General features: G+C 38.3%; 5 protein-coding genes across 5 annotated transcripts; 2 read left to right on the top strand and 3 right to left on the bottom strand.

Annotated features, from left to right (window-relative positions):
* The first annotated feature begins 15,558 nt into the window (after positions 1-15,558).
* On the top strand, positions 15,559-34,520 carry LOC139708717 (E3 ubiquitin-protein transferase MAEA-like). Its single transcript, XM_071620650.1, has 11 exons — positions 15,559-15,575; positions 16,320-16,428; positions 17,860-17,937; positions 18,547-18,654; positions 19,445-19,648; positions 23,728-23,850; positions 29,615-29,800; positions 30,672-30,805; positions 31,208-31,332; positions 32,966-33,030; positions 34,408-34,520. The coding sequence occupies exons 1-11, from the start codon at positions 15,559-15,561 to the stop codon at positions 34,507-34,509; spliced, it is 1,251 nt and encodes a 416-aa protein (XP_071476751.1). The 3' UTR covers positions 34,510-34,520.
* An 11,819-nt stretch (positions 34,521-46,339) lies between these two features.
* On the bottom strand, positions 46,340-70,288 carry LOC139708739 (pseudouridylate synthase 1 homolog). Its single transcript, XM_071620671.1, has 12 exons — positions 70,160-70,288; positions 57,187-57,437; positions 55,937-56,055; positions 54,831-55,060; positions 54,028-54,156; positions 53,376-53,454; positions 51,760-51,899; positions 51,126-51,241; positions 50,268-50,342; positions 48,622-48,692; positions 47,880-47,985; positions 46,340-47,301 (listed from the first exon to the last, which is right to left on the bottom strand). Exons 2-12 carry the CDS (start codon positions 57,388-57,390, stop codon positions 46,906-46,908), a joined length of 1,665 nt encoding a protein of 554 aa, XP_071476772.1. The 5' UTR covers positions 57,391-57,437; positions 70,160-70,288; the 3' UTR covers positions 46,340-46,905.
* LOC139708715 (glycosylphosphatidylinositol anchor attachment 1 protein-like) lies at positions 57,403-63,534 on the bottom strand. The gene is made up of 2 exons (XM_071620649.1): positions 61,659-63,534; positions 57,403-57,437 (listed from the first exon to the last, which is right to left on the bottom strand). Exons 1-2 carry the CDS (start codon positions 63,532-63,534, stop codon positions 57,403-57,405), a joined length of 1,911 nt encoding a protein of 636 aa, XP_071476750.1.
* Positions 70,289-75,784: 5,496 nt separating the features above from the next.
* On the top strand, positions 75,785-92,108 carry LOC139708751 (ubiquitin thioesterase Zranb1-like). Its single transcript, XM_071620685.1, is given in 9 exon segments — positions 75,785-75,856; positions 83,129-83,330; positions 83,332-84,203; positions 84,206-84,271; positions 85,116-85,187; positions 85,815-86,013; positions 88,561-88,805; positions 89,492-89,721; positions 90,766-92,108. Coding segments are annotated over 8 exon segments (2,010 nt in total). The 5' UTR covers positions 75,785-75,856; positions 83,129-83,169; the 3' UTR covers positions 90,931-92,108.
* A 16,810-nt stretch (positions 92,109-108,918) lies between these two features.
* On the bottom strand, positions 108,919-143,884 carry LOC139708737 (alpha-1,6-mannosyl-glycoprotein 2-beta-N-acetylglucosaminyltransferase-like). Its single transcript, XM_071620670.1, has 8 exons — positions 143,205-143,884; positions 141,304-141,401; positions 135,073-135,172; positions 126,948-127,078; positions 118,095-118,170; positions 115,280-115,369; positions 110,540-110,664; positions 108,919-109,702 (listed from the first exon to the last, which is right to left on the bottom strand). Exons 1-8 carry the CDS (start codon positions 143,784-143,786, stop codon positions 109,483-109,485), a joined length of 1,422 nt encoding a protein of 473 aa, XP_071476771.1. The 5' UTR covers positions 143,787-143,884; the 3' UTR covers positions 108,919-109,482.
* Between the last annotated feature and the right edge of the window lie 295 nt (positions 143,885-144,179).

Genomic DNA, 144,179 nt, shown 5'->3' with positions numbered 1-144,179 from the left:
TATATGATTTCACTATCTTCACCAATTAGAATTCATTATCAGTACCTTTGGGTGTTTCAAAAATATTTATTGCTGGGAATGGCGCGAATCCTGAGAAAAGTATTAGAAGTCCAAGGTTCCATGATGGAACTTGACGTGATATTGATCTCCAAGAGATATCTTGTGAAGATAGTGACAACAACAACAACAACAACAATGATGATAATGATAATAATAACATGGCATTGCAAGGGCTTAACTTAATTTAGAAGCGTCTAGTTCCCCATACACCATGAAATTTGGGTTCCTCTTATGAACGCCAGATATCTTTTTATTTTTTTAGACAAAATTTCAAATAAAAAGACTCAATCTGAGATAGCTTAGCGAATCCCCTTCCGCACCAACTATACGTCAAAACCGGTAAGAAGGCATAAATGATCAAGCTTCTGTTGTAACTTTATTCTATCTCTGGCTCTCTTTACCTGCGCATGCCATTGTCCTATTTGTGCGCACGCCAGAGAATGAGCGCTTGTTAAAACGCGCAGAGTTAAGCAAGGCGCATTTGCCCAAGGGAGCAACCTTATTGGTTGAAATGTCTTAGATGCTACTTCTAACAATATTTCCTATTGGATATGATTATTGCGATGGGCGGGGTTATCATGACTTACAACACCGTTAAAACAGTTTTCAGAATACCGATTTACAACTGTTTTAGCGGTGTTGTAACTCACAGACTTACAACACAAGTTACAACACAAGTTACAACAGAGATAAAACGGTGTTCAGAATACCACCCCTGGTGTCTAAACCTTTGTTTTTTTAGGTCAGTGAATACTATAATGATATAAGCAGTAACTTTCAAGCTTCCCTTTATAATTTTCTGCATATATTTGCATTTTGATTAAATGCAAAATGGCCACCATAATGCCTCTACAGCCTTATATCTCTATCTGTAAAAGGTACCCAGTGATGGTGTCTGTGGTCTTAATTTTACTGCTGAGAATCACTGATGTAGAATACGTTCCACTCAGGAATAATAACCTATATTTCACACAAATTTGCATATATTTATACATGAATCTATTCAAATTAAGAGTAGCTTATATCCATAAGCTACTCTACAAAAGTTTCATGCGTTGGGACATTAGATGACGATCTTGTCATATCAGGGTACCATGTCACTTACTCACTTTCTGAATAAAAGACCCAGGGGTCCAGCCCTCATCCGAGTATCTCAAGTTCCCCTTCCTTGCATGTTTACAGACTATTACTTGGGAGAAAGGAAATTTGAAGACTTTGGGAACCTGTAGGGCCATATCTGGAAGCCTTTAGGGACCTCCAGGGCCCAGGGAGGCATGATGTCCATATATGCATGACACTAGCCATAAATGCACATACAGTACTAAGTTTGTTGTAAATTTGACCATGTGTTTTCAAAAGGAGGATCACCAATCAAAAGTGGCCTCCAATAATTTGGTCCCAGCCCAAAGGCGGCCGCACCTAGATCAGATTTGAGGTGCTTTTGGGCATCCTGTGGAGGGGGGGGGGGGGGGGGGGGGGGGGGGGGGGGAGGGATGGTTCCCATTTTACCGATATTCTACCAGCTTTTTTTTTTTTTTTGAAGATGAAAGAGTGAAAATTGGTCCCTATTTGGCACTAGCCCCAAGGAGGTCACCCCTGGATTTGCCACAATAATCTTGAAAGTATGCTAATACACTCACTGATGTATTTACTCAATGCTCTTCTGGTTTTATAAAAGCGGCAACTCTAGATAGAGAGGGAGACATTAGTGCCCACACGTAAAAAAAGAAATATATATAATGACGAAGTAGGCTGGTATTACATTTCAGTCCAACAATGCTATTTATTCAGACCAAATTTTTGACGAATATATTTGTCTTCCTGAAGGTCGACAATGGCAATTCTGAAGAAAGACGAATGTATTCGTCGAAAATTTGGTCTGACTATTAGCACTGTTGGACTGAAATGCATTACCACCCTACATCGTCATCTTTTCTGTACTGGTACTAACACGTGGACTATATATATATATATATATACATATATATATATATATATATATATATATATATAACGCTGGTGGGGTGACAAGACCTTGTACATGTATCTGCAATTTTGGGGAAAATTATTTTTTTAGATTAATGGTCAAATAATGCATTAAGTGATGTCCTGTCCAAATCCCAACTGTTTTACTCCAAAAATGAAGGCACCACGGTATGTCAAAGGAAAGGCTTTCCCTTTTGCCACTGTGCTTTGGCCGCCATTTTTTTTGGCTCTCCTGAACATTTGACATTTTGTAGATACAAGGTCTATCGCCCCAGCGACGATATCTATATATATATGTATATGTATATATATATATATATATATATATATATATATATATATATATATATATATACATATATATATATATATATACATATATATATAATGTGTAATATTTCGAAAAGAAGATAAAACTGCAAAACTTAAAACTATGCAATCTCCAAGATATTCATCTTTGTACTTTTTACCTGGCTCTGTTATAACTGGTTCTACTTTGTGTGTGTGTGTGTGTGTGTGTGTGCGTGTGTGAGAGATTTTTTTTTTTTTAATGATAGATTCCTTAATTTGGGGGTTCTGGGACCTTTTGGACATGGTGTCTATTTGAACAACTTGATAGTCTGTCATCCTTGGGATGCTACTTGCCTAGTTTGTTGAAAATCTGTCATTACATGGGGTCTTAAAAGAGAATCTGAAAATGGTTTTTGAAACTGCATGCATGACTGTCGACGGACTCCAGAAGATAAATGATGGCTTTTTGCAATATCAGCTTGAACCATTTTTTTTTTTGCTGTCTTGAACCTTTGGCTCTGATGAATTTAAAATCTAATGAATCAAAGTCATTGGATTCTAAAAAAAAATTTGTTCCGTTTCAAGTACATCATTTTCATTTTCTGTCTTGCGATAATACAGATACTTAAGGTATGTAATCTGATCTCTGTAAATATAGATCAATGATAAAAGTGTAAAACATGTAAACTCGCTTGCACTCAAAATGTTCTATGCGTTTACCACAAACTCTGGACTATAGGATAGTGTAAAATTGCAGTTGATTAATTTAAAGCAAACAGGATCCTGGCTTCATTTCATACTGACGAAAAGAAGAGTGGTAAGTCTCATATTTGTTGTAAACTGTGTTGATGTTCACGAATGCTATTTATTCCTAGCCACCAATTAGAACAGCATCATCTGACTCCTCACATATTTTAGAAATACAACATTACAAGATGTGTCTGATATTGGCCCGCATCTGCTACTGAAATGGGTTGCGTGCAGTCAAATCTGTTTGCCCTGCAACTATACCAGATGCTAACAGCCTGTCTTGCAGTTGCATCAGACTTCCTTCAGGAGTTCCTTAATAGCTGCAGCTTTGTCTTTAGTGACCAGAACATATCTTTGATTAAACATCTCCCTCAAATCATCCTAATTCCAATGATTGTATAATTGCCCTTCCACTGTTTAACTCGAAGAAAAGCTGCTGCTGAAGTGGAGGGAAGGGACCTTTTGGAAGTGTTAGGAACAGAAAATTATGTTATGTATTTTGTTTTTTATCTGACTTCTGACTGCTTTTTCGCCTGCAAAATTGAGTTCAGGCTTCATGCTGCTGGCATTTCCGAAAAAAAAATTGTGTGTTGATGAAAATGTTATTAGTGCGAAGCCTCAATGCAATAGGAAACATTTCTTTTAATAAAGGTGCAGATACAACACGAAAAATGGTAAAAGTAACACTTATCAGAATTTATAAGCGTTTTATGGGTTTGAAGCCAATGAGAAGGATACTGTTTGTATTGATCGACTGATGAATCCAGAGTACTAGGAATAGAAATGTTAAGGCATTTCCTTTTTCTTTTTCTTTTTTGTATCTGGCGGTTTTCTGTAAGGCATTGGGTGAAACCACACAAAAATATGACAAAATCCACTTCCATACAAATTATCACGGTCATATGTTGCTCATTGATAAACATGCCTTTGCCAAAAGTTTTGCAACAAAAGACACAAGTATCGACTAAACATGGATGCAAATCATCGCAGGTAAGGAAAAAGATGTTTGAACAAAATCTGCTGAATGATTTAAGACCAATTTTTGTGTGGTTACACCTTAAGCACACTTTGAAAGCCATATGAGATAATTTGACAAGAACATCCTCTAAACAAATGTCCAAACTTATGAAACTTTTGTAGAGTAGCTTATGGATAATCATGATCTTGATGACTCCCACCCCCCCTTTTTGGCCAAAAAAAAAGAAAAGAAAGAAAAGTATTCATAGACGCAAGTATAATCAGTAAGCATGAGGGAAAATTACACGATATAATACATTAAATATCATGCAATCATAAAGACCCTTTTAACGATTCCTACTACATAATTTGAGACTTTGCTGTTGTGTACCTATTTGAGCACACTTTGGAAGCTAAGTTGAGATTACAGTTGCTACTTACAGTTGTTTTCTGTTCTGAGGCTTTATCTCAAGAAAATGTGAGTTTAATGTAATACAATGCTTTTAATCAATGCAAGAATATAAAACTGGGTGTAAGGATAATCATTACGGTTGTGAATGGAATTCTAACAATTTTGCCCTTGAAATATTGGATGTAGAAATTACAGTACAATTAACGTTCTGTAGCTCGTATTCGTATATCTGAAATTATATTCACGATAAAAATTTAAAATGATTTATGCATAAATATAGCTCTGCAAATTTTTAGTGAAATGTAGGTAATTATTCCTGAATGGAACGTATTCTACATCAGTGATTCTCAGCAGTAAAATTAAGACCACAGACACCATCACTGGGTACCTTTTACAGATAGAGATAAGCCTGTAGAGGCATTATGGCGGCCAATTTGCATTTAATTAAATGCAAATATACGCAGAAAATGTATAAAGGAAGCTTGAAAGTTACTGCTTGTATCATAATTGTATTCACTGACCTAAAAAACATAGGTTTAGACACCAGAATCTATTTTCTACGGGTTTTATGTCCAGATATATAGCGACTTATTCCTGAGTGTACTACAATAATGATATACGAAGATACGGGCTTGCACAGGCAATATGGCGGCCATTTTGTATGTAATTATATGCAAATATATGCAAAAACTATATAAAGGGATGCTTGAAAGTTGCTAAAGATAACATATTTATATTCCGTGACCTAAAAAACATAGGTTTAGACACCGGAATTTACTTTCTCTGGGTTATATATCCCGAGATATAGGCATAAATAGGTTGTATGGCGGCCATTTTGAATTTATGCAAATTAGACACTGATCCACCACTCGAATTTTAGGGAACTTTTAATATGTTATTTTAATAGCTCTTCCGGGTCAAATGCAAGTGGAATCGTTTCTGTTGCAATTAGTTGTGGGTCATTTCATATTTTGACTGGACTATTTGTACATCAATAGAAATCTGACAACTGTTTGAATAATTACAGCCAGTTGGAACTCCATGTATAAAACCTCCTTGGTTTGATTATAGCGATCCGCGGAGCCCTGGCCTGGCGCCGCGTAATGTTGTGTGCTGTAGGTGCACTCTATCAAAATATAGGTAGCCATTTATTGCTATTTTCATTTAGTGCATACAACACCAGCAGCTATATGAGATCAAAGTTAAAGGTGAATAGCGCTGCAAACCATGATGCAATAGAAACACGTTTACCGTGTATCTAACTTCTATCAGTAAAATGCATAATCACATGTAATGCTATAAGAATTCTTCCACTAACACAATTATTATTCCTTCGAAGATTTTGGATTCTGAATGTCTTGTTAGCATGGTCTGCATGGAAGGGTGGTTCTTTTCAATACCGTAATCAAAAGAAATCTGCTACTGACTTATCAGCCACATTGATCAACAGACAAACAAAAGATTTCTTGCAAAATGTTAATAATAATCAAGAAAAACAAAAATCCTGTAACCAGTTGCAGTGCATTTGGAATAAAAAAATGCCAGCTTTGACCGCGCCCGTAATGTCTTTAGAGAAGGAAGAATTATGAATTATTGTGGCAGAGTTTGAGAGAGTAAACAGCTGGGCTGTATGTATATGTATATATATATATATATATATATATATATATATATATATATATATATATATATATATATATATATAGATATATAATCATATGTAAATATACCGTTACCACGGCTTCATCAAAATCAATGGTCTGCCCTGGGGGGTGTTTCATCAATTTAGTCAGCGCTGACAATTTCAGCAAAATCCTTGGTTTTGATTGACTGTTACCATGGTGATTGTCAGGGACTGACAACTTGTCAGCGCTGACTACCTTGATGAAACACCCCCTGGTCTTACTAATAACCACAAGCGCAGTGAAGGGCGGAACACACCCAGGAGGCTCAGAAGTAATGTACAAGGGGACGAGGAAAAGTACAACCAACATAATACATTTCCATCTTTTCTGCTGACTAATTTTCGGTCACTAAATAAAAAAGAAATGATTAATGTTTTTCGGTTGTATACGGAGCATTGACATTGATGAAGCCGTGGTAACAGAAACGTTGTCATTATATTTTTGTTTTTCTTGATTAGTTAGTTGGTGCACTTCAGGGGGGCGTTTCATGAAGGAACTTGTTGGATAAAATGTCCGACAAGTCAATTATATCCGACAAGTTCAGAGAAATCAGCCAATCAGACTAAAGAATTTCTCAAAACTTGTCGGATATAATTGCCTTGTCAGATATTTTATCCGACAAGTTCCTTCATGAAATGCCCCCCAGCTGCAACAACAGTTTCTATCAGAGCTATCCATAGAACCAAAATTGCATCAATTCAGTCATGTAAATTCTCATTTGTTTTTGTTTGTTTTGCTGCAGCATTCGACATTGCTTTGTCCGTGTTCTGCGTCCTCATCGGTCTGTTCGTCGTCGGCGTCGTGTTCGCCTTCACGTGGCTAAAATTAGCCCACCGCCGGAGGCTCTCAGAAGATGGAGACGAGGAGAGAGACCATGGGACTCGCTGCCAGTCCGCCCCGACCAGGCAGGCGTGGACAACCGACGTGGGAGATTGGTGGGAACGCGAAAAGACGCGAATAAAAATCACAACGTCAACAAAATCTCATTCGGAGACACAATATGTCTCAGTGGTTGCCTCTGGCATGACGATGCCCGGGCCGTCAGTGATGAGCCTCCCATCGTCTGTTGACGATTCGTCTGTTGACGATTTTGACGATGAAGAAGATGATGGAATTCCAACCATATCTTGCTAGCATTTACCTTTATGTACCTTTGAAACTTTATTGGCAAGAGCCTGTGACTAAAATAACACAGCACTGCAACAGAAACAGCCTTTTTCCGAACTCAGCGAAAAATTCATATTTGACAGTTAACATTGTGCAGACATTTACCAGCATCTTGGTAACTTGTGTGCCATTTTGAGGAAGATGCGGCTCGCTTGCAAAAACAGTGAAATGAAACTCGGAAGTGGCACCAGAAATATTAGTCACGCCCCCCCCCCTTTACAAAATTCCTGGATCCGCCCCTGTAATATAAGTTGCAATTAATATTATCTTATGTTTCATATGTTACGCTTTTGTGTGCGTGTGTGTGTGTGTGTGTGTGTGTGTGTGTGTTTATGTGTGTGTGTGTGTGCATAATTAAGCTAATACTAATTTTAGCATTTAACTATTGCTAAAGTATATTGAGTAACGTAAATCCTTGTAGAGTTTGTAGTTTTGTTGAATAATGTAAGATAATAATCTGTATATGTTTTGGTATGTATCAACAATATGTTATGTAAGGCGCTTAGAAACTTTGTATTAAGCGCGGTAAAAATATCAATTATTATTATAACCAGAATAATAGAAGTTTTATCATGATCCCATCTAGAACTGTTAAAACAACAACGTTATCCTGGCTATGGAATTTTAAAGTGTCATGTGTTTCACAACATATTAGAAATTAGTGTAGTAACCATGTACAGATAAGATGAGGTGATGGTACAATGGCCTGTCATAATTTCCAGTTGACCTATCCTCAAACATTCAGTTTAGTTTTAACTTGACCTACGCTCAACCTTTCACTACAGTTACTTTTTGACATTTAAACGAATATAGCTTCAGCCTTCGCTTTACATTTTCACTGTGTTGCAATAATTTAGCAATTATGATTTTTTTAGAAGTAAAGAGTAATTGCTAAATTATCAATAAAATCACGATTATTTCAATTTTTGCTTTTGTACAAATGAATAAAAATCTTACAGGTTATATTGGCATCATCTCAGCTTGTTTGCATAATGTGATTATCATTGTTCGATGGATAGTTTGATACTATCAAACTTCATAACTTTCTTCTCTCATGTCCAATTTTTGTGAAACCTCCGCCATTTTTTTCCTGTGGTGTTGAATTGCACTTTTACTCTAAAAAAAAAGAGATGTAACAGATTCATGTTTATTATGGTCTTCGTGGTAAATTTGTGTTCGTCTTATCGCAAGTGGCAATAGTGATGTGTAAAAGAATACAATTTTGATCGTGCACAAAAGAATATCTATTCTTTCTGCATTTGTGTTTTTGTCAGCTATATGTCTTTTAGGGAAATAACAACAACAATCATCTACAGAAAAAAATATATTCCTTGATTATTCCCGAGTCCATCTGTTTCGTCAGTCTTGCACAGCTGTATTTATTTATTCCTCATTGCAGTAATTTTCTTATTTTTAAGATCATTTTTTCATACATGCATTTGCTCGTTTGTTTGAGCCACGATCTCTTCTAACTGAAGTGGTTTCTACAAAACGAAAATACACACACTAGTATAATCAACATAACTTTGCGTCTCTGAACAATTTCAATTCGTAAATGTCTAGTTCTTCGATGTCAACAAACTGGCATGCATTGATCAGCAATGTCGTCATCGCCAAGGAGTGTCCTTGGCAGATGAGCCCTCCCCCCCCCCCCATACACAAGTATACTGATACATACAATCTTCCAATGTTCTTTCAAACAACATTGTCATAAAAAATGAACACCAAATGTATGAAAGGTATTAGTTTAGTCTAGAGACATACAAAATTGCCCTTTTTATTGTTGTTAAGCACACACACTAAGACACATGATCATTCTTTGTGACGCCATAAAAATACACTAGTTCTCCACAGCTTGATTATCGACACTCATTACAAATGCGTAAATTTCATTTCATTTCATTCATTCATAGTCCATAAAATGGAAAATCTTCATGAATGAAATCGAAAAGAGTACAAAATTAATGCACTTATCACCAAGTCCCTCCCCGCCCGCCCCCCAAAATAAGATACCCAATTAAACAAAAAGTGATACATAATAATGACAGATGATAATTGTAAAGACACAAGGTATATTTAGGTTCTTTTTCCAGAGGAAAAAAAAGTAATTATCCAAATTCTTTTTCTCCGAGAGACATCAGAAAATTTGTCTCTTGTGCATGTATAGAATTCATGAAAGTTAAGCACGTGCGTATGCACGCATGTTAATACAAATGTACGTATACCTAGGCTTGTGGGATTGCATAAATTTGAATACTAGTAATATATATATATATATATATATATATATATATATATATATATATATTGATAAGGTAGTCCACGTGTTGGCAAGATAAAAAGATAAGTAACAAAGCTGCAACAAAGTTCAACACTTGAGAAAGGGCGGCGAGACGCCCGAAAATTTGTGTGAAGAAATAAACCGTTGGTGAATACAGCATGAACTTTGTTGCAGCTTTGTTACTTATATATATATATATATATATATATATATATATATATATATATATATATATATATGTTTAGACCAGTGAAAAACAAATTTAAACAGACAATCAATACTCATAATCATATCATCATATCGACTTGGAAAGAAGAAACATGGCCTTACAGTTTCATTTTGATGAACCATCTTTGAAATTCAAGTCGATCATTCACACACAAACACACACACATACACACACACACATCATGCACACACACACACAAAATTCAGGAGTGTATTCAACAATAGGTATGTTTGTCGGCTAAGATTTTGTTTTTTATTCATTTTCTATTTAACGAAAAATATGATGTAGAGCATGTTTATGCTTTTGAAATACAAGCAAAATTATAATATGAGATAACGAGATACCAGCGAAATGCAGTACCCATGAGCTTTTCTCTCAAAATGAGTTCAGTGTCTGAAAAACACGTTCGGATCCGATTAGCTTATAATGCGCGGATTCGAGAGCTCACCACTCGTAGGAGACCAAGCGAGGGGACGCGAAGCGTCTTTGGTTGCCGAGTTTCAGGCAGCGCCAGTACATAGCAGTATGGAAATAATAAATATGAAATCAGAGAATTTATCTCAGTGAAAATTCACAGCCATGAGCAGTTGAAATATATTTTGAATAACCTCCGTAGGATGCAAAGAGGCAAATGATCAAAATTTCGAATAGTTTCTCTATTATGGCAGGGACAAAAATATTTTTCGTAGGGCGACGACAAGAATAAAATTGAACAATGTCTAGGTCGGAGAGGGCGTGTATTACTGATAGGAAAATGGCTGACATTTGTACGTTGGAGCACGCAACATTGAAGGTAAAAATAGTAAAATTGTCGGATTATGTCATGAAAAATAACAATAAGAGTGGTGCAATGAGTGTATGGACTCTTAAACTCAATGGGGTGAAATTCTAGTGAAGATTTGATGGTTGTGTATTGTGAAATCATGCATTCGAAATACGCCTACGTTGTAGTACTAGACCGTTGGAAGTGGTGATTGTGTCAACACACCCATCGATCGACCCGAATCGACCCCTACATTTCGCGGAGCAGTGCAGCGCAGCTAGCAGCTCTGAGCTAGTGTACGTCTGCTGACACGGCTTCACTTAGCTCTGCTGGAAACTGTCATGTCGAGCGTAAACATCGCTGCGTAGACAAGACCCAAGTAGACGAATAGATAGCTTGTCAGCTGTTAACCCCGTCGCGGGGCGCTGTAACACAGTAACAGCGCCCCGAAGCAACCCATGCAATTTTAGGAAGCACTCAAATGCACTGCAACACGTAAACAACTCACCGCTCAAAAGGACACTTGGATTCGCAACGAAAAGCCACATGATATAAAACCATTATTGTTGAACAATAGAAACGACTATGTATTTCTCACCATTACCTCCGAAAACAAGATAAATAGTCATCTTTGAGACCGTCTACTCGAGATACTGTCCGTTCGCCGTCTTGAACGTATCACGTAAATATACTGATCTGCGCATGCGCAAATGAATATTCATATTTTACGTCATCTGCCATATGTACAACGTTGCTCGTATTTGGTTCTCGGTCTCATTTAATAAAGGACACCTGTTCGTACCAATACCATAGGTATCATGCAGTTCAAAGATGCTCTAAGTGAAGTAGAGGAGGATGCAAAAAGAATTAAGTTCAAAGTGGAGCAAATAGAAATTATCGAGAACGCAGTGAAACAGAATGACACCTTCCTAATGTTGCCAACTGAGTTTGGCAAGAGTGCTTGCTTTGGTTTCATCACCAAATCTTGGAAGTTGGATAAAGCAGGGCTGCACACTAACCCATTTTTTTTTTTTTTTTTTTTTTTTTTTTTTGCCGGTCCAGCCTGTCTCTGTCGGATCAGTAAATATCCATTTTTCCTCCCCATTTTTGTACTGGTCGGAACAGAAAATTTACTGGTCAACAACAACCTGAAAAAGCATTAACTGGCTTGCAAATTTATTTTCATGTTTTTGTCGACAATAATATTACCCCCCCCCCCCCAAATAAATATTTGGTAAACTCAAGTGCCTTGTTTATGGATCATTTCCTTGAGAAGGAACAAAAAGGAATCATTTGTGAATTGATTTGTTGATACGAAAAGGAAGTAAAAAAAAAAAAAAAAAAAGAAGGGACTGAAATGCGGTTTTTAACTTTCCTCCGAAAATTTCTTCCCGTATCTTACAAGTATGCGTTCTTGAAAGTACACTGCAGGGTCGAATTTGTGATGCTTTGTACTCCTATCTCTTCTTCGTGTATAGAACCATTTTAAAAGAATTGAATGTTTGTGAATTAAAGTGTTAAATGATTATGAACAAAATCAGATTGTATCAAATGCGTTTGTGACTTTCTGTCAACATCGGCGCACGTAGAGTAACACGCGTTACTTAAGTTGCTGCGCTTTTCACATTTTTGGTGCTCAGCTGGATTGTAATGATTATATGAATTATTTTTGCTGTATAGTATTTTCTGATGCATGTGCCAGAAGGGGTTCTTTATTTTTCTCCCGATAATCTGTTCGCATTTGTGCATGCGCTCTTGAAAGGTATATACGGCAGCATACGGCATCAGGGTCGAATTCACGATCCTTTTTGCGCTTATTTCTACCTCAAATATCAGCGGGATTGTGACGATTTCATGAACTTTACTTCGGATCACTGTTCGGATGTAATCTGTTGTGATGAACACACCAGAATGGTTGACAATGCGCCCTTTATTTTGCTCCGATAATCTTTTCGCATTTCGTAAATGCGTCCTCTCGGATTAGAAGAAATGATACGGCCGAATTCATGATTCTTTTTGCACCTCTTGTTCTCCTCAAACTTCAACGGGATTGTGATGATTTCATGAATCATTTTGGCTGTAATTTTTATAATGCACGCGCCAAAAGAGGTTTAAAATGTGTCTTATTTTTCTCCCGAATTTCTGCATGCAGTATGCGTTTTTGAAAGATACACAGCATGCAGGGCCAAATTCACGATCCTTTTTGTGCCTATTGTTTCTCAAATTTCAACGGGATTGCCATGATTTCATGGATTATTATTCGGCTATAATCTTAATGATTCACGTGCCAAGAGGGGTTGAAAATGTGTTCTTTATTTTTCCCCGATAAAATCTTCGAATTTCGTAAATGCGTTCTTGAAAGATCATAACACGGCCGAATTCATGATCCTGATGTTTGCGCCTATCAATTTAATATCAGCGGGATTGTGACGATTTCATGAATTCCTACAGCTGTAATCTTTTACTTTGCACACACCAAAAGGGGTTGAAAATGTGTCCTTTTATACTTTTTACCGATAATCTCTCCCATTTCGTAAATGCGCGTCCTCTCGGATTAGAAGGTATTCACGGCCGAATTTATGATTCATTTTGCGCCTATATTGTCTCCTCAAACTTTAACGGCACCGCGGTAATTTTATGAATTATTTCGGCTCTAATCTTTTGTAATGCACACACCAGAAGGGTTGAAAAAACATTCTTTATTTTTCTCCCGAAAATCTCTTCGGAATTATTCATGCGTTTTTTGAAAGACAGTATTCAGGGCCGAATTCGATATACTTCTTGCGCCTATCGTTTCCTCAAATTTCAACGGGATTGCCATGATTTGATATTCGGCTGTAATCTTTATGATGCACCACCAGAAGGGGTTGAAAATGTGTCTTTTATTTTTCCCCCAATAATCTCTTCGCACTATTCGAATATCACGATTTTTTTGCGCCTATTTCTATACCTCAGATTTCAGCAAGATTGCGATGATTTCGTGAATTCTTTCGGCTGTAATCTGTTGTGATGCACGCACAAGAAGGATTGAAAGTAGTTTTTTTTCCCGATAATTTCTTCACATTTGTGCATGCGTTTTTGATAACCAACATGGCATGCAGGACCGAATTCAAGATCCTTTTCGCGCCTACTGTTTCCGCAAATTTCAACGGGACTGCGATGATTTTATGATTTTTTTTTTAATTTTTTTTCTCGTCACATTTTGTGCATGCGTTCTTAAAAGGTACACAACAGGACAAATTTCGTTATCCCTTTTGTGCCTATCTTCATTATGAGACCATTCTGAAGGAATGAAATGAAAACAAACGCAATCAGATCTTTATACTGCTGTAATTTTTTCAATTTTTCTAAAAATCTGCACAAGTAAACTCGTTCTAACATGTCATCTGCCACGCTGCTGCAAAGCCGGGATCAGATCATGGGTTAAAAAAAGGCATGAGTGAAATGACCACAGAAATGCGTGCGCCCCTACGAATACATACTCCTTGTCTGATGGCATGACCGCCGATCGCAAGCAAACGAACGATGTAAACGCGTTGGGGAATACCGGCATGCATTTCAGCAGTATTGTACATACACGTATAAGGCTTAAAAGGGTATTGATCAAGCAAGACAACATCAAAAAAAAAAAAAAAAAAGCCATGGGGAGCAATGGAATACAATCCCAATGACCATGTGGATGGATCTGAAAGGGTTAATTTCTAGTTTTTCATTAACCAATCCATTATGCCTTTAAGATGAAAGCCAATCTAAAATTTTATCAATTTCACGACAATGATAAAAAAAAAAATCCAGTAGAACAGTGCAAAAATGATAAAATCGGATAAAAAATAAGGAAGTTATGACATTTGAAATTTCAAAAATTTTCAGAAGACACTTCTTGTCCCATTGCTATGAATGAATGAATGAATGAATGAATGAAAATGAATGAATACTCAAGAGTCAATTTTATTGATCTGTATGTCACAGTACATAGAAATTTAGCTTCCAATTCTTCCAACTTGTTACACACAATAATTATGAAACACACACGCACGCGGACACACACACACACATACACACAATCAAACAGAAAGTGACAAGCCTGACAGAAAAAGAAAGACAGGAAGGATCTCCTCTCATACGGTAGTAAGTCTTTGAAAAAAAAAGGTCTCTCAATAAATAATCAAACAATTCTCAACTATTGGAAATAAACAAAACATGTATGTAACAGAAGTGTATTCAATTCAAATCACAGTAGAAAATATACATGAAGCAAAAATGAATATGAGTCCCCAAGAAGCAGAGCTTGTGAGGGGAGCCCATTGTGAATGTACAACATTAAAACTATAATGTACAGTGTGAAAGGAAACTTGATCTATAGATGAGACATCTGGGGCATTGCCTCTGCAGACTGGGGAAAAAAAAAACATACCCTCTATCATGAAAATCACCTGTTATTTTCTTAATCCTTCACATCTCCAGATGTTCATTATGTGTGCACTTCCTTTATTGCAAATGAATAATGAACCACATATTCGAAATGTGCTTTAAAAACGAAATAAATAAGTGCCGGTAGGCCCGATAGTAAATCATCGCCCAGCATGCATTCTATTTGTTACGTCTCATGAATATTCATTTCAGTTCTCAGCGAGCTGTCCGTTTTTTTTTTCCACACGCATACATTGCGTATTACAGTATGTGCTACGTTTTATCCATATTAGCGCATGCGCTGTGTAAGTCGTACTACAATACGAAATGCGCTAGGACTATAAAAACCTCGGATAAACTCTTTCACAGGGCTCTCAAAACAGATCATATTGTAAATCGACTTCGCCTGCCGTGATTGTAAGTATCTTATCTAAGAGTAAGGCTACTGATTTCAGTATAAAACCCTCTATTTTGGTCTCTGGTCACATAAATGCTTAGCCATATCAGGTGCTTCCGTGACAGGTATAGGTTTGCTGTGCGACCCCTTTACGGTACGTATTTGTCCGTATGGGGTCGCTGCTGCGGTTAGTCAGCTGTGTGTCAAGCCAAGGTTGTTCCGCGCAGTTGGCTTGTATGCTCAACTTGAGACTATGACTAGAAATATGAGGAGTAGACAGCCGATTGAATATTATAATCATAGACACTAGACTAGACTGTTCTAGGTGATTTCCGATTTTTTTTTTCTTCAACTTTCAGAGTTACATATTTTGTTGAGACTCAATCAGCAGAGTCCAGAGACTCGGTCAATCTTCTGACTGAGTGATATTGTTGACAACAATAATTAGCGTTCACCGTATAGATTCTAGGTTCCTATATTTTATTCTTGTAATGATTTTTAATGATTATGATTGTAAATAATAATAGAGTGTCTAGATCTAGATTCTAGTAGGTTTTAGATATTGTCTACTACTGGTACTATTATTAGTCTACTACTAGGCCTAGATACTGCACTGTAAGTTTATATACTGCTGAGACCATGTCAACAAGTACTAGAGGTCTACTTAGTACTAGAATCTCTTCAACATTATCCAGAGCTTCAGTGAAGGGTAGTAGTACGTAGTAGAACATGTAACATTAGGTGTGTGTGTGTGTGTGTGGAGGGGGTCACAACATGGTTTTGTGCCTACAACAATCTAACGTCAGATCTAAAGGCAATAGAGCTAGCAGTAGGCACTAGTTGCATTCTAGTCATTGATCGACTGCCTTTTTAAAAGCTGTGCCGAAATATATACTTTGCCTTGAGAATTTCTTGATAAAACTATTGGCAGAGGTGACGAAACTTTCACTGAGTTTGAGGGGGAACAGCTCCTCGGTGAATACCTCGGTAATGCTTTTGGAGATACCGAGGCCCACATAGTTTTAACCAGGAATTCAAAAGTATGTTTGTTATATATTTGGGATCAAAAATTTAAACAAAAGAAGGGGAAAATGTGAGGCAAAAAGTTGTACGGTGGATGTGATGTTGTTGTGGAGGGATCCTACATTGCTACAGTGATCATATGAAGCAGGGCGTGATGTGAGAATTGCTTTGTGATATCAAAATTTTCTTGTGACATCATTGAGCCTGAGCATGAACCTGAGCTTTTGATCCTAGCAGAACATTCTTCAGAGACAAAATGACAGACTGTCAATCTGTAGACATATTGATATTCAGAAATAGTTGAAAATACATTGTATAATCACGTAATGCTCTTTTGGCCAATCACTAGAGGAGTGATTTTTTATCCAAAATATGATAGTCTCTAGCTGTGATTTTTTCCTGACAGTAGACTGCTCGTGTGTTAGAATAGTCTTGGAGAAATCAAACCCAATAACGTATGTGTAGGCCTCCTGCTTTTATACTTCGCCCGTGGTTTAATATGTTAGTGTTGAAACGTTGTGTCTCTGTAATGGTACACCTGACCACAGCCAGATTTGTCCAGTTATTGCACTAAAAATACATGTAGAATAAGTGAAGCCCACCAGTAAAGTAGTTTGTAATGCCTGGTAATGTCACCATGCAGCCCTTATGTCCTTGGATAGTGTGTCCTAGCAATGACTGACAGTGTGAAAAGAATGGTTGCTCCCTAAGATACAATTTCTTCATCCTGCAAATGATATTATGATTTTAATGCACATAATAAGCCACCAATCAGCAACAACAGAAATATTGCCACTTCTTTGAACCAAACCTCTGTAATAAGTGCAGAATTCTTGTAATATCTCACCTCCAGTTATATGCAGAGACATGCTCTAGGGATTGTTTCAACTTATACATCTCCCAACCTTTAATGCTTCCCCTCCCTCCCCCCCCCCCCATTAAAAAAAAATAATAAATGAAAATCAGTCAATCTGTTGATGAAACAAAAATAAAAGAAGGCATGCCATTCAATATATGCCCAGAACATAAACCTAATTTCAATTCACATGAACAAAGTAACCTTGGAAAAAAATGAAATTTGCACCCGAGTGGGAAATTTGAATTTTGTATATTTTCATTTCAGCAGAATCAAGATATTAATTACTGGAACATATAACAAGTGGAAATATTCACATGCTTTTGCTTTTGCACTTGTTTCTGGTCTTGCCAAATTTGCCAAAATGTCCACTTTTACAGTAAATGATATTATGCATAAAATGGAAAAGAAAGTCATGCTCATGGTTTGTTATGTTCAAGTGTTTCTCCTCTTTCAGCAGAATTGGTGATTACCTCTGTATTTCCGAAAACAGCAGCTCCAATAGCTACCAGAGCAATGCCATGAGGGAATTGAATTTCTTCCCCAGATCTGTTTTTTTAATGACTTTTCATTTTCCTCCCTTCTTCAACAGGTTCCCTATGAGAACCTCAACAAGAATTTCCGAAACTGCCAGAAGGTGATCGACCGTGAGGTCGCCCATGTGATGCAGGTGATGTAACTCAGAATCAGTTAACATCAAGGAAATCGCAAATTATGTATGGAGTTGCAATCTTTACCTAGCTCTTTAATCTGCAACAAATTGATTATTGGCACTTTACCTATAATTGAAGTGTTCCAAATTCTAGAATATAGGTTCTATTTTTGTTGGGAAAAACAAAAATATTTACAGTACATAATTTTGATATAAATGCTTTGTCTGAGGGGAACACACAAGCAAATGCTCAATGTTCATGTCTCGATGAATGATTTATTGGTAAGTGTAATCCTCTGATGTCAGGTTGTATGTCTGATCCTTGCAAATATGGTATCTAAATGTGCAGGAAACATCAGAGCTAAAAATCCTGTAAAGATGAAGATGAAGGACATGGCTGTTGCAAAGCAGCTGAAGACATTCTGGAAGGAGGGAGAAGGTCTTACTTTAACTTTAATTTCATTAAGTTTCTTCTTTCTCATGAGTTCTGTTGGTGCGCATAGAGATGTTACAAGCGGTGCTATGCTCTCTATAGAAATATCGCTCCCGTGAAAGCACATACAAATGTAAGAGCTTTAAGATCTTGACTTCGCTGATTTAATCATTGCATGTTTTCTCCTCTGTCAGGCCACCAATGAGCTGGAAAAATGTTTAGACAGTCAGGAACCAATGGTGGGGTCTGTCGTCACATTCCTAGATTCTGTCGTTGACAAGCTGACGGTACTCAAGAGAAAGGTAAAAATTACTAAATATTTCTCTTTTCTTCAGATTAGAAATGAAACAAGGTTGCTGCAAAGTATTTTGTGCAAATGACAATTCTGGAAGGTACAAGTTGAGAGACGAGATACCTGGTAGTTGTTCATGCTATTCTATGTAAGCAGCAGTACTTCTAGCCTGTAGTTTATTATCAATATCATGCTTAAGGGCGGTGATTTGACTGAATAGTCGGCAGCGCGTCTGCCTCTGGATCCAAAGGACCCGGGTTTGATTCCCAAGTCTAGCTGAATAATGATGTGTTTAATAATAATGGCCCCTGTAGTAAGAGGCAAAAAACACTCTGTCCTCGGATAGGACATTAAAAATGGAGGTCCCATGTGTGAGAATTTTATTTGCAACTCAAGCACATTTAAAAGAACCCACTCAATTCATTCATCACGCAGAGCAGGGTGCCAAACCGGTGACCTGGTCCACCTACTTACCCACGCAAGAAAAATTGGTGAATGATGCCGACCCTCGTGGTTTGCCAGAGGCGACTAGCAATTGTCAACAAATGGTATCAACCAGGCATGTATACATTGTGCCATACGAGAAGAAGACGAAGAATATCAGTATGCAAAAGGATTACATCTTATATGAAGAGAGTAGAAGACAAAGACACAAAATTTAGATTATAGCCAAACACTGGTGATTCCAGAGGGGGAAAAAAAAAAACCGACTACATTTAAAGAGATTAGGAAATCTTTTCGTAGTTTTACCAGAGAAGAATCAGCTTGAAAGTTGAAATTCCTGTCTCTAAAAATTCTAGGCGGCAGAGGCCATTGCTCTTGAAGAGGAGAGTGCCAAGGCGTGTAAAAGGCGTCTGGATCACCTCAAGGAATATGACACGACGTCGGGCAGCGCCCTCTTGCAGTGGAAGAAGAAGAGGATAGACCGCATGCTTGTGGAGTACTTCCTGAGGGCGGGCTACTACGAGACAGCGGTGAAGTTGGCGCGCCACTCGCGGATCGAGGTAGGAACGTCTCGGTGTCTAGCCAAAGTTTTCATGTTTTTGAAAGCATTACTGCCCAGCTCATATGGGCCTTTTTATGGCCCAGTGGTTTAATACCATGTACATATTCATGCAATGTTACCAGACTGTTCTGATGTTGCCCAACTCATTAATGAGAAATATACTTTACATTTGACTATGTTTGATTTGTGTTTGTGTGTGTGTGTGTGTGTGTGTGTGTTTGTGTTTGTTTTTATGTATGAGAGGAGAGAGAAATAGATATATTCATTTTCATAAAATGCACAATGTGTAACACCTATGCAATTGCTATTTTTTATTTTTTTAAAACTTTTTTTTTGCATGGGTGCTTAGAAAGCTGCAGGCAAATTGAAGTCCCCTTTTAAAGACCAAGCAATGAGGATAAAGTGACTAGTGTAGGGACACAACCACCATAACGAAGGGATATGTTTATGAAGATTATGTCCAGTTTATACATCACCCTTTGATGAGTTCATGCCATGTAGGCTCCCCCCCCCCCCCCCCCCCCGCAATTTTTTTTTTTTGGTCTCATAATATAATACCTTTCATTTTGCCTCCTGTTCATACATGTTCCTTGAGGCAAGAAATGTCCGGTTGTCAGCACAGAGGGATGTTCAACCCCCCCGTATTCTCTTAATATAACCTTATGTGTGCTTTGAGTTCTGATCGGCACAGAAAACCCCATAGCATTGTGCACACTGTCCAAAGTCCCTGGCACAGAAAGGGTTAAGCAGTAGTGTTAGTAGTTGAGCGGTCGGGCGGTTTGTAGAGACTCCAACTCTCCCGTTTTCGACAGGAGATCTACCGCCGAAAACCCATTTTCGCAAAATCTCCTGTTTCCTGCTTGAGATTTAATTTCTCCCGCCCTGGCTCTTTGTCTCCCGTTTGGAAAGGATTTCTTACTTATTTCTATCGTATGTTGAAAAAATAAGCCTTAGATAGCACCAGAGAGCATCTCGAACCCTAGGAACTTCGCACACATCAAGTTGGAGTCTCCCGTTTGCTAGGGCTTTCAGGCCGGAGAATCTCCAGATCAGAAGATGCTTTGGGTTGGAGTCTCTGGGTTTGTTGCAAATCTTGCATTGCAAACTCCTCCTACAGTTTTGAAGCAATTTTGATGAAATTTGGGTTACGTGATGACATTGAGGTGTAGATGTGCGAGACAGGTTTTTGTGTTTGTCAGAGAAAGCGTTGCCATGGTAACCACAATTTTCCCAAAACCTTGTGGAGTGAACTACTTCCACAGTATTTAAGCAATTTAAATTCAGATTTCGTATGTATAATATAGGTGTAGTTATGCAAGACACACTTTGTGATTGTACCTGACAAGGCATTGTCATGGTAATGGCATATTTTTGTGAATATCTTGTGGAGTGAACTGCTTCCACAATTTTGAAGTAATTGAACTCAAATTTGGTGTACTTGATGATATAGAGGTATAGATGTGCAGGACATGTTTTTAATGTTTGTCGGAGAAAGTATTGCCATGGTAACCACAATTTTCCGAAACCCTGTGGAGTGACCTACTTCCACAGTATTCAAGCAGTTTATTTCAAATTTGTTATGTATAATGATCTATAGGTGTAATATGCAAGACACACTTTGTGTTTGTACACGACAAGGTGTTGCCATGGTAACAATTTTTTTCTTGAAAATCTTGTGATGTGAACTACTTCCACAATTTTAAAGCAATTTATCTCAAATTTGGTGTATATAATGACATTTAGGTGTAGATGTGCAAGACATGTTTTTTTTTTTGTGTGTGTTTGTCGGAGAAAGCATTGCCATGGTAATCACTATTTCCCCCAAACCTTGTGGAGCAAACTACTTCCACGGTGTTTAAGCAATTTATTTCAAATTCAGTATGTAGGGCCTGTAATGATCTATAGGTGTAGTTATGCAAGGTACTCTTTGTGTTTGTACCTGACAATGTGTTGTCATAGTAACTGCATATTTTCTTCAAATCTTCTGGAGTGAACTACTTCCATAATTGTGAAGCAGGTACTCACAAGGTACTATACACATACACACAGACAGACAGACAGACACACACACACACACACACACACACACACACACACACATAACCTTTTATCAAACCCAGGTTCAATTCTTTTTCATAGGAACGTGGGCTGCGGGAGCGGGGGCATTAATCACCTTTAGTGATACTTCTAGTTTAGGTGTGTGTCAGTCATGGCACAATGAGTATTGGTATACAATTATGTGTCCAGTATGCGGATCCAGCGTGGCATTCATTGTTGGGACACGGTAATCTTACATACCTAGTCATTCTTCAGGCTGTTAGTTTCATTTTATAGAATGGGTAGCGAGAATCCTGCGATCTGATTGGTCGAGAGTTATGTGTTGATTTTTACTGGCCGCACGCTACGTACGCTGAGTCACCGTGTGGTAAACATGTTATCGCGCACTTGTAGCAAGAGTACGCGTACTTGTAACAAAGGTTTGCGCACTAAGCAAGCGTTCGCGCACTCAGGTTGGCCATGCGTCCAGTAAATACTGATGCATGGCTGGCCGTGCGTCCAGTAAAAACTGATGCATGCTTGTTTACGGCAAGCCAAAAGGAAATGCATCCAGTAATTTTGTCATCGGGTAACACGATAGAAAAATGGGTTTTTGACAAGAAAATTACCCATTCTATAAATCAGATGACGCACATGTCTTTTCGTGCGTCAGTCGGAATATAGTGTGCATGCGGTAACTATGGAATTTAGCCTAAACCCACTCGGCTTCGCCTCGTGGGTTAAGCATTCCATAGTTACCTTATGCACACAATTCCGACTGATGCACTCAGACCTGTGCGTCATTTGTATATTTATGAATTGTGAGTTTCATGTCGTGTCTGTACTTGAATTCCTGCCACTTGTCATCCTGTGGAAAGGGGTGCCCCCCTTTGAGCTACTTATTGCTTTGTTGACTTAGATTCTGTAATGCCAGTGATCACTGAAAGACAACAGAAGAGGAACCAAACATCACATCCCCCCCCCCACCAAAAAAAGAAGAAAAAAACAAAATGAAAGAAAGCAAAAACAATCAGGAGGGCTTGAGGCAGAGTTTTTGTTCATATAGAAAGTCTTTATTGGGGTTGATATCAGCTTTGGTCAATTTAAGTCCATTTTTTTCTTCTTTATTCAGGAGTGTCGTAAAACAAAACAAAATTCCTCATATCAGGAGCAATAATCTGGGCGTACATATGACATTCGTCCGAGGCTGAGAATTTGTCATGCTTCAGGAATTTATAGATATCATAAACATTCCTTAGACTTTGTGTGTGTTTGTGTGTGTGTGTGTGTGTGTGTGTGTGTGTAAACTGGAGAGGGAGAAACACATCCAGTCAATAGTATTCCTTTTATTGGAAATATCAGGGAGGTGGGAAGAGACACCAAGGCATGGTAAATTGTGTAAGTGTGGACATTCTGATGTCACACACCCTGTGTTTTTACATGTATGCCACCACCATTTTCCATACACCAGTGTATGGCTTTACATGCAGTGCAGATGTCAACCGCAAGGCCATATAACAAATGTTGACAACCTCACAGCTTTTATATGCTGCCGATTTAAAGAACCAGTAATGAGAACATTTCTTTATCACTATTGTAGAGACTACATGATAGAATTTTTCAACACAGCAGAAAAGAATTGATGTCTGACATGGTGGAGAAAATCTACTTTACCAATATTTATATTTTAGTATAATTTTTTCCTCTGTCAGTCAGTTTATTGTTGTGTGCTTCTGTTCATCTTGTAAGCTACTAAAATGTGTCGCTCGATTCCCTCCTTTATTATCAGAATTACTGGCATGTTCAGTATATTGCTGATGAAAGAAGAAATCTTCTAGTTGCCCTTGAGATAATTACAGTGGTCATGTTTGTTGTAGATTCCTTACTCGACGTTAACAGTCGAACCTTGACTACGGAGCAGAATGTTAATATTAACTACTTTGATTTTTTTAGTCTCGACCCCTTGTCTGTTAAAAGCTATAATGTTTCTGTGTTACGTCAGACCCCACTGTGGAATTCCCCTTCTCTGCTCCCTTCCAGGATCTGACAAATATAGACCTCTTCCTGGTATCCAAAGAAGTGGAGGAGTCACTCGTCAGAAGAGAGACCAGTCTTTGTTTACAGTGGTGTCATAACAACAAAACAAAGCTGAGGAGAATAAAGGTGAGACAGTATGATGATTACTTCAGAATTGACCTTTGACACCATGGCATTATTCAGTTGTTGTTTTTCTTTTGTCCCCTTCCCCCCCCCCCCCCCAGAAAAAAAAGAAGATATCAAACCCTGTGTAAATAAAATGTTGGCTCGTATTTAAGACTTTCTACATTTTATGAAGATTACAATATATCTTGAGATTTTATGGAGTTTGAGATATGAAGTGGTAACTGTTTTTAAATGACATCCTTGGATAGCAACTGCTTGTGAAAAAGTTGACAGGGGAGATGTGGTATGTGTACAGTGAGGAAGTCGGGACCCAGTGTATGTTTTTGTTTGTGCCTGGACTACCATGAGGGCGCCAGAGGCATTCCCATTTTCGGTTTGTCCGTCCATCCATCCTACAGCTCATCGCCACAATTTGAAGAAAAACTGCGCAATTTATTTTCTTGGTACCTGGCCCTGGTACTTTACATGAGCTGCAGATGCACTGATTAGATTTTAGGCAAAATCCCTCCAGGTCATAATGAATAGACAATTATTTTCATGGGTAAGGTTGTGATATGAAGTCAAGGTCGAAGGTCACTGCACTTTGCCTAACAATATCATTTTGCAGCCATAACTTCTGCTAGGAATGCATTTAGGTTGTTGCATGCATTAGTTTTTGTCATGTCCTTCAAGCCTCGGGGCAAGCTTTCTACTGTTCAGGAGCTTCCTCTGTAAATGAAATATGCTTAAGATTTGATGTATAAGTAAACTCATCAATTGATGTGATATAATCTCATTTCATTTTTTATGTTAAAACTGAGGTTTTTCCCCCGACAACCAGAACACTTGTCTGACACTTAACCGACATTGACACAAATGTGTACAAACTGGATTCCAAGTGTGTACTCATACTACAATGTGCCTCATACTACCTTTTGTAATATGTGACCGTGCCTCACAAACCAACAAAAAGTTGCACCCTGTGCTTTTACATTTATTTATTCATTCATTTATTTGGCAAAGTGTAAAACAAAATACCGGTCATAACAGAGAAGCAAATATAACAAGGCCAGGACTCATACTGTAAGAAGCAATGTAAGAACTTGTAGCTGGAGCCCTTAAACAAAAATGGTAAAATAGATTCCAACCATCACATGTTATGACATGGACCATAGCATACGCGAAATTAATCCAAATTGAAATAAAGAATACTTGTACATAATTCGTCAGTTGACAAAAACAAAAATATACCTAAATTTAATAGTTGGCACACACACACGCTCACTCACACATCCATTCTAAATTCACACTGAATAAGAGATGAGAGAAAGAAAGAAAGTCTAGTCAGTCATGGATACCATCTGTCTAAATATGCTGTTTGTATAGAACTTTAAACCTGGAAAGTGTGCTACTAGATTTAAAGTCACCATCAATAGAATTCCATCCCTTGACACCTGTAAAATGTATAGATTGCAATCTTAGAGTTGAATATGTCAAAGGTTTGCAAAAATTATGGCATTCCTGGATGGGATATGAGTGGAATGAGGAATTCATCTGAAACATGTCGTTGAATACTTCAGGCATCAGATTTTGATGATATTTGAATATAAACAAAAAAACAACAACATTCAATTTGACAAGATCAAATATTGCAAACACCCAAAATTGCACAAAGAGTGGTGAACTTGAACAAATAAAATGACTATTATTATACGTAAAGCTCATTTTTGAAGCATATATAATCTGTTAATGTGTACAAATTGTACTCTGTATGTGTTCTTCCATATATTTCATTGCAATAATTGTAACATGTAATGTTCAAAGATACTTTCATTTCAGACTTTAGCATCCATTTATATCCTACCCATCACGTAACAGACTATCGTAAAAGAAAATCCTGAACTTATCATAGCACAAAAATCTATAAAAGACACCATGGACCTGATATGTGGAACTCATTGTCTGCTGATCTTAGACACACTCCTTCCCTTCCATGCTCATCGTATAAAAATGTTGTCAGTGCACTGTTTCATTCAAATTAAAGTAATCTTGCTCACTCTTTCTCTCATATTAATAATCATGACTATTTGCCTACTGGCTAATTCCTTACTTTTATAAGCTTGAAACTCAAATTCCTAGGTAAAGTCATTTTTTGTAATAATGTGATCATTATGTATATTGCTTCAAACTTCTTAATGCTGTAGTTACAATCTCTTCTCTTCTCTCAATGTCTATCTACTGTAAAACGAGGAATGTTTGCGGGCATTTTAATTTCGCGAGCGCCTAAATTCGCAAAATTAAAATGCACATGAAAGTTCTTGTCTACACTATATGCATTGAATGCCAGTGGCAATTCGCGAAAATTTCATGCCGCTAAAAGGTCGTCGGCTCCAATTCGCGAAAATTTCATGCCGCAAATATATTATGTTTTACAGTATCATTCAGGTATGGTGTTTCCCCCATCTATGCCCTCTCATATTTATTGCTGTTTTCTTACATTCCCATGGTGTTGTCGTCCTCGGCTAAATACTATTGAAAGAACTCAAGGTTCAAGTTATTGTCCCCGCCGAACGAGTTCGAGCAGGGGACTATGAAACGGGCTCCGTACGTGTGTGTGTCCGTGCGTCCGTGCGTCCGTCTGTGCGTCCGTCCGTGCGTCCGTGTGTGCGTCCGTGTGTGATCAAAATGTTCAATTTGCTACTTCTCTGTCATTTATGAGCCAATTTTGATTCTGTTTGCTTTATATGATAGCACTACATGGGAGCTTTGAAACTTGTACACAAAATTTCAGTTGTGACCCTTGACCTTGACCTTTGACCTATATTGTACATTTTGCTACAAAATGCTACTCCTTCGCCATTTCTAACCCGATTTCGATTCCGTTTGCATTATGTGATGGCACTAGGTGAGGGCTTCAAAACTTGTACACAGAATTTTGACCTTTGACTTCTTTGACCTTTGACCTTGATTTTTGACCTATATTGTACATTTTGCTACAAAATGCTACTCCTTCGCCATTTCTGACCCGATTTCGATTCTGTTTGCTTTATGTGATAGCAGTAGGTGAGGGCTTCAAAACTTCTACACAGAATTTTCACCTTTGTCTTCTTTGACCTTTGACCTTGATTTTTGACCTATATTGTACATTGGCTACAAAATGCTACTCCTTCGCCATTTCTAACCCGATTTCGATTCCATTTGCTTTATGTGATGGCACTAGGTGAGGGCTTCAAAACTTCTACACAGAATTTTGACCTTTGACTTCTTTGACCTTTGACCTTGATTTTTTACCTATATTGCACATTTTGTTACAAAATGCTACTTCCGGCGGGGACATATATTACGCACCGCGTAATTTCTACTTTTCCTTGTTTACTTTGTGTCTGTGTGTTTTGTTCCTTCAGTTAAAAATAAGAGAGAATTACAAGATACCTTATCACAAGAGGTAGTTATCCCAGTCAAGCAAACTGCTAATTGATAACAGTCTCATCCACATGTACCTTAAGACATGATTAAATGTATGTTCCTGTATTCATGTAATCATTTCTTCTAAGTACTGAAGTATGATATTTGTATTTTGATGTGAATGTTGGTGATTTGTCATAATGATTTCATTACTATGATTAGAGAAACAAAACAAAGTGAAAATGAAAATGCAGCTTACAGGGGCGGATCCAAGAATTCTGTGAAGGGGGGGAGGGGCAAAAATTATTTCTGGGGCCACTTCTGGGTTTGATCAGCAGACAAGCAAAAAAAAAAGGGCTTCAGAGCAATTTTTGGTGCCACTGCAATGAAAAATTAAAGGGAGGGGGGCACATGCGCCACCTTTCAATTTTGTTTTCTTTTATTTTAAGAAAAATTAAAGGGGAATGCACGCCCGGTGCACCACCCTGCAGATCCACCACTGGCTTATGTGAGGGTGTATGAAACAGTGTGTTGCCATATCCTCAGGGGGAAAATAAGGAAAGTAGCCTTAAATTTGACGATGCATGGTAGAAAAACCAACTTTAATACTGAATCGATAGTAAGCGGGTCCATGGGGGAGAAATGTGTTAATTACCTAGAAGGTATCAGTGACCCAGTTTTTCGACCAGAAAAAAAGGAAGGAAAAGTTGTCCATGTACACTGTACGTAATAACCATGTTGCCTCGTGCTGCTGCTATCACATGGCACTTTCATCATTGAAGGTAATTATTAAGCAAATGACAAGATTGTGACCTTCCACTCTGGCCTTTGATTGCTAATTGGTCATCTCTCCCTGACCCTCACTGAGAAAAAAAAAAAAAAAGGACACAGAGAAATGCAGGAGAGAGGAAGAAAGGGATATGTAACAGCAGCAACAACAATGACGGATCTAATAACTTCAACAATTCATCAGAATATTTTCTCTGGCTACAGGGAATTCTTTTGTAGCAAACTTTGTGGGTGGGGATTACACATACCAGTAGCTGTGAGTGCTCCTCTGATATTGTACAATTTTAGTTACACCCTGTGCCATTCACTGGGCATGGACAGTAGACCCTGATACACTTTATCTCTTATGTTGTCGAGAGTAAAATAAAACAAAGCAAGATTAAAGTACATTCAACCATGATTAAGACTCCTTTATGGAACATCCCAGCATTGATGTGTGAAGTGATGTCCTTCAATGCAAGGCTTTCAGGAAATGGTTTATGTCTCTGCCCAAAAGGTTGCTGAAGGCGTGATGTCTGTGGGTTGTCCGTTTGTCTGTCCTACTCAGACTGTGATCTGGGAAGGAATGGGTAAAAAAAATGCACAATTACTAGCCTGAACATGATAGTGGTTATAGTTCAAAGGTCTAGGTCAAGTGTCATAATGTACTTTGGTTAAGAATGCTATTGTCCAGCCGTAATTTTAGTCATTACTAGGAATGGCCAGTATGTGGTAATAAGAAGGATAGAAAGTAATACATAATTAATTGCCATAACTGAGAGTGTTGAACGGTCAAAGGTCACCAAAATTGAAGTGCTTATGTCATTTTCCAGCCCTAACTTTTATTTGGATATACCAGTAAGTGTCAGAAATAGATTGGGAACTGTCCATGCATTCAAACTCACATCTGAGTCAGGAAAACAACTTTACAAGGAGGGGTGTTTTCTTGTGAATTCTCATGTGATCATGCAAGAGGCCAAAAAGCCTCCCCTGTTCGTGCCAGACTTGTGTGGTTTGGGGAAAAATCTGAAAAGAGAGTGACGCCTTAGGCAATGAATACCACATGTGCACTAGCACGCAATAGGGAGGCGAGAAGTACCTGTTACTTCCCCAGTAGACCCAATGTAAACTACCATTTTGTTCTGTATCATAGACTGACAGTCCAACTCGTTGACACCTCCCTGGTCCAACAGTCATGAGTGAACTGTCCCCCTACCTGTGGGGGAGAGAGGGGTGAAAGTATTATAACAGGTGGCTGTGGAAAAAAATAAGAGCTTCTCCTGCACTGCCTTCTGGACCAAGAGACAAATATGAACACAGCAATTATGGACATGGTGATGAAGATGTTGTTAAAACTTGATTCTTGATAAGTGATATGCCTTTGTTGTGCCTATTTGTTGATTCCAACATTGATACAGACACTTCTTCAGTAAAAAAAAAAGAGTGTATTTTTATAAGTATCAAAGCAAATGTCAACAACAAATTTCTGATATTTACCAATAGTTTGAATATTAAGTGAGTTCAAGATTATTGACTTGGTGGCAGAGATGTAAATTATTGTATCCTCTCAAAAGTCAGTACCTTGTCTCCCCGTCATCAATCTCTTGTTCAGAGCACGCTAGAATTCAACCTGAGGACACAGGAGTTCATCGAGATGATCAGGTCGGAGCATCGCCTTGAGGCAGTCAGGCACGCCAGGAGGTACTTTGGGTCCCTTGATGGAGAACAGTTTGCCGAGGTCCAGAAGATTATGGGCCTTCTAGCATTCCCATCCAGCACAGACATTCAGTCATACAAAGTAAGCTAAGTTTGAAGCTGCACTTCATATCAGTTGATTGATTGATTGATTGATTGATTGATTGATTGATTCATTGATTCATTGATTCATTCATTCATTCATTCATTCATTCATTCATTCACTCATTCATTCATTCATTCATTCATTCATTCATTCATTTATTTTCTGCTGTCATTAGTCTATATTAGCAAAGAGTGTTTTGTTTAAAATATTGTTTTCTACTCACCTAATCATTGAATATGTTTGTTTATATACCTATATGTAACAATGCTAAATATTTGTGAATCAGGACTTGTAAGACAATTTTGTGAATGGTTGATTTCACAATAGAAAAACAGAGCGATGGAATTAAGACATATATGCATCATCCCTTTTCATGCTAAAAGTTAAACAATTTGTCACCTTGGATGTGATAGATATTGTATTGTGTTACAGGAGGCAGTATTCTCACATGTTCTTGATATTTTCATTATTCAACTCCCAAAATTCACTGAAAAATAACAACACTGCGAAATATTATATGATGCATGCAGTTTATGATTCGTGACTGATACTGAGCTAATCAGTACAACTTGTGTCAATAATGTGATGTGACTTCAGCCATTAACAAATTATCTTTCAGTGAACTTCATGCACAATCGATCATTGATTTCTGAATATACTTGCACAAAATTGTGATTTGTTTTAGAAATAGGAAGTTGCATGCTTAATATGATAGACCGACGTTAAATCTTTTTGCCGCCATTAACCCGTTGAGGACGAGTCCCTAGTACACTCGGGCAAGTGTCTATGGGAAATGTGTGTTGTAGCAAAATCAGTCCGTCCTCAACGGGTTAATTTATCATCCTCTTTGACTCACTCTTGATGACAGGACCTGCTGGACGATTTACGATGGCACAAACTAGTGAGTCAATTTCGCGAGGAGAACTACAAGCTCTTCCAGTTCAACACGACCCCAGTACTAACACTGACGCTAGAGGCTGGTCTGGCCGCCATGAAGACTCCGTATCCTTTGTGGTTATTGTTATCATCTGCTCATTGTTTGTTCCAGTCTTGGTTAATTGTTATGGAGTACAGGGAACGTTTGATGATCAGTAGAAAAGCCATATGTGGGACTAGTCAAGATATAGATTGAACCGTTTCCTAACAAAGTGATTTCAAACACCATAAATCAGTTAATTTTGTGAAGAAAGAAGCGAGAAGCATGATTACATTAACTGTTTACAGACCTCAGAAACATCCACACCTATATCTAGGTGTGCAAGAAAACTTGAAATACCTTGAGTGAGAGGTCACTATCCTGCACTCGATGATAAATGTAGAGATTTATCAGGTTTGTAAAGTCTTGTATGATTATGAGTGCATATTTTTTCTTGACCATGCCACCCACACACTTGTAATGTTCAGACAATGCTACGCCGATCACGCCAAGAATGCCGATTGCCCAGTATGCAGCAAAAATCTGAATGAGCTAGCCAAGACGCTACCCTTCGCCCACTGCGCCCAGTCTAGGCTAGTCTGCTCTATATCAGGTGGGTGTGGAAAGTAGACAGCAAGCCTAATCAACCTCTCCTCAAAATCTGAGAGTTTGATTGTGATTTTTCACACAGATGTCATACATGTGTGAAATGTGTGAACCGAAAAAAAAAATCATGTTCAGCAGTGAGAATTCGATATTGATCCAAATCTCACATAAAATAGGAGCAAGTATATGAATTTGCTTTTTTTTTTGATGGAATTATGCTGATTAGCAGTAAGCTGTTGTGTGAGCACCAAATGGAGTCACAACATTAATTTTTTTTTTTAAATCCCACCCCATCATGGATTGCCACAGCGCACACATGTGTATAAATTTTTTCCACACACTTGAGCAGGGGGGGTCATGTTCAGGTCAGTGGACATGCATTCTTGTGTGACAGGCAGCGACTAGCAAGCTCAACCTCAACAAATAAGTTGCTCTATTTGCTTGTCTGGTTTTTGGCAAGAAGTATTGATATTTGGACTGCAGTTCAGTCTTCACTTTTTAGATACAAGGTTCTCTGCCATGTTTGAACACCGGCTCACCTTCACCATTGGCTTTATGTGTGAGTGGGCGTTATACATTGAAATCAGTTAACTCTTTATGTGCCATGTTCACACACACGACGACTCAGTCAATGGCGTGTGCCAAGTTTACATATTTTGCTCCAATGCACAGGCCCACCCAAACTGATCGATAAATCACCAAATGATGCAGTACAATGAAAGCTTTACTCGTGATGGCATTCCTGTCACATGTAGCTTGCATTATGTGGTGATTTAAAGGCATAATTTACCATTTGCAGATGAAACAAAAACACAGCATTAGTGCTTTAAAATAGTTCTAAAATGTGAGAAAGGGATAGAAACAACCACTGTAAAAATTTGAATCGGTAAAATCGATGTTAGGTATTGTTAAATATACAAAATGTGAACAATAGTTTAATAAAAATTTTTCCAGACTTAACCGTCTACAGTTACGGTTTATCGAGAAAAATACAGATATCTCCTTTTATTTTAGGCTTTATTGCGAAAATTTTGTATGATAGGATTTTTTGTGGTACAACAGACCTACACATGTGCATTAAATGTCATATCTTGAAAAATTTTTAAATCACTGTTCCCAAAGGTAAACAGCACCTTTAATATCAGGCTGTGTTCCCAATTGGATTTGCAAATAAATTCAAAGTTTCTGCCACTGTTTTTGTGTACAAAAGTCATGCTTAAGGACAATATAGTAGCTACTGATCATTTGAAAGAGAAATAACCATAGATTTGTCATAAAATCTTATACATCATAGCAAATTTTGTCTACAACTTTACTCATTGCATGTCCAGTGTGACAAAAATCTATACGAAGTTACTTGGACCTGAAAACATAATGTTTTCCCAAAGCATGCCTATGTGGCAGTCTCAGAAATATGTGGCACACAGGGGCTTACGCTGTGGTGCATAAGGAGTAAATACAGTGCTTTCATGTGTGTTATATGAGTTCACTTGAATTAGAAAGGACCCTGCTCTGTCTACAGTTTGTGCTGCAACTGCAGGCAGCAATATTTATATTTTGGTCACCATCATGAACCTCACAATATTTCTTGTTGCACATGAGTTTCAATAGTCCTAACCCTTTTAATATTTCCTTTGCAGGGCACGTCATGAATGAACACAACCCACCGATGATGTTACCCAATGGTTATGTTTATGGAGAAAAAGTAAGTGGGAACAGTGCTATCTCAGTTTATGAACTTATTGGAGGGGGGAATTTAAAGATGGCCCTTCCCTTTTGCATTCCTTCCCAAGCACAGAACATGATATATTCCACCAGAATGACAAGACTATTGTAAATCTATAACATTTCTGTGATATTTGAAGGTTGTTAGCCGTTAAAATTCAAATAATGCACTAAACGCTCACCGTAACGTAATCTGTGTACTAGACACAGCTGCATACAGTAATCCTCCTGTGGTTGTAATATGATACTTATACTTCGAACAACAGATATGCATGTTAAAGCTGTCAGAAAAGAAGAATTCGCTAGCTTCTCTTACTTTGTTATCAGTGGCAAATAACAACACACCACTTACATGAACTACATGTACAACTAAGTGCATCACACAGGTCTGTAAAACTAGACTAGTATTTAGATTTGTAATTTTTGCGAAGTTCACAAAAATTATTCAAATCTTAACAGTCAATATAACTAAACAAATAAAGACCCTCTTGAGTTCAAAATTTACAGGAGGTTTCCAAATAGTGTTTTCTTCAATACCTAAGTGTTCTCACCAATTTTTCAAAAATTTGCATGCAAAAGGGATTGGCTGTCTTTAAAGGTCAATGGTTCAAGGTCAGCATTCTAAGAAAGTATGGAATATCACACTTCACCCAATATCTCAAGAGACATTACATGAAATTCATCAAATTGGGGTCAACAAGTTCTTGTGATAGGACTAACCATAGCATAAACTGACAACAATACAATCTACAATGGCAATAAACTAGAATCGTGCAAGCCGAGTGGCTGATGCTGCTGCACATTTCTTCATCTAATTCATTATCTCATTATCTTCTATCTTCCATTCATTCTCTTCTGTTGCGCCACGTCTGTGGAATTCTGTACCAATCCCACTCTTCAATTGTAACATCCTCACTACCTTCAAATCTGAACCGAAGATCTTTGTTTTCCAGCAACTTTGTGAATGATGTGTGACACATTGTGGGAGCTGGGCACCTTTGAATGTTTCTACAGATAAATGGCACTATGTAAATGCTGTTTCATCATCATCATCATCATCATTAGCATATTAAATCCAACATGGATTCCCTCATATAAAACTGTTAGAAATTTGTGATAAGCACATCTGAAAATAAACTGTTTTTGGTAATGAACTTGAGAGAGACTCAATGAAAGTAAGTCAAAATTGGTGTGTGTCATAATGATTTATGGAGATTATCACTGTATGAATTTTGCTAGTGCAGCATGAAAATGACATTGTTAGACTGCTATGCATTTGTATGTCCCTTGATTAATTGGAACAGTCACTGTTCTTATGTCTGCTGTCTCTCTTTCTGTTTTTATTCCCCCTTGGCAGTCTCTACTGGCTCTAGCTGCTGAAAACGACGGCAAAGTCACCTGTCCAAAGACCAAGAAGACGTATTCCTTTGATGAACTGGAGAAAGTTTTCATCATGTGAATGCACCTGCGATGTGCATGGCATTAGTTAGATAGGCTGCAAATTGTCTTTTATGCCTCTGTTTGTTCTCGTTTTTGTCTTTTTTTTTTTTTGAAAGCTGTCAGTTTCCTGTGACAAATGATGGCAACAAATGCAGAGAAAAAAAAATGCATAGTTGTTGTGCACCCTATGGCAAAGATTGCTGCATTTGCATTCTGGTGTCCAAATCGTATGTGTGTATGGAACTTGCCTCGACAGATGGATGTATGATTGTCCACAAACTAATGTACAAAGATTGTATGCACAAACTAAACTTAGCCAGAGCCCATCCAGGTAATCTTCTCATGAGCCACGCCGGAGAAATCCCCGCCAAAGACAACTGATGATCAAGATACTTGCTACATGCACTGAATAGTAGGTGTAGTGAAGTCTGTGGTTAATATTCTGCAATGAATAATACACAGCTACTATTGTATGAGGTCTATTGAATTTGAAATACAAAAAGCCTCGTGTAGGGCAGTTGAACAAACAAATGAGTAGATAAGGCATAAGTATCAAATATTGTAACTGGATTTGGGGAGATATAGAAAGATTAGCCAGCTTATGTGTGATAACTGCACACAGTCAACTATCATTGCAATACAATATTCAAGCTCTGTTTCTCTCATGTTTATTTTGAATAGTGCCGGATACTGTGGCAGGCTTTGTGAAATCTTTGTGAAGAAGCTTGTTACAGAGTGGGTATTACACTGCACACATACATATTTTACTAAATATAAGTTTTTTGTCAATTTTCATTGTCTTTTTGTTGTGGAGTCTGCAGAGTTATAAAATGTCACCCTACAGTTGATGGTATGAAAACAACATGATGTGCACAGCTGAGAAGTCATGTGTTGCTTAGTGTCAGGGTTTTATGTGCATTCACAATAGAGAAAGAGAAGGCTATAATCCCATACCACCTGCAATTACAACCAACCAACCAACCAACCAACCAACCAACCAAGCATATACTCACACGTACACACAAAACTACACGATTCATGCACAGCACAAGCTTCAATCCTAATTTTTCCACTGCTCAAGAATCGATGATGATACAGTCTGAGCAGTTCTGTGACCTTGCAATTATGCTCAGTGTTCGCGATTAAACATTCATGTATGTATAAGCATGTGCACAGACAGACAGACAGACACACGCATGCATGTATGCATGCACAAATTTGTATGGCTGCAACATTTTTGGACAATTCAAAAGCATGCATATGTTATGCAATTATATTAAAAAAACATGGTTCAACATCAAGTAATGAAGCAAGTTTTTTTTTTTTTTTTTTTTTACCTCAACAGTAAATTGATTATTTCCAATTGGAGCTGAAATACTTGTGAAAAATAGCAGTGCTTTGTATTGTGAAAGGGAAGTAATATTAACCAAATCTTGTTCAAATTTTAACAGTATTCAGACACCTTGTCACAATATCTTCTCTGACGTCACTGGCTGCCAAGAAACAGGTCAGTCATGTATGCCAACATTATGGATGTAGCTAGGAAGAATATACTGTTAATGTGGAATACTTTGAAGTGTTGATATTTTTGCGCTCTACTGAACCAGTGTGCAAATAAAAACATGCAAATATTTTTGCGAGACATAAGAATATGTACAGAAATACTGTCAGCAGTGATATTGTAAACAAGTGAAATCCACCTACAATGCCCTAATGAAAGAAAAAAAAATGAAACAAAACAAAGAAACAAAATATAACATCTGGACAGTAATGTTGCTGTGAATACTTTCTTTATTCCTATTTCAAGGGAGCTGCTGGCTCCCTGTTACAAGCTGGCCAGTAAGAAGGTTCATTTCTCTGTTTAAAATGAATACTCTGTTACGTTTGTAGTATGCAAAATATAGACGTCTGTGTTGACGAAAGCAGTGTGTTGCATGCGTGCAATCTGTTGCCTATTAAAGGCGTACAGGTTATTCATGCAATCAATGCCGTAGATAGCCAGTGAATGGCTAGAAAATATCTTTTCAGGGATGAATTAAACTCATTTATAAAGCCATGATGTCCATGCTTTCTCAGAATTTGTATGATACCACCAGGTACATATATGGGGATATATTGAGCAGAAACAAGGAAGTGAGTTTGTACTTGCTATTACTATAATTGTAACTGATGCTATAAGACAGTATTACTTTGTGGTATTATATGCAGGTACATGTTTGATCAAACATGTTTGTTGTCTGAAATGGGACAAATTTGAAAACATGCTGTCAACTCTGCACATTACAGGGTGGAGTCACACCAGTCAAATATCTGCCCAAGTCAAGGTAACTTCTCGGACCAAAACATGAAAGGTGTGTGTTCATGGCACCATGCGAGTCGAGTATTGCCTCATCTGTAAGGGTAATTCTCTAGTCCAAGTGGATTCTAGTTAAGCTTTAGCATTGACTGTCCTGCACTTGTTGATCTGGTCCGCCCGTCTATGGGAAGAATGTATCTTTATTTTGTAGTGATACATAATGGCGACAAGAAAGGAATGGGAGAACATAATTCCACGAAACTTTGCAGTGTAAATGTTGTGTCGCGTTACTGGATCCCAGAGTTCTAGTCCCAGTTGAAGATGTTGAAATTTCTTGATTTTTTTTTCGACATTCAGCAAAGAGGCATGAGAAATCCACACATTGTCAAACTGTACAATGTATGTGTGAGTCATTGCTCTGTCTTGTTGATTTAGTAATGAATACAACACTGTCGCACTGATCATTCCTGAGAAATGTTTGACTTGAATGTTTACCGGTAGTTTAAAGTCCATGAAAGGTGTGCTGCAATGCCCTCATCGCACAGAATCCTATCACTTTGCAATTTCTGTTGGGATATAATGATTACATTTACATTTGTGTTTTTCACTTGTCTTTTGAATGTGACGAGCAGATGAATGACAGTATTGTGTTGTTGTCGTTGATATTGCCAATCAGTTAATAGCAATATCATCTGGCGAGATCTCAAACTTCCACAGGGATGGCCGATGTTGAGCTCTTTGAAACAATCCTCGGCCAAAGATGCTTGCATCGTTTGACTCCCGATTGGGTAGAAAGCTGTGTCCCAAGTTAAGCACTTTCTCATCTTTAGGGCTGGCCTTTGACAAGTGGTTCATTGTTATTGTTTATACACAGTTGTATATAGTTTTAACTCTTCAGGATTCATATTAATGACTGGAAACCAGTTATTTGTTAGTGATTACACTTTTGACAGTTGCACTCAATCACTCTCCAAGTATGTTTGAGTTGTTTGTTTGTTTGTTGTTGTTGTTTGTTTTTTTTTTTTGGGGGGGGGGAGGGTGAGGGTGTATTGTCAAGGGGAATAAGTCAAGATACAGGATATTGCAGCTACAGTTAAACCTGCCTATAGCGGCCACCGAAGGGAAACGAAAAAAGTGGCCGTTATAGACAGGTGGTCGCTATAGACAGGTAATCCAACTTTATGTGCATTGCCTATACATGTACATTATATCATCGTTGGCTACATTGATAAGTATTTAATGTACATGTACATGCGTAAGTATACACACGTGTGTTTCATGCATTGAACAATGCCGGTGTTTATGAAATTGTTGCACAGTAGCATGTGTACAGTAGTGAACAAAACTTTTATAACACTAGTGCATTATTATGACTGAATAAGTGATGAATGCAGCAGTGGCCATTACTGAACGTTGCCCATGAATATCTGGCAAGGCCACAAATCAGAAAAACATGCTGAATTACCGGCTCTGTGGCCGCTATAGACGGTTAAAATCTACCGCGGGAAACAAAATTTGTGGCCGCTGGCCGCGTTAGACAGGTGGCCGCTATACACAGGGTCTTTACCAGGGCTTTTCTCGGGGGGGGGGGGGGGGGGATTTTTCAGTGGCCGCTATAGACAGGTGGCCGCCAAGGCAGGTTTGACTACGGTATTTAGGGATGGGACTGGTACCCTGCGACTGATCTGAACATTACAGTGAGCAACAATGGGGAATTGTTGATATTGGTACAATGATATTACAGCAAGGAACAACCTCAACGGTAAGTCTTATTGATCTCAGAGGCAAGACTTTCCCCATACGTGAGCAGTGGATTCGTAATGTGGCCCTCCGAGGGTCAGTTGATGCTGAAATCTCTCTTGATTGATGTCGTAATGCTTCCTGTTAAACTTGCCACATGTTTATGAAGTGTGAAGTCTTGCATGTGTTTCGTATTTGTCTTCACATTTACCTGCACTTTTCCGATATCAAATCCAATCAGCAAATCTGGTGTAAGTTGATCTTATTATAAACCTTCTCTGCTACAATGTATGTCGGTGCTTTCTGAAATGCCGTATTAGCACACATTATTGAAATACAGTAGTAGTCGACTGTCCTATGAAGTGAGATGTTTTGCGAGTGGGAACCCCGCTTGTTTGTTGTTTCCAACCTGGTGGACTTGATGGGTGATGATACATGTAGAATGTACTTCAAATCTGTTATACCAGTCACACATCACAACCAATATAGGTCAAGTACAGGGCCGGCGCAGTGTTTTCAAAAGTGTGGGGGCCCACTTCCGGGTTTCATGAGCTAACAAGCAAAAAAAAATAAAATAAAAGGTCCTCAGCTCATTCTCTCCCCCCCCCCCCCCCCCCCCCATTTCCGGGTGTTATAAAAAAAAAAAAAGGTCTTCAGAGAAAACACATAACCTTACCGCCGCCATACTTCAAGATCTCTATTTCTATTATAATGCCACTTCTGTACTTCCGGGTTGAAAAAAGTGTGGGGGCCCAAAGTGATGACACCTTATGTATTCCTTTGTATGGTGCACAAAAAGTGTGGGGGCCTGAGCCACCACGGCCCCCATGGCTGCGCCGGCCCTGAAGTATGCCAGATAATTTTATTGTGTGCATTTTTTTTTTCAGGCATATAAATGTTAAACAAGAAAATAAAACTTAAGGTATTAGTTTTCTTCATAACATCAGATGTGTCTATTGTCTTCATATTTTTGATAGATAACGCAATCAACTGGAAATGCAGACTTAAAGGACAATGGCTGAATAAAGCATTTTTTTGTTTGTGTGTGTGTGTGTGTGTCTCTGTGCCGTGTATGATGTTCAATGAATGGCTGCATGTACATGCCATGTGCCTAGATGGCTACAGGTGTCTCTCGTCATACAACCAAAGCGTATGTGTGAGTGTATGGCAGGCAGACTGCGTAATTGTGCGTCTTTGTGCCTTGTTCGCCTTGTCATAAACCACACTGAAATAGAGTTGCTCTCATGTCAGAATACATAGCATTGTTGCATCATCGAAAGATAGTCTTGTGTGGGAACAGGCGCGTGGTTCCAACTAACAGATTTTTTTACCCACTTTCATTTTTGTTTTCTCTTTGTTTTTGGTTTTGGTTTTTCAGTGGCAGACTGTAAGTGTGAACTTTGTGTAATGACCATCAAGCTGTGAATATTTGTTTTCCATTCAGACAATTTTGAAGTGTCACGGTGGATTAGTAAAGACTAGTCAAAAAGAACAATAATACAACAAATGTCTTATAATAACAAAGTACTTTTTTGGTTCCCTATGTTTCTTTATGGTTGTTTTTCAAATCCTGGTAAACAAAGTTTTGATACAGTAAAATGATTTGACTTTTGGCAGCAAGTTTACTGTAATGTTTAATGACTGGAACTGCTTTTTGCTGTTATATCTTAATGAAATCAATATAATTTTTTGTTTGTATTCCAAGTGTCTTGTATAATTTTAAGACTGTAGAGTAGCTGTGTAACTCCTGCTGAATTATTTAGTTATTGATCATCAGTTGAATAATGTATCATGCCCTGTGTGACCAAAAAAAGTAACTTCTCTGAATGGTACTGTGGCATTGTTGGTTCAAGGTGGGACTTTGTCTCATGAAATGATGGCACGTCATGATTATGCATAGTCAGATGATGTGTGTAGACTTCCAGAAAAGAATTGTTATGACTGAGGTTGACATCGTACCCAATTTTTAAATGTACATGGCATGGAATGCACTCTTTTTGTGTGGACATGCTTTGTTATCCCCCTGCCCACCTCCCAGCAAAAACAAAGGCCTGAATTCACTAAGGTGGTTTACATTTAAACCATTGATAATGCAAATTTCTTCTGCGTAAATACCATTGACAGATTGTGTACACCCAACAGACGCCTAGAAAGAAACACACAATTGATATGCGAATGTCAAAGATACGCCTATTTCACACTTACTGTAGACTATTGTCTAAAACTTGTACCATGCTCGAAGTATAAACCACCTTTGTGATTTTGGGCCAAAGAGTTTAGACAGTGCATTAATGACGCAAGATTGATTCAACGATCGTTTCGAACTAGCAAATTTATCAGTAACCTCTTTGGATTATGGGCTCTGTAATGAGATCACCAAAATATTCAACAACAGTATTGAAATATTGAAATGCATGTGTATGTGAATAGCAAGAGAATACTCACAGCTCCATTTTTGAAAGTGGATGCTAAATAATGCTCACCGATCTACAATGTCACCTTTCTATGGTGCTGCTTGAGTTAAATACAGTGTATGACAATCTTTTGAAGTACTTGAAAATTTAAATCATCTATTGCAGAGTTGCCCACTATGCCCCATTCTGGCAACATTGTATTTTTAATGTGCTATTAGGAGAAAGTCACTCGAGTTCAGGTATCTTGTGGGAAGATTACATAACATAGACATGTACTGTAGATATACCCCTGTTTAAATTTGGATATTATTGAGTGTTCTTCCATGGTGACTAATAATTCGACTAGACCATGTAATCCTTCTTGTGTTATGTTTGTGTGATTCACAACCTTTGTTTGGCGTGCCACTCATCAAATGTTAAAGTATTAATACGTTATAGTATGGTATGAGGAGAATGACTTGGTTGAAGGAGAAAACAGAAAATTTTTGATCAGTCTGTTTGGGGAAGAAAATAGAATTGGAATCTGAATGTTTCGGGGGAACAGAGAATCAGAGCAGAAGCGAATAGATGTAGAGACCAATGTGATGAAGATGAAGAAACCATTCTTGTTGTAGAGGTGATGATATTGTGGGTGATTTATACCCCTTTCATAAACTCAATTATGCGGATAATATGCGCATAATTTGGTCGTAAAATCGGAGCGGGGCAAGAATTATCCGCTTTTTTTTAACGCTTCTATTATCCGCATAATAGCAGCATCGGGACCAGATTTGGAGTTTGTGAACGCAAATCCAAAATTATGCGGATAATTGCCGGGGTGCGGTCAAAAGGTCACCTGTCTTTCCCGCACACGTCACCATGACGATTATCCGCCTTGTGCTAAGTGCGGATAATTTTCAGAGTTTGTGAACGCATTTTTTATAGAAATGTCCTCATAATTCTTAGGCTGATATTGGAGGATGAGTTTATAGAAAGGGTATCGGTGGGAGCTTTGTGTTGAAGTGGACCAGGCAAACAACACGTTATCAAGGGTGCAAATCCTGTCTGGTGCATCTGCATCCACGGGACAGGATTTTTGCCTAGAATGTCCCTCTTCACCCAGGTGTATAAATAAATGTGTACTTGGCATTGCAGAGGTAAATTGTAAGAACAATAATAATCATGGCAGGGCCCTCTGGAAGAAGAGAGTTGACACTATTATAAGGGGGTACCCCTGGGCAACTGAAGGTATTGCATCATATTAACTGAAATTTGGTCGATCCTTGATGGGTCATGTAAAGTTTGACAGCACCTTTGATTATAACCAGCCTTCCTCTCTCCAGAATTTAGTTGAAGCAGAGTAATTCAATAGTCAATCCTCTCCTCCCCCCCCCCCAAAAAAAAAAAAAATGAATAGAAGAAAGAAAGAAAGGAAGAACTTGGGTGACAATATTAGCACATAAAAAGTGATCAGTGCCATCCTATGTGCCTGCGGCATGTAACTGTACTGGTTTGTAAAACCACTGATGGTGAAAACTACTTGTACTTAGAGTTATATTGTGCTTGTTGTTGTTTTTTCCAACCCAGTTTTTTAGAATATTTTGAAGAAGGCATTACCCCCATGCGTGTAACCATGGACTTCTACCAACCGCACAAAAGTTGTTCCCTCTTTCTGTGGAAGAACAAAGCTGTGAAAGTGGAAAATGTTCAGGGTCATCAAGGGACCAGCCAATGTTTATCGGCGTAGTAGCTGCCAGTACATTTGATACTAAAGGTCGCAAGCTTCAGTCAATCGGGGTGCTCCTGTTTTGCCAACACATAATCAGGGAAGTGGAGTATAATTTGCATGCAAAGATATGTTAGCTTTATCCTCGGTAGATTATATTCCCTTGGCAAGTACCAAGAATGTACAGTGTATGTAGTTTATTAGTAGATTATTTATTTAGCCGTATTGCTTATGCCGTTATAGAACAACCACAGGGCTCGTAAGAAACGAGTGACCACAAACCGTGGACTTGTCTTAAAAGTTGCATACCTTGCTCATGAATACTTGTCAAAAACTGCACAATTCTGAAGTCCCTCAAAACTTCATTGCAGGAACTAGTGGACAGCATACTGAACAAATATTTCTACAAGCACTGTACTCGTGCACACAAGTATCTGAGAGCAGTCCTATTTTACTGGCAGATTGCATATTCATTTATCATCATCATTATTAATGGTAAGCATGGCCATTATCATTTCCTTCAGATATGTTTTGTAGTCAATCTCAAGATATTTTATGAATGCACATGATATTTTGTTCAGTGTAAATCAATGTGAAATCCTACTGACATGGCTAACACTCCATAAATAAATATGTTTTGTTGTCCAGCCACATATGGAGCTCCAATGTGCTTTATTTTCTCTGTCTGACTGCTCACCTATGTTTGTATCTGTCTCTGATTGTGTGTTTACATGGATACATGTGTGTGCGTATGTCTTTGTTTTGAATGTCCTGGATGTATACTTCAATGACATGTGAACCTATAATTGGCAAGACCTTTGTTTTTTGTGTCCATGCTTCGTGGCTCACAGATAAACTAAATTGGTTGGGGTGATCTAACGCTGATGACAATCCTTTGGTTGATCCCACCTTCGACACTCGAATTTCATTTGAAGTTTGATGATGCACACAAAATGATTGGTCCAAATCAATCTACAGACATTACAATCTGTTAAATGAATCTCTACTGCTGGTTTCAAATCATTACTCATGCAGGAAGGAATAACTAACAAATTTTAACTGACAAATAAGCCCAGGGAGTATAGGACATGCAAGTATATAGGTACAAGGTGCTGGTAGGATGTCCAAAATGGTTGATGACTGCACAAATTACCTCATGTCGTATCTCAGTTCCATTCGTTGGATGAACTGATTTTGCTCTACACACATTTCCAATAGATACCTGCCTGATTATACTAGGGCTAGTCTTCAATGGGTTCACTGCAGCACTTCTTTGTGGGAATGATAGACCAGTGTAACAGTTGTACATCATGCATAACTTTACAGCAAAGGCTATTGCTGATATAAAGAAGCTTATCTGAAGCTCCTGATACAGCAACATGTAATGACTTCCAACTAGATTTTGAGTATGTATTGAATTGTATTCTATAGGAACATGTACATGTAATTGAATGGGTATCTCCAAGGTCCTTTTGAAAAAACTTCCATACATGTGAACAACATCGCAGCACTAGTTCATTGTATGTGTATACTTTTGACGAGTAGTTGCAATTGAAGAGTTTGTTTGCAAAAACCGATATGTCCATATTTGCCAAATGGAGATATTTGCGATTAAAGGCCAAGAAAAATAAAGAGAATAATAAGAAATTTTTTGCTTCTTTTGACCATAACTTTAAAAATATACCTTTATATGAAGTGATCAATATATCATTTAAAAGGTATTATTTTGTACTTTATGACAAAGATCGTACTTCAAAATCTTCAAAAATGGACTTATCGGTTTTTGCAAACAAACCCTTCAATTGTAGAATCATCCTCAAAATATCTGTGTATTTGCCTAAATCTGCCTACTGTCTCCACTATTTTATGACACAAATGCAATTGCATTGATTTCTTTATTCCACATTTTGGTTTCCACAGTGCATATTACAGCAAATTACAATTTACATGGTACGAGCTGACAAGACCAAAAAGCCATTAGAAAAAATATCTTTTACGCTTTAGGAGATATATCCTGTGAGCATATGCACACACAAAAAAAGAAGTAAAAAGATACTGTATGAGCTTTGGGACATACATGTATTAGCAATAAGAGTATGGCCACCTGCAAGATGTACTGTACACCTATATATTTTGTGAGGTTTTTATTTTTGAGAATTTTGCAAATATATCAACTCTGATTCAGACATATGCAACATGCACACATACATTTCTCTGTTCATTGCCGTACTCCATGATCGTGAATTTAACCACTTGTGAAATTGTTGGGAAGTCCCGATTCGCAAAAAAGCAGACTCACTAAATATACGGTGGTGTATGCAGTACATCATCAGTGAGAATGTCAGTGTATCAACAACCTACCAATCAAGAACGACTGATAGCATTACAAAAACAAACAAAAAAATCATATCTTGCTTGATTCTTTGGACGCTTCACTTCATGAAAAATATAAATGAGCATCTACTATTGTACATAAAATAGTTGCATTTGCCTGTATCTCAATTGAATCATACTCTACAGCCTTTGTTCACAAAGAGTGCATGACAAATGCCACTTGAAAATAATGTTACCATGGCAACAGCTGTCTGATGACCAGGAAGTGTCTGCACAGTCACTGCTGGATGAGAAGACTACTACAATGTATGATGTCACATGCGTACAACAATATAAGGAAAATATAAAGAGAATTTCACATATTTTTATTTTTCGAAAAAAGAGCACATTTCCTCGACTTGTCACTGAAGTATGTTAAAGGTAGGGGATACCTTTTACAGACCTCCCAAAATGCAGCAAAACATTAAATATGAACCTCAGGGGACTTGCTTAGGCCACTGCTTAGAAATTTGGAAGTCAACAGTTATCTAAAATTTGAATGATGCACAAAACTCAACTACTCAGTAGTTCTGTGTGTCAGCCACACTTAAGCCTTTTTGTTGCAGTCTTCTGTATTTGTTATCTATAAACACAAATCTAAAAGTACAAGAGCTGATGTAATAACATATAGAGTGTGTGGCAAGAATGTATATAGAACTGTTTGTAAGTGTTGATGAACTTTCTCCACAAAATATACATGATGGACACACATGCGGTGCATGGGTCTGCAAAGGTAGCCTAGTAATGTACTGGAATTTACGGTGAGCCCCGAAAAAAATTCAATTCAAAATCTAACGGTCAAAAAAATGTACTAAATGTTACCTTCCACTTTCAATACTTTAAGGGAGTTTCTAAAATGATACTCTCTTCAACATACCACTGTATTTATACAACTCTTCATTTAAGGCATGCAAATGGGATTCCCTACCTTTAAAGGTAATATTATTCCCCCTGCCTTCTGAAAGAGCCAAGTCAAGCGTTCTTTTATTATGCGAGAAAAGTGAAAATATGTTGAATTTTTTAATGTTTTCTTTGTATGGTTGAACACATGTGACATCACAAGCCGTAGTAGTCTTCTCATCCAGCAATGACTGAGCAGAAACTTTAAAAATTCATAACTTTTGAACGGGTTGTCCAATTTTCCTCAAACTCTCACTGATGTGTTCTACTAATATTGCTGCATGCACTCAATCCACATGTATATGAAGGTGAACTTGTCCTTTAACTGCAGACTGCATCACTTACAAGATTATAAAGAACTTATTGTCTGTTAACAATTTTGGTTTGTCTTGAGCGAGGGCAGAATGCCAGATGTGGCAACTCTGGTAGAAAGAACGGTAACCTGGTCAGTATACTGACTGATGGACCGCATCCTGCAGACTGTGGCTGTGATACACAGAAACATTGCACACAGGATACAAATTAGATCGCTGCTAGTCAAACAAGAGCCCCATCTGAGGCAAGCTATTTGTACTTCAAAAATCTTGAAATCATGGGACCCCAGGACCCCCGACCCCCACCCTCCTCGGGGCACCACATTTGTACATATGATGATTTCCCTTCCCCTGAGATGATTGCCAAGGTTGGTCAAAACCAGCCACAAGATGTGAAGATTGGAGCCATTTGGCTTGGTGAGTGAAAAACCTTAAACACAAAGGAGCGATGGTCTACCACAAAATCATTTTTCACCGTGAAGAGTTTGATGCGGCTGCACGGAGCAGGCAACTGCTGTAGAAAGATGGTCACTAAAAAGATATGTTTGGCTGTAAATGAAAACAATAAGATGACGTCATCATTTGAAAATATAGACAAACATTAGAGTCCAATGACGATCATTAATGAGACATTCAGGATGAGAAAAGGAGATGGGGGCATCATGTCTCATCTTCAGCTGGGTGTAGCTTGACTGTTACTGGCTGTCGAACTCTCTTTATCCCCGTCCGTACCATCTCCTTCCAGTGACTGACTCCCCCTCCTCTCACTAGAGGAATCTGCTGCGGTATCACTGCTTTGAACTTCCTGTTCAACTGCCCCTGCCTCAGCGGGCACACTGGGTGACAGAACAGTGGTGCTTGAGGAGGAATTAATCGTGCTTGCAGGAGTCTTTTCCACATTTTGGCACGTTCCAGTGTCACTGGTGCTGCCACCATCTGCTGTTTGTGGGGTGACGGTGGGCAATTCTAGACCTGCAACTGTCCGACTAGTCAGGAGAGCCTGCTTGTTGTCTGTGCTGGGGTTGGTTTGCGGAGTTTCACCACTCGATGAGGACACTGCCGATTCCGCCTATCACAAATTATGATAAGTTCAAACCCATTACGACTGTCACTTTTAAAAAACAATACGCTAAGCTATTTTTAAAATTCCAGCAACTGCAGTATATAAAATCACACCACTTTGTTCTGGCTGATATAACAACATCATAATGCTGGTTTACAAATTATTCAAAGCTTTAAGTACCCCTAGCTATGAAGACAAACACAATGGATGTCTTGGCGCTGTGGTTACCTGATCAATTAACTAATAATATTCAGTGGGATTCAAAATAAAAATGAAATACCCGCAGAAATTGATGGTCCTTAAGAGAAAAAAAGATTTTGATGTACATGAATTGCACAATGTATATAAGACAGAACGGTATACATGCAGGGGAACATTGTTATTACAAGAACCTTAATACCATTACAATTATCCTGTTATATAAGGTTTCTCAATATATCAGGGTACCGTGGTACGAAAAACAAAGAAATAAAAAGAGCTGGGATCTGCAAAATCACATCGCTATGAAATAATTTTGTTATATCAAGCCTCTTTTCAATGAGGTTCTACTATTTGATAGTTTGAGATTATGTCAAGCTACTCACTGCTTCTCTTGCTTTCTTCATCTCCATGTGGGCCTGGCGGAGAGCACTGTGTGTGCCCACTACATCATAGCTGTGGAGAGGAAGGGTGCTTAGCCACTGGAACATACTGAGAGATTTCACACAGTAAAGGAAGTTTTCTCTTTTTTTCCTTTGTCATGGCTTTTGTTGTTGTTGTTGTTGTTGTTGTTGTTGTTGTTGTTGTTGTTGTTGTTGTTGTTGTTATTTTTTTGAGTGAAGGTATTCCAGGAATGTATCATTATGGAGGATGTAAGCAAACAAGATGGTAAAATGAGAGCCCCATGTTGGCCACAGTTCCAAACTACTTGTACCCATAACTTCTACTAAACTGTAGGCAAACTAAACATCGGAACAGCCAAAAATTGTCTTTGGAAAACAGAAAAGCTACCCACTGTTGGAATGTGTATAATAACATTACTGTTTAGGAGTACCGCGATCACCTTATATTTCATGAGCACAGTATCTTGCAAATTGAACTTATAAGACAATTTTGTGAGTGGTTGGATTTGAGATCGGGCACCACAGGGACAGAATGAGGATTAAGTATTATCCCTTTGAAAAGAAAATCTATGTACTTTACCACCTTGGAGATAACATACATAGCAATTCTCATACCACAGGCAATATTTTTTTTTTTTTTAAGTCTTTATTTCATGAATGTTGGCAAGCTCGCAAAATTTGTCAGAACAAAATACCACAAAATACACAGCATATCACAGGATACGATTTGTTGTACTTCTCCCTCACAATGATGTTGGGATATATATGCTTGTGCTTGAATTCTTCAATGGCATTCTGCAGTGAAAAAAAAGAAGAAGAAAAGAATATCCACGTAATTTTGGTCAGCTAAAAAGAAATGACACATACAGTTGAACAAAGACCTCCAGATTATTTTCAGATTTTTACATTTGAACAAGTATGAATTAGTTATACTGAGGACAGAGTTTCAGAATTTATGATAATTGGGATGAAGAATAAGAATACTTTTGAAATTTATAAGAAATTGCAATGAACGAGGATGATGACATGGCAGGGTCACCATAAAATGCATGAGTTGGGGCTCATGGAAGCAGCACAAAAGAAGAAGGCATGCACAGATTATACACAGGTGAACTTGCAAGCAAGTGGTATTGTAATGGAATTAAACTGCTACATTTCTAAAATTTGTGAGCCTACTATGTCCTCATCCTTGTTCAGTGTAATTTAAGGTTTTTCAAAATATAGTTTCTCTGCTCAAGAACCACTACAATAAATTCCACAAATCTATACATGGAGCTGTTGATATATGTACTACATGATGTGAAATTATGAAAATCATCTGGAATGCCCCTTTAACATCAGTTGTCTCTATATATGGAGTCAGAGTTAAATGAATATGTTTTGGCAGTTTGTGGCATTCAGCAGACTCGTCCCACTCTTTATGTAGTAGATATCATCACATCTGGGCTGCATGACAACGGATAATTCTTTATAATGCCAGTCTGCTACAAATACTTTCAATTCTTGCTCATTAGGACTCTTAAGGAGTCATGTTATATGTAGAAGCCACTTAGCTGTATGGCCTTGAAAGGCAGGACCTCTATCTTAAAAAGATGCCAGATCGGTTGCATATCACTCTGCTTTGAGCGCGTAAAAAGGATACAAAATTTGTAAACATTTCATGAATGTGACATGACAAACATAAATTTTGTTAGGAATTCACTCCAAAACTAACATTACTCTCCCTTTGGATCCCATACATCATAAAGGCATTACATCTAAGCACCTATTCTTGTTGCATAAGGCTGCGTTCACATAGAAGTATACTATTCGGGTACTCGGGGCTCGTTTTCGAGGGCTCCCGAATAGCTTGAATCAAACGATAGGATTTCCTAACACCGGTTCACATAAGAGGGCACTATTCGAAAATACCAAATAGCTGCGAATAGTATAGCATACTGGGAATCACGCTTGTTCGATTTTCGAGCAGCGTATACCATCTTTCGTTTATGAAATGATGAAAATTTTGGTCTGGATTTGCCCTTTAGCAAAAATAGGAATGTAGACTGACATTCTGGTGCAGTTTAGAAATTGTTATTGCTGGGATGATTGTGTAGGAGGAAGAAGTAGGGAGTTGATGGTGCGGGTGATGGTGTACTGGGTCGACTTGACGGCGCATAGCGAATAGCGAATAGTGAATACCGTATACTTCTATGTGAACGCAGCCTAAAGCAGACATCAACAAAATAGCAGTATTCAACGCAATATAGTAAATTGCAACAGAAGACACACAAGTACATAATAAATATTATGTAATAGCATTTGTGTGTGTGTGTTATATTGGATACATGCTTACATTTGACATATTTGTCTCAACATTTTGGGACTTACTCTGCATTCATCAAAGGTCAAAGGTTCATGGAGACCGTCATTGCCCCAGCGTTTGTTGTAGCAGTCATAGTGGACCTTTGGAAGACAGTTAAGATGTCAGAGAAAAATGTTAGTGACACAGGTCTTAGTAACTTCTCTCTCTCTCTTTCTCTACCTAAAAAGTAGCATTTATAACATGATAATTATAATTCCATGTTCTGAAAAGATTCATCAATATATCTGAAAAGTGATGCAGAAAGGGAAATCAAGATTTCTTTCTTGATTTCTGATGATTTGAAATTCCTCAAACACAAATACTCAGAAACACACTGTGCATTGCCTATAACAGGCAAATATGATTCATGACTATAATATCATGCACCTTGTTACAGGGCAGTTGTGAGGTGTGGGTGTAAAGTTGTTCATGTACTGAAAGAATTTGAAATACTTTGCTTCTCTCTGCAGAGATTGAGAGATTGAGTACTGGGAAGAAGAAATGAAACCATAAAATTACAGTCTACTTTAAAGTATACCCACACAGATAGATAAAAACAAACTCAAAGTTTCAACACAAAGAAGGGTTCATTTCATTGTACACGTTTTGTGCAGTTATATCTGAGAAAAATGCACAATACTCTTTTTTTACTTGCGTACATGCACAACCAAAAGTACAAAGTGAGATAATGAGAGAGACAGGTGGATGCATGTAGTAACAGAACAGATACAATAATTTTAAAAGCTGTCATTCACCTTGGTTTTTCTTTTATGATGAACAATTGCTATTGGTTTTTGGCATTTATGGCCAGACTATACGAGGGCACCGTGAATTCAAAAAACTTCTTCATTATGGACAGCTGGCCCTGAGGGAACATTACTTACCGACTCAAGGACCAGTCCTAAACCAGGTGCACGAGGAATGTCCAGTTTCTCCTCACCAAATGCCCTCTCAATGATGGAGGGGGGAGCCAGGCCCCTTACTACAGCTACCACAAGACCTGAGACCACAAGAATGAAACAACAATGTGTGTTTAGGTACACATCTGTATCAATTTAGATATATCTATCCATCTGTCTGTCTGTCTCGCTATCAATCTATTATCTACAATGTATCTGTCAGTCTGCATGTCTATCCATCTGTCTGTCTATCTGTCAATCTATCTATGATCTATCTATTTATCAAACTATTTGTCTGTCTGTATAATCTTGTATATGAGCAATTAGTAATAATGGTCTTTACTGGAGATGTGGGGGGGGGGGGAAACAGCATTATGATAATCTTTCTCTGAAAATAAATTTCACAAAGTCTCTTTGCTAGAAAAAACAAACAAACATATATATGTATAATATCTTCATGATAAGAATGATGGGCTTGTATGCCATGCAATTACAGCAACATACACTTTCCAAACATGATCTTTATGCAATTGGTTTCAATAACTTGATTAAAGGAGGATGCATCTCAGATGGAAAGTTATCTTGTTTGAAAGCAGTGCCTTTGCATCCCGAGACTCACCAATCATTTTGCGGATCTGATGGAGCATGAAGCTTTGACCCTTGACCTTGATGATGGCGAACTCGATTCCGTCATCGACAAAGCCTTTCTCGCAGTAGAACTCTTTCATGTACCTATTGGCACTGGGATCGTTAAACAGCCTGGAGATGTGGGGAAGAATACGGGCATTATAATAATCTTTCCCCAGAAGGAAAATAAATATCACAGATTCTCTGTGCTAAAACATGAATGAACTATAATACCTGTATTGAATTCAGTGTTAGAATCACAAATATGTGTATAAAGTATCAACAGAAAAGAAGTGTTAAAGGGCGATGTGGTATGATGGCCTGGACTGAAATCTACCCAATAAATGTAATATGATTAATTATTCCTGTTCAGTCAAATGCTTGCTCATACAAGGAGAAACACTTTCCACATGAATGTCCCCAGTAAAAAAAGTCAATAATTTGTGGACATGACAACTGAATTGTTTTGGTTTTGCATTTCAGTCCCATTTGCAAGACAAGTTACAGTATTCCATAACAATAATAAAAGAAAAAGATGGGGTTCAGCACAGTTTGTAAGCTAGTTGAGAGTTGAAGATTTAATTAACTTCTGTTTTACTCCATCCTCTTTAACAGCAGAAACATACAAGGGTCTGGCTATGGGTCAGTCAAACTCTTGATAATTCTATAATCTGGAGTCAAAAGGGGCCAAGTTTTCGATCCTAGCAGAATCTTCGTCAGTGGCAAAATGACAAACAGGCAGGGAAAGCAATCACATATAAGGACTACACACAACAAGAACAGTCAGGAGAGGGCTAGGGACACAGAACAAAGAAAACAAAAGTGAAGGGTTGGAAATCATGGGCAAAGAGCCCAACAAGTAAAAAAGAAAGGGGGATTAAAGCAGGAGGGTGGACAGACAAGAGGTAGAGGAGGGTCAGTGATGATCCCAAGGATCAAGGGGGCAACCTGTGAAGGATAAGGATGAATACTTAACCTGTTGGGCTCTTTGCCCTTGACTTCCAACCTTTCCCTTTTGTTTTCTTTGTCCTGTGTCCCTAGCCCTTCCCCGACTGTTCTTGTTGTCTGTAGTCCTTATATGTGATTGCTTTCCCTGCCTGTTTGTCATTTTGCCTCTGACAAAGATTCTGCTAGGATCAAAAGCTCAGGCCCCTTTTGACTCCATTTTACTCCATTAGCTCGCCACTATTGGATAAGCAGTTTTCAGCAGCTTTTTTTTGTTGCTACATTTAATTCTATAATCTGTCACAAAAACTGCCTTGTTTGCTGATGCTGAGCAAGCCCAGTTTTATATCATGTGTACACTGAAAGCAAAAGGATTGCATTTTGAACTTCAATGCAAATTTTATTGCTAGTCTACACACTTGATACCTGCTTTTGGACAGTATCAACTCTGAATTCACTTAACAATACCCTCTTTCAAATTACAGGATGTTAATTGGGTCTGAAAAGCTTGGGCAATGCATCACGTTCTAATCTCCTTTACAGATCCTGTGAAAAGCTGATTAAAGGGTGTGTCAACACTGAAATGTACTGTGCACTTTATGGCGGCTGACCCATGCCAAAGTTTGAATGCAAGAGATAGAGAGAGAATCAATATCCACTCACTTTCCAGAGGTGAAGTTGTGAAAGTTGTGGGTGCCAATGTACTTCTGTAATTGTGTATTCACTTCTGTCATCTTCTCATCTGGAAGGGGAAAAAAACAGTAACACTGTATTTATACCAGTAACAAGTGACATCTTCGTCACTGCATGGAACTGAGATTCAGATTCTTAATAATTAACTTTCACTAAACGTGAGCTGCTGAAGGCCCACGATTTCACCTATCAAAACACAGATTATTTCTAAAAACAATCAACAAATAAGACAATGAACACGTTGAAGACGAGTCCCGAGAATACTCGGGCAGGTGTCTATGGGAAATGCGTGTTACAGCTAAATTAGTCCGTCCTCAACAGGTTAAGATAAAATTGACACTGGGTTAAAGTGCTTTGAAAAGTATTGTTATTATCCAGGGCTCCACACTAACCCATCTTTTTTTCTACTGTACAACCTGTCTGACAGACCAGTAGGTGCCCAGTTTTTCCATGTTTTACTGGTCCATTCCTGAAAACGTCTACTGGTCCGACAGTGATTTTTACTGGTCCCGGACCATCGGACCTGTGCCAGTGAGCAGCGTTGTATTATCACTTGATATTTGGTCAAGAATATTTATTGAATGACAGAGCCGTCAAAATACTTTGTGAAGAGGGAATTCACCTGTGACTCGGTATTTCTCCATAGAGATGTCCTCCAGGGGTGTGAAGGCAAATGTGGGCAGTAAGTACATGTAGGTTCTGTACTCGCAGTTATTTTTGCTGTTGAATCCCCCCGTCGTCCGCTTCACTCCTATCAGGGGGGAACACAAAAGAGGACAAATTCATTTCTTCACATTCATTCTAGATCAAAGATGAGAAACTATTGCTCATGTAAGATTTGAGCTTGACTTATCAAGATGATCTCACATACCATAGAGAAATGTACTTAGGATCTAGTACTGTATACGCCATATATTTAGCGAGTCTAAATTTTCGCGAACTGGGACTTACCGACGATTTCGCGAGTGGTTAAATTCGCGATCGTGGAGTGCTGTACTGAACGGAGAAACGTATACGTGTGGGTCACATTCATATCGGGATCAGAGTCATTATTTTGGCGTGTCTTTAATTTCACGAGTAGCACCCGACTCGCGAAATTCGCGAAAATAAAAACCTCACAAAATATTTGGTGTATACAGTAAATGGGGGAAAAGGTGTTTGATATAAAGAGACACTTGTTTTATTGTAATGTAGTGTTATGACATTCTGAGACATGACAGCTTATTGTTTGTGTCCAAAGCACCTTATTGGTTAATACATATGTTAAGATGCCTATTTGTTTGGATAAATATTTTACATCTGATACAGAATGAGAAATATCCCAGTGGGAGAGCAAGAAAAAAAAAGGGGAGAAAATGTAATAAAATAAGACATGACAAGACAAGGAAAGGCAAGACAGAAAAAAACATGAATGATCATCCCTACCCATGACTTTAATAGCTTCTGGTAAGTGTTTGTTGATTTTCTCCACAAGATTGTCTAGCAGGAGGAGCTTGAGGGAGACAACCTGACCGGCTGCCGACACGCCCTTGTCCGTCCGGGCACACCGCTGGAAGTTCATCTTGCCCATGTTTTGACCGTGATCCGGTGGAATGGCACCAGACTTGACCAATGCCTTGACCAGGTCTTCCTCGATGGTGGACACTCCAGGATTTCTGGGAGAAGAAGAGAAAACAATGGTTGTATAAAAGAAAGAGGTGCTATTTGCTGAGAGTCGTTTACAAATGCAGACTAAATTAGCCACATTGGGATTTTTTATTTTGATGTTCGCCATGAATCACTGACAAGGTTGCAAAGCAGAAAAAAGTGCTGAATTATCGAGTCTCCAGCAGCTCTGCATGGATCTGTGGCCACTATACACAGGTTAAAATCTACAGCAGGAAACAAAATTGGTGGCCTCTGGCCGCATTAGACAGGTGGCCACTATACACAGGGTCTTTAATGTGGCATTTCTCTCGGAGGATTTTTCAGTGGCCCCATAGGGCAGGTGGCCACTACAGACAGGTGGCCGCTAAGGCTGGTTTGACTGTGTACAACATTCTGAGAAACTTGAATACAGTCAACCTTGCCTAAGTCGAATCTATTAGGACTGAAGAAATAGCTTTGACTTAGAGGAAAATTTGACTTATGAGGGATTAAAATCAATAGAGTGAAGCTAGAAGAGAATATGAAAAGACCTTCGACTTAGGCGATTATTTGACTTAAATGTAAGGTCGACTTAAAAGCAAGGTTGACTGTATACAAATGAATAAGATAAAGTGAATAGATAAATGAATATATGATTAAGCAAACACAATGAAGGAATTCATCAATCATTCAATTTTTATCAATTTGAATCAATCCATCTTAGCATATTTCATGTCTTCCTGGCAAGCATACTACCTGGGCACCGTTTCATGAAACTTTTTGTAAGTGATTTACACTGACAGCTGTTAAAAGCTACTGAAATCCTTGCGTCTGATTGGCTGATAGCAAATTTGTCGGTGAAAATCTCCGACGAACTCGTTGATGAAACGCCCCCCTGTACTTACTTCTGCATGCCGACATAGTTGGCACCGGCATAAGACAGTAACATAGCAACCTTCCTCTTCATAACCTTGGCAGGTCTCTCATCCCTACTTCCATTGGTTGTTGTACTTCCTACATCACTCTGAAGAGAGAGAGAAAGGGGCAGAAACATAAAGAGTGGTATGAGTTGTTAACTCAAAGCTCTTCAAAAGTTTTCAGGTACAAGGATGTAAGGCTAACATGAATATTTCATCACACAATGTACTGTAAGATTTAGGGCTTATGGTAGACATTATTGAATGAACACCAAATTCAGAATATGCTCTTCCTTCAAGGGCATTCCACTTTTTCTTCGTCAAAAACTTCATTCCACAGGTTCCTTATACCAGCTTTCTGTTTCTGTACTGTCACAATATCATGAATGACTAATGACATTTTGCAATCGTTATTAAAAGTATTTTTAAGAGGGCTATTATTTGTGTTCTGTCAAAGTGATCATTGATATTAGAACCTTCATCATGTTTTGTACACAGATAGCCAATGCATATACTTATAAGTATGCTACAATTCCAGTACCAGTAACGCAAAATCTTACAAATGTCTTTCAACAGGTACCTTGGCACAAATGGTGGGTATAGTACTGTAAAGCATAATTTGACATACATTCTCATTTAATGAATTAAAGGGACTGTACAGTACTGGTTGAGGTGGGGATTCATGTTTTGAACATTCCTAAGTGAGATAATGAGAAACCTCTTATGAAATATGAAAGAGCATGTAATTTTAAGAAGGATTCAACGTATATTTGATGAAAATTGGTTTTCAAATGGCCGAGATATCCAAAAAAGTGATAATAATAAAAGGCGACAGGCCACGCCTTTTATTAGGATCTCTTTGTTTCACCTTGTTTTTGGATATCTCAGCCATTTCAAAACCGATTTTCATCAAATATACTTTTGATACCCCTTAGAATTGCATGCTCTTTGACATCTCATAGAGTGGTTTCTGAATATCTTGCAAAACGTTAAAGACTAAATCCTCATCTCAACCAGAACTGTACACACCCTTTAAATGATTCATTTGATACCAACAAAGACATTCTATACAAATGACAACGAAATATCTCACATACATGTACATTTACCGCCTTCATACACACCACAGAAATGAACAGAATCTACACATGCCCACGATGCTTGATTGTAGAAAAAAAGAGGGATATTAAATGATTTTTTTTTTCATTTTTTAAAAAAATAACCAATAATCACTTCACCTCCGTTCTGAGTTTCTTGGAGTCCCCCTGCTCTGTCCCACTGGCTGGTCTCTTGTTTTCTCCCCCCTCTGCTTTCCCAGCCGACTCCCCGCTTGAGCCCTGCTGTGGGACAGCCGCAGCTGCCGACGCAGAAGGGACGACATCCGCCATTTTGAAAGACGACACGGCAGACTTGATCAGTCCCCTCAGTGTTTGGCGAATCATCAATGTGAGATTCTACTCCCGCTTCTGCACTCTTTCATGCGTCACACCTGATGGAAAAGGAGGGGCGATGAAATTAGCACAAAATTCAGAATTCATCCTATTCAAATCATCAAGTGTGCACACAGAACAATGTGAAGTCATTGCTGACTTATATTTGAGCTGGAACATCGCAGGGAAATAATAATTTCCTATTGAACATAAAATATCATGATGCACATGTATGTAAATATTTGTCACATCCATTAAGTGATAGTACTGTATCTTCATATATGACTGAAGTCAGTGTGCATGATTGGGCAAAGTCACACAGGTACCCTGATCAAACTTTTGCTCTCACACAATATTTATGACATTTACTCTTTTTCATATGATATCATGGAGCAGAAATTCTTTTTATCAACCACTCTGATATTACAATTCAGCAAATGATGACTTTATATTAAGGAGAGATATAAATCATTTAATCATTATCTAAAAGAATGATGTCATATCTTTACAGGAACCAATAAAAGTGACATCATCACCTTGTACAATAAGCCAGTTCGGGGTTCCACTTTGAGCATGAGCAGAAAAAGGTCAATCGTACCAGCAGAGCATGTTGGTTTTTAAATTCACTGAGATAGGCAACTGTGATGTAATGATTATTCAAGTATAATCCTTTTAAGTGGTGCTTGCCAGCACATCCACCTGACAGCAAAAGTGGTATCTGACAATATCAATGGAAAGAGATTGTGAATACATTCAATGCAAAATAATGAAATGGATGCTTTCCAAAATGCCAATGGAAGGATCATTCTGGTCACCTGTTCTACACAAGTTCATCCTTTGTTTGAACATGACTGATGAATTCCATAAATTGTTACGTTAGGTGAGCTTAGGCCTTCTGTCGCTTGAAACTAGTGAAGTGCCTAATGAACTGGGAGAAGAAAGGTCATTTGTACCCATGTGCCCATGAGCTAACCCCGAACTGGCTAATTTATCAGCGACTGTGACTGAGGTGACATTTTAGCAAAAAACATTGCACACCATTCCATAACCTTAAATTGACAATGGAACCTTGTTATAAAGAGGTCGGATAAAATAAAACCCTATAAAATAACAAAGCGATTTTGTAGGTCCCAATTCTGTACATTTCTTTGTTTTTGTACCCCCAATACAGTGAGAAACCCGATATGTATAACGAGGTTGTTGTCATGGTTTTAAGGTCATAAGAATGAGGTTCCCTTGTACATCATTTGATTTCACTGGAGCTCTGTTTTGGCTTGTCTGACAATAATCCCCTAATCACATCAACTTGAACACTGAGTGATGCATCCCTTTAAATTTACTTCTATTCTAATCAATTCTCCTATCAGCAATAAATATATTCAATACAACTGTACATGGTTGGCTCAGTATTCATTGTGGTCTAAGAAATAAGCTGTGTGAAAAGACTACAAAGATGGCATTTGTACAGCATTTTTACAAAATCATTTGAAACAGATCTATCAATGTGAACATGAGAGGAAGCTGTACCAGTACAAGTACAGTGGACTCCTGTTATAATAACAAAGTCCTCGGGACCGGCAGTTTTCTTTCACTACATTGAAATTTTGTCATAACTGAACAAATAAACAATAAAAAGCAAAGAACTTTTAATGTAGTTGTGGCCTGAATTTTTATTTTGTTAACCGTGTTTGTTATAACTGGAGTGCACTGTACCTAAAATGGCAAAGAATTATTCCTGCAATACACATAGAAAATCATTTCTTTTTTTCCCCTTCTTCCTAATGGAGATCTTCCTTGTGGAGCAAAACATGTCGGTCATTCGCTGTAATCATGGCAGTGTAGATATTCATAAGGATATCAAAAGAAGAATTGCAGCACTGCAAAAAGAAATAACATCTCGCAAAAAAAATTATCAAACCATAAAAGACAAATCAAGGAAACATTTTGCTCTCATTTTCTCTGCAGCTTTTAATACCTTAGAAATCATAAATGTACATACCAAATTATGAAATCCTTCTAACAATGATTCAACAAAGATTTACAGTGTATTCAATGTTTTATACAAAAACTTTCTTGATCAACAAAACCTAGGAATGCTAAAACCAAAACATTTTCACACATTATCCTACGCATGAACATTAGCAAAAAGAAGTTTGGCATACAACCTGTGTGAACATACGTACACGTGTACGCACAATGCTGATACTAAATATGGAATACTGGTATGCACTCACTGTAACATTTGCACATTTTGGGGCCCTTTAACATTATATGCTATCAATGAAACTAATTTTCAACATGGTAATTAAAAGACACTGACTACGTATACCTGTATGTTTCAAAGTTATTGATTTATCGCAAATACTGTGCCAATATTGTGTTCTAAACTAGACTCTTTTGCAAGACTGCAAGAAAGATGCAAACTGGTACAAGTTGTATTGCAAATTTACATCAAAGTACCATAAACTGAATATAACTTGTACAACCAAAACTGCTCCTTAAAGTTTTAAAAAGGAAATGCTTGTATGATTAACACAGATTTATTCTTTTATTGATTAAATATTTGCTCAATATTCTCAACAATAATGTACTTGTGTGTGTGTGTGTGTGTGTGTGTGTGTGTGTGTGTGTGTGTGTGTGTGTGTGTGTGTGTGTGTGTGTGTGATAGTGGTCGTGGTGGTTGTGGCGGGGGAGAGTATGATGCATAGCTACATGTATCACATGTCATTGTGCGAGTGTTCGAATTTTGTATACTATGTACACTGCACTTGTAGCAAAGTATCAGTAGATAGAAACTTGCCTTCATCACAAAATTTCATTAGTAAGAAATGATAATAATAAAACCCCAACATAACTCCACTCAATTAATTGTTACTAATTACAAGTAAAGTAAGAGAAAATTTAGAGAAAACCTTAGGAGAAGGGGACAATTGTCAAATATGTGTAATACAATCAATGCCTCAAATACAAAGTTTTGTCCAAATGATTCCTTCATGAAGTTTTTACATACTAAGGTTCTGATCGATTTCATCATTACGACAGGCCATAACGAAAATGTGAATGATACGTGTAGGCTTAAACACACAACGCTATTGAAAAATACTGAATAATCCTTCTGACCATGAGTCCATTTTAAAAAGCCAGTCCAATTACAGTGTTCTTTGCAAGATACACAGTAACATGCAACACAATGTTCAACTAAATGAAATTGACTCGGATGACGTGTTAGACATTTTCGTGATTTGAAAGGCCAACTCATACCACAGATTAGATTGTCCGCAGTAAAGTTGTGACAGAAAAGTAGCCAAGTTTAAGAATTGCTCTGAAAAGGCTAATGCAATCAGACATTTACAGCAATGGTTTCACCTTTTCTTGAAATTTGCTTTGCGTTCAAATGTCAAAACTGACTCTTATTGTCAAGCCTTTGCCAGAATATTCATGCCTATCCACTTGCAAGACACTCACCTCATAATTATCCAGCAGTATTTTGTTCTAATCAAACACTGAGTGGTATTTGCAACTCTTCAGTCCCATACTCCAGACAGCAGAAACATTTTTAGTCATTTACAATGAACACATCCCCCATTGCAGTGTCCTTCTGTGGCATTCTCTAACCCCTAAAAACAAACATACAAACAAACACACAAACTAACAAAATTCCATGCCATCTGGCAAGAAATTGTAAGGCTTCAATGAGCAGGCATGTACAAGTTGTAAGTAGCAGGGAAGATGGGACAAACAGTAACATCACCCTTCTACAATGTATGTGGCAAGACAATACAACTTGCCTACCAATACATGTATTGCAAAACATGATGTATTCTGAATGCATTTATTTAAATCATATTTTTTTTATCATATTCTTTGCTTCAAAGCCAGTATGTACCAATAAAATGTCTGTTTGTTTGTTTTTAATTTGTACATTACTGAAACACTGTTTTTCTGTTTGACATACAGGTATCATGAATTATTTGTATCACTTCATTTCACCTACACCGTAGATGTGATAAAAAAACAGTGCAAGACTGTAGATGCTGTTTTGTCTACCAGTGGGATAATTCATAAAGCATGATTAAGTGTTTGCTTCCACTGCTGTGTATGGACACCAACTTTTGTTTGGGACATATTCTTTTGTAAACTGTAATATGTTACAAGCACATTTTTAGTTCAGGTACACTGTTATCATGAATGGTTCGCATTGGGCTTTCTAAAAATCACTAACCACAAAAGAAACCAAACAGGAATCCAAATAAGTGCTACTAAGGCAAACATTTTGTTACCAAACAAATAAGCATTGACGACTCCATCGAAGAAAGAGTCCACAGTCTTTTGCCAGCCATACGCAAGAATGTCAAAAGGAGCAGTCCTGGGGTTCAGGAATCTATGATGCAGACAGAGGAAAGTAAATAGCAGGGCTGGTGGGGAGATAATGAGGAGGAGGATCCCCTGAAATACCGTCAGGATTCTGCGGCTGGAAGGCCGCACCAGAACTGCAACAGGAATGGTTGGCACGGCGATGAAGAAAGCCAGAGAGAAGTTGAACATGGATACACCTAAGAGGGCGATGGTGTACCAGATGAGAGTGAGGGATTTGAGCAGCTGCCAATCTGATGGGGCATCATCATTGCCGCGGAAGTTGTTCCTCCTGCCCAAGATGGGGAGGGTGGTGATTCCAAAGAAGAAGGCCAGAAAGCCAACTGTAATGGCATCCTTTGGGGTGAGGCCAAATGTTTTGATGTGGTCCCTAACGAAGTACTCTGGGCTAACAAAAAGAACTGCTCCTACGACATGAGCTCCTATGAGGAGGGGCATCACCTGGCCGAATGGACGGCATGCACGCTTGGCTGATATATCCCCTGATGTGCTCTTGGTATCTTTGTCCTTGTCCTGGTCACCAGTGTCATCACTTGTGGTAGGAAAAGACAGAGCTAGTAGCCACAATGCCATGGCATGAAGTGTGGGCACCACAAGCAGGAGGCCAAAGGGGATCATGTACATACCGATGGAGATGTACCGCTCACAACCAGGGAGAATGTAGAAAAAGAATGACTGGTGGAACCTCTCCAGTAGGTTGTTCACGCTGCGGACAATGCCTTCCATAACACGGCCAACGGCTACCGTGTCACTGGACCCCTGTCGCGTTGATGGATGGGCTTGCAGAGTCAGGGCCTCGATGTGGTACCGCATGAAGAGGCCGTGTATTCCACTCGGGTTGCCACTTGCTTGCTTAGCCATGTTCAACAACATTGTTGTAGCAGCATGCTGCAGCCCTTCCAGTTTCACAACCACGCGATCCGGCACATTATACCTGTTCTGGAAGGTGACGGGCACCCTTTCGACTCTGCAGAGCCTGACAGCGAGGTTAAAGAGATCCAAGTTGGGCAGCTGCCCGTTGATGCCTTCAATCTTGACATCAATGTGGTCTGTGAGCTCTGAGCCCAGCTCCAGATTTATGGTAGCTATGATGCCACCACTGCGACCAAGCATCAGACTAGACTGGATGTATTCTGAGTGTCTGTCATGGTAACCATCCAACCACGCCTGCATCCCAACCTCCTCCTTGTCAACAATTACGAAGATGATGTCCTTAGACCAATACATCTGTCTACTGAAGAACTTGGCCACAGAAAGCACGAGCCCTATACCAAAATTGTTACGGCCCAAAGTTTTGCTGCTTTCCTTGTTCCGAAATGGCACTGTGATGACCATGGCTTCCGTGCTGGCTATTCTCGGCGCGCGAAGGATGGCATACACATTTGTTCCCGAGTTGGAGTCCACCAGTGCATTCCTGTCACCCTTCTCCATGAAGGGGTGATTGACTGTAAAATTCTGCTCAAAGACGTCCAACCCCAACTCTGTGAACTGCTCCCTCAGCCACTCCACTGGCATCTTAGCACGTCCACCATCTACCGCCGCCAGTCTCGTCAACTCCTTGGCGTAATTCTGGACATCCTGCTCACTCTGGTACTTCCTATCCACCAGACCAGGCAACAGGGCGTTTTCTGAGAAGTATGTTTTCTCATTCAGTGGGGTGAAAGCCAGAGCCAGTAGTGCCAAGACCCCAGCGATGTACAATACCACCTCTAGAGGTTTGTGGACGGCCAGGATGACACGAGACATAAAGGCCTGGGTGCGCGTGTCTGTTAGGAGACCCATGGTGGTGCAGGCTTAAAGACTTCTTGCAACTATGAAACAGTCTTGGGCCCTGTGCCAAAGACCTGCCAGGACAAACCAAACAAGACAGAGACAATCAGTGACAAACTGGTGTTTTGCAGTCAGTTGGGACACAGGAGTGTTTAACATAGTGAAGTTTTATTCCACTTCTTGTCCTCCAAAAAAGTCATTTTCTTATGTCAATATGCTAACGTTAACTGCACAAACATTAAATGGTTGATAACCATTCCAAGCTTGCATATGTAGGGTTGATCTTGTTTCTGGCAATAAACTCAATAAAACAAACAAATAAACAAACTACTAGTAAATGCATTCACACCATTTACTCTGATTGTCTCTGTCTCATTTGTGTTTTTGTAACTTTACCCCTTGAAATTGATTATGTAATGATTCTAACAACAAATTTGCAATAAACTTCAAAGTTTATCATTCTCATTCATAACAAGTCTCCTTTCTTGCAACCATATCAGAGCCTTCCTTGACGTGAACCGCTTGTTGAGGAAACTGGCATGTATGCGTGAATTCCATTCTCATAGCTGTCACACACTATTTCTAATGTGATCATAAGAAACTAAACCAAAAATGAAAAAAAAAAACCCTTAAATTCTCCTATCTTTGTTAAACAGACATGACATTGCTGAAGAATAATATGCAACCACTTCAAATGATTTCTACAGGAAAATGAAAAAAAAAAACTTCAGCGCCAATGTACTTTTGTGTCCATGTCTTTTTCAATAATCAACTAAAATGTCAACTTGCCATTCGAGCAAAATCACTGAAAATTCATTTCTATCATACTGCTCCCACGTTGAGTCCATCATCCCTGTTCGCACAATACAATGGCTAACGTCAATGTGCAGGTAGTGTATGCTGCGATCTCTCGCGGAGAGTGAGTTTGTTTTGTTTCAAGTTAAGACCTGAAAGTTGATGGCGACAACCCATTCGATTCAACTTGATGTAGGCACTAGATCACTGGAAATAAGCTTATCAGGCAGAGTATTTTTAATATACCCCTTTGATGGCCTTTTCATCAATGAATGAAATGGCCTTTGCCTGCTGCACAAACAGTTGAGCTCTAACGTTAGGTATGATTGAGGGTATACCGCCTATCGCCACCCTAACCAGATCTACAGTTTGTTTATTCCAAAAGTATAAAACAAATTTGCCTATTTGCCTCAGATATGCCGTAAATACTGCAGTTTCAAATCTCGTGACCGTCCTGTTGATTCTGAATCTCCGTAGTGAAATAACACCATTTTACTAGTGTGTGCGATGCATTTTCTTTGCGCGACTTAAAGGGTACCTCAAGTTCAGCACCCCCTCCCTCAATACATGCATCATGTTCGTAATTTACTAAGCGGATGTGTAACTGAACCACGTTTAGTTTAATGAACATTGTTAGATTGTTTAAGAGTTTGTTTTCGTCTCTTCATTATTTTCATAGCTTACGTCTACACATGGCACATACACGCGTACCCTTTCGTTCTAACCATTAGATTTCTAGAGTAAACCCCCTAATTTTCAGACACATAACCTTTTCTGCAATATTTGTTAAACTCAAAAAATACTCTACAAAATTACATCTATAACAATCTATGTTAAAGGACAAGTTCACCTTCATAAACATAAGGATTGAGAGAATGTAGCAATATTAGTAGAACACATTATTGAAAGTTTGAGGAAAATCAGACAATCCGTTCAAAAGTTATGAATTTTTGAAGTTTTTGTGCAGTACCCGCTGGATGAGAAGACTACTGCAGTGTAGGAATAACTTAGATGTCACATGCGTACAACAATATAAGGAAAATATAAAGAGAATTTCACAAAATTCCATCTTTTGAAAAAAGTACACATTCCCCTGACTCGTTACCGACAAATGTTATGGGTAATATTATTCCCCCTGCCTTTAGAAAGAGGCAAGTCAAGTGCTCTTTTATTATGCGAAAAAAGTGAAAATATGTTGAATTTTCTTTTACATTTTCTTTATACTGTTGTACGCATATGACTCACAAGCTGTAGTAGTCTCCTCATCCAGCGGTTCCAACACAAAAATTTAAAAAATTCATAACTTTTGCATTGATTGTCCAATTTTCCTCAAACTTTCGCTGATGTGTTCTACTAATATTGTTGCATTTTCTCAATCTTTATGTTTATGAAGGTGAACTTGTCCTTTAAATATATCAAACTACATTTTCCCAATATTGATTTTGTTACATACATCATTCATAAAATTTCACAAAATCCCCAAATATTATCACCTTGTCAATTCCCCAATTTTTGGACAGCCTCTCCAATTCGGACACGCGATATGTGCGCTCAATGTCAATACGCATACAAGGTCGCTGAAAAATGAGCGCGCGCCTTACCTTGTTGGTGGAAGCTTGCATCGGGGACCTTGCAGTGCCCATTCGTGTTCAAATTTTGGTGACTTGGCACTTGCATTCGGCCCCTACAACATTTATTACCTGCATCGGCATGTACAGAAATCTTGTTTTTCTTTTGTGTTTTTGAGGATACCATCACACTCTGAGCTTGTGATAAGCGAAAAATCTCGCAACTGAACAGCGTAATTTTTCAATTTTTAGCATTTTTTTTCGGCAACCCCGGGACCTAGAAAACCTACAATTCGCGTGCGCTTTGGATAAGTTGCGCCTTGGATAAGTTGCGCCGATTCTGCGTTTTTGACGGTGAAATTTGGGATTTTAGATGGGTTTTAGGAGGTGACTCGGGCACTTTCCTGTGATGAATGAGTGTGCCAGTAGCTATGTGAAACGATGTGATATGCATGTAATGTGACAGTAGAATTTGCTGGCTTGTAATACCGTAAGTGATACGTCAGTGTCTGGATTCAGGAGGCCGGCCGAAAATTGGGGATTTTACTCTATGCGTTAACAATCATGATACGCAGGGCCCTGCCGATACGTGGTACCCTTACCATACAACTCAAGTAGGCACATCACCCTGCTGCAAACACTACAGGGTTTACCAAAATTTATGCATCTTGTGATTTTGGTGCAATTTGGTTCAGTGGGATTTAGGATATCTAGCATTGAATAAGTAACGTTAGAAAAAAATAAGCGTTAAACCGTTACACTTTGTGATGCTTACAGCTAATTACTGATTACATGTATAATACATCACTCACAAAATGTTACACAAAAAATTTAAAAAGTTTATATCAAGTCATTAGCACCCCGACTTCTAACCTGTGTTACTACTGTTTAATAGTAAGATTATCTAGACTGTAACACACAGTTAGCTAGCTGTCAGTAGTTCAATATAAAAAAAGGCTTACATAACACCTGAAGCCTGATGAAGACTTTCATTTGATTGGTTGTTTGCCCTTGCTTGATCATTCGGCCCATTTCACTATGACATCATAATCCATGCAACTGTGGCTCCATTTACCGTGCAATTTTGGATCCATACGAATTGCTCCATTGCACGCTCGCTGAGAGACCTGCACGCTTGCTGCACACTACGCGTGTCATTAAAAAAAAACGCTTGCATTTGCAGTGTGTGTATGCGACAGCGTGCTAACGTAAAGCGCTCAGTGAGCACTCTCGCAATCTCAGTAAAGTACATGTAGGTCTAGCCCTAGTCAGATTCTCTCTTGTTTCTTTAAGGCCAAGTAAAAAAAGATAGTAGTTTCTCGTCCGGGTTTTTTGAGCAAGGCGATGAGGGAGGTCCTTACTATTTGATATCTTACTATTATTTCGAGGATTGTCAAAATGAAAGTAATATGTGTTTCTCATCCGGTAATTCTGAGAAAGGTAACGAGAGAGGGCTTTACTATTTTCTTACATCCAATTTATGAAATGAAATATCACTCTGGTAGCTGTGTTATGAGGGACCAGGTCCCAAGTGTACAGTATGTCTTGCCTGCACTCTGTGCATTTTCAAACAAATAGATTATGTACCATACTTGAAATGAAACTTCATGCATGCAGAAATACATTTGCTTTTTCTTTCCACTACAGATGTCAAGGGAAAATGACCATCTTAATACTGGTATTATTAGTGTTGTAATGGCATTTCTCAGGGGCGGATCCAGGAATTCTGTGAAGAGGAGGCCTGACTAATATTTCTCCTGGTGCCACTTCCGGGTTTCATTTCATATTTTTTCTTTTTATTTTCTTTGTTTTTAACGAAAATTAAAGGGGGGCGTGCGCCGGTTGCGCCCCTCTCTGGATCCGCCACTGTTTCTGATACCAGTGTTATACTTGCAATTCTGATGTATTGTGCTACTCAGAAACAGGTATAAAACATGTCTTTCAACAAAGAATGTACGACTGAAATAAATTCTATGATATTCAAAACACTGCTTTATTCATCATTGGTGTTTGTGACTTTTTGTGTCCACACAGCTGGTATGTATCTGCATTTCTTCACAGTACAATTGTAGCACATTTAACTGGAAACTGTTGTACAATTGCAGATGGATGTCAAAATGATACTGATATGGCATTATAGCATTAAACGTTTAAAGATGTTTCTTCATGTTCTAAAAAGACATTTGAAAATCACTCATCATTTGGATGATGAATGATTGTATACCACACTACAGATGATACGACTCACGGCCGTGTCCGTGAATTTACATCGTAAAGAAAAGTATCCCGCAGAAATACGAGACAAACCAGAATCCGTGGAAAAGTTATTTATTTTGCAGATACACCCATTTGATAATTCTACATTTGCTGGAAAAGCGCATTCACTTTCTCTTCAAAATAGAACAATAAATCGCCGTCAGCGATGCAACGTTACAGAGCAGAGTGTACGGGCTTCTACACATTCGAATGTGTTCATGCGTGCGTGCAGACAGCTGACAGACAAGTCCCGTTGCATAAAACTTTTTTAGCAACCTTAAAAAATTCAGGTTGGGATTTGCCCAACCTGAATTTTTTAAGGTTGTTAATCTAAGTACGTAAAATCCGTTGCATAAAAACTCTGGTTGGGAGCTTCCTACCGGAATTTTGTGATTTCAACCGGAAAAAAATCCAGTTGGAGTTTTATGCAACAGGCCCCTGGGGATGGTACCGGTGACCGACCCTGGACAGCTACATGCATATGTTAAATACAGACACGCACACTTTGCCAATACGGTGCGGCACGGCCACTGCACCGGCACCGTACCTTCCGACACTGCACACACATGCACATACAATTGTAGTCACAATGACATGAAAATGTATACAAACTCGATACAATCCTCACAAGCATTTGTACAGTACAATTCATCCGCTTGAAATATGAGAAACGGGGAAAAATACGAACAATGCGCGAAATATGCGTGGAATATCAGCGATTGATCGCAAAAAAATGTTGCCGCTATCGCGTTCACGACGTACCGAGTGCGCTGTTCATCACAGCTAGCCCAGGCCGGCGCCGCCCGCGCCCGCGCCCATCCAACTACAGTTCGACTGCTTTGTGGGTCATTCCTTCTTGCCGAGCTCGTAGTGTGAAATGCATGCGTTACGCGTTATACATACACACTACAGAAGCTACAGCTGTACTACAGCTAAGTAGAGGACGCAAGGCGTAATTAGAAATGACATCACGATTGGTAGGTGACAGTATTGTCGATCTTTTTTTCGGCGGCCGAAAAAATAGTAAATATCAAAAAAAATTGATGCGGCAACTGAAAATCGAGGCGGGCGGGGAGCGGGCCGGGACGAGAATTATGAATTTCTTGGTATTTTCAGCGCCATTTTGAAAATAGTAAATAGTAAAAAAATTGATGCGGCGGCCAAAATCGATGCGCGCGAGGACGAGAAACTGGTTTCTTTTTTTACTTGGCCTAATCTAAATTAATAAAACATCAAATGACAAGCCAGGATCTAACTTGGGGCCAATTTAACAAATAACAAATGTTTCTCATTCGTGCAACCAATGCTGGCATGGACAGAATATTTCATTCGGTGAAAGATGAAATTACTGATCCATTCAACACGCTCAGCTCAGCTGCGCCTCTTTGAATGGACCATTGCATCTTCCATCTCATGAAATATTCTGTCCATTGCACTCATAAACATTCATTATTTGTACATTGTATACTGGCAAAATTACCCGGTGTGGCCGCGCCGCTACTCTGGCTCTCGCTCTCCCAGGACTCTCTCTGACTGACACAGCTCAGCCTTGCTGCAAATATTAAATAACTAAGCGCCAGTAAGTAAGGCAGTATCCCATCGCCTAGCCCCGGAGACCGCGCCGCGAGGCGCGGTCCTGGCGGCTTCCCCGCAGTTTCGCTTATGTTAGTTCTGTGCGCTTGTGCAAGTGATTGTGAATTCTGTGAACATCGGTGAGCTGCTTATAAGACATCATTTTGTGCATCACAAGCAATGAAATGCATCAAACAGTCGCCGATGATAGTCATTTAGGTTTCATCGACCCATGTAAGTATTCCTAGTAGTTTCTGTTGAAAAATTAAGGAAATATAGCGCCGCAAAGGCACCCGTTTGTTCAACATGAAGATCTTTTATGGGAGCACGGCGTAGCCGCCACACGCACACACTGCGTGTGGCGGCTGTCGCAGTTACCCATCGCCCATCCTGAACACTTACGATTAACTGCGGCGTTTAGAAATTTGTGTCAAACATTTGCTCACCTGTTGAAAATTAATCTTCACAGCCAGTACAGCTCCCAGTGTAGTAATTCAACTCATGAAGAATGAAACTACTGTAGAAATAAGTCATCTATAACTAGGCGTTGTTGTATGCAGGGGGGTACATGTACGTAGCGGGTAGTATGCTAGCTACATCCTGTACATCAAACCATGTACCGCGCTGCATGCACCGCATGGCCAGTTTTGGTTGTGAGTTTGTGTGCGTCTGTGTGTGTATGTGTGTTCAGTGTTGGTTCAGTGTGTGTATGTGTGGGGGGGGGGGGGGGGGGGGACGGCGGATGATAGTCATGAGGGTCATTAGAAGCATAAATTCGCTTTGGACCAGATCTTGTTCGGCATTGCTCGGTAGCGATGTAAAAGACTGGTAAATCATACTACTCGACTGAGAGAGTGTTTTCCTGAGCTCGTTATTCCGAAGGTTCATTTTTCCGAATTTTATTTTCGGATTAAGGAATCTTCGGAATAACGAAAAAAATTCACGAAAAATTAACGAAAAAATTTAAAATTTTGTACATGGTTTCAGGCAAATCGATTATCTGTTAACCCTCGCAAATGTAACTTTATTGTTTTTAGTAATCATAACAAATCATACGACACTGATTTTGTTAAAGTGGAATTGAATGATGTTCAAATTCCCAGGGTAGAGAAAACTAAATTTCTTGGTGTTATTTTAGATTCCAAATTAACATGGAAGCCTCATATACAAGAAACAGAGAAAAAAATATCAAAGAGCATTGGTATTATATCCAGACTAAGCTACATGTTACCTACTGATGTATTACGGATGTTATACTCCACTCTTGTTTTGCCCTATTTTGTCTTATTGCAACATGGTGTGGGGAAGTACTTTTCAGTCCAGTCTAAAGAAATTGACTTCAAAGCAAAATAAAATAGTAAGAGTTATACATGGAGCGAACCCGAAATCTAAAGCAGGCCCCTTATACTCAAAACTAAAATTGCTTACTTTGAAAAATATCACCACCTATCAGCAATGTATTTTTGTATATCAGTGTGTTAACAAACTTATGCCTGACCATTTTGTTCAATTGTTTGATATCAATCAGAATGTGCATAATTATAATACACGCTCCTCGTCATTAATGCATTTGCCCAGACCCAGAACCATGTCTTACCAACATAATATTCGTTTTATGGGCCCCAAGAAATGGAACAATTTATCTAAAGACATAAGAAATGCACCATCTCAAAATTGTTTTAAGATAAGACTCAAGAAAAAGTTGTATTCATCCATATAAGGTAGTTTATAGTGAGGGCTGCTAAATTTCTCTTGATTGTACTAAAATGAAATACATGTACATGTATGTACAATGTTGCCTTGTTTGTTTTAGTATTACAAGTGTGTGTTTTAGGTTCTCTTTACCTCTCCTTAATGTATTTTTTTCTTTCTTCTCTTTTCTTTTCTTTCTCTTTTTCCTTCTTCCTATCTGTTTTCCCTCCTGCATCCCTAGCTTTAGTCTCTTGTGTATCTGTACTTCGTCTTGTAAATATGTATATATATTTTTTAAAATGTCTTTTTAGCTATGTTTCAATCAGATTCAGCTACATTTTTAAATGTTAAAGGTGCACTCACTTCAAGCTGTGCTTACTGAGTTGTCACCTCCAGTTTGTCATTACTGAATTGTTACTGCTGTTACACGAATTGATCTGGAAATAAATGTTCTATTGAATGAATGAAACGAACCTCCGGAATGACGCCACAAATGTTCGGATTAACGAATCCTTTTTCACTTTCGGATTAACGAACCTCTAGGTATAGGGAATTTGTGTGTTTCGGATTAACGACCCTTCGGAATAACGAACCTTCGGAATAACGAACAGCACCCCAATTTACTCTATTCTTTTTATTGAAATATAGAGACAATTGAGTTTTTTGCTTTGTTTTAATACTTACCCTACTCAACTCAATTCCCTTTTGAACGCGGCTTATCGACAAAGCATTCCCTGGGTGTAAGACTATGAATGCTTTTCTCAGGCTCATTTTTTTCCTCGTATCTCTTCCTTTATTCGTGTCAACCCATTTTGTGTTTATTTATTATCTTTGTATAGTATCGATTTATGTCATTAATCGAGAGATGCTTTCTATGTGGAAGGTACAATAGTTTTACAATGAATATCGATGTTTCTGAGCGCGATTTTGCAGAATATGATAATATCGATAATGTGAGAAATCTTCAGGATGAATTTGCCAGTGAAGCTTGCATATTATATCTTTTGCCAAATGAATATAACAACATGGTTCATTATGATTGCAGAAGCCTCAAAAAGAGTTCTCATAATTTTGAAACGATGATTTTATCTGCATGCATGAGAGAAATAAATTCTCTGTCATTGCTCTTTCCGAAAGGTGGCTAATGATGAAGTGATCAGTAGATGGATATCCCTATCCATGGATTATGGTGGGTAGTGAGAGAAGGGGAAACGAGGTGGTGGTGCTGGCTTTTACGTTGTTAATTAAATTTTGTAAGACGTATAAATTAGTGTCAAAATTGAATCAAGTTTTAAAGAAATTCATATAAAATATAAAATGTTTTATTTGCCTCCATTTATACACCACATTCTCAATCCTATTGCTGAATTTTTACAGAATCTGGAAAATTCATTGAGTAAAGTGTCTGATGAGCAGATATATATTTTTTTTTCGGTCATCTTAATGTTGATTTACTGAATGTCACTTTATGCCCAGATGCGCTGGTTGATAAATATATTGATTTTCTGAATACGTACTTATTCAATCCATTGATGATACATTGGCGGATCCAGGGGGGAGTGCACTGGGCGCGCCCCCTTTATTTTTTGTTAAAACAAAATAAATAAAAAGAAAAAATGTGGGGGATGGCGCGCAGCCCCCTTAATTTTGTAAAGGCGCCCCTCTTTACGGAATTCCTGGATCCGCCCCTGTGATGATATACTAAAACTTCTACCACAGTAACTGAACATTCACGATCACTGATTGACAATGTTTTTGAATAGTATTTAGAACTGAAATGGTTCAAAAGGCAGGGCTTACATACTATAGGAGCTGTTAGCAATCATCTTGTTGTATTTTGCTATTATGATCTTGGCATTAGTGAAAATTCTGAAAAGATTTTTATAAGCGCAATTTTCATGATAACATAATACAATTTTGTGAAAAGTTAAGTGAGATTTTTTGGAATAATGATGTAATGTATGGCAATGTTGATGATCAATTTGACCAACTTATGAAAGTGGTAACCCAATTGTATAATCAATGTTTTCCATATGTTGAAAATAACGAAGGCGTTGATATATATCGATATAAAAATGCTTTGATAATACTCTCAGGAGAATGTACAATAAGAAAAATGTATTGTATAAGTACCCTAATCCAACAGAGTATCGAAAGACTATATTATAACGCATATGGAAACAAAGCTCATGGTGATGAGTTACGTCAAAAGAGGCGAAATCATTATTGTTATCAATTAGTAAGAATGGTCATTATAGTTATTTACGTGGAAAATTATAAACAGGCTTTCTTATATGGTTAGCTATAGGGAGAAAGTGCATATCGCATTTTGCAACCAAATGGGCAATATTTGTATGACCAACATCTGAATATGCCATCCATGTTTTTAGGCGGAATGCATGTTCGGAAATTGTAAATACTGTTCCGTCTTTACACTTCTTCACATTTTACCTTTCTTATACCCCAAATGATAACCCCAATGTTTTTGAGGCCTGTTCAAGGATATAATATTTTTCAAACTGTACAAAATTTGAAAACATGCAAAAGTGTTGTTATCATGATGATGTTGATAAACATGTTATAAAAAGGAGTATAATTTAGTTTTAAATCCTTTGTGCAATATGTTTAATACATCACTAAAAGATGGCGTGTTTCCATAGCAGAGTGTTCAAAATAGTTTAACTTATTCACATACAAAAGAGGAGATAAGGATCTTTTAACACCTATTTCTCTTTTATTGGTTTTGTCTATAAAGATTGATATATATCGATGATTTTTTACTTGAAAGAGATATTCTACATTCGAAGCAATTTGGTTTTTGAAAAGGGTATTCTTCCTACATGGCTGTGATGGGACTATCGGTAATATGCTTTGAAAATTTAAAAAAAAAAAGGTTTTGATTGGTCATTCAGACTGGTCTAAAGCCTCTGGCTGTATGGATCATATAGTATTCTTATCAAAAAGATGAAAACTGTATAAGGTAATTATAGAGGCACGGGGAGTTCGAGTTATTTACGTAACAGAGTGCAATATTATGTGACCAGGTAATGGCATATCGTCCTGATTATCAATACGTAAATATTGTTGTTCCTCCGGGATCTGTTTTAGGGCCTTTATTGTTCTTTATTATTATGTGAATGATTTACATTTTCAAGTGAGTTACTTTATACGATTGCTTTTGCAGATGACATTGGCTTATTTTTCTTTTTTGTCTGGTAGCGACGGAAATGTTCTTTGTTCAACTTTTAATAATGAACTTTGTTTTGTTAATGTTTTGTTTCAAGCAAATAGGTTTAAATTAAAATGTGGATAAAACATGCTGTATACTTTTTAAGCCTAGAAATAAATATATCGTAAACGAAGTTGTATTAAAAAGTTGTAAAATCCCTTTTGTTAGGCCTAAGTTATGAAACCAGTGAAGTTTTACAAGTATTTGATATGATGTGTGTGACTCACGAAAACAATATTGGTGTTATGAATTACCTTTCAATATTCGCGATAGATTTGATCAAACCTTGATCTTGCCACACCTTATACCTATAGGCGCCGACTGCAATATCATTTGGGGGAACAGTACACTATCCAATTTGAATAGAAGTGTTTAATCTTCAGAAGCAATAGGAATTTTAACAACCTCGAAACCATTATACACATTCTGCTCATCTATTCGGAAAGTGATTTTTCTTGAAAATATCTAATATCAGCAAAACCCAAATGTTTGTCATATGTATTCTGCTTAGAATCAAATATATTGGTTGCCATGCTCTCTTTATTCTGATTTCGTATAGAAAAAAATGAGGTAAAATATTGTACAAGACAGGCGGAAGAGATTTTAAGTATTGGTTTTCGCGATCCGCAAAAAAAAAGATATTTCACCCCTAAAAGGACAGAAATTGACCTGACAGTGCTTACAAATATATTTTATCACAGCAGATATAATTTTGTTTTGAATCCAATCACTGAAAAAAAAAATATTTGGCAATCTAATTTGAAAAACCCACGATTCCTCCCGTAATCGCAATAACCGTGATGAACAAAACAATACGGGACCTACATAATGAAAGAACAGAAAGCGACATTCGCTTTCACGTCTCTGATCTCCGTTTATAGGTGGTATTCGTAAACTCGTTTTCCTCGAAGGTCACAGTCGAAAAAACAGAGACATAAAACATAGTTGATGTTATTATGACCATAGTGTTTGATTTTAGATGAAAGAATGAAATAAAAATAAATACTTTTAAAGTAAAAATTGATAGAAAATAACTATTTCAAGGTTTTCAAAAAATTATAAATCCTATTATCTTTTGAATTCTTATGAATATTTTTTTTTTTCTGTGCCCTTCTCTACATGATGTAACTCTCATCTTTATCAGCAACGTCGACGAATAACACAGAAGAAGAATGATTGCCAGTGTTTGTGGTGAAATTCTGCGATTTAAGCACATATCCAGGTCGGTATATTATGTGATATTATTAAATTTGTTATAAGGCAATTGCAATTGTGAGGCATACCTTTAAATATGAGCTCTTTGTCTGGTGTTTTTGTCTGTGAAGGCTGCAACTTCGTCAAATGATCGGAACGAGCATGACGAGAGAGAGCGAGTATGTTCATTATACGTTATTGTTACTGCTGCCTGGAGTAGAATCTCAATTGTATTGTGGCTGTGTGTGTTGTGTTGTAACAGGTAAAGGGGCCAGGGTTTACTGTCTGCAGGAATTGGAATGCACCGTCTCGTCTTCAACGCTGTGGTCTCTGGACAGAGAGTGGTAGACTGTAGTAGGCCTACGTATTATAGACCACTGAAGTCTCTTGTTTGTCACTGAACCGCTCAAGTTTAGAGTCTAGTATAACCGTCAGTGCCTGAATACTGTCACTAGAACATCTACTAACGACTAACGTTATGCCGGTACAGTAAAGCTGTAGTCTGTACCTTACCTTGTAAGAAATTGAAGCATAAAGTACAGTATATGGGTAAACTCGGCCTAGTGCAGTGGGTAAACTCGGCGCTACTCTTGTGCGCGCTGTGGGCAGAGTTTGCCCATATGAGTCTATGGTATGCAGGGGCGGATCCAGGAATTCCATAAAAGAGGGGGCGTGTTTACAAAATTAAAGGGGGGGCGCACGCACCCCTCCCCCATTTTTTTCTTTTTATTTCTTTTGTTTCAACAAAAAATAAAGGGGGGGGGGGGCGTGCGCCGGTTGCGGTTCTCCCTGGATCCGCCTCTGGTATGGTATAGTAAAACCCCCAGTTTTCGGCCAGCCTCCAGAATCTGGACACTTGTCACTTAAACCTACCAGCAAATTCTAACAACTGTCACATCGCACGCATATCACTGTCCGCCATTGTTTCACATACTGGCACACTTGTTCACCACAGGAAAGTGCCTGAGTCACATCCAAAAATCCATCTAAAATCCCAAATTTTGCTGTCAAAAATGCAGAATCGGCGCAATTTTCCAAAGCTCACACGAATTAGGTCCCGTTGACGCGTTGTATTAGAATCAGGGTCGCGGAAAAAGCAATAAAAATTGAAAAACAACGCCATTCTGTTGCAAGATTTATCGCTTATCGCAAGCTCAGAGTGTGGTGATGGTATCCTCAAAAACAAAAGAAAAACAAAATTTCCGTACGTGCCGATGCAGCAAATAAATGTACAGGGGCTGAATGCAAGTGCCAAGTCACAAGAATTTGGACACAAACGGGCGCCGCAACGTCCGCGATGCAACCTTGCACCAACAAGGTATGGCACGCGCTCATTTTTCAGCGGCCTTGTATGTGTATAAACATTGAATGTGCACAGCGCATGTCCGAATTTTGTAGAGGCTGTCCGAATTCTGGGGAATTGTCAAGATGATAATATTGGAGATTTTGTGACATTTTATGATGTATTTAACACAATCAATATTGGGAAAAAGTAGTTTGGTATATTTAAAGGCACATGGTCCTGGTGGTTTAGTCAAATGCGTATGGGGGCGCACGGCACAAGTTTCCTATAGAGACCTACGCTATCGACTCCTCTAGCGCTTACGCTGTGACCCATTTCCCCGAGTCCGAAGAAGTCCGATCACAGTTCAGCTCATGATTCGGCTGAGGGGGATGACAGATTTAGCCAACTTCTTTTGTGATGTCATAATAAGCAGCACATATGCACGCACCCTGGCATTACTACAGACTGCGCGATGTGCAGAGAAGACAACGAAGGCAACGTTACTTAGCAACACCTATGCGCTTTACTCTTGATGACAGCTCAACTTCGGCAATCTTCGTATCAATATTAACGGTGATCGGCAGTATCATCAACAGCGCCCTCTACACTACCGGGACTATGCGCCTTTAACATACATTGTTATACGTGTAATCCTGTATTGAGTGGAACAAATATTGCAGAAAAACTTAAGTGTCCAAAAACTGGTGGTATACTCAGACACCCTAGTAGTACATTGTAGGGATCTTGATGGTAAAAGTGGGGAAAGTCTATCGTTATTTATAGATCTGAATTTACTTCATAATGACTTGTAATATCAATGTAGGGCAATCATCTTCTGATCATGCATATAAGTTTTTGTATAACTAACTGTTAGAAATATAGGGCCCTATCATTATTAGATCAGTATGCCCCCTATTTCTACATGATTTAACGTTAATTTAGCACTTATGATAGCACTAGCAGTGCATGCAAATTTGAGTAAAGCAAGCTGCCCATTATTCGACCATGAAGCGCCTTTAACGCCATCCAAAATTTGTCCGCTGACTAAATTACATGTACCCTACAAACAGTAGCTAGCTAGATTAGTAGGAAGTAGACTCGTACCTTTAGAAACCTAGCACTTGCGTGTTGTCAAATTTTACTTTTACCTTTGGCTTTACCTTTACAGTTGGCAGGGGAAGTCGAACCTTGGTCCCTGGACTTAATGCTGGTTTTTTTTATGCCTCCGCAACGAAGTGGCCGGAGGCATTATGTTTTCGGGTCGTCCGTCCGTCCGTCCGTCCGTCCGTACGTCCGTACGTCCGTCCGTACGTCCGTCCGTACGTCCGTCCGTACGTCCGTCCGTCCCGTTTTGTTTTTGTCGATATCTCAAGAACCGTGTGGTGGTTTTACATCAAACTTGGTATGAGGGTATATCCTTGGGGGATAATACTTTGTGTGGATTTTAGGGTCACAGGGTCAAAGGTCAAAGGTCACAGGTTATTTTGTGAAAAAAAAATTGAAATTTCATGTTTTTCTCCATATCTCACAAATGGTTTAAGGTATCTTCATGGAACTTAGTATATATGCTTGTACTGATGGGCAGTGATTATCTAGGGAAGTTGGGGTCGTGGGTCAAAGGTCAGGGGGTCAAAGGTCAAGGTCAACTCCTCAAAATATCACTACTTTCCTTAGAATGCAATATGCCTGAAGGTTTTTTTTTTTTAAACTTGATGTATGGCATGTATTACCCAATATATATTTTTGGGGAAGTTTCTTGCCAAAAGGTCAAAGGTCAAAAGGTCAAAGGTCAAGTGAAAGTGCTAAATTGCACTTTTTCCTCCATATCTCGAAAGTAACTCCAGGTATCATCATGAAACTTACATATTTATGCATGTTCAACCTAACAGTGATTCTCTTTGGAACTGTGAGGTCAAAGGTCAAAGGCCAGGTTTAGATAATGCTATTTTCCCATTTGATACTGAAATTATACTTTTCCTCAATACCTTGAAAATTACTCAATGCATAAACTTATAAAAGGGTCAAAAGTCAAGTAAAAATCATCAGTTCCCCAAATACCTGCACTCTGACATTTTAATCATTCATCCAATTGAACCTAGTTCTAGGAAAGTGAACATTCAGCACATTTGTGTCAAACCTGTCCTTTTAATATTTTGCCAATTGTGTGAAACTGTCATCACACATTGTCAAGACATTGTACTATAGACCTATTAGGAGAACCATGCATTATGGCGGAGGCATATCAGTAGCCGTAGCGATATGTCTAGTTTAAGTTTACAATCTCATCTATTGCCCAATTGGCATAATCAGGCACCATGCCCTGGGTTCGATAGCATGTACATGTGTTCTGGTACTGTGTGCATGTGTGTGGGATTTCGTGTTGGGATATACATGTACAGTGTCATGTGTGTGTATGTCAATGCGTGTGTATAATAAAAGCACTTATGGTGCGCCGTGGCGTTTGCTCTAAATGCCCTTTCATGTGCCGCGTGAGCAGCGACAGGGTGCTGTGCATGGCACTCAGTACAACTCAAGAGTGCTAGAAACTCTATTACTATTAACTGGTAAACCCTTGGCCTTCGTATGATTTTAAATGAATGGATATATCTCAAGGAGCGGTGGATCACTAATTGAGCTATTACAGAGGGCATACATGTCCAAAACTGTCCCCAGTGAGATAATTCTGTGAAAACATGAAAGAAAAAAAATCCTTAAAAATCTTATCCCTATCTGTCTGTTAATACCAGCTACACAGTTACCAATGAATTTACAGGCAGCCACCACATGTATGCACAGTTGTACATATGCATGCCTGCCTGATCTGTGCAGGTGATGTCCATAAATTGTAGCAGCGGCAGATGAATGAAGGAGGCATAAACATATTAGTGCGATTGTTGTGGCTAGCAAGGATGTTCAAAATTCAGAGGCTGTTGTATTGCAGACTTCCCAACACTTTCCGCCGTCTGGTAATCTTCTGCGGTGCAATATTGTTTTGCAAGACATTGCAGTGTTAGGCGAGCTTAAAATCATACAAATACTATGGCATGTAAAGCTAGATAACCCTGCAATAGAGAGCAATGGCCCGGTTTACCTGCACAGGATATCACTCAGTGTTTAACGTTTTGTTAAAATGATGCATGATCGCAAGCTATCGCTATAAAATCGCAGTGTGAGGCGGGCTTTAGCGACCCTGTCAAGTGGCATTCCATACAGCAAGAGCAGCTCACCAGCTGTTCAGTGCGTGATGGTTCATGGGATATCACCTTGGCATAAAACCATGCATACGGGGATAGAGGAACCGATAATATATAGCCCGAAAGTGCATGATTGCCTAACTAGACTGTGTAATGTATTATTATAGTGTGGTGTGGACAATCCAGGGGTTCAGGGGCCACACACAGTTTTGACCTTAAAATGACTCTGATTCGATATTTTGGGTCGCACGTTGTCATTGTTTGCCTTCCTTACACTCTCCCTATGTTGCTTCCCTCCCCAACTTTCCCCTGTCTAGGCTCTTCTTCTGCTAAGCAACAGTCCCTGCAAGGACTATATACACATGGTGTTACCGTAAACCTCTCTTCCTCATTTACTTCACCATGCAAACCTCCAAACAGTGCACATAAACGCTGCACAACTTGCACATTTTCGTGTTCAATCACATTTGGGGTTAAACTGTTTTAGCAGTCTTGGAGGTATTGTAAAATGCGCACCATTTATTGGAGGGGAGGTCAGTTACCTGGTACCGTGAAAACAGAACCAATCAGGGCCTGCTTTGGCTGGGGGCCTGAGTGGTGTAGACAGACAAGAGATCAAATTTTGATAGGATTTTCGCAACGGTTTGAAGGTGCTTCAAATTCTATCAAAATGGGTATCATGTTGCATTGTTCCATGACCATTAAACCGAATAATGCAATGGCATGGCTATGGACTGGACTGGTCACCATAATGCCTCTTTTCTTTGGAGTGGTTTGATGTTGAAAGTTTGTGTTCATTTGGTATTACTAGCATAGTATCAATGATTTATATGGCCCCATTATGGTTTCATGACTTTTAAGAAAAAATGATGAGATGGTATGATAACAATGAAGATAATGAGTAATGGTAATGGTACATATTACCTCTAATGATAGTGATAAAGAAATAAACCTAATACAATAAACCATGATCTATAATATGTACATGGTGTACATTTGTATTACTGGCCTGGTGTCCTATGATGTACATGTACATATGCACATTCTACTGTAGGCATAGTAACAATGACGTAAAACACACAACTTTCAACCACACGTTAGACTGGATGCATATTGAGGTACAGTGCTCACCTGATTATAGGCTGCCCCTTTAGTGGGAACGAGGCTTAACTGCAACAAAATTTGGTGTTTACCCAACAAACTTTTTTTTTTTTTTTTTGTGCTGATTACAGTCTAAACAGACTCCCAACAGATTCTTTCTTTTATTTTCTTTCACAACAGAAAGTGGTTTGGAAGTGTTTATTTGACAGTTGCTTGTCAATAATTGTGTAGAAATAGACATGAAATATGTGCCCCATCACCATAATATCATGTCACAGATATCATAATGTCACAAACACTAAAGCTCAGAAAACTGCAAAATATTCCTTTTGCAAAACCCCAAAAGAACAACAACAACCAAACAGATAAAGAAACCACTACAAATGCCCCAGAGTTTCATAATCATCTTGTCTAGGTTTTAGAAGGCTATGAATGTTTTGAAATTATTCAAAGTTTTTCTGTTTTTGTGAAGCATGTTGTAACCGAGGTACTCTGTGGCCAGTTATTCATTATTCGTCGCTGGGGCGACAAGACCTCGTATCTACAAAATGTCAAATGTCCAGGAGAGCAAAAAAAACATGGCAGCCAAAGCACTACTCGTATATCCAATGGGATAACCTCTCCTTTGACATGCCACGGTGGCTTCATTTTGGGGATAAGACTGCTAGGATTTGGACAGGACATCACTTAACTGATTACGTTGCCATTAATCCCCCCCCCCCCCCCAAAAAAAAAAAAAAAAAAAAAAAAAAATCACCAAAATTTCAGAAAAGGTCTTGTCAACCCAGCGACAATTTTCTTTTTTTTTTAATGAAGGGAGACAATTTACTTGAAGTTGATAATTATAGCTTTAAAGTGGGAAGGCAATGATCAAAAAATGCATTCCCTGCAACTCATGTAGCCATCAATAGCACTTACAAAAGAGTATCAATAATATTGTGCATTCCGCAGGATAAATTTGTTGCACGGATAGAGGAGGGAATTGATGTGAATATACTTGTAATAATAGCCATGATAAACTTCATTTTTATTCTATGTTATTACAGAAATTGCAGTTAATTTGGTATTGTCTGCTTTTATCACTTGAAAAAAAATGTAGACTGTGACAGAGATGGGATAAATTTTACTGGCCAACAGTGTTTGATACTGCAGGGATGTGCTGTATGCCAAGATATGATTTCTCTGTAACCCAACAAGGTAAAATACTCCAAATCCAAAGTGCTGGAAGCAGATGAAAATCACTGTGTTTTATTTAACAATTCTGAAGTCTCCAAACAATGCTACATGGAATATTGCTTTTTAGTTTTGTTTGTGAAATCCTTTGTGTGTGTGTGTGTGTGTGTGTGTACAAATGTAGAAAAAGCACACTGCTTTCCTATGCCTACACTGTATAACAAATAAGGGTTTTCATCATTTTCACTTTTTGCTTCATGGAGATCTAGGTACATTGCCTTGTTGTGTTTGTGTGTGTTTGTGTGTACCTTTGTACTGAGCTTTGTCTCAAAAGGAAATACACCCAAAGGGTATTGAGCAATATGCATGTTATATATAGTAAATGACATTTAAGTCACAGGATGGCAGCCAGGGAATTCCCCATTTCTCACTGACATAACTCGGTTAACTGTGCACGTTTTTATTCCATTGCATTTAATGGTGGTTTTGAAAAAAAAAAGGGCTAAACCCTACTTCTTGTTTGATGTTGTTTCTCCATGAATTGCAGGAAATTCCTGACTTTTGGAGACAGTTGACAACGGGTGCATAATGACGGAGAGCTCTTCGAAATGGGCTTGTGAGTACTGCACCTACCACAACTGGTCCAACGCCATCAAATGCACCCTCTGCCACGCTCCGAAGCCAGTGCAGCTGATAACTTCGCCAACCCAAGATAGCTCCTCCACATCTCTTGTGGAAGAGGACAGGACTCACAGCCCCCCAACGCCTCATCCTGCCAGAAGTGGAGAGCAGCGCCCCCAAGTGGCCTTGTAAAGCATGCACCTACCTAAACTGGCCCCAAGCTGCCAAATGTGCACTGTGCCACACCCCAAAGGGGACCGGTCCACCCGCTGGAGATAACAGCAAAGGCCGAAGCCAGCCGCGCTCCAAACTAGTCCGCCCCACAGTGGGCCAACAGACTGTCAACAATGACCGCAATCGCAGTATATGCAACAGTACCAAAAAGTGGACTTGTGCCTCGTGCACCTACGAGAATTGGCCCAAGGCCAAGCACTGCATTCTCTGTGGGTGTGGACGGCAGAAGCCAAGCCCAGACACGAGCATCGGAGCAGGCAGCACTCTGATTGAGGAGAACCTTCGGAACTCTGGCGCCTCAAGCCGTACCTCACCCACCAGCTCTCCCCCACGCAGCCCAGGCCCAACGCTCTCGTCAGTCAAAGTGCCTGCCATCGGAGCCACCTCTACTCTTGGCCATGGTACCATCAACGTCGATCAGGAGAAGCGCATAAAGCTGATCCGACGCCGGCTCCGCAAGTCTGACTGGTTCTTCCTCAATGCCTGCAATGGCGTGGTGGACGACGACCACCAGGCTGTCGAGACGTACCTGGCGTCGGGCGGGAACCCAACGCGCCAGCTTACAGCTGATGAGGTGCTCCTCCTCAATCGCTCTGGTGTCTTTGATGTTGGACTGACCCTTGTCCACCTGGCTGTTCGCTTCAGAAGGGAAGACCTTCTAGCCGTGCTGCTGTCAAGAGACATTGCCACTCACACTGTCAAACGGCCGCCGTCTAATGTGTGCCCAGAACTTGCCTCAGACATTCGAAAAGATGTTGCAAAGTCAATACGCAGAGGAAGGGGGATTTCCCATGCTATTTTGTTACAGATATTATAACATTTATACTACCAGGAGGTGAGAACTCAACGTATCTGTAGAAAAATTCAATTGAGTATTTTATAAAATCTTCAACTCATTCGTAAACACAGTGATATTTTCTTGGTATCATAACTAAAATATGTAAATATGTCCCTTACAAGTCCAAATCCATGACATATGTAAGTGAAATGTCGGTTTTTGTGAATATACTTTTTATCAGCTGCAGTAGGGAAATGTAAGAACAATGTAGTGTAACCCATTTTGTGCAAATTTGTCACATAAGCTACATCTCTTTACCATGCAGTAGTATTCATAATACATACCTTTCAAATGTTTCCTGCTCCCATAGTAAATTTCGGCCGGGGGGGGGGGGGGGGGGGGGGGGGGGGGGGGGAGGGGGGCTGATGTACCCTTTTGTAAACAACTTTTTGTATACATGTCTTATTCCACTGAAATTATGAACATTTTAATTTTGTTGTTTTGGGCATTATACAAAATTGTATGAGATGAAGGGCAGTCATTTGCACCTTGCAAGTGTTTAATTTCATGTAAAAAATTGATATTCTGGTAGTCAAGAAAAGAAAAAATGCTTGAAACATTGCTTTTGAAAACTGCATAGTCTTGAAAAAATGATGTGAAAATTACATGAATGAGACATAATTTTTTCTTTTCCCTCAAAATTTTTTTGAAAAATTCTTTGGTCATGATTTCAATCTTAGCTGGTATTCAAATGTTGATGAAGGAATTACGATAAAGTGACTTATTAGAAAATGGTACGTACTTGTATGTGTGCTTTGCTTTATGGAGTTACTAAATTTCATTGTTTCTTCAAATTCATGAAATTCTTCCGTTGGGGTGTTTTTAATGTCTGTCTGTCTAGAAATTAACTACCTCCCTCATTCGGTGCGTAATCAACTGTTGGATGAACTTCTTGATCAAGATGCTCAAAAAGGTATGGATGAGACGGTAATGTAACCTACATTGTAGTGTTGGGGAAGAGGTTGGGTGATTTACCCATATTGATCGTTTTGTGCACTATCAAACTCTACAAGATGCCATAGAGAAACCATTCAAATCCACCACATTGTGACAATGTCTCTTACTTTACAAAACTCTTTGTGCAGTACCTGTTGCAAAGTCAAACTGATGTGGTTTTATGACAGAGACTATTCATCATGTTGATAGATAAATAGTCTTTTTCCTTGCTCTTCTGTTCTTGTATTGAAGTTGGTACAATGTATGGTGTGTTTCACTTAAAGAAATGCCATCGCTCCAACAATATCACCATTGACCAAAATGTTATGGATAGTAGAAGAGTAATTTGACCCTTTACAAAAAACTTCTGGAGTTTTGGCAAGCGTAAGCTAAGCTAGATTTGCTTACTATCACTTTCTAACAGACCTATGTTTTTAGTGAAATGGTCATGAACTACACGTCTCTCTTCTGCAACAGAAGATATTACAGTCATTTGAAGTGAGGGAGAGCAAAGTTCTGTTCGTCATGTGCTAACAAATGAGAGCTACTTTCTGTGGTTTGAAGTCACATGTTTCTTCATCGCCCACTGCATCTCTGTTCTCAGAGCTGGAGCAGGAGTCGCCCATCATTAACTGGAGCCTGGAAGTGACGGATTCTATGGGGAGCCGCCTCTACGCCCTCTGGAACCGTACGGCCGGTGACTGCCTGCTTGACTCGGTGCTTCAAGCCACCTGGGGTGTGTTTGACACCGACGCGGTGCTCCGGAGGGCACTGGGCGATAGTCTCAATGAAGGGGCTCACAGGTGAGATGAGTTAGAATTTATAAACAGATTCTGGGAAGGGCTTGGGGGTGGAGAATAAGGGATGTGTGGAAGGAGATGTGGGGGGGGGGTGGGAGGGAGACAAGCATCGATTTGAGCCAAGTATATGGATAGCACTTCACTTTATATTCTTTCCCGCTGTCATTATCAAAATCCTCACATTGATTTAAAAGTGGTTTTGAATAAATTCTAACTGAATGCAATAAAGTCTTACTGTAAAAGTGGATATTTTCGCGTGACTAATTTTTCGCGCTTGGCCGGGTCGGAAGAGTTTCGCGTGTTTTTAATTCCGCGGAATCAAGACATCACGCACAGGCACATATGGCAAGCAAAAATATTTGCGTGCTTTTATTTTCGCGCTGGTTTCTAGTTGCGCGAAATGCGCGAAAATTTGAACACCACGAAAATTTCCACTTTTACAGTATTTGATTTCTCCTTGGTTCACATGAGGTTTAAGCCTTGATGAAGTATTATTTGTGATAGTCATTTTAGAAACAGGGCTTCTGTGGTGCATGTCAATTCAAAGTCTTGCCAACAGGCAGCTGGAGTGGGTGGCTGTGTGATGTACTTCGGTACTTGCTTTACTTTCAGAATGACAACTTTTGAGGGGCATAGCATTGAAGTTGCTACATTAATGAACCTCAAATATGATTTACGTGTTTATCGATTATATCTTTATTCATTTTTTTAAATGAACCAATGGGAAAGTTATAAAGGGGTTATGTTGTTTGCTTCATCTAATTTTCAAACCCGGTTGTGACTGCTGCAACTGTATCCATTAACATTTGAAACTTCCACCACTTATTTCCATAGTTTTATTACATATTTTATTTATGTCCAGTTGCAAATTGCTTGATTATACCCCCGCCAAACGAAGTTTGAAGTGGGTATATAGGAATCAGCGGACGGTCGGGCGGTCGGTCGGGCGGTCAGGCGGTCGGGCGGTCGGTCCGTTGCAAATCTTGCGTCGCGAACTACTTCCTCAGTTTTCAACCGATTCCCATAAAACTTGGCACAGATGTGTGCCTTGGGTTGTAGATGTGCAAGACGTATTTTTTGACAGTACCCAAAAGTACGTTGCCATGGTAACGGCATATTATGGGCAAAAATGGGTACAAATCTTGCGTCGCGAACTCCTCCCACAGTTTTTGATCAATTTTTATGGTACAGATGTTCGTCTGAATATGTTAATGTGCAAGACACATATTTCCGCAGTGGCAAAAAGTGCGTTTCCATGGTAACGGCATGTTATTGGTAAAATATAGGGCAAAATGCTTCATGGCAAAACTGCTTCATCAGTGTTCTTCCAATTCTCATGGAATTCATATTGAATGTTTGTCTTAGGATATAGGTCAGCATGACACATTTCTTGACAGTGACAAAAAGTATGTTGCCATGGTAACAGCTCACATATTATGAGCCAAAATGATGGAAAATTTTGTGTTGCAAACTACTTCCTCAGTTTTTGCCCAATTTCCATGAAACTTGGTACAGATGTGTGCCTTTGGTTGTAGATGTGCAAGACGCATTTTTTGACAGTACCCGAAAGTACGTTGCCATGGTAACGGCATATTAATGGCAGAAGATCAAGGAAAGATCTTGCGGATTTAACTACTTCCTCAGTTTTTTAACCAAAGCTTATGAAATGTGGCACACACCTTGATCTTGGTGGGAAGATGTGGAAGACATATTTTTCGGACATGTCGGAAGCTGCGTTGCCATGGTAACGGCATATAAATGGCATAAGATCAAGGAAAGATCTTGCGGATTGAACTACTTCCTCTGTATTCAACTGAAGCTCATGAAATGTGGCACACACATTGGTCTTGGTGGGAAGATGTGCAAGACATATTTTTTGGACGTGTCGGAAGCTGCGTTGCCATGGTAACGGCATATTAATGGTGGAAGATCAAGGAAAGGTCTTGTGGATTGAACTACTTCCTCAGTTTTTGACAAAAGCTTATGAAATGTGGCACACACAATAGTCTTGGTGGGAAGATGTGCAAGACATATTTTTAGGATGTGTCGGAAGCTGCGTTGCCATGGTAACGGCATTTAAATGGCAGAAGATCAAGGAAAGATCATTCCTTGGGTAAGACTGTCGTCACGGGGCGGGGGTATTAATCACCTTAAGTGATATTTCTAGTTTCAAAACTATACTTGATTTTTTGGCACACACAGTAGCATTGGAATACTATGTTCAAGCCATATTTCAAACAGATCACTAACACTGTGATTTTTATCATTGATATCTTGTTTGTGCAATTTTCACAACTTTTGTATGTTTGAGTGTTTCTTCATCAGAGTGAACACAATTTTGCAGCCCAGTCAACGAAGTTTAGCAAGTCATAAATGGAGCCATGACAACATTGAATTATGTCTTTTAATCTGCAAGACTGTTACTTTGCCTGTATGATGCATACTTAGCCTTTTTGTGTTGGTCTCCAACAATAAACTTCACGGAGCATTCTCCCTCTCCTCCTCCTCCCCGCCCCCATATATGTGTTCTCTCCCTTTGCCTGCAAGCAGGTTCTACAGTCGCTGGAAGGCCTACGAGTCCATGCACATGGAGAGCATGCACTTCAGCCTGGACGATGACCAGTGGCTGAACGACTGGTCACTCATGCTGAGCCTGGCCGGCCAGCCCGGGGCGGCCCTGGAGCAGACCCACATCTTTGCCCTGGCCCACATTCTGCGCCGGCCCATCATTGTCTACGGCGTCAAGTTCATCAAGAGCTTCCGTGGCGAGAACCTGGGCTATGCACGCTTTCAAGGTACACTTATGTGTCCACCATTTTTGGTTTTGTTTTGTTTTCCATGCCATTCACCCTGTCACATATGGCTCTACCTTTTTGTTTCTTTTTATTTTGCATTTGTACATACTGTATCTGCAGTTGAAATTTTGGGCCTAATGTGAAAGGTAACTTTATGATGCTTCCACATTATATCGCTGTTTTCATGGCATATCCTGTACAGATATAGGGTGGTATGGGATTTCTTGATATAACTTTACATTTACATGTATGTTAGTTCTGCTGATACATCCGTGCGTATTTAATACTTATTCCTTCCTCTCTTCAATAAAGTTGAAAGGACCTATTGACCCTTAAACTATAGTAAGATGATCATAGAGAATGAATAAAAATTTGGAGTAAAGTTATAACAGCACAAAGTAACCACATTCCCCAATTCATTCAATTCACTTATAATGCTTTCACTTCGATCAGTTCCAACCAAAGGGAAAAAAAAAGAAAAAGAGCACCCACTTGTTAGGACAAACAAGGTAAAACAATGATAAAACTGATATTATGACTTCTCAAAGAATCTTGTGTTTTGAATGAAAAGGGAACATCTTCCTGTCCTGTTGTAATGTTGTGATTTGCAACAAATGATGTAGATATATAATATCCTCAAGTGATGTCTACCTTTATCCCCACTTACTGCTTCACCCCTCCCCCAGGTGTGTATCTCCCACTGCTCTGGGAGGTGACATTCTGCTGCAAGTCCCCCATCGCCCTGGCCTACACCCGCGGTCACTTCTCTGCCCTCGTGGCCCAGGAGTCAGAGACGGAGGACAACCGTGGTGCAGGTGCCAACCTGGATGGCGGGGACAACACACAGACGGTCTACTTGCCCCTCACAGACAGCGAGGGCAAACTGCTGCCTGTCCACTTTATCACTCCACTGGAGGTGAGGAAGTGGCTGTATGTTGTGTGACATTTCTGACATGACTGTGTCAGAGATGCTAACTGTTCTTTTCTTTTTTCTTTTCTTTTTTTTTGCCAGAAATCTTGCAAGTTTCATGGGAAATACTGTTTTTCCACAAAAAATACACCTTTTCAGCCCTCCGAATACTGTAGTGATGTTTGCAAAGTTGTCAACTGTGTTGTATTGTGTGAATGGATGCCTGCCACACCCTACAGGGCCCTTTGGACATGGAAGTCTTGCTAATATCAATTTGAGTTTATATTGGGCATTGAGTTCTGACAAGGGAGATGTTTCTGATAGCTAAGTGACACTTGCTTGTGCAATAATGTCATGCCACAAGTTACCATTGAAGCTGATCTTGTTAAAGTGGAAACCCTAGTCAAATTGAAGTCATATAGTGACAATTTAGATCTCATAGTAACAGACATATTTTTTCTCCTTTTTTTTTTAAAGAAAGTATACATCATTTGCCAGAGTTGAGATGTTGGTATGCTGTAAATTTTCCCATGCCTGGTCCATGTTTCTTCCATTTTACAATCACCTCTCATTTCTCTTTAAACGTTAACTGTAATGGTTGTGTCTCAGATTTAATCAGATAGTTTTCACTTTGCTTTCAATCTGGAGATTACTCTGTTGGATGGTCCAGAGAGTGCTATGAAGGACCACTATAAAAGTCAAGCTGTATTTACACTCTGTTGGTTCCAGGAGGGAAGGCAGCATGTACTTCTTCTTATCTTATATTTACATGACTACAATGAATGGTAGCCGTTGTCACTGTCCTTATAATATCTCTCTCTCTCTGTCTCTCATTTTCCCTTTGTCTTTATACACTCTCCAACTCTGTATTTCTCTTTCAACACTCACATGTTTCCATTCACATACTTTCCATTTTGTGTTCCCTTGCACATGTTCTTAGTCTCAAAATGTTGCCTTTGCCACACATTCAATACAATTATGTCTGTTTTCTCCTCTTCCCCTTTGGTATCCGTCCCTCCTCATGTCCCATCCCCGGCTATCAATCATCAGGTTGGTACCGAGGAGCGGCTGCTGAACGAGTGGCTAGACTGTTGCTACACGGCAGGAGGCACCTTTGTGGCCCAGCAGGTTCACCAGCGGCAGCGGCCGGTCCTCATCGGTCAGATGGTGGAGGAGTGGCTGCAGCGCTATCGCCGCCTCGCCCAGGAGTTATGATGACGGTGGCAGACCGGGAGCAAGCTCCGTTTCAACCTCCGCGGTGCAACGGCCTCGCTGTCACTTATTCAGTGAGTGTGTACTTTTTTTGGTGATGCTGCTCAGCTCTGCCCTGCCCTGCCATTGACTCACAACGGTTGAGAGAGAGAGTGAAATTTTTTTTTATGCCACAAGGTTTTCTTTTTGTTGTTGTTTTATGTGAGCATTGTTAAAGGAAGCATAAACACGCAGCTTGCGGATTGACTCTTCAGAATGTCTGAAGCCTAGATAGTGGTTCTAGACAAAATGTGTTTGAAAGCGTCTCTCCACTCATCTCAAAAGACGCTTTTTGGTTTTCAGATTTTTGAGTTATCCTCTCTTCCTCTGTTTTGTATGAAGTTTAAAATGGTTGGATCTAACTTTGCTCTCCCTGTGTGAAAGCTTTCAGCGTGTCCCCCAAATGGCTCGTAGAAGGCATTTACTCCACTCAAGCAAAGCATCCTGCTTCTCTGCCATGCCATCATTTGGGGAGAGTGCTATCAGTTAGTTTTACTGTAACCTTCAAACCCCACAAGTGAGACTGCGGAACCCTGTACTGCCGTGCAAACAGTCGTGGCTGAATCATTATTCGGGACCCATATTGAGTCGGCAACGGATTGATCCTGTATAGATATTAGTTGTGTTTTTTTCTTTATGATTGGTGTTTTTGCATGTGTTCAATCAGTTTTATGTGGTTTTGTTTCTTTGAATCAAACTGCTATGGTGCAAAATATATCCATGTCAAACTTTGTTAAAAGTTCTTTAATAACTATTCACAAGTAGCAGTATAATTTATATTCTCAAGGTTCAGTTGGAATGTGTCTCTTATGAGGATGGGTTTTTTTTTAAAAATGTTTTTAGTTCAGTTATCAGTGTTGGGTTGTTTATAGCTCACCTGAGCTATTGCAATCATTCATCGTCCAATATGTGTCGTGCACCATCTGTCATGGATAAAATTTTTTACATAATCAGCTTCTTCTTGAAAACCCCATGATGTATTTTCACCAAATTTGGCAGATAGCATCTCTAGGTTGATAAGACCTTGTGTGCTTGATACTAGCCACATTTCCCAGAGGATTTTCTTCAAATTTGGTATGGAGGTGTATCATAAGTTTAGGTGATATCGCTTTTACTTGTTCCATCTTTATACACACACAAAAAAAAAATGTTGATTTTTGGGAGTCTGCTTGTGTGCACTCTACAAGCCACATTTCTCGAAGGATTTTGTTCATTATGTTGTCCAGATGTTTATCATAGTGAAATCATGCTATACTGTATGGCAGAGGATTTTGCAACAAACTGGGGGATACACAGGTGCTGTTGCATGACAACTCACATCTCTAGATGTTGGTGTGGTTTTTTTTTTTTGTATGGTTTATGCAGAATAGATTGAATATTTTGCTATTTGTTATGTTTAGTTTGTGTTGCCATTTTCATTCTCAAAGATGCAGGTGTTAACACTGTCACTTCCCAAAATTGTTCTTTATATGATGAAAGATCTTATCAATTTGGTGCTTGTTTCCTGGTGGCAGGATGCACAGAGCAAAGTGGAAGTTTGATGTGCGCCTTCCTCGACAAAAACCAAACAAACAACATGTGGGGAAAAGATCAGTATCTTAGCAACAGCTGCTGCTTCCATTGTCTGTTTTTTAGGTTGATTTTTCTTTTGTGTACTTGCAGTCACTTGCTTGTCAAACATCATGCAATGATAAGACGTGATTGGTAAAATGGTAACTTGATAGGGGAAAAATACAAACAAACAACACTCTTCTTCCTTCCTCTCATCCATTTCTTCCTTTTTAGTTGTTCTTTCCTTTCCTTCTCTTTGGTTGGAAGGGAAATTAAGCCTGCTAGAAGTTGGAGAGAACAGACTTTAGATGGGAAGCTGCAAAGGAAGGGAGTATCTTGTGGCAGGGTGATGTTTCATTCTCTTTATCTCTAGCACCGCCAAGATTACATGCATGCAGCTGTGCGAAAAAAGATTTAGCGCGACACAGAACCTCAAGAAAATGAAGTATTTTGCCTCTGATTTATTTATATCATGATGCAAGAGCTAGTTTTGTAACAGTAGATACAGAGATTTGATACTAAAAGCAAACAAACAACAGAAAAAAAAAGAAAATGTAATCATAATATTTCATCTGTGAATGTAGACATAAGCTTTTTATGAAGGTGAGAAGAGCCTCATGTCTTAATCTTGTGTGGACATTAGATTTTGTTATTTATCCCAGTTTTGAATATTTGCATGCAAATGATTTTTGTACGATGCTTGCAGTGATTTCTTCGGTGAGTGAATGTTCCCTGGAAATGGGCAAAAATTATGACTTTAGTGCAATGGTATGTTTAATCTTTCTAGCAAGTTTCAACTGTCACTGTGACACTTGTGTTTGAACTGTCACAATGAACGGGAAGTGAACCTGATGGAAAAAGATTCATATTGCTTGAATGTATATTGGGAGGTAGCAAATTGATATATTGATATATATCAAACCATTGTTAATTTGTTGCGCGATTCCACCAATGTCATTCAAAATCCTTCTACAGAAAGTTCTCCTTTAATGTCATCAAAGTGGACCTTCCTATGTTAATTCCAGTTTATCTGATCTTATTGCTCTATCTAGTTTTGATAGTCACCTTTTTTCGTTAAGAGACTTTGTGTAACATGTGCTCATGAATTATTGTGTGCATTTTAAGTTAGCAACTCATAACCATAAGTTGTAGCATTTCACCGTGATGTAGGTTTTCATTGGTATCGAAAATTATTAATCTATGCCATGGTTTTATATTTGTAGGATTTAAATAGAAGGGAATGAAGTGCGAAACATATATTCAGTAAGTCTGTGAAGAATTCTCAGTCAAAATATTCACCTTTTATCTGATGTGTTTCTAGGAAAATAGAATGGCACATGTATAATCTGTGGATATATATGCTTGTGAAGGCTGTATAAAACTGAATGTAATTACAAGAGGATAGGAGTGCAATGGCTCCTACTGTACCTTCTGACTGAACTGCATGGGATTATACAGTCTGCTGTGTGTAACATTCTGAGCATAACCCATGCCAACATTGCTCTATAGAGGCCTTTCAGCATAGAAGTGGATTGGCTTTGGCATTTTTACCTTCTCTTGGGCTTGGTTTACAAACAAAAACCATGTCACCTCAAATATGTAGATGTACTTCTGGAATACTTGAGGTGGATGCAAAGTGCATTTATCTATTTTTTTCTTCATCAGAAAAGTTGGTCTTAGGATTATGTTTGGCACTAAAGGATTTGTTGGACAACCTTCAAGGTATATTGAAATCCTGGACATGAACAACAGGGATGCCAGTCTACCCGATTAAGCAGGAGACTTGCAGGAAATGTACTATCATGAGCCAGTTTTAAAGGGATGGTATAGTTGTGGTTGAGACTTGGCTTCAAGTTGCCAACTTATTTGTGAGATAATGAGAAACCGCTCATGAAATGTGAAAGCGCACACAATTCTAAGAGGAATTCAAAGTTGATTTGATGAAAATTGCTGTTTGAAATGACCGAGATATTACAAAACAAAGAGATTCTATCGAAAGGTGGAACCCACCTTTAATTGGGGCCACTTTGGTTTTTGTTTTGTTTTGTTTTGTTTTGTTTTGTTTTTTGGATATCTCGGCTTTTTCAAAATCAATTTTCATAAAATAAACTTTGAATACCTCTGGAATTGTATGCTCTTTAATATTTAAATAGGGCTTCTAATCATCTCACAAATAAGTTGGAAAGTTTGGAAGTTAAAATCTGAATCCCCTATCTCAACCAAAAATATACATTTAACAATCCCTGTGATTCTAGAGATAGGCATCTCCGTGATAGCCAGTGAGAAGTCCCTCAATTTCTTTGGCTGTTGCATTTCAATATTGGCAGCTCTGTTACCATCATGTAGTGCCCTATACACCAGATATATTCAATGAATGTCCATGGAGTGTAGGTTGATTTAAAAACCATGAAATTTTCGAAGTATGATCAACACCATTTGAAATGTCTGATATCAGAATTTATTTATTCATGTGAGCCTCTACTGGCAGTGATAAACAATATTTTCACTATGCCTATTACGACAGGGTCATCTAGGAGATTTTTCCTTTTTGCATGCATGAGTGATTATACATGTAAGCATATTATGACAGTTTTTGTAACACAAATTATATATATGTAAATTTTGCAGATCTAACAAGTTAGGTGGTAGGTCTGTTTACATTAGACAAAAATGTTCTTACTTTTTTTTTTCATAATGGGTGACTTGAATCTAAGCTATGGTGTATTTTGTAGTTTGTTTTCACCTTATTTGTGCAATGCATTTATATGTTATATGACTTACAGTGTAGTTTAAACTGTATTTTTGTGTCTATTCATCGAAAAAAAAGATGATTGCAACAGTGATGTGACTGTTTGCAGGAGTTGATATGTGTGTTCATGAAAATTGGACGGTATGTCATGACATCTTATTTATGTCTCTTAATGAGCATTTTGTGAGGCTAACTTCCGTAATGTTCAAGTGTGCAGTGCTTTACCTCTATTTAGGAGTAGGTTAACATTTCTTATTTATCCTGTACAATTTGGTGTTCGGGCATTTCGCAGACCTCGTGTCAAAGAATATTGTTTTGCGCTGTATAATATGCATATTTTGGTTTGTTTCAACATGCAGGTTGTCAAAGACTGATTTCTTCAGTTACATTGTAGATTTCAGAGTGCATAAAGAACAGGAGGGTCTTGAAAATGAACTGCCACTTTGTCGAGCAGGCATGTCACAGTCACATTTTACATTGCTTCTTTCATACTCTCTATCTCTCTCATAATCACCCTATCTGTGTCTGTCTGTCTGTCTGTCTGTCTGTCTGCCTGTCTGCTCCATCTCATAGAATACCATGCAATCACCAAAGCTGCCTGTGTCCCATAGGAAGCACATTCAAAATTATGGAATGCAAGTGAGGGATGCTATAACAGTAATCTGTCGGAATGAAATCATACAGTTATTATCTGTGTGTGTGTGTGTGTGGGGGGGGGGGGGGGTCATAAAATAATAGACAGCAAAGCATTAATAATATTTGAAACACTAATATTTGTCTATTGGACAGTTTTGAAGCCATTGTCTCAACTATTTGAACTTCACCTCCTGAATGGTAAATTTATCATTGTAGCATTTGAGTGAGATGTTATGTTGGCCTTGTTATTCGGTTTTGCTTTCTTTTTTGTAGCAGAAAAAAGCCATGAAAGACAACATTTTGGCATTCATGTATAAAGGAAGCAGAAGATTGTGAAGCTGTGTTCCATGGTTACAACACTAGATGGAAACAAAAATCGAAATGTGATGGTTTGCATTTGGCATGACACTCTTATCTATTCACCTAGTAACATTTTGGGCCATTCATAGTGCCAATGCAAGTGATGTGAAATAATATTGGTGCATGAGGGTTTAATTTCATCGCATTGCCTTGTATTAAGAGATCAGTTGTTTTCGTAACTGCTTGTTGAATGTTTTTGTTGCATTGAAAATGTATGTTACTTGTTTATCTCATTATCAGAGAATATAGGACCGAGTGGACTAAAATCCTTTACTTTGCATTCTCATCGGCTTTCTTGGTGTGCACTCAATTTGTTTCTTTACATTTTCTCAGCTCAGGATTAGAGGCTTATGGAAAGATACATGATGTATTCCTGTTGTCAGCTCTTCATCTCCTGAATCTAATTTTTATTGAATAGCAATTATTTGTTCTACTTCAGTTGATTGTCCTTGACTGCTATGTTTTGTTCCCATTATAGTGATCATCAATTTGCTCAATGATCGCACAGACAATAGACAATACATATTTTCAAATAATGATGTACACATAACAGAAATGATGATCAAAGTAGAAACAAAGACTGAAGAACAGGGTGAAAAAAAAAATAGATTGTTGGCCAGGTCTGACACACTGAAGTTCAACACCATTGCTTCAAAACATTATGTGTCCACATGTGCATCTCATTTTCATAAAACAAATAATGGCTGAACGGAAGTATATTGCCTTTAGAACACAGAATGCCTATTTAAACCAGTTTGGATTTACATTCTGTGCATGAGCAGATAAAGGTAATTTGAGAAAAACTACATAATGAGACACAGAGTTGTAGTGAGCATGGACAGTGTCTGAACATTTTATTAATATTGCAGTGAAAGAGCATTTGTAAACATTCGAGGGAGCCTTTCAAACAAAAGTTGAGTTGGATTATGTAATTGGGTGATATTTAGCCATCAACTGTTTTGATTTGATGGTTTAAAATCTAGGGTCATTTGACCCACTGCTACCTGCGAGCTGGTCAAATGTGTTGTGTGTGTGTGTGTGTGTGTGTGTGTGTGTGTGTGTGTGTGTGGTTGTTGTTTTTTCACGCACAAGCATGAATCTACTTGTCAACTGTAGACGAGCAAGAAGTCATTAGTCTTACATTTGATTTATTATTGCAGTTGGATGGAGAGAGATTGGCGAGTGCTCTGACATGTTTGCTTGTCAAACAGTCGATTTGCACGTCTGTGATGCTTCATGTTTGCAATTGTCCAGTTATACAAGTTTTTACTGTCGTTCCAGATGGTAGGTCAATTACTTTGCTGCCATACCATAAATGCATTGCTATCTCTTGAGTGTTTGTCAGGTGATGACCAGCTTGTGGAGAATATTGAGTGGGTCAGCTCAGCGGGAATTGGTAGACTAGAGATGATAGCCATTCACAATTCTTATTGCTCGATGCAAGCTATGTTCTATTTATTTCAATTTTTTACCTCTAGGGGAAGAGTCATATTAAAGGTGTCTAACAGGAGTTCGGCTTCAGTTTTCACAAGTTCTCTTAGAATGGAGGCAACACTGGTTTTACAATAATTATGAAGTGTCTTTTGATAATGTAAGCACTTTAGCAGGTATGCCTTTACGAAAAACGGTCAAAAACAAAGTAATATTCTATGACTCAGATGATTGTGGAATACAGCATAAGGATCTTTACTCTATTGTGACAATATGTCAGATAAGTACTGAAAATTAATAGGCTTTTTACTAAGTCTTTACAATTTTTTCTTTGTATCACAGTGAAAGTGAGAGGAGTGTATTACAGAATAACATTAATATGGTGGAAGTGATTGAACATTAGGACAATATTCGGCTTCGGTAATTGAACAAAGTGCAGGTCTGATGTTAATGAAATGTTTATAGTATGGTGGACAAATTGTACATCCTCTTTCTTCACTTCTTTGATGTATTTTGTTTGTTTCATACTTGTTATTTCATTTTATGTCGTCTGTCATACGAGGCACATACACTGCATATAAAGCTGTTCTCTATGCATATGGTGCAAATACCTACTAGTTTATTGTCTATGGTCTTCTCTCAAAAAACGAGACCATCACTGATGCAAATACATCTTATTACAATTTACATAGTGTTTGATTTGTATCAGATGTCCCTAATAAAATGACTTGAAATAGGTGATTTTGGTAGAAAGGGTAACAGCTATGCTCCTTTTCTGTCTAGTAATGTATTTGTCTATGTATAATCATATGTGATAAAAAAAAATAGAAACACTGAAAAACATACTTAATTGGGAGCATGAATACCTATACTTTCTTTTCTTGTGTGTGTGTGTGTGTGTTTGAGGCACTGGATTATGTTAACTGTATTGGTTGTAATATTCAGTAGAAATGCTATGTACAGACCGCATTCAGAGGGTTGTGTGGAATATACTATGATTTTTATGCTCTTCCATAAGGCCTATTCAGTATTGTTAAAATAAGAGTCAAATTTGACTCCCTGTAGAGGGATAGATGTAAGTCTCATAGGATGGCTTTGGGACTAATTCTGTATCATCTTGCCAATATTGAGGTAGTATTGGATGCATTATAGAATTTGCACAGGATTTAAAAAAAAAAAATGGGTAAAAGTAAACAGAAGGCACACAACTTATATAACAGTTTGAATACATAAAGCCATGTAACATGACTCTGTAATGTCCCTGAAATTAATTTAGCTGCACCAATGAATAGGCCATGATATCATGTATTGTGTTAAACCATCATTGACTGCTTGCAAGAAATACTAGTCCTTTATTTGCTTTAATTCAACCTATTGGGAGAAATTTCTTATAATTTTGCACTGTCTGGTCTTACACATTAATGCCATTTTCCCATTTAAAATCACAAAATTTCAAAGTATACCTTGCTATGTCATAGTAAACGGCATAATTTTCCTTCTTCTGTGTTTGTTATTTCTTGATGCAGTTTCAGGCTCGTTCTCGGTTCTGTAACAATGCCATCAGTACATGTGACTTGCAGTGCAATGTTTCCTTCAGATCTTGTCTTGATTAGCACAGAACAGATTTTAAAAGTTTCGTTGTGCCAGCTGGCCATGCCAAGTTTTTTTTACCGACGTAGTCGGTATTTTGTAGTGGTATTGGTTCAACTGCTACCAGACAAGACATACTGGTAGTTGATTGCATAGCACTATTACGCTGTCAGCCTTGAGGGCTCGGAGGTGCATGTCATGGTTTTCTTCTTTTAATCAGCAGCCTTTTGGATGTTTGCAGTGCTGTAGTCTTGCTCCAGTAGCATGGACCAGTTAAACTTCTATAGCAGAAGAGAAAAGAACAGGGAAGAAAAGCCTCAAAAAAGCCATATTCTATTAGCCTATGCAATTACCTAGCTCCCCTATTTTTGTGCTGTATGAATGTAATTAAAGAGCACAGTGGAACCTTCTTTATACATAGAGGTCAAATATACTAAAACATTGCGATAACAAGGTACACTTGTATTTTGAAATTTCCAACTCTTTATGTTTTTGTTTCTGTAAAGATATAGTGAAAACCCTGATATAACAGGGTTATTGTCAATTTTTTTTAGTCCTCTTTATAATGAAGTTCCCTTTTCTGCAATGAAGTAGACATAATTTGTACCATTCAGAAGTATGACAGACAAAGGTTGCCAATTTGGTACTTGTGCGTCTAACTGAAACAACTCGGTAGCCTTATGTATCAAGCAAGTTCATAGTGAGAAGGACAATTTTTCCTTTTCCTTTTTTTTTCAGGCCTTGTTGCTTGGCGAGTAGTGGTGTTGGTTTGGGTCAGTTATTACGCAGTGCTTACTCAAAGAATTTTCACATTTGATATGTCTTGTATTTGTATGAGCTTGTTAGTTTTTTTTTATTATTGTCTTTATAAACTACCTTCATAATTGATTGGAAAGTTCACATATTTATATTTGTATTGATTAGCATACAATGTCTTTTTAGTTCCACTATGATTGAGTGCAACTCGTGTGCCTGCATGCACCCTCCTCTAAAAACTCCTGACACTTCATAGTGATTTAAATTTGCTCTTCAGTTGGCAAAATTTCCCTATCAAACCATGAGGATGGTAAAGCTATATTGCCGTCACTCACCCAGTTATGCAATTCGGACTGAAATGGGGACAGCATAGGTCGGTGACACTATGATATTGTGTATATACGGCATGAATTATAACCAATTTACTGAATTGACTTAAAGGGGGAAAAAGACAAGAAAAAGAGAAAGATATGTAGCCCTATGTTTTGACTACTTTAGATTTCTATGGAGCCAGAGGTATGGTACCTTTTATGATGTGTGATATACACCTGTATGTAGAGTTTCAGAGCAGTGCACAATAAATTTTGAGAAAAAAAAAGTTTGTTTTTCTGTGTGGTCTTTTTATCAGTGGCATTACTGTTCAAAATCTTCTTTCAATTAACATAGCAAGCCTGTTGCTTTTCAGTTGGGAGTTAGGAAATTCTAATAGTGACTTTACAGTCTCTCCGGTAGTATGGAATTATGTAAGTATATATGACTATGTATTGGCTATGGTCACGTGCTGGTTGAGTAGTATGAAAATAGGTAAGGTAGTGTTGAGCTCTGTGTGTGTATATATATATATCCATCTCTTTTATCTATTTATCTAATATCTATTTATCCATGACGCAAATCTCTTGTTTGAAGAGGCTACACCCCCATAAATAATGCCAGTGTATATCTTGGCAATCAATGATTTAAAAACCAAAGATATAAAACACCTGTTTCTTGACCCTGGCCTAATCTAAGCATCAGTCATCGCCACAGCGCCGGGGGGGGGGGGGGGGGGGGGGGGGGGCTTGGGCGGGGGGCACCCGCGAGGAGGAGATTGTTTTGGTTTTGGCATGGGCTATGTAGCTCCATGGTGTGTGTGTGTGTCGACAAACTTCTACAATGCTCTTTTTCTTATTCCTGTATTTTCGTTATTTATGGGTCAATTTTTTTCGTTCGAAATGTAAAATGGATGACCATAGAATTTCTCAATAGAATGTAAAATTGAAAACTTTAGAAAGGATAGAGAAAATTGAGTTCACTTTGAATGGTCTGCCACAGGCAGATATCCTTATCATGCTCTTACGTAATACCTTAGCTGCTGGAGTCATTAAACCCTGGCTTGGCCTCCAGGTTTGTCACGCCTGAGCAGAAAGTTAATTTGCAATGGACAAATACTTCGACTCCCAACTCCCAAACGAAAAATCTTTAGCGAGGTATAGCACCCCATCAGCTTCGTGGAAGTGGGGTCTCGCCTCAAACGAGGGATTGACGGCATGTACCTATATCAATATATTTATGTACAAACTATACAAATGTAATGCATTCATATATATCAAGATGAGAAGGAAAACAAATACACCTATCAAACATATGGGCCCCGTTTTATCAAAAGATAAAATCGATTTTAAATTTTCTTATCACACAGGTTGCCATAGACTTACAGTTGAAATCAACTTTATAATCAATTTTAGCTCTTCTTAAAACAGGGCCCTGCACTTTAAAGGGGAAATTCATTCCAAAAACAAGTTAGTCTGATAAAAAAAAGAGTAAAATCTTACAAGTTCAATGGTAAAAATTTGACTGAAATCGGATGAAAAATAAGGAAGTTCTGACATTTTGAAGTTTTGCTAATTTCTGCAAAATAGTTCTCGCACAGTGGATATGAATGTGCAAATGAGTGAGCCAACCATGTCATAACCTCAAAATATTTTCCATTGATCGTGGACAAAAAATGACGAAAATTCAATGTTTCTGTAATTGAGGTTTGAAACGATGTTATTCATGGTTGAATAACTTCAGAATAGTGATCAGTTAATAGATATATAAGGATTTAAGCCTGGGCATAACTGTGTTTGAACGAAAAACTGGCAATTTCAAAATTTCATGTACAAACTATATGGCAAGTTGTGAGGGTGTGACATGCTCCCTTTGCCATTTGCATATTCATATTGACCGTTCAAGAACTGTTTCATGAAAAATTAGCAAATGCAGTAACTTCCTTATTTTTCACCCGATTTAAATCAAAATGTTACCATTGAACTCGTTATATTTTACTGTTCTTATCAGACTAACTTATATTTGGACTGGATTTCCCCTTTAAGAAAAGAAACATCCGTAGACAGAATAACAGTTACCTCTTGTCATTTTATTTACAGTTAAAAGGCATTATGTCAAACAACCAACATGTACTGGAATACCATTGATACTAACCTTTGTGTTTTCCAGCTGATAAAATGACAAAACGAATAATACAAATTGCTATTCTACCTGATAAGAAGTTTTCTGACCGAACCCACATTAGTCCACTCCATTACTAACTTTTTTCTGATTCACACACAGAAAGTAAATGCTGCTCTTTTTGGAATGTACAAATTCCATAACGGGCAAATCTCAAGAATAAAAACACTCTTTAAAAGTTTTTTGGGGAATTTTGCTGCAGAAATAATCATCTTGTCCAATTGACAATGCTGAATTTCACCACATAACTCATACTGGAAAGAGGTTATATGGACGTGGTCAATATATTCATTTAACATGCACAAAATTTAATCAAAATTTCCAATCCAGATAATGAATTTCAAACTGTAATCTTTGAAATATATAGCTAATTCAAGAATCAGGTATACAGTAAATTTAGAGCTTCAGAGGCTTTTAAAAATTCTGTTCCTGAAACAATTATATATGAACAATCAAAATTTCTTAAATGAAAAATAAGTTTGAAATACGTACAATAATAAGATTCAGCACCAAACCGAAGAAATACAACTGTTTCAAGGAATCACCACGTTAAATAACAACGCTGTAAGTTCATTTACATCGCAAACTTTTATACCATATTCAAAGTAATAACAAATCCTTTACGTAATTCTTTTCATTAAAAAAAAAATTCACTGCTCGGACATGTTCAATCGATATTTTAGTTACTTGTAATTTCTAGGTCTCTTTGGGCCTTATCTATCAGACGGGCTCTGTTTGACGTAAAATCAAGCAAGCAATCTGTGGCAAATTTACCACAAGCTACGTGTATGCACACTTCTCCATCTTAACAGATTGTTATGGTTTATGCATTTAAGGCCCTTTTCTGATGGGCATCACAGTCTCTTGGAGTTGGTGTTGGGATAGTTTACTTTCTTTCTCATACACACAAAAAATAAAATAAATAGATACACTTTAAAAAAAAATGAAGTCCACTGACAACAACTCCCATCCCCCTTTCTGCATGTGTGAAAATGCTTAGCAAAAATGTGAACTGTTTTCTGTCCCTTCACAGAATATGTCACTTTCTTTAGTGAGTTCACTTTCATCCTTTTCTTTCCCAAGATAAGATGCTCAAATCTGCATTAAAATCAAATAAAACAATCACTCTTTTAATCTAATTTTTGTGCATCACTGTTGCAAAAATCAAAGCGAAATACAACACTTACACATACTTTTGAGCTCACAGACATGCATGAGGATTTGGTTGTGATAAAGGTTTCTAGGAGTTTGAGGGTGAAGTGCTAAAAAAAAAATCACTTTTGTTTTGAGTGAAATTATTAATTGCTTGTGGATTGCATTTTTTCACCAGATATTTGATAAGACTTTTGGTCTGCTTGTGTTTTCCCCTAAAAGTCACCTTTTGAATTTGTATTGCCTTTAATATTAAAAAGATAAAACAGCAATGAAAAAAAAAGAAAAGAAAAAAGACACAGTAAAGCCAGTGATGATCTAGGTGTCTATTCTCTGTAATGATATGTGAACTTTCACCATGACAAGTATGAATATAATTATACATATATTTTCCCTTTATCTGAATCTTATGACCTGCTCCTGAGTATCGAAATTTTAGGTATGTATACAGCAAAGCGCCGAGTACTGACTGATGTCGTATTATTACTATAATACAATGTTAACAGCAATCCAATCGATGCTTTTCAGAAGGAAACATGTTAGTAAAGTGATTAGTATAGGTACAGTGCACAGCCTCATCTGTACGATCTCTTCTGTACACATATTATATTACTGCATATGCTATGTACATTCCTGTAATATCCAGTGACTATAATAGTTGACTGAATTCTTTGTTTAATTTACCTGCAGTATGAAATACATATTGCCAAGTTGAAGTCTGTCATATCTATTTCTCATTTTCTCCCCTAACTTTTAAACAATTAAAAGGAAAACTAAGACCCCAAGAATCCAATTTTTTAGATGCTTCATATTTTTTATATTTCCTAACTAATACCTTGCAAGGCCCTGTTGCATAAAAAAATGTGATCAAACATAAGTCATAAAATCAAACATAAGTCCATTATCAGCCAATCAGAATTAAGTATTTAGAGATTTATGTTTGATTTTCTGACTTATGTTTGGTCTTGACTTTTACACAACAAGGCCTGGTTATCAACACGACTACATGTATCCTTGTATTTCTGAATCGCTGTTATGAGGAGGAGGACGAGGAAGAGAAAAAGGAGGAGGAAATAAGATGGTGGGAACTACTGTATACGCCATATATTTAGAATGTCTATTTTTTGTGTGTGCGAATCTGGACTTTCCAACAATTTTGTGAGTGGATAAATTCATGATCATGGAGTACGGTAATGAATGAAGAAATGTATGCGTGCGTGTTGTATCCACGTCGTGATCAGAGTTAATATTTTCCTGTGTTGCTGAATTTGCGAAGAGCGCAAGACTCGCAAAATTCGCGAAAATAAAAACCCCGCAAAATATATGGCGTATACAGGACGGACACACATAATGTGACGAGCAAAAACATGATGCACTTATGGAATCACCAACACATGTAACATATGGATAACAACAATACAAATCTTGGAAACTATCAAAAGGGAAGCATACAATTGCGCACAAAACAAATACAAACATCAAAGAACGAAATATGACAAACATGAAACCATACACTTTTACAGAAAATAAAGCAAAGAATTTCAATGAAGGCAATGATCTACATATTGACCACGCTACAATCTAGAGTGCACACACCCCTTGGTTTCTATGGCCATGGGGTAAGTCATGTGAGGTGCATGTAATGGCATGAGAAAATCAGATCACGCATGGATCAAGAGCCACTTGGTTATAATTTTCTTCCTTGTCGTCATAAAGAAAAAATATTCACCAAAAACAACCACAGGTGACCAAACACAGGAGTTCATTTATCCATTGGCACAAGCACAACGCTGCAAAGACCGTACAGGTGCTTGCACCGTGAGGAAAATGCTGCTGGTTGTACGAATTTGATATGAAGTCTTATTACTCACAAGCTTACCATGAAATAAGCGTATTGAAAAATCTCTCACAGAGTTAAACTTTGCTAATACCAAACTCAGGTGGGCAAATGATCTGTCAACCCCTGTCTCCAGCCAATGTCACATAGTGCTTTCTTCACAACATGTGTTCTCTGAATCAAATCTCTATTGCTCTTTCCACAAATTGCAAAAAGTCCATCCATGCTCATACCTTCAAATCACAATTGAATTGCTTCAATAATACACAAGTGTTTAGTGGGAATAAAAAGAATCTATAAAATCTCTCTTACACACGGTATGCTCTGAATCACAGCACTTTGCATTGCACATGTAGACCACATTACAAGATATATTCAAGATATTCATCACAATCAATGCAATATTTGTTTACCAAGCTCAGACAATATCAGGGTTTTGGGTTTTTTTTTTCCTACGACATCAGCCCCATAAATATTTGTAGTGGGGTCTCTAAAAGTTGCATGTAGCCATAGAATCAAGGTATAGTCAACACTCTGACAGACCACAATTCCCTTTCTGTGAATCAGAGACTCCAACCCCAAGCACCTTCTGATCTGGAGATTCTCCCGCCTGAAACCCTTAGCAAACGGGAGACTCCAACTTGATGTGTGCGAAGCGCGAAATTCCCACGGTTCTAGATGCTCTCTGGTGCTATCTAAGGCTTATTTTTTAACATACGATAGAAATAAGTAAGAAATCCTTTCCAACGGGAGACAAAAAGCCAGGGCGGGAGAAATTAAATCTCAAACGGGAGAACGGGAGATCTTGCAAATATGGGTTTTCGGCGGGAGATCTCCCGTCGAAAACGGGAGAGTTGGAGTCTCTGGTGAATAGATACACAAAATGCCGTTTTGAAACGCATTTCTCCGAGCTGCCAAGGTCAACTTCCAGTATACTGTACAAGCTGTAGGTCACAAAAAAAAAAACACCCTATATTAGAGAGATCAGTGCTTCGCAGTGACAACACTCGAGTCGCCATTGATGTTTAGATCAGCATGGCAACTGGGTATTGCATTTCAATCCATGTTCATAAATGCCATTCGAAACACATTTTGAAAGGTGATTCCTCTCTCTCAAATTAGATAAACGCAACTTTAGATTGCAGTCCCATAAAGTCAGTCATGTGTGCCATCAGATACAATAATTTTGTACCTGAAGGCAATGTAAAGTGAAAGCAGATGTTGCAGCAGGGCCTGAAATTGCAAAGGGCTGCAGATGAATGTGAGCTGGACATCAATGGCATGGCGCACATGGAACAGGCTGCAAATTAAAGGCATGGTACAGTTTCGGTTGAGATGGGGCTACAAGTATCCAACGTTTTTTTATGATGATTTTTTGAGATAATGAGAAACCTCTTATAAAATATGAAAGAGCATTTAATTCTAAAGAGAAATTTAAAGTTTATTTGATGAAAATTGTTTTTGAAATGGCTGAGATATCCCAAACAGAGCAATCCTAATAAAAGGTGAGACCCATCTTTTATTAGGATCGCTTTGTTTTCCTTAGTTCTTGGATATTTCAGCCATTTCATAACCGATTTCCATCAAAAGAACTTTGAATTCTTAGAATTGCAAGCTCTTTAACATTTCATGAAGTGGTTTCTAAGTATCTTGCAAAAAGTTAAAGGCTGAATCCTCACTTCAACCAATACTATACCATCCCTTCAATTGCCACTCTTCATGTTATACAGGCTCTCAGTGTTGTCATTTTAAAAATTACATTTTGACCAATTTCATGCTTCACAAAGGTATCACTGATGAAGAAGCAAAGAGGGGGACAGCATTCAGTGAGCTTTGTTTACACCAGGGCCCCAATTCATAAAGAGCTGATATAATAGCAACTCTTGCTGGAAGAGCAATTGCCATGGTAATGACAAGAATCCAGCTTCCTGATTGGCTGTTGCTATGGGAAGCTGCCATTCCAGCAAGAGTTGCTAACATTTTTTTTTAATGAAATGGGGCCCTGGTCTTCCAAGTTGAGCTCTCAAGGCAGTGTTTCAAACTCTGACAAAGTCATACACATTAGCTATAAAAACTCTACACGATCATTATCAACCTGCTAATATTTGTCACAAAAATGCTCAAGGTAGAAAATGATTAAAAAAAAAGAAGATACACTGATAATACTGACCACAAAAGCAATTTGTCATTTATAATTCTGACGGTCAAAGAGGCAGGCATTCAAATTCCCACCTCTGTCCACTCTTCAGCCAATAAGTGACTTTAAAAGATGGAAGCGATACATATTACATATTGCGGTTCATCACCAGAGAGAGAGAGAGAGAGAGAGAGAGAAGCAAACTTACACATTAAACACATCACATGACTATTTAGCAATCACATGACCATCACATGACACATGACCTAATACAGTGGAAACTCAGTATATATAATGAGATCCTTGGGACCAAGACAATTTGTTCTTTATATCAGATATTTTGTTATATCAGTAGTCATTAAACAATACAATACAAAGGAAATACATTTATTGAGACAGGCGAAATTAGTTTGTTATATCAGGTATTCTGTTCTATCAGATCTCTTTATATCGAGTTGCCACTGTACATACTGTGCTGCATCAGTTCCCTATGGCAGCACATTGGCACCCGCTCTGAGCTTACTCTTCCATTTTAACAATCCCTAAAAGGATCATAAGGGGGGGGGGGGGGTGGGTTGGGATAGTCCCCATGTGCTTTATCCTCTCAAGCCAGTTTTGTTTTTGTTTTTACTCTCTTTTCTTTGATACCATCGGCTTTGTTCGATAAGATACTTCCTCCCATATTTCACCTACATGTATCGCTGTGACAGACAAAGGGATATAGCCATGGGATGATTTCTGCTCAATGACGCCAGCCAAGTGCAACATGCCTTTGGATACTGCGACAGTTGCAAGTGCATGCATACTCACAGCCATGTGGCATACATTATACCAGTACATGTGACCCTGACACTCAACTGTATGTTATGCGCCTACACGAAAGTGGCTTGCTCTTGGTCTAGGCTGATGAAATATTGACTGCAAAGGATTTATACTTGAAATTACATGTGCAAATGTTGAGCGGACAGACCTTGAGAATATGATATGGTATTATAAATACAAGATAGAGTAATTTCAGATATGATAGTAATAATATATAAAACAGCTTATGTGGGAGCAAATCTATCAAAAGAATCCTACCTTAAATCTCCCAAATTTTTCCAAATGTCATTGCTGATATAGATGAAGATGAAAAGACATACCGGTAGATAGATAGATAGATAGATAGATAGATAGATAGATAGATAGATAGATAGATAGATAGATAGATAGATAGATAGATAGATAGATAGATAGATAGATAGATAGATAGACAGATAGATGGATAGATGGACAGGTAGATAGAAATATAGATAGATAGTCTGATGAAAAAGTAGATTGATAGATATAATAGATAGATTTACGGACATTAGATAGGGAGAGACAGAAAGAGCACCACTCTGATACAAAATATCTACTTCAACTTGATTTAATACATTGGTCACCTGAACATACTCCAGAACCTGAGACACCGGCAGCAGATGTAAAACAGAAATCAGGATCAGGATCAAGCAGGCTCACAGGAACCAGATGTATCATGTTAAAAAGCAGGTTACCCCGTTGAGGGTGAACAGATTTCCCTGAAACAAGCACTTCTTATAGACATCTGCTGAAGTATACTCTCAACTAGTCTTCAACGGGTCAACTGAAGCGAATATATAAAATGCACAGACCGACAGCAGATTCGACAAGTGTACATAGATGAATAAAAAGCCTATTTGCCATTACAGCATCTTTGTCAGTTCAACTTTAATATATAAATGTAAACACTTCATTACTTCAGAGTACAAAAGAAAGAAAGAGAAAACTTTAAAATGAATTTTAAACAGAGTTATAGTTCAGCCTTTATCATAAATTTTTGGGTGACTTTCCGTATGTCATGCAGAGGGCATGGTCACGCACGTCGCCCCAGCCGCCATTGGGTTTGGGCAGCTGTGCCTTGAGGGGTCGCGTGGATGGGGTCAGTACCAGCTCCTTGGGGAAGAAGCTGTTACTGTCCGCAGCAATGGCTCGATTGATACGCTGGATGAGATCGTTGGCGCTGCACTTGCCCTTGTGATGGATACCACTGGAAAGGAAAGAGAACGGTGAACAAGGAGTGAGAAATCTCTCAGGGATGAATGATTGCTCTGATTAGTAAAACCAATCAAATCATCAGGGAAATTTTGCTGCAGAAATTATCATTTTGTCATCCTCAAATTGACAATGCTGCATTTCACTGCACATCTTATATTGGGGAAAGATTCAGTGGAACTGGTTGAATGTTGATATTGTTAACTACCTGCACACACAAAAAAAAACAAAGCAAAAAAAAAATTTTGAGCAGTCCTTATCAGAGCTACCAGAAGTGGGCTGGGTTCCTAAAACTTTCCAACTGCACCATATTACCATAAAACAGCACCATCACCACCAAAAAGAAGAAGAAGAAGAAGAAAACAAAAAAAGACAGACATGTATCTAAGCCTCTTGGGACGATGACTCATTTATGCCATTGACTTTGTGTACAACTAGGTTGCTGTTGGTATTAATGGGGTGGACAGGGTTTTTTCATGCTTCCACAGACTGACACATGGCAACTGCTGTTCCTGTTCCGTCATCTGATAACAATGAAGGCATGTCTGGCATGAGACAGCAGGCCATGTAGGTTTTTAGGTTCACTCATAGCCTCAAGTACTGCCACTTAAAATGGAGTTGAACAGGTCTTACAGCTGACACAAGCCACACCTGAAAGTGTGTTGTATGTTGGAGATTGAAGACATACAAATCTATCTCATACAATGTGCTGGAATGATTGTTTGATTTTCATAAACAGACATATGCATTTGAATTCTCATGGTCTTTCTGACATGGTGGCAGCTATCTTGTTTTCATTCCAGGCTCGTCTGTTGTATGGGTCACAACTTACCACTCTCCAATGTGGAAGATGCGTGGTGACTTGAAGACCATGACTTTCATCGCTGATTTCAGGCACTTGTGGCTGACGTAGTTCATGGTCCAGTCCCAGTTGTAGTCGTCATATGTACAGAACACCTGTCAATCACAAATAGGAAGAAAGCAAAGTTATGTGACACCTAGTATCATTACCTACAGCTTTACTGAAGTACAAGTTCTAGATTCCTTTCCTACAAGCACGTTCAAAATGTGAACATGTGGATATGGCCTCTGACACTAACTTTATACAGACCAGGACATAAAAGAAAAGAGTTTACTGGTCTACCTAGATTCCTTTTCTAAAAGCACATTCAAAATGTGAACTTGTGGATATGGCATCTGACACTAAATTCATACAGACCAGGGAAAAGAAAAGAGTTTACTGACTGGGTGTCTAAACAGAACACAAGAAAGGACAGAGAATCTTCAATGACAGACACAGATATTATTATTTTCCTGCTTACATCACTGAGGAACTGTATCACGCATCATACAAGTACAATTGGCATTTTAATGTAATCTAGGCATGATAAGAATTTGGCTTCTACAATCATTCTCTAAATCTACTTCCTGTCAAGTTCCGCTTGGTACTTTCTTTTTTCATTTCAATTTCCCTTTTCTTTATCACGAATAGAATATTGAGCATTTACATGCCCCGTTTAAGAGTCAAAGGGCAAGAGTTGGGAAGAAGCCACTTCATTATTAAAAGAAAAACAAATCATTTCGTTTCCCTACATTTTGCAGGAACTAGGTTTGTTTCTGTATCTTCTTTTTATTTTTTTTTCTCTCTCTGTATGGAGAAACACACACACCAACAAACAAACAAACAAACATACACAAATACACATACACAATCCCATTTGCAGCTTGCAGCAATAACAAAGCTTATTATGGTACAAAAAAAACTTTACATTAAATCCTTCTTCCCTGGCCCTCAAATGATGAATCTCATGGCCAAAACATATCAAATATAGATATTACATACAGGTTACATATACCAAACACATATCAACATAGTTATTTAAATTCAGTCTTTGTTTATCAAAAATCACACTCAAGTATTTGAAATTTTCTTTAATAAGCTTGTTGTGACTGATTTTGTGGCCAACAGTATTGTTCTTAAATGAATAGCAAAGAGATATCTAAATCATGAAAACCTTAGACCATCCTTCTGGAAACAAAAATTATGTGTGGGTGTGTGTGTATGATATAGACAGCAGCTGCGAGAAGAGTCCACAGAACTACTGGAGAGAAATGTTACACTTGGCAGTATTACACTCTGCGGCAGATCCAAAACGCGACAAATCTCACACTCAGCATCACATGAGAGTCTATTGAGGAGGTAAGGCGATACCCTGGGAAGCAATTATTCCTAATTGATGATTCAGCCGCAGCACATGTATACTTCCCTCTCTGTGCAGCTATGTATAGAGCCATGGAATCAGCGCTATTGGCTCGAAACTCACACATCGCACAAACTGTCAGTTCTTTGCTCCCCTAAGTAAATTCGACATTTTCTTGTTCGTATTGTTCTTTTCAGTAGATGCTGTCAGGAGGCAACTATTGTGTGAGAAATGTATGCCTCATTTGTAGGAAAGACTCTTTGTGAATTTAAAAGAAGAAAACCACTTACAAACTTATAAATGTAGGATTGTTCTAGACAAAGAACTTGTAAAATTATTCAATCAAGAACTAAATCTCACCACAGTATATCGAATCATGATTAAATATCCCAGTCAACAATAATCTCACTTTTTTTTCCCTACAGGATCTACACTACCATAATTAGAAGCGCACGAAACAATGAAAGTTGTTTCTGTCAAGTGAAAAGCAGAAAAGCATTAATGTTTCATGACTTGTATGTAAGCAGTTGAACACCCTTTTGCTTCATCTATTGCGAAGACCTTGTTTCATTGCCCTCATCCTTTTCATGGGGACATCTTTTTCAGAGACTCCTACTCATGCAGACCCAGATAGGGTTATCACGGTTTACCAGGTGACACTTGACGTAAAATTAAAGGATCTTTCTCTCTGGAAATGCTATGAAACATTTCTACTGCACCAGGCACAATCTTTCCTATGGCGATAACGTTCGCATCAACAAGATGCTATTTATTCAAAAGACTCTTACTCATTATAGAATCAAGGGAACTCAGATGGGCTAAATGAATAGCATGCTTGGCACCTGAGGTATAATTAACCTTTCACATGCTATGTTTTAGCTCTAACACACAGTAATTGTCCATGCACAGAAATCTTGGCAGATTGAATTGCACTTTACGTGTGACTGACTCTATCATATATGTTGCCCCCTTGAGTCCAGGAGGTTGTTTCATAAAGCTGTTCTTAAAGTTACGAATGACTTAAGAACGACTGGTGATCAGTTCTGATGTGCTATACTTATCAGAATTTCAATAATTCAGCACAAGAACTGATCACCAGTCATTCTAAGTCGTTTGTAACTTTAAGAACAGCTCTATGAAACAGCCCCCTGGTCTGTATAGTCTTTTGGTGGAGTTAACAACTGTGGCATCTGTCCTTATGTTGGAGGATTAGTTCCTTGGCAATGTCTGAAAATTTTGTGGGCACATTCCAGGTTACTAGCACATCTCTGTCTGAAACCCTGATTCACTATTGCTACTGCAGGAGTTTACCCAAGAGGCTGTATACAAGATTACAAGTAGGCTTCCAGCAGTACTCATTATCTACATTTTATTACGGATTTCCTTGATGGCGTGAATGTGCTAGGCACATTACAATAATTTCATGTTCACAGCACCATTGTACATATCTTGTCTAAGACTTTGAATCACCACAGGTTTATAATATTTTCAAACGCTGCTGATTATCATAGAAGTCTATACATGTACATATTAGATTCTGACTCATTACGGAAGCAAGATATCACATACCCAGCCAGGGGCTCATACAGTTGGCTCCTCTGCCTAAAACTTCAAACTGTTCAGGCTACACATAACAACAATCATACAAAATGAGCTGGATTGGTTCTTTGTGAGTAACTACCACTTTGTCACAGATAATAATGTACAGTTGCAAAATTTCAACTGCAATACCATATTAGTTGAAAAAAATAACTTTGATATGGCAGGTGTTGCTTTGTTTTGTTCCTCTTTTTTTTTCTGAGGAGATCCTTAAAATATCCAGTTTTTTTCTTCAAACTCGAGCGGGGGGGGGGGGGGGGGGGGGGGATCTCAAATTGGAGATCCTGATAAAAAAAAAAGTGTGGCGTGTACATCTATACAGATGAAATATTTTAGTCTCTTTGTTAAACTCTCCAGCTGGCCAGGTACATGCAGATGGGTACATGGAAATAGTTCGGTTATATCAGGAGCAGGGCCATCTGAGAGAACAATGCTTAATACACTAATGAGGCTATCCTGTATGAATAGGACCAAATTATCATCGTCACTATCCTTCATACTCCACAGACAGGGAGAAGAGAGAGGTTCCACCCAACAATATTCCTTGTGGGATACACAGCGTGAAGTCGTTTGGTACAGCATTCATACATTCCACAGCAATGAACAAACAAGACAGTCATCACTTTATATACAGCTACAACAATGTAGTACTAGTATTAGTCCAGCAGCAGGACAAAAGGTGCACATGTATGAATTATCCTATATTCAAACATACAGCAAGCAGTGACATGGCAACAAACACTTCCAAGTGTTAAGTCATCCCGGAAATGACACAGTCACAAACTATTGCTTTACATATTGAAGGGGGACAAAATAGCAAATGAAAGAAGAAGCTGATACTGTAAAAGTGGTTTCTTACGCGTACAGAAACTTTCGCGGTTTCCATCGGTGCCGACTTTTTCGCGTGTGTTTAAATTCGCGGTCGGTAATGATAGTGTTGTAACAATCCACGAGTTCAAAACATTTTCGCGTGATGTTAAATTCGCGGTTCAACCTCAAAGCGCGAAAAGCGCGAAAATAAAACCACCGCGAAAGAAACCACTTATACAGTAGTACCTCCAGCTTACATTACGCTAAAGAACAATTCTTTACTTACATATATTTTTAATATTTTGAAAGAGAACTCACAGTCTCTATAAATGACTACTTACATGATACAGGCCTACCTGTATTTAGCTTCCATTCATCAATTAACAGTGTAGTGTATTTTCTTAATCATGCAAACCTGTGCAAAAACACTTCTGTTTATACACCTCTGTCACCTACATGTATTGACTCATCAAATGAATCATACTCCAAAAGTTGACACCAATCAGTCTTATTTCCTTATTTGAGCAGACATTTAATCCTCATTGCAGCCCTTCTGTATTCTTTTGGTATTCTTCCTATCATTTGACACAAACACAGGGCGATATTCCTTCCCAGTATATAAACAAGGGGTAGGATGTGAGGTACAGTATCTTGAGATATCAAATTAGACCCATGTACAGTTGTTTAATACTTCCTGGAACTTTCACACTACAGTCGATTCACAGAAATTAGCTCAACAATTAATCCAGGTATTGTCAGCTGTCTAGTAGTAGTAGATAAATGTGAGATACATGTATGAGTTTTGTTTTTGCATTTTGTGTGTGTGTGTGTGTAGGGGGGGGGGGGAGAACAACTAATGCACAATGTATCTTGCAAATTGGTCCTTCACACCACAATAATTAGGACAACATTTACTGATACTGCCCCATAGGGCAATATTTCATGCACACACAATGTCTCACCTGTACACAGGGCTGTAGTTTCTCCCACGTTCTCCTGTCCAGAGACATGCCCATGTTGTGTTTTGACGACTGCCAGGTCAATATATCAACCTTAATAGACACCAAGAGGAGAAAACACTGTGAAACAGGTGGCCGAAAAGCATGCATGCTCATTATTCTTAACCTCACCAAAGTCACAGCTCTATTCCTGGCAAAACACCCACTCCCCAAAACAAAATAAAACAAAAAAATAAAAATAAAAATAAAAGCCCCAAACCAAAATACCAGCAAACAAATTCTTTAAAAAAAAAACCAAACAAACATGGGTTTCAGTAGCATTGAAAAAAAATAATCAACATACACTGTATCATGTTAAAAAAAATGCAGAACAAAAAGTGGTTAGTGAGAAAATGAATTAATACATTACTGCAAAATTGCACAAAAACAATGAGGGGAGTAGATATTCCTGGAACTCAACCTCTAGCTTTCATTTCCGAATGTTTCTATGAAATTGATTTTTTTTTTTTGTGCTAAAGATGATGGGCACTTTCCTTTTGACAGTGAATCTGCAGGAATTATATGAATTTGTAAGCTCCCCTGAAGAGCTGATTCACAAAATACTGTAAAAGTGGAAATTTTCGCCGTGTTGAAATTTTCGCACATTTCGCGCAACCAGAAACTAGCGTGAAAGTAAAAGCATGCGAATATTTTTGCTTGCCTTATGTTCCAGTACTTGATGTCTTGAATACGTGAAAATATCTACTTTTATAGTAATGCACCATACCAATTCTTGCAATGCACATCTATAATTAACTGTATACAAGTGAGAGAGAGTGTATGTGCACATATTTCGTGACTTACATGTACCCTATACACCCTTGTTATTAGCACAGTGGAAGAGCAGAGTAATATACCCATCAATCCATCTTTACACAGGAAAAAATACATTCTGGTGAACAATTTAAACCATTCCATATAACTCTGAAATCTCCATGATATGCATTGCGCAAGACCTACTCAGCTCTAACAGTCAATGCATACAAAAGAAAATTCTCAGATCATACACTTACACACAGAATTTAAAAGGAAAAAAAAAACATAAACAGGAGATTGAAGCTGCTGAACAAACATGAAAGCTGTGACTTGTTTTGTAAGTAATTAACACCAGCACCCACCATCACGACTGAAGTTCTATCTTATGTACACTGTATCGTGTCAAAGGAAAACTCAAGAGCCTGTAAACGGAAACAGATGCTGAGGCAGGGCTTATATTGATTTTTATCTCCTCACTCCTGAAGCATGAGGGTAGGCTTCTTTCAACTTCAAATAATGTGGGAATATGAAAGTGAAAAATCAATTTGTTTGCCAGGAATCAATGAAAACATCAACTGCATGAAGCCTTTAATGTAATACATAGCTCTGGTAAAACAGCTGACATTTTGATGGAGGCTGTCGAGTGTCTGTTTACTAATTATGCATATATAATTCTGATGAGCTTGTAAATTGGATGAAAATTATGTTACAAACTGTAATTATGACTAAAGTACATGTATTATGATTATGATGATGATGATGTTGAAGACTACGGCGTGGAGGAGTAGGATTATCATTATTATTGTAATTGTTGTTATTGTTGCATTATCATCATCATCATCATCAATGGTTTTATCTACCATTCAATACATGTATCATGGAATCCCTTTAACATTGACTATTTAAACTTCAATCATGTTGAGGCAAACAGAATGAAAACTCTACTTTTTTTCTGATGACTGACTAAAAAAACCCTAAACCACTGATTACAATAGGAAGGAAATCAACACACCCTCTGTCCCTGTTACTGTTTTTTCTTTTTCTTTTTTTGTGTGTGTGTGTGTGTGAAGCTTCCCACACATCATTTCTCATGTCAGACCAGTCAGAAATTATCATGCTAACGGTAATCTCCAACACTTTGGCTACTATCTGCATAATACTGTGTAGGCAGCATATTTTGCAAAGTTTTTATTTCCAGGAATTTCACAAGTCAACCAACATTTTCAGAAAAATAACTTACAAAAAATATTGCACTCCATAAACACAATTGCAACAATTGAATAATTATCACATCCAAGGTGGATATCGCAAAATTTACTCTGGAAAAGGATCAATACTTTTTCCTCATTCAATCATTGTGGTTCTTGAACACGAATTCCACCACTCATACAATTGTCTTACAAGTCCCAATTGTTGAACATTATCATGGCACGAAAGAAAGATATTGTTCAGAGGGGTAAAGGTCCGGGTGTGAGTTAATTTACAGATCAGCAATTGCGATCTTAACAACTTTAATTTCTAGGGGGAAACAAATTGAAGAAACTCACACCTGATGGTATCATAGCACATTATACAGTATTGCAGAAGGTGTTGGGAAAAAAAATATCCTATCGCTCCTCAACCAACAAAGCCAAAAATTCGATGTAATCTACAGGAAGTGTAATGAATGACTCTTCATCAGTACAACACCCACTCAGAAGTCTCTCCGTAATTCAGAGGGGGGAAAAAAATAACAGATAAGTATTGATAAAAAGCGTTTTCATTTATACTGATAACTTGGAATCACACATAGAGCTCACTGTATGTTTGTCATAGGGAGACATCTTCTATGAATGAATATTGCTTCATGAAATCTACAGGATGTTTGGAACACTTGAAGCAATAGATTCTAATTTTTGGATTATTCACAAACCAGAAGAACTGATAAAAACATCCAGTAATACATACTGTACTGGTATGTTGTGTGAAACTGGTGACTTCTTGACTTTATGCATGCATAAGATGGTAAAACAGATAGACTTACCTTGTCGATTCGATCTCTGTATACAAATGTCTTGTCATAATTTCCCAGGGTGAGGATATCGCATTCCGGGCATTTTCTGAAGAAGAAGAAGAAGAAGAAAAAAAAAGGGGGGTATAAGACATAATTTTTGTCCCTCAGAAATACTTTGACATAGGTAAATGTAGCTCTCTAAATTTGCTGTGATATATATGCCATGGGTCATGTTTGCTTCTGTGCCTGAAGAGAGCAAACTTAATCTGTGGACTACTGGTACATATTGTACAGTAGCACTGTGCTCGTGGTGATACTACCTTATGATACTAACCGGTTACAAATTTTGAGTGTGTTAATCTCTCAAGCCTGTTCTACATCCAGTAAGGACTATAAAGATGTAATTGGTGCTCAGATTCTTAAAAAGTTTCTCTTTTTTCCTCAGCCCAACTGTCATTATGGTAATATTATCATGAGAATTTTTAAGCTGTAAGGAGCACTACAATAAGAGTTCATGCTGTAGTCATTAACACCTGTGCACTTGGGCTAGATTCTATAGCTTCATGACCAGATTGGGTTGTGAACAGTATTATGACATTACCTCCAATGGTTAAAACCATTTTGAATATAAAGGTATGACTTATTGGTCATTACTCAGTTTTCAATAAACAGAATGTGATTCGATTTTTGTTTAATGAAATTGCAAATGCCATTGAACCTTTGATAGAAAAGGGAAGGAAAATAACATGCTACTGTAAAGTTCCGTGTACATAAGACGCACCCGTGTATAAGACGCACCCCTACTTTCAGACCTAAAATTCAAAAAAAAAGAAAAGAAAATTTCCACGCAAATATTGCGTGTGTCATACATATTATTTCAGCTCAAAATTTCCCTAGAATGCAGCATGTATTTGCTCTATTTTTCGTTTCCTTTTATACACTGTACTTTCTTTTAACGGTATTTATCGGACATCGGCAAAACATGTAAAACGCAAAATGCGAGACTTGTCTCGGTACTCACTTGCTATTGTTTCGCCTTTCAATCGTGGTACATGTGTCATGCATATCGTACTCATGAGTGTACAGTACAATCTGTGCTGTCATACATAGCAGAGGGTACGTACGTGTCTCGCATATTGACGCATGTCAGACTGGAAGGTTCATTACGAAAAATAAGAAAAACATCAACAAGTGTAGCAGAGGGATCGTACGGTGCGTACGGTAATTACACTCACTGTTGTTTTGCCCGGAGGCGTGTTTTTTTTAGACGGCACGGATTGGGGAAACTAAAAATCTATCGGGGCCCCTATCCCTAAACCTAACCCTAATCCTAATCCTAATCCTAACCCTAACCATCAAACCCTAACCCTAACCCTAACCCTAACCCCAACCCTAACCCTAACCCTAACCATAACCATAACCAAAAACCCTAACCCAACGTTTTTCCCATAGGTTTAACACGCGCCATTCCCCAATCTGTGCCGTCTTAAAAAAAACGCTGCCCGGAGGGATTGCCAGTAACATGTGTGTCTCTTGTACCATGCTTGCATGCACAGTGCTAGCCTTTTGCAAAAGGCAGCTCGCTATAATTTCAGCACACGCACACAGAGAGCAATGGACTTGCACACACAGCGCGCAACGGGCAAGCGCGCTACGATCCTATCGCTGTGTGCACGCGAGTCCATTGCAAAAGCCTCTCTGCTCTGCAGCTAGCTGCTACCTTTGCCAAAGGTTTGCTAGCTAGCTAGCTAGCTACAGTGCGAGTGTAGCTATGCTACAGTACAGTATCCTAGCTGGCACCGTGAAATGAAGAGCAAACGCATGCTTCGCACATCGTTCATATTTACGGTGACATAGTGTCGATCCTACTCAGTATTTTACAGCTTTTGTCTATGGCCATATTGATACTAGTACATTGATAAATTTTACGGTACCGGTATCGGTAATTTAGTAATGATACCTGTACATCGCGTATTCCAGCTACTAGGTTGGCTGTTGGTAGCTTGGTAGACTGACATCGGTAGCATACAGCAGTGCTGTTACAGCTGTTGTCTATGGCCAGATTGATACATCGTTACTGCACAAGGCCGATCGTAAGATTATCTCGTATTTGCAGCTTTTGTGTGTGTCCAGATTGAAAGATCGCCCATTTATCCGTAAGTTTTAGTGATTGCTTACCTTCCAAACGTCGATGGGCATACATGGCCCCAAGTTGGCCTTATAAAATTGGGTGTACATGACAGATTTTTTTCCGTGATTCGACTGTACCCGTGTATACGACGCACCCCCGATTTTCAATGTTTTCCGACGAAAAAATAGTGCGTCTTATACACGGAACTTTACGGTACTTGTCTTTCAATCAAAACCTATGAGAATTTATAACATACAAAGGAAGCAAACACTTGTGTGTAAAGTCAAATATCAAAGACATATAAACTTTTGCATCATTGCTATTCTGGTCATCAAAGAATGGCAACTGAACATCAGAGGACTTAACAATTTCAAAATCACCAGCATTGGACACAAATCTAATAGTGGCACAGAATAATCCTAGCTGTAACTGCAATGTGCCAAAATAGATAAGATGCCTTAAAAATAACCAGTACTAAGTTAGGTACAAGCAAAACTATTTCCTTTTTAAGAGAAAGCAGAAATTCTTCCTCAATGTGATGACTTCATCATTTCCATAGACTGTAGATTTTAACCTGTTCTGTATGGGTATCTGGTGGCCTGCGCATTAAGTCTATGAGCATTTCAGAATTCGGTATGAAATGCTTTATCAAAGAGGAGTGAGACTGTCCACAAGTTCTGCATCGCAGAATCATTTGTATGCAAGAAATTAAGTTTGCGCAGTGGCTGATACTCTTCAGACATTTAATACTCAGGTGTACACACTTAGTTAATTATCAAATACTGTGAATAACAATACACAGAACACCACGGGTAAACTTTGCAGAACAATGTAATCACTGGTAGTAATAAATACTGCAATGGTTTGTACCATTACACTGAATAAATATGTTCAGGTGTAAACATTCTGATGCACATACAAAATGTAGTGAACACAATTTTCGCTACAGTGAACAAACTGACATCTGGGCTATGTATCAAATTTTGAAAGGTCCAAAGTAATCTCACACAAGGCAAACACTCCCAGAGTCGAGGTGTTGCACTAGTCCTGCCCAGCAAACGTACACATACATATATGCAAATCTGTTTAGCAGTGAATATTCATTCTTGACACAACATAGGCAATATAGAGAATGTAAATATTAACCTGTGATTTCAGTACTGTAAAACCAGAAATTTTTTGTGGGCATTTTAATTTCACAAATTTTTTGAGAGCCAAAATTTGTGAAATTAAAATGCACACTAAAGTTCTTGTCTTCATTTTATGCATTGAATGCCAGTGTCAATTCGCAAAACATTTTAAGCCTCGAAAATGGCTGTTAGCACCAACTTGCAAAAACTTCTTGCTTAAATACAGTATTTGCGAGAGGGAAGGGGAAAACCAATGTGATGGAATCCAAAATGGCAAAACCAGAAATTAATTTTTGATGAGCAAAACTGCCAAATCTCAGTGCTGGAGAGCACACTGCAGCATGGCACCCGATGATACCATCATTTCAAGCTGAACTTGATGTGAAAAGTTCATGGCTAAAAATGCGTGTCACTGTTCAAGGACAAAAATCTGAATGTTTCAGCCAATCAGGGAAAGATACCAGTTTCATTCTTTAGAGCAGGAAACTGTCAAACAGGAAATCCCGGCATCAGAGGAAGCAAAATCTTATCCTTATCCTCTTTCATATTTTAATTCAATTCACTTTGAAGTTGATATTTGTGATCAATACTCCCCCCCCCCCCCCATGAAAACACCTCATTGTACAATGTATCAGGAATATGCATACATATTACAGTGTACAATTGTTGTACATGTAGCTGAAGAGTAAAGGTTAAACACATTTCTCTTGGTTCTACACATATTTGATCAAACAAAAAGATATGGAAAACCTTTGACTACAGCAGATTTTGAAGACTCTAAATGAATGACTTTGTTCAATGCCGGGCTTTGCCGTTTTTTTATTACATTATTGTTTTATAGCTGCAGTCAAAATACAATATTTTAAGAGAAAGTAGTAGGAAATCTTTAAAACCAAATTAAATATACATATGAAATATACACACACTGCATGAAAATGTTTTTAAATCAATTGGAAGCACCTGCACAATAGATTTTGATATCAATAAGGAAATAACATCAAATTTTTAATATCTTTCTGAAGAATAACATAACAAGTTCAATGGCAAATAAATTACTTCTCATGCCTTTCTTCTGCTACTATTCTTTTAACAGCTCTTCTCTCTCTCTCCTCTCTCTCTCCTCTATCTCTCTCTCTATCTCTCTCTCTCTCTCTCTCCTGTTGATTTTTTATTCCTGATAGTCACTCTTCTCCAGCAAATATTGAATTCTTGCCTGAAAAAAGGCTATTTGCTATAACTTTTCCAGCAAAGTGTGTCAGGTATTTATAGTTGCCCAAAGTGTGAAATACCAAGATGACATCATGACAAGGCGTGTTAAATCCCATCAAAGACAGTACTTTGTGACAAGTTACAGTACCATCATCACAGGAAGCTGGAGGGCAATGGGCTGGATTATGATTCCATATGGGATGATGAACTGGCCAACCCCACATGTGTTATCAAGATTAACGAAGCATAATTGCAGATAGGATCTGCAAGTGGGGGTCACTAACTGTTCAACTGCAGAAATGAGATTAGCTACATATTGTAAGTTCAAAGGACAAATTTGCACAGAAGGGAAAGTACGGGGAGTATCGTAATTAAAGGGATGCCATTTAGAATGGACGGGAACTACAATGTATGGGCCTCAAAATACAAGGTGTACATAGGGCCTACATTATATGGGAGATTTAATTGCCACACAAAAGAGCCTGGAATGGTATGATCTGAGTCTAAGTTCACGCTTTTGCCTTTAGGATGAAGTACTTTATTCTTCCCAATACATCCCTGGTATTAGTAATACAAATGTGAAATGATTGATACCGATTGATATAAAATACACAAGAAAGTTGAGATGACGAGTGACATAAACTAACATACAGGCACACCTTGACCCCTAGCTTGACCCTGGGTCATGTACAAGTGTACTTTAATAGGCTTTGCCACATACCGTACTCTTCTGCCGTAGCCATTGAAAGAGTAGCAAGCAGAGGGTTGTTACTCAAGACTAGTTCAAAGCCATCAGGGAAAGGACCTTCGGAGATCTGCTCATCAAATTTCTTGACTTTTAAATACACCTTTGAATAACCAAATTTTGCTGCCAGCATTTGGTAGCAAAACTCTCAAATGATCAGCAGGAGCAAATCCAAAGAGACTCATGCACTAACGGCCAATGAGCAAATTGAGCGTTTTCCTTGGTCGATGTGACTATTTGATGTATGGAATCATTCAATGACTGAATTATTTAGTAGTCAGTGTTGCAAGGGGTTTAGGATTTCTCTTGGTCAAGAATGATAATCACATTGCGGGTGTCAAAAGGGCTTCAAGCTATTCAACACACTCAGCTTCCGCTCTCCAGCTCTTCACCAACAACTGGCGGCACCACTAAAACAGCACAAGGGCCTTTTAAAATATCTAGGTTACACTCTAGGTTTTTAAGAATTATCTCAGATGATTCTACACCTTGAACTTTTGTTCCTATACGGTAGTCGATATTTGTGCAGTGCCACCTAGAAATGAAACAATATAAAAAGTTTGACATCAGATGCAGACTATGTGAGTATCTCTCTCTTCTACAATGACATGATTTTAACAATCATGCATTGTCCAAACAGTGTGCAATCTCAACAGCAGCTGTCTGCAGTGCCTCTAGTTCTCACAATATCAGGCACATTCAGGGCACGATTGCATCATCAGAGGCATAGAACCTGGCTGAAAGTAAAGAACAATAGTGAAATCACAAATGTGGCGCAGATTTTGTAACTTGTTCAAAGTACTCACACACACTGCAAAAATGATCGACATGCATGCACATTATGTACATTCAATGTCATTGTATGTATGCAACAAAACGAAAAATAAGAATTTGTATATACACACGTGTATGCGTATTGTGAAGTTAAATTAGAAAGTTTCTCTTTCTCTATTTCACTGAGCTTCACGGCCATAATCACATTCCTGTACTATGCGGGCTACATGCAAAGATGAGAGCATCTTGAATAACACTGCTGCCCTAATGCTATCAATCATACTGTAGTGTGTATTATTGGCTTGTCAAATATTTACTTCCACAGAAGTCACTAGAAGCCATCCAGAGGTTACAGCCATGTACAGTGCATGTTTTGCAAGAGACGCCACAAAATGTTGGCATATGAGGATCACCCTTTCATAAAGTTCAACCACATACCTGGTAGGCCAACATGTCATTTATCATCAGGCCTGTTAATAAAGTCATCATACACCTCAGCGAAGCAGGTTTAGGTTTAAATGTATTGCTACTGAATTCAGCAATTTGCATTGATCAGATCACACTGCCCTTCCCCCTTGACACTACCAAACCAAACTGGGAAGGTGCCCTGAAATTGTGAAAGGGGGCTGGGTGGGAGTCAAGAGTTTTGTTCAAGGTCATATCCACTCTATGACTTCAGTGACTTTGATGCCTCATCTCCTCTTGACCGAGATAAAAATGGCTTTCCACTCGATCTGCCTAATTCAGTGAGCATACAACTGGACTCTCGTGTGTGTTGATGTGCAAAGGTTCTATCAAGAATGTACATATATCTCTTGACAGAGGTGCACAAGGTCTTTTAATGCAGTAATGCAAATGATAGTTTAAAGGAATGGTACAGTATTGGTGGAGATGAGAATTGGGCTTTTAACTTTTTGCGGGATACCAAGAAAATACTTATGATACAGAACAGAGCACACCATTTTAAGTGGAATTCAAAGTTTATTTGATGAAAATCGGGTTTGGAATGACTGAAACATCCAAAAACAAAGTAAAAGAAAGCAATCGTAATAAAGTGTGGGTCCCACACTTTATTAGAATCGCTCTTTTTTGGATATCTCAGCCATTTCAAAACCAATTTTCATCAAATAAGCGTTGAATTCCTCATAGCATTACATGCTCTTTCATATTTCATAAGAAGTTCCTCATTATCTCACCAAAAAATGTTAGAAACCTGAAATAAGGTCTCAACCAAAACTATACCTTCCCTTTAACCAATGTTTTGGCCATGTACAACAATCCAAGTTCTGTGTTTGTTTGTTAGTTTGTTATTTGTTTCAAATGTATTGTTTTTGTTTCTTACTTTTTTCTTTGGGGGGGGGCATTTTTCGAGAAAATATACTGCATAAACACGAAACGGCAAGGCAACAAAGCAAATGACAGTTTCGACAATGTCTACATCAACAAACAGCACCCTGTTTGTCTTCATTTCCTGTTTCTGTCAGTCCATCTCTCTCTCTCTCTCTCCCTTTCTCTCCCCCTCTCTCTCCTTCTCAGTCAGTCTCTCTCTCTCTCTCTCTCTTTCTCTCTTTTCCTAAAATATGATTGTTTGTTTTCTTTCCTGATCCAAGCTGTTTTCATACTCTGCAAATCATAGAGCTCAATGCACAGGGAAATGGGAGGGCAAACTTTTCAAAACCATGTATTTTCATTAATCTCTCATACTTTTCTTTTTGCCTCTCCAAACAAGGCTGTCTAAAGGTTTCAACTGCCCTTTTGTTTTGTTTTTTCCAGGTATGGAGGACATGTTTTGTTTCAGACAGGAAAAGTTGAAGGGTGTATGGAAATATAAAGACTAGTTTTTATGAATGCTACATACTTATACTAGGGGCACATTTATTTCATTTAATAGGCGATACGTACAAATTATCGGTAGCATTGTAATGTTGTTCTAATCAGTCATGTTGTTGAAATGTTGCCAAGGTATTTAGGACAACACTGATGACCTGGGTAGTTTGTGACTACTGCACACTGCTTAGTGGGAAAGAAAAGATGTAATGAGTGCCACATGAAAACTTTTGGCTCTCTCGCAGGAAGCTGTGGCAAGCGCCGACTCTTAGGCTGCGTTTATCAACTTTCCCATGTTTGAAACACCGGTCTCTCAATAGCCACCATCAAAACGCGCTTGCAAACGCCGTTCAGATCGTGTTTCTTGAGCCACTGTGTTTATCAACTCTGTTGTGAGTCCATTGGGAGGCCTTGTCACCATGTGGCTCAGAGAACAATATCACAGATAGACGGACTATCAATCAAGAAGTCCCTGGTTCAAATCCCCTGGCTGCAGTGGTTGTTAACCTCATTGTTTCATCCTTCCAAGGTGATTAAAAAACCATCAGTCCTATGGTTGCTTGTTTACAAGCATTTTTTGCTTCCTGTCCTGAAAAGCAGTCATGTAAAATATATCAGTAAAAAAAACACAACTAGAAAAGCACTTGGAGAGCACAGAACTCTGCCAAGCCAGCAACTCAATTCCACCTATACACGCATGTAGTTTCCCAATATAGAGGCCTTTTGTTTTAGAATACATCATCAGTCTCCAACTGTCTTGTGGAGTCTTGCCCGAGTAGCAAATTAGCGCGTATGGTAAACCTCCAGTGTGAGCAGCTTGAACTCCCACGTTCATTGACATTATATGCCAAAAGATCAGAAGTCCTCCAAAATCCATAAAAGTTACTGGACCTCTACCAGAATTTAATCATTGTTCCATGTGTAATTACTGACTTTTCCTGTAAGTTTCATTCAAATCCGTTTACAACTTTTTGAGTTATGTTGCAAACAGACACACCAACGCCGTTGATCACAACCTTCTTCCTTGGTGGAGGTAATAAGAGTGGTAATGGTTGATGTTAACTCACTCTTTCTTTAAGGTGTACATCTTCTGGAGCATGGGGTAGAAGTCAGGTGCTACGTAGTGGTCCTCTTCCATGAAGACTACCAGGCCTTCATGATTCCTTGTGGCCTCCAGACCAGAAAAGATGTGTTGCAGCTGTGAGAAGAACAAAAAAGATGTTGTTGTTTTTTTTCAGTTGAAATAATAATTTTTCTTGTCATTGATGTCACCATTCTAGTATTCATGCCGCATTTCCTATTGTCAGGTATGTCTCCAAGTGTTTGAAATAGGAAAAAAAAAACTGAAAGTGCAAGTGAGAATTGCACCATTAGCATGTTGGTACAGTACTCTCCGCGTAATCTGGTATCGCTTAAACGGGTACTCCGTTTAATGGGTAATAATGTCAGAGTCAGTTCCAATGCACATTAAAATTACCTGATAATCGGGTTGCCTCTCCGCATAAACGGGTTGCCTCTCCGCATAAACGGGTAAATAATTTTCTTCTAATCTAATTTCTACCCACATTTTATCGCATATAACACTTTAAAAAAATCATGAAAGGTAAATTTTCCACGGCTAATTGCATTCTCTGCTTAATTTACAAAGAAAACTGATCATTTGGGGAGTGATTACACATGAAAACACATGTACGCGTACCGACTTGCCACACGTAAGCGAACATTACACATGTAGCTCACAATTGCATCTATAGACAGACAGGAGTTGAACACACATCTTGCGCTCCTCCCTAGCTCCGCAACAACATTCACAATACGAGAAGTTTGCAACGAAAATCAGGCCATGCACCAGCTCCACAATCTTGCTTTTCCCCAGTCAATTCTCGAAAAGTAACCCAACGTTCTACGTGAGTAGTGCACGCAAAGAGACGTGTTCATTTCGGGAAACTCCAACGTGTTAGCGAGGAGTCTATAGTCAAATGACAAAGTTTTCTGAAGACATATTTATCCATAGAAAGAGTGTAAATTACTGCTTGTGACTTAGCAAGTGTAAGGTACATTGTATGTATAATGTGCAATACAAGTACACATGTTAAGCATACAGTGTACATAGCTGTAGGTGTTTGGTGCAGTGTACAATGCATACATGTACATGTAAATACACATTGTGTGTGTCCATTGTGAATGAGACGCGTGTTCTTCTGTTAATCGGGTAAGAAATGCTCTGCCCGAGCTTACCCGATTATGCGGAGAGTACTGTAGTACAACACTTTCTCGTCATCATGTTTTACCAGGCGAGAATGCCCTTGGAATCTAACCTCTCCCCTGGTACATGATATAACTCAATGGGACTGTTCTATATCATGGACCTATTCAACGTCTTGTACAACAAAACATGGTGCATCATGCTCATGCTATTAAAAGTATACACACATCATTTTGTGGCTTTCTATTTGTGCAAAACTTTACAAGTGGACTGAGAACTGCCACCCCCAACATAAAATACTGCCACTCATGAATAGTTATTAGTTGTAGAGTATGTATCTCCAAGGAGGGAAATCACTAAATTGCAGTATTTACTGAAGTGAAAAGGGATATTTACTATGTACCCATTTCATTACTTCTGTGGTTCTTGCCCCCAATCTCAACCACCTGTGATATCCTAATTTGCAAAATATTGCACTAAACAAAATAAATGAATGTTTTACAAAAAAAATATCCTAACCAGCAGTACATGGGGTGGGGCAACTGTCAACATGGAAGTTATACACCAAAAAATAAGGAATGTATTACCGATACATGTAGGTTTATGGGCAAATATACTAAAAAGTTCCATAGCTGCAATTTTATTGTCAAGCACAGCATTTTTACAGGACATTATGATCAGCAAATCATATGTATACAAAGACAATGATTAAAGAAAAAAAAAATCATCTGGCACATATCACAGTTTCTGCTTGAAATACAACCATGGACATTTCTTTTTCTTTCAGGAAGAAATTACAATTTATTGTATCACATGTCCTTGTTCTAACTGAAGACACTTGAGTACTTGTCATCCTATTTGAAGCTACTGGTAGTTGCCATGTAGGACAGACTTGGCAAGCTTGTTGTTGTGGTCATAATCAACCCTGGTATCACAGGTGTGCATGAAATTTGAATATCATATGTCAGTAAACTGATCTAGAGCAACTTACACCATATTCCATAATAGCATGAAGACATACAAAAAGGAAAATCTGACTAATAAAAAGCGATGCCTTATGATACAAGCTCAGGTATATAGGCCTAAAACTCCCCATATTTGTGCAGTTGCTGCCTTACCAACTGTCGGATAGCTTTTTGCGTCAGCATATTACACTGAAAGATAGCAGTCTCACAAAATATACAGCACATATGATACAAAACACACAAACATACATGTACGACCAGTAAATTCCCAGCAAATACCCTACACTAGACCTTGAGGATCATCACGCCATCATTACCTAATGGATCAAAACCTTCGTGGAAGAACATAGTCCAAAGAGCTGGTGGGAATTGTGATGGCTTTTTGCCACCCCTCCCCCCTTCAACACTGTACTGGCAGAAAATTCAGGTGGAAAACTACTTTCACAAGTGGGCTGGCACGTTAACCCAATCAAACCTAATGTGTAGAGTCTCAACAATCATGCGTTAACGCTTGGCACCTTGGAAATCAGTGCTGAAAGGGTTAAATGCTTTCTATGATTGACAACATTTTAATAATTCTTGGATTCTATGAACTGTGCCATCATAATGCCCTTCAGGGAGTAAAAATTGCTGTTACCAGTATAAAGGATCTACATTTTATCTTTGTGCCAAGACATACTTTACAAACTAGGTCACAGACTGATTGTATATTGTACACCCTGTACAATGTATGTTGCAGTTGGCTGTGCAGTGGCAATGAACTGAATCCACATTGTTAAGTATTTTTGTTGTTGTTGTTGTTGTTAGTAATGTCTCAACAGGGAAAAATTAGGCTACATGTTGAATTGTGTTTGATCCAAACTGGTCCACGATTACACTGTACTTGCAAAGCAGTTGTAAACTTGCATTCCAGTTTGCACATAATGTATTTTGAGCACGAGAGTCAATTTTAGCTGTAGACAGAGTCATTATTACTGCATTGGAAACAGTCACGAGTCTTGGATTCTAAATTTACGAATGTTGCCATGACTACCACTCATTCTGAAAAGACAATGGCTTTCTATGGCTACAACACATACCTGAAATTGATGCAATCATACAGGAAATGATATATTCAGGCTTTCCATCTATGTGAAATTGACAGGACCATACCATGTATATGGTCAGACTGAAAATTACATTGGGCCTGGTCATGTATTTTTCCTAGAATTCAATCAAATATATATTTTAAGAGCTTGTGCATTATAGCATTAGCCAGTCAAAGAAAAAAATGTGTAAAAGTCAAATGATTTTAGACTGGTAACAGCAACTTGCACCCTTCAGCACAAGAAGCCACCATCTGTGTATGAGGGAACAGTGAATATTTTTTTTAAAGTACAGGTGTGAGTTTTTCAATTACTGAAAAATTTACCATAAGACATACACCAATATAATTACGTACAAATTCAGTACCAAAGACATTCAGTGATAAATGGGACCCTCATGACTGACAGTCCTGAATATTTTATGCCCGGCCATACTTGTTTGCATCTGAAGAAGGACACAAAGTTCATATTTGTGCAACAATTGCTGGACACAATCTTTCATTATAATTTAAAGGGACGCAGTCCTCACGAAATTAAAAAAAATATGTTGTTGTTGGTACCTCCAATGAACTACTTTCATCAAAAACAAACTTTCAAATCACCAAATAAGCTCGTACATTTCGGTTAAAAAAGTGTAACTCTGCAAATGAGCAAGTCTTGGCGGAGAGTCATATGTCATCGATGCACAACTCTTTCCAGCGGTGTTCTGCTCGTCATCCCTAGTTATTTATAAATACATGTTTACTATTTATTTTTATATTAATTGTATATACAAATAAGCTTGAAATAATTTGTTTGAAATAATAAAACCACATATTGTCACATTTTATGAAAAAATCAGATATGATCATTTTGAACACTTAAATTGGTTTTCTGAGGCACGGCTGTCAACTTGAGAGTAGGGCATCAATGACGTTGCACCTTTTGGCAGGCTCTTACATGATCGCTTGCAGGAATTATTTTTTTTAAATCGCGTACGGAGACAATTTTTGATGTCCACGCGTAGAAATTGGTGAAAGGTTATATTTTTTACTCTTCTTAATTATCAGTACAGTGAAAATCTCAGGACTGCTTCCCTTTAAGTACTGTCAGTTTTTGATTGCCTGAACCTGGCGTGAAGTTTGATCGGTTTGATCCCAAGCATTGTACATACTTGTACTATGTACATGTAGTTGTATATCTTGAGCGCTCCGCTCATAATCCCTGTAGTAAACTCGGTATAGTTTTATATTGTATGCGGTATACACACAGCCAAAGAATCTTGCTCGACTAGATTTGTCTGTTACCGATGAGCATGCGCTTCAGGGAACATATTCGCTGATGGGGAATTCTATTAGATAGCAGCCCTGTGCTGATTGTGGTTTCTGAATGTTCAAAGAGAAGCAGCGAACCGAGGTCAATTCAATTGAAGAGCCATCAATATCTGATTTAAGGTGACCTTGTTCTTGATTCAGTTAAAGATTTCTTAAACGTCTTGAAGACGTCAACACAGATGGCACATTGTACAGTCTGTGTTTCCATAGTGGTGACAGTGACAATTGCATTGACACTGGTTTCTGTGGCAGAGAAGAACTTGACTGTGAACTTTTTCTGTAGCTGCTGTGCCTTCTACTTCCTGTTCATCCCTTCATGATGAGAGAAACACACTTGAATTGTTTCCCCTTTCATGCGTTTTATGTAAGCCGACGCCTGCACACCCAGGCAGTATGGCAGGGACATGCATAACCTTCCAAAACAATAACGATGTGTAGAAACTGTGCATATGAGCAAACAATAATACAGATTGATCTGTAAAAGCATCAAAGACACACATGCATCTGGTTCATGACATGCAAAGAAATTATGTTTACAAAGCTTGTGATAGCTTGGAAGGCAGCAAGAAATGAAATGCATACTTTTCTGAGATAAAGGTGAATTTGAAGATAAAGACAATGATATTGACAAATCATGGCAAAATGACCATGATCAATGCATGGTATCTTTCATGTAGCTGTTGTAAACACATATTCTTGCATTTTCTACTGGTACTCATGTTTGCTAAAAAAAAACAAACATGTTGATTTAAAAACAGTAATGGATGCTGCCGGGTGTAGAGATGCATACTCATACAAACTAAACCTCTTTATCTCGAGAAGGCAGTTAAATTCGATACCTTTGCAATATTACCACTACACACACAAAGAGTGTGATATTATTACATGTATGCACAATATTGCATTTATGTGGCTGGGTCTAATGGCTGTATCAATACACCTTTCTCCTCTGCACACAATTCCATTGAATAATGAAAAAAAAAATCCTTCACGAATAAAGTATGTTTAGCACTTAAATCTATTCCAAACATTATAATCAAACACACGGCATTATCGACATAGCGAGCAGCAGGCGGTAAAACCATCACATCCTAACACACAATGGGATACAGTAAAGAAGCACAAAATGTACCAAGGGCTGCTTAAAAGTGACATGTACGTGTACACGTGCATGTGTGTGTGTGTGTGCCTGTGGTAGTATTTCTGGTAAATTACCAATGTGCAAAGTCAACAGTATATCAAAATGGTGGTCATGGTAAGGTATCATATGCCACGCAGAGAACTCCCAGGATAGTGGGACATATTAATGATGAGTTCAGATATACAGTGTACAGTGTAACAAGGCTAACACCTGTACCTGATGTAACGAAATAATTTTGTAAGTCTCATTCTTTGAAGAATCTAGTATGCCTTTATTGCTGATATGACAAGATGCACAATATAATGAGGAAATTTCAACGGTCCAATGTAGCTCATTACAACAATGTTCTCCTGTAAGTGCACATGCATTGTATTTATTTGAATGGCTTTCTAACAAAGGATTACTACATGTATGTTTACTACCATTTCCTATTACATATACTGTATACGCTATTATTTTCGCGTACAGATATTTTCGCGAATAACGAGGTCATAGACATTTTCGCGCCATGTTGTTTTTGCGAATCGACGCCGACGCTTACGTTAATGCTCTATTAACACAGTGCATGGAGACACTTTCGCGTGTTGTTAAATTTGCGATCTAACTGTGATTCGCGAAATTCGCGAAAATTAAACCCTCGCGAAAATAACAGCTTATACAGTACCGTACATGTAGTTACAACTGTAGGCTAATGTGTTACTGTAAAACATGATATATTCGCGGCATGAAATTTTCGCGAATTGGAGCCGACGGCCTTTTTCGTGGCAAGAAATTTTCGCGAATTGCCTCTTGCGTTCAATGCATATAGCGTAGATAAGACATTTCGCGTGCATTTTAATTTCGTGAATCTTGGCGCTCGCGAAATTCGCGAAATTAAAATGCACGCGAACATTTCTCGTTTTACAGTAAGTCTTTCTGAACCTGAACCAGTCTACATTAAAAATTCTGCTCAGAGCTTTGTACAATAGTACCAGGGAGGTGATCTCCCTGGTAGTACTGCACATGCACATTATACAAAGTGGTACTCTGCATAAATGTTATTCATGTCTTGCCTTTATAACCCATAATTTCATGTCAAATTCATATCTAGTGTGAAATCTACATGTACACAATGGACACTATTGCTGAACTGATCAAAAGGTAGCAATGTTATATGTTGCAGTCGAGTGTGAAAAGGCCTACAAGCAGATGTATGAGACAATAGGGCTAAACAAGACTCTTGAAGCCTGTCAGCACTCACGGAAATGAGAAGGTCATGTGACTAAGACCATGTCTTCCTATTCACAAGCGATGCAGCCCATGAGTGTTGTCTTTGAGCGATCTATGTGAGGACCACTCAAGTCAAGTTTAGTGAACTCCATTCTAGCATAGAGACAAGCTGAGATCTGATGAACCGAAACCATTTTACATGGGGTATTGACTTTCTTCACATGATACTTTGATGGACACATGCAGACATTGCAGTGCCACAGTTTAAAGGGTGTGTACAGTTCTGGTCTAGGTGAGGATTTAGCTTTTAACGTTTTGCGAGATATTCAGAAACCAATCTATGAGATGTCAAAGAGCATGCGGTTCTAAGGGGTATCAAAAGTTTATTCGATGAAAATCGGTTTTGAAATGGCTAAGATATCCAAAAACAAAGTGAAACAAAGAAATCCTAATAAAGTTGTGGCATGTCGCCTTTTATTAGCACTTTTTTGGATATCTCAGCCATTTGAAAACCAATTTTCATCATATAAACGTTGAATCCTTCTTAAAATTACATGCTCTTTCATATTTCATGAGGCTTTTCAATATCTCACTTAGGAATGTTCAAAACATGAATCCCCACCTAAACCAGTACTGTACAGTCCCTTTAAGGTTGGAATCTTTTGTTTTTAAGTGATCCCATTACCGGGAGATCTTTGTATTGACTTTCACTCTTACTTTAGCTTTCTCCGACGCATGGTAAAAGCACTTGTATGTTTGGGTCACTAATTAAATCTGTTGGGCTTTGGAATGGCATTTTCATTTTTAGATGCTATCAAAATTCAAGTAAAAGAGGACAAGACAAAAGTAGATCCCCCTACACTGTTTGTAATTTAAATACTTGTACAAAGATTTCAGTAATACTTGTAAACTAGAACATTTCCATTTAATATTCCAATAACTAAAAATGGAAAAAAAAAATCCATTACACAGTTATCATGTACCAAGGCACATGGTGTCTTCAGATATTTTATATGCTCACAAGACAGGTATCTTCACCCTTACTTTGATTTTGTAAAAAAGACAACGAGAACTCTAGGATCTTTTTTGTTTTGTTTCATTTTGTTTTGTTTTTTTTGTTTGGTTGTGGTTTTGTTGTTGTTGTTTTATACAAGCTGTATAAAGTACATTTGTACCTTGAAGCATTCTGGACAAACAAAAAGAAAACATGTAAACTGTTGAGAATGTGCATATTATGGGGGTAATAAATAATGGGCTGGAGAAAAAAACTGACCTTCCAGAACCAGTGGTGCTTGGTCATCACGTAGCGGACCTCCCTGTAGTGACCATAGCTGTCCGGATGTTCCCAGTTATTACATCTTGTTTGTCTTGCTCTAAAAAAAGATAGAACAACAACAACAACACAACCAAAGTTATATTCAAGAATTGTCCACAATACAAATTGTACTTGAAATGAACATTCTCTTCCTTTTTTTGACCGATGTAATGTACAATGTATTACCACAAACCATTCTAGAGCTATTAGCAAGTAAAGGGCATTTGTTCATAATGTTTTACAGTAAATTCTTACTGCCAGAAAATCACTGTAATTCACATGCAAAAATAATAATGAATACTGTATATACAACTTTACATGAACTTGATGCAAACATACACAAAGAATACCAGAATGAAAGTGAGATTTTCATATTTTGAACATCTGCTATCATATAAATCAGTCAGAAACTATGCCATGAAGAAAATGCTAAATCACATCTGCCTCGCTGGATAGTACAAGATTTGATATACTGGTCATTTACAGATCCATTCTAAGACATTACCAATTTAGGGAACACATTTTTAATGGTTATCACTAATGCACTCACATGCTTAATGTTTGTAACTTTTTTTGGAGCATTACAAGCAGTGTAGGTGTTGCTTTTATTGAAAAATAATGTGATCATAATCATGATATTGGAGAACATTCATTAAAATCTGTCTAAATCATCACCAACATACATTGTATTAACTGCAAGAGAAAAAAAATACATTTGTTTAATAATGACTTGCTTAATGACATTAAAATGTGCATTCAACTCACAAGGGTAAAACAAACACTAATAAGTGAGTAAAAGTATCACAAATTCAACATTCATTCTCCTATTCATTTCTAAAACACCCACTTCATATTCTATCTGTGTGTCATGGTACATGTATAAGAAATTGCATAGATTCTTTTTTAACGGCAAGATTGATCACTGCAATGTTACAGAAATTTGCCCATGCAATGCAGAACAAACACAAAGTTTGCGTACAACTGAGGTCTCATGCAGTCAGGTGTAACTGACTGAATATCACAAACGTGTGTACAAAGCGTGAGAATACAGGTGTGAGCAAACATGGAATATATCTATCTACACTGTAGTATGACAGACCTTACAATTGTAGGAAAATTTATGTGAACAGGTTACCTATTTTTGTAGATAAAAGCCACGTGGCAATTAAAATCACTTTGTTTTGACGGTAACCGGATCTTGAGAAATTACAATGTACATTGTACATCAAACTTACACTGTATGTTAGCTTATGAAGCTTACAGTCATATGTAAAATGACTGTACAGTGTAAGCTCATTGTGTAAATATGGTTTGTTATAATGATTACACGTGGTTGTACAATAATAACAGACACAATCTACTGTACATCGTGCTAATACTGAAACATACAATGTATACCATATATTGTGTGTATATCGTCAACTCTTTAATACATTCAATCAGTCTTAATATGTGACCCGCTACAACAAAATGATCCTAAAGTCGGGTGAGCTCGATTATTTGAAAATTGCATGACACAATTTCCTAATCTTTCTGCTTTAAAATGACATATAATACATCTTATAAAGGTAATCGGCTGTGGATATATCGATATTTAAAGGAGAGCAAGTCGAGACATCTGGGAAATCACTGTTTCAAGAAAAGCGCCCTAAAAGTTCTCCTTGCGACGCAATCACGATCAAGGAACACGCAAGTCAGTATTGACCTCCGGACAATAGAAGATAAGCCCTAGCAACCCCCGAAATGCTTATTCAAACACAGCGTCAGCGGTCTCCTCACCGACCAATCAGTGACCAGGATGCTAGGAGAAGCGGCTGGGCATAGCGCACCCCGCCAGCACGCACCAGTGAACTGGGCAGTGCGTGAGCTTCACGCTTCGGTTAGCGGCAAGCAGCAAACTGACCAATGAGATCACTCTGGTCGTTGTTAGGGGCGGAGCCTGTCTGTGGCGCTCAATCCAAATGTTCGAACCAGTTTCTGCTTCGTTGAAACGCCAAAAAACATGGCCCAGAAAAACGCTATTTTTTGGTCTTTCCTTTCATCATTTTGCTTCAAAATTTCGACAGACAATAGAAGACATATTAGACTCTAATAATATGTCAAATTCAGAAAATCGTAAGTTTTGACCAATTTTGATGCTCTGACTTCAAACTCGATTTTCACGGCTTTGACCGTGCTCGACTTTAGGACCATTTTGTTGTAGCGGGTCACATATAAAACCCAGATGTGAAATAAAACTGAAAGACAGCATAAAGGAGAATAGCTAAGGGGATCTACATCTTTTTTCTTTATTTTTTAAAGGTTGTTTATTATGTCAGCCCACATATTTCCCACTAAATGCAAAAACCGTGTCTCTTTCAGTGATTTCATTACACTGAAAGAAACCCTGGAATGCTTGGGCTGATAATTATGATGAATTGCTTTGTCCAGATTACTAAATAAAGCTTTAAAGAATCATTTCCAAGCATTGCAGTGTGCTGATGTATAGAGAACATCCTGGGATTGATTCAAACAAAACCAAAGGTGGTCTTATACAAACTTGACAAGTCACCATTTATAATTTTAGTAAATTTACCACCACTCCCAATTTGAACTCAATGATGCATTGTCCTACATATCATCCAGTGTGCAGTGTAATGTGTAATCTGGACCCACACTACAGATCCAATTTGAATTTTCAGTCAATATACTGTACGGTACACCTGGAGCCCATTTCTACTCTGTGCATTGCTTGACTGTGTACAGTGTATTCAACTTGACAAGTTGACTCATTAATAGCAAGTTGGCTCCTAATTGGTTTAGTCATCTCAACTACTGCAATTATAGCCAATTTGTCTGGTTTCCTGCCAAGAAAATAACCAACACATCTCTATTTACAAACTGTATATATGGCACAGTGAAGCAAACGCCTATGATGTAGACATACATACACACACATGCACGCACTCGCATGCATACATGCATAGTACGTGAGACTGATTACCCTGGGAATAGAAACAATGCATGTTCTACTTTAACCCAACACTATGCCAGCTACACTTTGTACAGTACCAGAATATTGTTCCTGAGCATCACCTACTCGTGACAACATGTAGCAACAGAAAAGTTGCATAATACACGTAAAAGCTATATACAATGTGTAATACAAACTATTCTCCAATGCTTGCTTTTTTTTAATAAGCATTGTAAACTCAAGTTTTACACCAAACAGTAATCTTGAATGATCATCTGAGTGTTTGGTTCCTGTTTCATGCCATGCCCTCAGCTTGGTTTGGGTAATGCTACAAATGTATTTAAGCCCTCTCGACACCATAAATGCAGTTGGTTATAAAGCTCATCAGGAGTCATGAAAAGCATTGATCTCTCACCAAATAATACATGTATACACAAGTGTCCATTTGGCTGACAGGCAAGTTGCATGAGGTTTTACATTAATACGACGTCGTACTGTTTATACCTGGGATCTCACTCTCTCTCATTCTTGGCACGACAAGATGGTGTCCTGTGTACATTTTGTAAGTTTTTCATATTTGATTATAAAAGTGTCACAAGTACTGAAATACAGTTAAACCTGCAAACTGTAAGCACAAAATGTGGGTTTTAGTGGTAGTTTGCTGTTTCAGACAGATGTGACATGGTAGCTTATCACTGTGACACATAACTTCATTGCTCTATATGTACATTGTAATTACAGTACATGTATGTCAACATACATGTATACATGTACTACATACATCGTACACATCCACATCAGAATGTCATTGTCAATTGTGGTTAAAAAGCTATCCCCCACTGGGTGGCTGTGGTGCATCCTTTCCGATCATCCAGTATACAATCTCGCTGGTTGTGCTTGAAAAGTTACACTGTATGTAATATAACCCATTTCATCACAATTTCTTTGTTGGGATAAAGATATATGGTTGCTATCACAGCAGGTTTGACTGTACTGTATACTGCACATGTGTGTATTTGTGTACAATTCAGACTTTGATGAATCAGTACATGTGACTTTACAATGTGTAACCTTGCATCACGAAACATATAAAAAGTTTTGTTGTTAAAAGGTTAAATTCTGAAAAAGCTAATTTTCAGACTTTTTAAAATCATACACATGGGCATCTGTACATGTACTCATCAAAATAGGATGTCCCAAAATCACTTGAATAAATGATGAAAAATCCAACCTGTCTGAATGAAACTTCAGAAAAGGGGTTTTGAGGCTACAGGTGTATCTTTATAATTACATTTGAGGAAGTACACTGTACATGCATGCAGATTCATCCATTATTTTGCATCATTTTATGGGTAAAAAAAGGGGATGTGAAACTACGGTGTAGATGGCAACCTCCATTATGAAGGGATTATCAGATTAGCCTGAAGGTTAGTGCACTCAATAACAGTCTATTACACAATTATGGAAGAGCATTAATACTGCTGACAATTTTTATGCTTTCTATAGGTTTTTCATGCACTCTAGAGTCTTTCATGCACATCATGAGTCAAATGAAGAGAACGTACATTTTGTATGGTGAGACAGAAAAACCAAACTACATACCTGGGTCCACAAACGCTGAACCAATAGTTTAGACTACAGTAGTTTGATTCTTCCAAACTTCAAATCTAGACAGACTCAGGGTTGATTTTCAAGAAAATGCCAACAACCCACATTTTTAGGCTTGTTGGAAATTCAACCTATGTAAGATATATGAGGGGTTTTATGCTGGACAGCAAAAGCCATACTTACTGACTCAACAGAGAACTCATTTGTGTATGTAATTTATATATGAAACACATTTTTTCAAGGTAATAGGGTTACCTACTGTACAGCCGTACATGTGTAGTGTTTACATAGAAGCAAGTCATGATGCAGACTGCAAACTGTAAATGGCAAACAAGACTACTAAAATGTATGTCACAAACATCATCTGCTGTCAGTCTCATACACAACAACAACTACTATGCTTACATGCAAGAGGGTATTCATTTATCATTTTATAAATAAAGGTGTAAGTTCATACACAAAGAAGACTCCTGAACTGGGAGATTCTTTTTGCATCAAGCCATTCATGATATTACAAATGCATGCACAGTTACAAGTGAAACATATGTACGGTGTACAATATGTACTTGAACATTGCATCTAGACCATGATTGACCCAACATTACAAATTGTATGGGAAAAACACGGCTCAACTTTGTATTCAGATTTGATTCTCATGAAACATATTGAGAAACACATACCGTAGTTTAGTTACAAATAAGTTCTTAATAATTATGAGCCCTCTAACAAATGCTGTCCATGAGTACAATGTACATGCTTATGTGTAAAAGAATATATTATATTCATATATAAATATAAAACAAATATAATATTTCTATAGATTGTTTCATAGGAACAAACACACACCCACACACACACACACACACACACACACACACACACAAATTGATGTGAAAGATGCATGTTTTTATATAGTGTACTTAAATTTTACTGCTTGTTCTGACTAGAAAAATAAATGTTCAAAGAATCCTTGACCCTTGTGTTTCCTTCAAGTAAAAAGCTGAGCATTGAACTAGTCAACATCATAAATATGATGACTGGCAGTGGAGGGAATACACAGACTGATCCATGTGAAGGCTTTGAAATGCTATTTTAGTGGTGTTATACATCCACAGAGGAAGTTACTTACAGACTTACAAATTCCCCAGAATAGCATAATCATACCCCGGGGCAGCAACATTAGGCATTTTATCCACAAGCAAAAATCTGTTAATATCAGGTGTGTTGATTTTTAATTATCTTGTGAGTTTCATATTCCTTCAACTGTACGGTTTTGTCGTCCCCATTTCCTTAGCATTACCAAGAAGTCAAAATTTGGCTAACTACAATTGTACCTACAATGCAGCCGTGCATACATTGTACATATATGTAGACTACGTCTTTGTGCCTCATACTCACAGTCAATGCTACTTCCCTCAGTGGCTTTTCGTTTTATACCACAAAGCAGAAAGTTCAGAGAAATATTATGCTCGTTGCAGAACATAGCAAATGATTCTAATTCTATTATCACATGATTATGTCTGTACGATCAGTGAATGGTATTTGACTCACCACTACATCCATTTGTAATATTTTCTGCAAAAGTGTCCTTGTACGTAATTCAGGACTAACAACCCTGCACTTCTTACTTTTCTCTTGTGATGTCCCTTGGGCAATCTTTTGGGTCCATTCCAGGAAACTCGTTCTGATACACTTGCAATGAGTAGGGGTAGAATATTTGCATCATCTGTGGTTAGAAAAAAAAAGCAAGACAAAAATATTTAGCAGAAATTTTAAACATTACCTATTCAAAACTGGTAACAAAAAAAACCCAAACAAACAAACAAAGTAGTGGCCTGTTTCATGCCCTGTTAATTTCTCTGTTTTCTTGCTGCTATGGCCAACAAATATGGGTATTAAGGTAATCCCTCAACATCCTGGTCTGTCTGTCTGTCTGTCTGTCTGTCTGTCTAGCTCACTCTCTTTTCAATGTCTTTCTCTCTCTTCAAGTTTACACCTCAAATGACATATATGGGTATTGCACTGAGAGAGAAAGAGAAAAAAAAGTTTCAGCTCACTTATTAAATTATTACCTGGTAATTACATCAAATTGAGAAAAAGTGGTCTGTAAACATTATTGAATATAAATAATTAAATATTATTGAAGATTAGATCTCTCTCTGCCAAAAGCAGAGAGAGAGAGAAGGAGTTATTTCAGCCATCCATATTCCAGTTGTCTGCCTGACAGGATACTAGATTGTACATTCAGGATGGCTCTTAGTAGCTCTCAATGGAACATGGCACTTGTAGCAGACAACACTCTTTGATTCTTTCAATTTCGATGCTAAATACTAAATGACTTCAATGATAAATACACTGTATAGACCACTTGGAGCAATTTGAATTTACGAACAAAATAAAAAACAAGAAAAAGGAAAGGGCTCACTTTATAATCAAACCCTAGATAAAAGGAAATTCTACTGTGACATAGTGACTATACCTTATATCTCCTAATCTTATGACACCAGATAAAAATGCAATCAAACTCATGCTAGATTTTATGGGAATGTTAGATATCTAACATCTCACAGCAGGGTTCGAAATTGGCGATGGTCCGCTGGCCATTGGCCACCCAAAATCACGTCGGACTAGCTAAAAATCATAAAATTTTGAAGTTACTAGTCCGTCTGGCTAGCCAAAATATTGCTTCAGTGTCAAAATTGATTCTAAGTAGTCCGCCTGGCTAGTTTAAAAAAAAGTTAAGTGCGACCCCTGCACAGTGATTTGAAATCTTTCCTGTCTGCTTCAATCTTATTTTGATCTTCTTCCTTTTTTCCTGCTGGGAAATGTTCATTACCCTGGTTAACTTATAATATGCTCATGTTCAAAATCTATTTGAAAGTGCAAGCCAAGCTCATATACATATACTTATAAGATGACACTCTACTTAACAGTACATTACATCACATGCATAGAATATTACACAAAGAAACAATTACAGTGCACTCCCGTTACAACGAACACGTTTATAACGAAATTTTATTATAACGAAGTAAAGCTTCTGGTCCCAAAATTATCGCCATTAATGTCTATGGTACAAAATTGGCTTATAACGAACACGGTTATAGCGAAATTTTTGTTACAACGAAGTCTTTTCCGAGCCCCATGGACAAAGAAAATCAAAAGAAATGTGCTCCGTTATAACGAAATGCGGATCGCTTTCGAAAATTCGTAGCGGAACAAGCATGGGCGGACGCTTTACATCACGGTGTGTTCGCTCCGTGTGTCACGCACAGTTTCCGTCAATTTTATGCTCTCTTTAATGTAATATCCAAACGAAATTTAAAAGGTACAGTGTACCATTCCGTTTCACATATCTGCACAGTGTAAGATGAGTATTCAACAAACAGAATATGATATTTGCGTGGTTTCCTTGTTTTTATTATATATTGTATTTGTTTGGTTATAACGAGATTTTGTTATAACAAAAGAAAACTGCCGGTCCCGAGCATTTCGTTATAACGGGAATGCACTGTACTAGCCGTAATACCTGGCAGAAATCGACCCGTCTCACAACCCTATTGATGTCCTCTGAGTAGTAGTCATGGCTGAAGATGAGAAGTGCACTACTGATACCATCAGCCTTCCTCAGCGACTCAATGAGGTATTCCAGATACTCCAGCCGGTCATGCACCATGACCACTATCACGATGCTGTCTTCAGGTCTCACGGGGTAGCGCTCCTGGTTCCAAATCTTCTGCTCGTGGTTGATAGTCAGCATGGCCTCCTTGATGCGTTCGCTCTGCGCCGACAGGCCCAGACTGATGTTGGGCTTTCTCGTTACAATGACATCCGGAGGGCCAGCCTCCTCTATGGCCATCTCTGGGCTGTCGGCCACTTGCCGTTTCTGCTGATGGATGAGCTTTTCATGGCCAACCACAGATTTGTCCTTCTCTGGTTGGCCATTCACAATGTTTGACTTAACATCAGCTAATGGTCTCTTTGCCACTTTAAGTATGTTTGCCTCAATAGAATCATCAGTTTCCCATTTTAGAGCAGGTAGCACCATCCATAGTAGTATCACAAAGCCTACAGACACACACAAAGTCTTTATAGTTCTCCTTGGTCTCATTGTGTGGTATTTTGGAGTGCAAGCACTATGAAATAACAAGCCAACTATCACTGCAGCTTCATTTCAATGGTGGTCATGAAAAAGCTGTTCCAACTTGATAAAAAAAACCACACACACAACTTGTGATGGAGCCTGTGAAAGGAATCAGAAATCAAGTGAAACGGAAATGTAAATCACACTTAATCAGAATAAAATCATGTACAATGTTAAACTTGTTTGCAGAGAAGCAATGGGCAAGATCACGCTGAATATAAAGCTTACACTACACATGTCATATGTGTACATTGATATCAGTATTGAATTAAGTGTTGGTACTTTTTAGGCAATCTATGTTAAATAGTTTGTATGAGTTGCCAAGCCAATTACCACCATGCAACATGGCTATAGACTCTT

The sequence above is a fragment of the Diadema antillarum genome, unplaced genomic scaffold (assembly GCF_040938485.1).
Source record: "Diadema antillarum isolate AM-2024a unplaced genomic scaffold, OU_Dant_1.0 seq00001370_RagTag, whole genome shotgun sequence".
NCBI classification, from domain to species: domain Eukaryota; kingdom Metazoa; phylum Echinodermata; class Echinoidea; order Diadematoida; family Diadematidae; genus Diadema; species Diadema antillarum.
The sequence above is the reverse complement of the archived record's forward strand: the minus strand, read 5'-3'. Positions and strand labels throughout refer to the sequence as shown.

What these genes read in the sequence shown, in the direction of transcription:
- LOC139708717 (XM_071620650.1), top strand. An exon ending in CAAAGCTGAGGAGAATAAAG is followed by an intron (nt 23,851 to 29,614) that starts GTGAGACAGTAT and finishes TCTCTTGTTCAG; the next exon opens with AGCACGCTAGAATTCAACCT. An exon ending in GCTAGTCTGCTCTATATCAG is followed by an intron (nt 31,333 to 32,965) that starts GTGGGTGTGGAA and finishes TTTCCTTTGCAG; the next exon opens with GGCACGTCATGAATGAACAC.
- LOC139708739 (XM_071620671.1), bottom strand. Translation starts at nt 57,390, where the DNA reads ATGATTCGCCAAACACTGAGGGGACTGATCAAGTCTGCCGTGTCGTCT. An exon ending in TAGGACTGGTCCTTGAGTCG is followed by an intron (nt 50,343 to 51,125) that starts GTAAGTAATGTT and finishes TGTCTTCCAAAG; the next exon opens with GTCCACTATGACTGCTACAA. An exon ending in AGGGAGAAGTACAACAAATC is followed by an intron (nt 47,986 to 48,621) that starts GTATCCTGTGAT and finishes GAAATCTCTCAG; the next exon opens with TATGTTCCAGTGGCTAAGCA.
- LOC139708737 (XM_071620670.1), bottom strand. Translation starts at nt 143,786, where the DNA reads ATGAGACCAAGGAGAACTATAAAGACTTTGTGTGTGTCTGTAGGCTTT. An exon ending in GACGGGTCGATTTCTGCCAG is followed by an intron (nt 141,402 to 143,204) that starts GTATTACGGCTA and finishes TTCTAACCACAG; the next exon opens with ATGATGCAAATATTCTACCC. An exon ending in AACTACAGCCCTGTGTACAG is followed by an intron (nt 110,665 to 115,279) that starts GTGAGACATTGT and finishes TGTGATTGACAG; the next exon opens with GTGTTCTGTACATATGACGA.
- LOC139708715 (XM_071620649.1), bottom strand. Translation starts at nt 63,534, where the DNA reads ATGGGTCTCCTAACAGACACGCGCACCCAGGCCTTTATGTCTCGTGTC. An exon ending in CGTCAATGCTTATTTGTTTG is followed by an intron (nt 57,438 to 61,658) that starts GTAACAAAATGT and finishes CTTTTCCATCAG; the next exon opens with GTGTGACGCATGAAAGAGTG.